The sequence below is a fragment of the Falco biarmicus genome, chromosome 6, assembly GCF_023638135.1.
Source record: "Falco biarmicus isolate bFalBia1 chromosome 6, bFalBia1.pri, whole genome shotgun sequence".
NCBI classification, from domain to species: Eukaryota; Metazoa; Chordata; class Aves; order Falconiformes; family Falconidae; genus Falco; species Falco biarmicus.
Window position 1 is genome coordinate 53,946,100 of NC_079293.1, and position 143,121 is coordinate 54,089,220.

Below are 143,121 nucleotides of genomic sequence, written 5' to 3' on the forward strand. Positions count from 1 at the left end.
TCCTCTTGATGTATTTGTACCTGTTGGGCCTGATATTTTGCTGCTTAGCTCTACAGATTTGCTGCTTCTTAGAGGTTTGATATCGTTTTGCACCTATCGCGGTATTCACTCTGGCAGATAAGAGTGGTTACCCAAGAAGCAAACCAACAGATAATCAGTCTGTTGGGTTTCCAGGCTTAATGCACTTGATAATATTGGCAATTTAATGCTCTCAACCAGACTTTGAAGTTAAAAGCCCTTTGAACGGACTGGAGAGAGAGGTGCAGGAGGCTGAGGTGTAGTTTCCATTTTTTACAGTTTATCTACAAGGCATATGCATGGGTAGATCTCCTTTTGCAGTGGGAATTAATGGACTGCCTCCTTCTGCAATGAGAATATATGGTGCTTCAAGGGAACAGCAGGCAGAGAGATAGAAATGTCACAGTTGGGGCTTCTGTGGGAAATTTTCACTAGGTGCTGCACCTCATCTTGCACCTCCATTTTATTCATTTCCGCAGACTGAGCTGCCAACCATGATATGCAGTGAAATGGAAAAAAGCCTACACAGTCAAAAAGCAGACTGTAGAAAACAACACAAAACAAAACAAAAAACTACCCAGCAAAAAAACACCTGTACATATAAAGTGTTTTGTGCCTGTACAAAAACCTGAAGGGACAGTAAAAGCCATTCTTTCTCCTTTCTCCTCCTTGAGAAGTAAAAAAAAGTCTCCATAAGACCTGTTGCTTACTTGACTAGCACAACTCTATTTCACAGCTCAGTGTACATTTGAGCTCAAGAACGGTCCTCTGAAGTCATGTATGGATATTCTTGTTTGATAGTGGCAGCAAGCTTTACTTTGCACTTGGGGAGTTTGCACTGAAGAAAAATAGACAGCTGCCCCCCACTTGGGAGCACATAGCCCCAGATTCTGTGCTCTTTGCTGTCTGTGAGGACTGGAAGCAGAAACATAATTCCTGAAGGTACCTGTGTCTGGCACACAGAAGCCTAACTTTTCCCCCCGTACAAAGCTCCATGAGCTGACCTCACCAGAGTGCAAGAGAGAGGATCGCCCCACTGAGCCAGCCCTTCTCCCCAGCCCTGCTCTCTCCCCTCTCATCAGGTCTGGAGCAACAAAGTCAGTCCATGCCTCCCTGCAAGGAAACCATCAGTCTGATTCAGCTGGCTACGAAAAGTAAGAGTTAATTTTTCAGACTGATTATCAGGATGGTCATTTTTTCTCACTTTCCCACATCAGCTGACCATCATACTTGGCTAATTTTGTCCTTTCAATGGAATATTTTAAAAAACTGATCTCCAAATCAGACTTAGGTTTGGGGGTTTTGCCGATGTGTGTCTCTTCAAGAAAAAGGCTTTACTCCCCAAAACCTAACAATTTGGTAATTTGATTTCCTAATACACAAGTTTTGAAGGTTACAGTTTCAAGCCCATGGCATTTCTGTTTAATGAAACATCACCTTTTGTTCTACTTTTCCCTCATCTTTTCCAATAAAGCTCTTTTTCCTGACACAAAACCTAGCTCAATTAAAAATGTGATGAAACTGCTCGAAAGGGACAGCTTGAAATTCAGCTTTGCAACTTACAGAAGGTAATTATTTCTCATTTTATTTCTCTTTTAATGTATTCATTTATACACTACAACATGGTAGCAGATCAAAGGTCTAATAGAGCTTAATTGCAGTTAATATAAATGTGTCTCTATGTGTCATACTGAACTTGCACTAAAAAAGAAATGTAACAGTCTGGGCTGAAGGCATGTGAAGTCATTCCAGATTTACCTGCAGGACAGCCTCACGCTGATCTGCAACCACCCGTGTCAGGCAGCAAGCAGCGCTCCATGGCAGCTCAGATGCTGAAATTTAGAAAACCTGTGGTGACTGCCCATTCTAAATTTTTGGTGAAAAATTGTGTTCCTAGTACTTGTGGCTCTGAAGGATTTTTCTTTAATACAAATCAAACCCATAATCTCACCTGACTTCAGACCTCTGCCAAGTGGGTGGTGGGGTCACGGGTTGTCGCTCTGGTTTTGTGGCAAGGAACAGAGAGGAACAGCCACCATTTTTCTGGCCTACAAGAGAAATCCCGTCTGAGGAGAAGGAGAAGAATCAGTTCCTGTCTGTGTCCTTTTCTTTCCCCTGACTATGAAGGAAGACTAGATGATCTGGGTTTAACTTCTTAAAAACCTTCAGTGGTGGGGGTTCCTCAATACCCCTGTACTCCTTTCTGTCCTCTTTCCAAGCATTATTTTACTGACTTAGAGTCCCGTTTTCTTGGAGAGCCTGTGCAGATATAACACAGAGCTAATCCTTTTTTTTTTTTTTTCTTTAGGTTTGCTTCTTGTTCTGTTGAGTTATAAATCTGGCACTTGACATACCACAGAATACGGTGAAGGAAGCCAGCACAAAATTAGCCAAGCAGGGCCCTGGTGGGCTTTCTTCCAGAGTGTGGCAGCAGATGAGATTTCTAGAGGAACTGCTAAATGGGTGCAGTGGTAGAGGACGAAGGGAGGGCAAGAGGATAGAAAAGAGGCCACCAGAGAAAACAGCAGTGACGAGGAGGCACCACAGCCATTGCTCTCCCAGGTGCCAGAAAAACATCCAGATCTGACCTTTGACTTGCCTTAACATTTCCTTGACCACCATGTATTTTCCACCCAGTTTCCAAACTGCAGCTCTGTTCTGTTTGAGGTCCTATTTCCCCAGCAGGGATCCCCATCTTGGCTGGCAAGACCTAATGGAAAGCCCTTTTACCTGGAGTCTCGCCAGTGAAAAGAACTCCAGGCCTTATAGGAGAGTATTATATTTTTGAAGAGCACTACAAGGGGCATTGCCCACAACCCTTTTGTGCAGTTATGCAACTAAGCAATAAATCACACAGAAGCATGGGTTATTGCAAGATTAATAGAGAAAATCTCTAGGAAAATGCAGCACAAAAGAAAAGCTTAGTATCAGGAGTCTCCTATTCATTCATTTGAATCACTTGGATCCTGGCCAAGGAGAACTATTTTTATGTATTTTATAGGCATTGAAATAAACTTAAAGAAGTGGCTATAAAAACCCCCCACACCTAATTAAAGGGGTCATATTGAATAATGCCCCCACAGAAAAAGGAAAACACTCAGTTGCTATATTTTCTGTATTTTTTGCTGTTGTTTCTAAAAGTGACCTTAATTTGGGAATGTGCTCATGTTGCTTCCTTACAAAGAAAAAAGGCAAAAAAGACAATATTTCTTCCTTTTTAATGGGTGCAAGGTCTCTCTGTACTATATTTTCCTGCAATTTATTTTGCAAGAGAAATCTATGTGATCACAATTCTCAAAGGGTGAGGTTTGTCCAGGAAGGGGGAACCCTAACAAAGATAGGGTACCGTGTCTGGAGTCATCAGCCCTTACCATCACACAGCAGAAATGGATCCCATAACAGAACTGCCTGTCCAAGGAGGCATTTAATTCTTTTCACACTGATGCAAATGCTCTGAGGTAAATACGCTTCAGAAGAGAGAAGGGCTAACTAAGGCTTGCTATTCGTTATCCCCTAATTACCTTTCAAGGCCCTAGGCAGTGAGGTGGCTGCCCCCAGACTGATTGCCTTAGGAAAGAGGTGAAAGCTCCCTGGAAGAAACCTACTGCTTTTCTAGCTCCTACACAAGAGATGGAAGGCTTCGGTTCATGTGGGGGAGAAACTATAGTTTAAACTTTTCCATGTAAACTGTAACAATGACCAAAGTCTATGACTGTGATAAAGCCTCAAAAACCTTCCCACTTCTCAGGAACCAGGGGAGTAAGTGATCCCAGCTGCCGGTATGAAAAAGGATTAATTTTAAATGATGTAAACAATCCCATCATTCTTTTATACCTTCCATAGTCTCAAGAAGATGCTTATATCCACTTTGTCACTGTACATCTCAGAAGGCAATTTGTGAATATCAGCTCAGTGGTTAGGGAAATTAATTCAAAACCTTTTATTATAATCAGGCTTTAATACGTTGGAACAAAATTGCTTGGTTTACCTGAGATATGCTATCATTTTCATTTAGCCCATCACTTCATTCAAACAGCATTGTCTGGAGATAATTACTGAAGAAGACAAGCTCTTGTCTGCCTAAAACACAGCAGCATAAACTCATTTACTGCAAATTAAAACAGATGGGAAATAGCTGTTGCTTTTAATATAGCTGCACAAAATATTAAGTTTGTAAGTATGTTAAAAGTAATTGTAGCAAATGCAAGACTGTGGCTTACAACCTATGTCCTAAACAAAGTATTTCAGCCATCCCAGTAAAAATAAGAAGGCATTGGAAACTGTAAAAGAAACACCTCTCCACAAAAAGAATTGGATGTCTGTTGACGTCAGGGTGGGTGGGGGGGAGGTGGGCAGAAATAAAATTTAACACAGATTTCATTAGAATAACTCAGACAAAAGTCATAAATATTGAAACAAAAAATAAAGAACTTTTATTCTATGAAGACACGTATGCATCATCACATGGATGTGAATCATCCCACTAAAATTAAGGAGGTTACTTGCCTACCTAAAAATAAATACACTGGCTTGTAGAACTGAGAGTACATGTTCTAATACAGGGTAGCCTACCATGCCCTAGGGTCTATACATATCCTTTAAGATGAAAATTGACATTGTCTTGCAGGACTACTTTAGAATCAGACTGTAGCCCAGGAGCGGCCTGACTCAAGGGTGAGATACTTCTCCGTCCACACAAACTTTTTCCTCTTAACGTCTGTTGTTGCCTGACAAATCTATCAGAATTGCAACACAGTTTTAACCACAGAAACTACAGGTTCTGCTCTGCTGGGCATATGTTTGCTGGGCTCTCAGCACTGACCTTTACCTGCACATATTCCAGCACCCTCAAGAGCCTAGAGTTTTGAAAGACTATGAAAATTGAAGGGACACTGTCCGCATGAAATATATTACATTTAAAGCAAGGGTTAGAGGCATTTGCTAGTATTTGACTTACTCCAGAATTACCATAACTGGTCAGCTTGGTTTATTATTATCCTTCCTTAAAAATAAATAAATAAATAAAAATTCCTTCTCTTCCAGTTCAGGAGGGACTGGCTAACTGAGGTACAGCATGGCAAACTCTACACTAAGTGGTTTGAGAGGATAAGTACACGATTTTGCAGTGTTACAATGTTATTTAGAGGGGCACCTTGAGCAACCCATCCCACCCCGCGGCCAGACTATGGCCACCACTGGAGCAGGTCAGTGTGGCTTTCTCTGGTGGAGGCTTGGAAACCTCCAGGGACAGAGTTTCCTCCAGCTATCAAGGAAGGTTGTTCCCAGGCTGCACTAGCCTCCTGGTGGGCATTTTGTTTCCTAATGTCCAAGCTGAATGCTCATCTTGCTGCTATTGACCCTTCTTGCACTTTCTGTTACCACTGAGAAGAATTTGGCTCTGGTGTCATTGCAGCTCCTAGTTATGAAGTCATAGGCTGCTGTACAACTGCCTTTGGCCTTCTCTTCATCAAACCATACAAGCCCAGCTCTTCAGTCTCTCCTCAGTGAACCTGTGAGATAGACCACTGACTGTCCTGGTAGCCCTCCACTCTGGCTCTCTCCACTTTCTTAACATCCTTCTTGAAGTGGGTGGCCAAAACTGTGCACAGTTTTCCGTATTCTATTTGACTCCACCCTATGAAATAAAAACATGAGAAAATGATCTCTTTCACTTGAAATAATTTTGAAGATAACTTTGAACTCATGATATTCCTCTGAAGGTGACTGTAGCTGATGGTGCTGCTTTCAGAGTGCTGGCTTCAACTCAAAGCAGCCAGGAAGAAAGAAAGGCCTGAGGGAGAAAAGATTGAAATGCAGGAGCAGATTAAGGAAAAAAGATCACTCCAAGGAGCAGTGGAAAGGATGGATGGAAGACAGAGTTAAAACAGGGCTGAAAAAGAAGCCCAAGGGAGCAAGGCAGAATATTATGCCCTGTCACTATTGTTACACTGTCATCCAGGACAAACGTAGACTAATTTGATCTACTTAGCAAATGGGGATGGGTCATGTTTGAAATCATTTAAGCTAACAAGTTTCTTCCTCTGGAGAGGGAAAAGCCAATGGCAAAAAGAGTTCTCCAAATAATTGCCTCGCTCTACATCTCACCAAGTATGCTGCCCAGCAGCTTTACCATGACAGCCCTTAAAATACACCTCTCATTTCTTTCAGTCCCTTTATAACTGTCTTGCAGGGGTAGGTCCAAAATACCCTCTGTCAGGGGTTTTGTGTCATCTTTCTCTGCTGCCCACTTGCACCAGCATATCCAAGCTTGCCTCTGCCTTGGGAGGCAGACTAAGGCTGACTAAGGAATGACTGAATAAGGAGAACCAAATCTGGAATTTGAATTGGTCCTCCTGGAAATTCTATTTAAAGTCTTCCAAAATAATGAATAAATAAGTCCATACAAGGACTTCCTCTAAAAATGACTTCATTGCATTGAGGGCAGTACACTACCCTCCCCACAACTCTGCAAAGATCTGACTAACAACAACTTGCTCAAGTGCTAACGCATGCGCAGAGCTTCACTTTAAGCAAGAAAATCACTCATAGTTTTGGACTCAGCTTCTGGAAAAATGATGTTTAAAAATCACGTGACAAAACCAAAGGAGCGAACAGCCCTGACATCACAAGGGTTGGCACTGTGCTCCAGACCAGCCAACGTTTATGGAAAGATGAGGGCTAAACTTGTCTCCTTTCAAATCTGTGCATGCTAAAGAAGTGCCTTGCTAGGCAAGACCAGAAAGGACTTTCATCGTGTTTGCAGCTTGCTGCCTTACATACTTCCCTGGGGGTTTTGTAGCACAGATGGCACTGTATCCCAGAGATTCTGTAGGCAAAAAAGACCCGGTTCCTATCAGAAAAAACAGCCTGGAAAATAGTTTTTTTAGTGAAGTCAAAGCATTTTTTGTAATTCTTGCAGCCCAGAATGGCTCTACAATGCTCGGCAGATTCAGCAGGATGTTGTGTTGCACGAGACCTGCCTTCAGCTGTTGTGCAGTGTTGCTATCCACTCATGCTGACAGCTGTTGCGTTTCACTCCAAATCAGTGCCTGCCTTTCACTCTGAAGTAATACCTACACACAGGGCCTGATTCCAGTTTGCTATGGAAATGTCCCCAAAACAAGCGAAAATACTACCAAAACAGATGCTTTGTACCCATTTCCTGATCAGTCACACGATACTTCCTCTTTGTATATGGAGTTCCCCAAGCACTCCAACAGCAGTTCCCTTTTTTTTTTTTTTTCTTTCCTAGCAGTCTAAACATTTCGTGTTGTGAAAAGAATTCAGCATCTCAGCAGTTCCACATTTCTTGTCAGCCAGCCCCGCAGCAGCGTCAGGATGCTGAGCCATGCTCGTGGATGATGGCGTACAGCCTGGAAGCCTGCTCTTCTTCCTGCGGAGCCAATTGGAAGCAAAATGTGATTTTGAAATCTTTTTAAAGATCTTCCTGGAAAATGATAGTGAGTGATGAAAGAGGACCTCTTACATGTCAATAGCTGTAATATATTGATAAAATAGTTTTTAATCAGTTTAGCATTCTTAAATTGCTTGAAGAGTCTTTGAATTGCCACTGTAGTCCAACCAAAGATCTGCTTGGCCCAGGATCTCATCTCCAATAATGGTCAGTGTCAGATTCCACACAGAGGTGTTTCTCAGCCTGTGGTAGTACTGGTAGTCCTTTAAACATCAGATGATGGCCTGAAAATAGTCACAATTTCTTTTCTAAGTAATCAGTCAAGCAAAAGAAACACAGAAATAAAAGCAATAATATTCTCCAAACATTCTTGAAAAAGGCAAGTGAGTGAACACTCAAAGCTTACCTTCATTGTAGTTGATTGTGAATTTAAACCTTATAGCTGTGTTGTACAAGGTGGTCCATGGATAGTTTTCCAAAAACCTAAGTAATCCCTGAATTAACAGGATTTGAGGACACTGTTAAAGGGAATAGCACAAGATACTCAGAAGCACTCAGAGAATTTTATTTCCCATCCTGGCAGTCACAAATACGCTTATACACCAAAGTGGGACCTGATGTCCCAGGCTCATAATATTCTTCAATATTTAAAGACACCACATCTGAGAATAAAAATGTGTATAAAGAAAAAACATTTATTATATTAATGAATTAGTGTTGGTTCTCACAGTTTCTAACATCATAACACCCTTCACCCCCTAAGAACAAAACACATTTTCCTATTAAGCTGTCTTTAACAAACGTGTTCACTAGTTCATTAGTCATTACTGTACATATAAGTATGTTCCAGTGAGCAGAAATGCACAAACAGAAGGCCTTTTATATTATTCCATGACTCAGCTCACACAGACGAAGTGACTTGGAAGTTTACTAGTTGTGGTTGCAGCACCTAAAGACAAATATACCTGAAATAACCAGGGTGAATGCTCTGGGGCTTGAGCGATTATAGATCGTTCATCAGTGTGACCTGAGACTAGACGAAAGAGTTATAAGTCCTGTGTATGCTGTTCAAATCAGAAAAGTTAAACAAGATAGAATGAATATATATTAAATTAAAAACATGATCACAACAACAAATATATATGTATACATAACACTAAATATAACAAAAATGTGGTATGTAAAAAATACTTTGGAGTGCTATCTCAGACAAAGCTGAGAGTACTTCACTACCATGTGCTATCCATTTTGAAGCAGGTATAATGAAATCAAAAAAAGGATTATGCAGGTACAGTGTTACTACCCAGCTGAATCTGGCATATGCAGCTTATTGTTTATTTTATGCTTTCATATCTCAAACACTGGCACAAACAGCTTTTTCTGCCTTTCTGAGAAATTCCCTTCCTTTCTCTGCTCCTTGTCTGCCTATACATCATTTCTGTAAATAGCTCTAAGAAACTTAAAATTGTGTAACAGGTCAAAACTAGAGTGTTATTTTCAAACCTCATGGAACCTGGGAGAAGACAGCATTTGACTTTGATTCAGAGTCCAACAGCCTGTGATGTAAAACATCAGTCTGGGTCAGTCACTACATAAGCAAAGCTGTTGTCGTTTTGCTTTCTAGGGGGTGGGCTATATGTCCAAGAATTTGAGCATGGGGTTGAAAGTCACAAGCCCTAGAAAATGTTTCTTCTATTTCAGGCTCATCATATGACAATGACCCAAGTCATCCAACTTCCCCATCTCTACATTCTTTAAAATGTCACTGCTACTTGCCTGTGTGAGGGTTTAAAGAGCTCCAGATAAAAACAAGCCTAAGTGAAAATCAGCACAAGTAACACGGTTCCCTATAACTGTAGAGAAGCCCTCCATGCTATGCTTTGCAAGCGGCTACAGCTGCCGTTGGCAGCTACATTGTGCATAGCTTTTCTGTATTTAAACTATATCTTTGCCCTCGGTGGTTCATCTGTCTACACAAGTGGTACAACATCAAAGGCCAAAAGTCTTTTTTTCAATCCTCTCCTCTCACTGGACAGTACTTTGCTTAACTTCTTTGCGCTTTGGCTTCTTCACCTGGAACTTCATCTGTATTTCTAAAGAACTCCACTGCCAACAAAATATGAACCGCTTAGCTTATATAGCAGTGGGACTGAGGCATGTTTGCAACATGCCAGAGTTCCAGGAGTTAATTTTTCTGATGCCCTATTAAAAATACATGGAGATGTTTGATGCTTTTTCTCCTTCTTTTTTTTTTTTTTTTGACCCTGAAAAAAATATTCTACTGTATTATTAAGCCTGTCTCATATGAAAGATCAATGCATGATATTCAGCGAGGCAGAGAGGTGTTGCGTTCATCTCACTGCAGGTACAGAGATTAGTGTCATGCTGAGACTTACGTACCAGTCACACTGCATTCACTGGTAACCCAATATACTAGACCTGTTCTTCACCATTCTTGTATTCAACTATTTTCTGAAAACAGAGCAGTGTGTTATAAGGTTCTGATGGGAAGTGTTACAGAAATATCATCAACTACTTGGAGTGTGGCACACTTCCAAATCTGTATCTTTTTTTTACAAGGTTAAAATGACAGTGCAGCCAATGCATGTAATATCAGTGGTACTACACTTGCTGTTTGCCTTGCGCACTGACTGAGTGGGCTGGGATACATGTCTGCCTCCAGCTGAAGAAGCTCTGCCCAGGTGCTCACCACCTGGCTGACTAATGCAAGTTAGTGGAAGCTCCCACATGGAGATCTGCTGGCTGATCCAAGGGCTGGTAACACCCACCCTATGGGTGCTGATGGGCAGCTGCAGACACACTGGGGAGAGGAAGCCCTTGCTGAAGGCTGGAAAGGTCATATACTCACAGCCTGTGGTCTATTGCATGATTATGCATGGGTGGGTGTCTGTGCTTGTCAAAACCTCCTGACTCTTATCCTTGAATTGGATGAAAATTTTGAGATAGTCAAGCTTCAGTTAAGAGGAAGGGACAAGAAATCTCAAAAGTAAAGTTGTTTGACCTGATATACATAGCAGCAAATGTAAGTCTGTGTTACACGGACAGCCAGGCCGGATGTTCCAGCAGCTCCTTTTGGTCTTGAAGTCTGGTAAACCTGTAGCTGAAACATTTGAGCTTGGCTGCCTGAAGTTAAGCTCTTTTTTTGTGGAATCACGTAATGTATTTACAAAAAAGTAAAGGCAGTTTCTATCAAAGTAAGTGAAGCCTATATCAAAGGTTGCCAACTCACTTTAGGGCTTAAGGTGTTAAAAAAATTTGGGCTGTTTGGAATACTAACAAAGAGATTCACAGTGCAGTGAATGACTGAACAGGTTTGAATATAGCATCTGGAAGTGAAAAAAAGAAATTAATGCTGCAGATGTTTGTGGCTTTTTCTTTCTGTGTCTGCTTGTGAAACAGCTGTGAGACTCTTCGGTCTCACGGTAATACTCTGTAGCAATCGTGAGCTGTGGGAAAAACACTTTCCTGGCATTTCCAACATGTTGGATGGTGGCTTGTGACACTACCAGTTGCCAGTTCAATGTAGACACAGTTATACTTCCTTCCTTTCCCCAGAAATCTGGATTCAGCACCTTTCCTGAATCACAACCTTTTAGGTGTCAGTGTTTCCGAGCCCCACATTTTTCACTGTGATTGGTAGCTCTTGCTGGGAAGGGAACCAGGGCTATAGTAATACCAAATATCTAGGTAGGATTCCACCAAGTTACAGCAGATGCCTGCAGTGCCTGCTCTGGCTCTTGCCATCCTAAGTTGTCTGTTTACAACACATGTAATTATGTGAATGAGGCTGGCAGATATGGAATATATATTGCTGTACAGTAATCTTAATCTAGTTATTAGATTGGAAGAAAGTTAACTTCACACTGAATTTCTGGTTCTGTCACAGACTTCCCTCAGATGAGACACATTGTCTGCTCTGTCGTTTAATTCCCACTTTTATAAAATAGAACTAGTACTTCCACATCTCTCTGAGATGGTATCAGGCACAGTGCAAGGCAAGATAATGTCAACTAATTTTAAGAAAGCTGGTATGTCTTGTATATCCAGCACAATACAGAAACCATGCAAGGCTACTAGCTGGAAGCCAAGATGTATAATTCATCCTTGAGGAGCACTATGGAGCATTATACCAATGTTACAAGTCTTCCTCCAGGTCCTGAGCCAGGTCAGGAATCTCTGCCTATCATCTATGGTATTTAAACTTACCCTAAGATTTTATCTTTTTATCTAAATACATATAAATCAGGAAAAAAATGACCAGCTTTCTCAGGCTATGTTGATAATATGGTCTTCTAAAGTAGTTCCACACCTTTTACATATGAAGCCTCAGAAATAACAAAAAAATATCACCAGTAATTCAAAAAGGCTTCTATCTATCTGTGGGTTTCAGACCCAAATTCCTTCAATTAAACATTAGACACTGCCTGATTCAGGCCACAGATGCACTGAGTTTCCTCCAGGGTGCTTACTGGTCTCTTCTGACAAGGAGGGTGCCTTTGGTGACTCTATGCCTAACTCAAATGCCAAAACTTAAGAAGGATGAATATATTATGAATTAATATATAAATACTTTTATTTCATTTTGGACCAATTACCCAGGGAAAAATCAATATTTCTTCCCTTGCCCTCTAGCTTAGAGTAATTGGTCTACCCTCAGAAATACTGTAATAACCTATTGAAAGCAATGGACCCAGATAACTGTGGCAAATATGTTCTAAAATTACAGCTGACTAGAGAGAAATCCCTATAAGTAAAGCCCTGTTTAGTGTGCATGTTTTTGCATCCTGCTCCGGAAGCCTCTTAACATTCCTGAAAGAAAATGTCTTAGAAATAATAAGGAATATTAAAGCATTCAACATAATGGCAAGAGACATGGTGGTATCACCAAGAGGAAAAGCATTAAAACCTGACAGTGTGAGCCTCCCTTTAGCAGGCCTTTGTTTTCATATCAAATTCATCTCCAAGAATCCAAGTTGCTGGTTTGAGTTACCAGCCAGCTGAACCTCTCTCTAGCAAAAATTCCTTTATTTGACTAATTTGCTCACTATTTACAGCGTTTGGTGCCTTAAATCCAAGGTTGCTGGAGGGCTTACAGGCTTAAAGTGATCTCTCTTTTAAGATAATGAATTACAATGGTGACGATGGGGGCTTTGTATACACATAAAAGGCACTGATATATCATGGTAGCAAACACCTCACAGGAACACTAGGTGAAGAGATAAGGGAAAGAGAGATGACCCGATAACTAGATTAGGTCAGCTATCATCTGTATTTTAGCACATATGTTCAAGCAAGAGATACATGAAAACTTGTTTAGATTGTGTCCTTCATAGAAAATGCCTAAATCCAACTCTCATATTATCCTTCAAAAGCCAAAGTTCTGGGAAAAAAAATAATCTGAGTGCCAGAGTTAGCAGACGGTGCCTGCTTAACCCTATTCATCCTGAAGCATGTACCAGCTCTTCACATCAGGCTGCCTTGTGACCAAAGGAGACCAGCAGACTGAATTCACAGCATCACTAAGAATCTTCATTTTTCTCACAAGCCCTTTTTTATCACTTTTCTATCTTATGTTAGAACGTAACTATCTTATGTTAGTATGTACCTTACTAGCCCTACACAGTTCTGATAAGACTGAACTGTGCAGCCACAGCACAGTATTTTAAGTTCGTAACAACAATAACGAATTCAAGCCTCTGTCATCCAGCCTGGTTTTATGAGGACTCTAAGCAAGAGACTACACAATATTGCAAGGATTTATACTAATCGTGGAGGGGTGGGGGGCGACACACTCAAAGAAAGGCACACAAATGTGCTGCTCCTGCAGTCACCCCTTTCTGACTGCTGTGAGCTGAAATACCTGCAACATTTGCTCATGATGTTGCAGTGACAACTCTGTTAGACTCAAATCAGTGTGCTGGAATTAAAATGGAAGTTAGGGCATCGTTTATCAGCTATTTTAACTAGAGGTCAGTGCATCTAAAGGATGCTGTAATTTTCCACTGCTTCCTACAAGGACGGGAATTACTTTTTCCTCAGCACAGCCCTGCATCACTCTGTGATCCTGTGAGCGTAATCCCTTGGCACTAAAGCCTCTTATTGACAATGCAGTAAACCTGCTCCGTAAGCAACAGAAAAGGGAAATAAAAGATGTTCCAAATTTGTGTTTGGCATAATATGACACTGAAATCAATTAGATGTTTCCAGATCAATATGGGCTTCAGTCAATAAAACTCCTGTCAGAACAACAACTAGCAGACCTGTTGATAGCATTCGAAAGCTCCTGATTTAAAATCTCTGTTGGGGTTGTTATTAAAGCTGTTACTCAGTTCCTTATCTATTTGCTACTACTGGTAGACAGCATTTGTGAGGGCAGCTTGAAGGTCTTGACTGAAAGTTTTGGCTGTTGCACACAGAACTTAATTACAAGGTCAGAGGCAAGAACTGGTAGACAGCATTTGTGAGGGCAGCTTGAAGGTCTTGACTGAAAGTTTTGGCTGTTGCACACAGAACTTAATTACAAGGTCAGAGGCAAGAACTTGTTTGTTGGGGATTTACAGGAGGAAAGTAAAACCTTTTGAGATTTTTCTTTAGAAGACAGATGCTGTTAGGAATGCCATTGCCTCTTGTATTTGGGGGCTATGTCATTCCTGCAGTCCAAGGCTTGAATTCCATCTTTGTCTAATTAACCCAAAGCCAAATAATGCTGAAAATACTTGCAAAATCTGGGGAAGCTTCCTTCCAGAGTCAGCCAAGTAATTCTAGGAAGAGTTCAACCTGTTGCATCCTGAGGTCTTGACTCAGCAAGATAAGTAAGGAGGGCTGCTAAGGGAGAGGGCAACATTTGCATCCCTAACAGCCCTGGCTCCCAGGAATGTGTGATCCAGGAATCTTCCAGGTCAGACACATCACCTTTGTAGTCTTTTTTTTTTCTTTTCTTCCCTGTTGATTTGTCAGGCCATTCCCGTGCACGCATCCTGGTGCAAGGAGTTCTCTAACTTTTAATATTCCTGGTGTGGAGTCTCCCTTCCTTTTTATTTTCAGTGTCCACCTTCTACTTTATTTTTACTCATTTCGCTTTGAAAAATTATTAGATTTTCTAAATAAGAATAAAAAGAATTGTAAGTTCAGGACAATTTACCAAGATCTTTGCCTGATAAAAGTAAACCGAGTGTGAAACATCACTGTAATTTTTTTGATTCTTCTCTTGTATTTACTTTTTAGCTGTACACTCCTAACTCACTGACCATACAAATCCTTGGAGCAAACCCTTGCAATTTATTGAGATTTTCACAACGTCTGATGCTTTTCCATAAGACCTGGCTTTTGAATAAGGGAATCTTTGGGTGCCCACTTGCCTGCGCTCTCGGCCGTTTCAGCCGCTGAGGTGCTTGCTCCTGCGGTAGCAGCAATTTTAACAACGTGGCCTTAGCACTCAGGCTGTGCACCCGAACCCCGGGCTCCCGAGGGCCCGGTTCGTGCCTCTCAAGCGCCGCGCGAATTACAAGTAACTATAACTCGTCCGCTGGGAGCGATGCCTGCCTTCCACGTTAAAAGCGTCCACGCCGCGAAGCGCCCGCCCGGCGGCACCGCCAGCACGGGGAGGGGGCCGCGGGGGCCGGCAGGTGGGTGCCGGAGGGGGCACGGAGGGACTGGGGGGGACACCGGCTTCCCGCGGCGGGGCGCGGCCGGGGTGCGCGGCGCCGGGCCGGGCCGTGGCGGGCGGCGGGGGAGCGGAGCCGCGCGGGCGGGGGGCGCCGCCGGGGCGCTGCCGGCGGAAGGCGCTGGGTGCCAGCTCGGAGCGGGGCGCCGGTCCCGCCCCGGCGCTATCCGGCCGGCGGGGAAGCTCGGCCGGCAGCCGCAGCCCTCCGCCCCCCGCGGGCTGCGGCAGCCCCCCGCCCCGCCTCTGCCCGAACCGGCGCGGAGGCTTTTCGGGAAGCGGGGCGCGGGACCCCCCGCCCGTGGGTGGCGGGGGGGAGCGTGGGCAGCCCCTCCTTGCGTGGGGCAGGGTTGGCCGCTGCCGGCGGGTCAGTTGGGACCGGCGCGCACCCTCCCCCCCCCGGCGCTGCCCGTGCGCCCGGGTTGCGTCTGTGCGTGTGCGCGCTGATTACAGTAATTTTTGAGGGCGATGTTGCAACGGGGCAGAGTGTGCGGGGCGGCCCGTGCTGAACTTTATAACGCTCCTGCATGTCAGCCGCCCGCGATACTGCGTCCATAACCGGGTCAGCGAGAACGGTGGCCGGCCTCGCCGCCCTCGCCGCCTCCCTCCTGCCTCCGGGCCGCCCGGCCAGGAAGGGGAGTTATTTGGGATTACGGCGGCGGCCGGGAGCCCAGTCACAGCCTCAGCGCTGCCGCGCCGCGCCCGGGCTCTCGGCGGGGAGCGAGATGAGGGGCAAAGAGGAGAAGTCGTCGCTGAAAGGTGGGTTCACCGCTCTGCGGGACAGCCTGCCCTGCCTGGCGGGGAAACTGCGCTCCACGGGGGAAGTAACCTCTCCAGCGGCCTGGCACCGGAGGATGCAGGGGGGTGCGTGCGGGGTACAGCCGCGGCAGCCTTTGGCACGGAAAGGGGCCAGGTGACTTGACAAGAGCAACGCTGCCCTTCGCGAAAAGACCGATGCAAAGCGGGGGCGAGCGGCCCGGTGAAACCGGCTGGAGCCGGGGCAGCGGCGGGCAGCGCTCGGGCTGCGCCGTGGGCACTTGGCGGGCAGCGTGGGGGCCCGCGGTGGAGCGGGGAGGAGAGGGGTGGGTTCCAGCTCCCGGCAGGTTGTGCAGAAGAGCAGGGGAGGCAGTGCCGGAGCCGGCCCGGCGACTGGCAGACGGTCCCCGCTGCGCACAGCTGGCGGGAGTGTGCCGGGCAGGCAGCGCCGGCGCCCGGCTGCGGGGCGCCACGTCGTAGAGCCCGCAGGGAGATGCCAGGGGGGAGAAGCGAGCCGGAGACGAGAACTGCGGTGACCCTCAAAACTGCGGTGACCCTCAAAACTGCGGGTCTCGAGTAGTTTTTAACAGCAGCACTCTGAAAGCAGTCCAGAAGGGGCAGAAGAAACTGGCTGCTGCTATTCCAAACTGTCAAGTTTTTGTGGGGGGTTTTTTCTTCCTTTCCCCCCCCCCCCCCCCAGGGTTTTGTTGCGGGTACTTCTGTTAGGATTTTTTGTTGGTTTTTTTTCGGGGGGATGTCTCCGCTTCCATTAATGGGAGCGGCAGTTTCTGCAACAGAGTGAGGAAAGCAACAAGTGGGAGAAGCTAGGGCCCAGCCAGCCGCAGCCAGCTTTTCCTTTCTTCTCCCGTCGCCCCTTCCTTCCCTGGCGCCGGCTGCCTTCCACTGCCCCGCACTGTGGCGGCGGGGCCGGGCAGGGCCCCCCTCCGCTCCGGCACGGCCGCCGGCGGCTCGGTGTAAAGACGAGCGGAGCCGGCAGGCATCCCTCTTGGTTCTTTTGCTGCAAAGCCTTTGCAGTGCGTTTTAAGACTTGCGCCCACCTCGCGGGGGTTATCTCTCTACTCCAGGTCATCCGCCTTGCTACTCAGGGTGCGCTGCAGCCTGTGACGGCTGCTGTGCTGAGGGACTTGCCATCACCTCCCCCCCAGGAGCAGACGGTGCGGGCAGCTGCCAGGGGATGCCGCCCAGCGGCCGGCTGTGGTTGCGGAGGGAGGCAGCAACAGCCGGTGCAGGGATAAAAATAAAGGGGGGGGGGGGGGGGGGGAAGGGGTCCGGGCAGGAGGAGGACGGGGGCATGTTGCAGCTGGAGCAGCCCATCGCCCTTCGCTCAGACAGCGAGGCGAAATACGCGCATGAATAACGCCCCGTCGGGTGGAAAGTTCCACCCGCCCGTAGCGCAGGAGCCCGGCACCGCGGGGGCTGCGCCTCAGGGGCAGTGTCGGGGGGAGGCCGCGGTGCCCTTCGCCGTGCCCGCCTGCGCCCCACGGGCGGGGGGCCCACGGCAGCATCGTTTCACTTTGTGCTTCGTGCATGCACCAGCGCTCCTGGCGTGACCCGGTGCGCCCGCACGGAAGCGCCTGAGCGGCGAAGTCCCGGGTACACGGTGTTCCCAAATGACCGCGTACAGCGGGAGCAAAACAGCGGAGCGGGACTGGGGTTTTTTTTTTGATTGCTTGGTTTCCCCTCCCTTACTGCACTTGTGCAGTTCTTGGTCATCTCCCCACCTTTTCTAGAAGCAGATCTTAGCGGTCTCCTCCAGGTTCAGGGACCTGGGATTTTTTCCCCTTGTTTCCCTTTTTGGCATTAAAAAGGACTTTTTTTTCCCCCTCCCCTTTCAGTAATGTCCGAGCCGGAATCAGGGCAGTGCACAGAAGGGACATTTGTTTGTTTTATTGAAAACTGGGCAGGAAATCTTATTCTCCTGAGTCACTGCAGCTCCTTCAAGGAAATGTCAGCCGCCCTTATCGCCGCTCGCCCGGGAGCAGGAGCGGGCTGCGGGGCGGTGGGTGCCCAGGCTGTAGGCAGGCAGAGGTGCTCTGCCAGGACAGAGCCAGATTTCAGCTTCATAGAACCGCAAAAAAGAAGGGCCGGGAAAAGAAGGTGGGGTGGGGGCAGAGAGAGACGAGGCTGCTGGAGTTTGCTGTTCAAAAAAAAAAAAAAGGGGGGTCCAGCGTTTGCTCGTGGATGCTCTGCACGATAGGGATGCTGTGGGGGGCTCTCCCGGGGGCTGCGGCCCATGTAGGGCGGTGGCAAGGACGGCGACGGCGGCCGCCTGCGAGGACGTCCGGGGGGTGGGCGGGCGGACACACAGACGAGCGTCGCCGCCCCGCCCCGGTCCCGCCCATCACCGTCGCCACTTAAGGGCCGTCGGGTGCCTAGCCAAGGCAGTGCGGTGCTGGGAGCCGGTGTTAGTGTGCTGTCGGTGTTTATCCCGCCATCTCTTGCTCCAAAATGACCGTGAAAGCGGCTGAGGCATCTGGTCCTACCTTGACTTACTCGAAGATGAGGGGAATGGTGGCCATCCTCATCGGTGAGCGGCCGGGGGCTTCTATGAGGATGCTCGCGGGGCTGTGATTTTTCTGGCAGGATAGCTTAACAATTTTATTTTTTCCTTTCCCTGTCCTTTTACTTTATAGCTTTCATGAAGCAGAGAAGAATGGGACTGAACGACTTCATTCAGAAGATAGCCACCAACTCGTATGCATGCAAGCAGTAAGTATCGGCAATTCTGGCCGGATTTCGGTCACAAATATGACTGTCAGTTGTGAGATCTAGTTAAAAAAATGTTTGCTGTAATGCCTCTGGCATGACTGTTATGGAAGAGTTAATTGATCTTGAGGTATTACTCATTTGGCAACAATCTTGAGCTGGGTTTGGGAGAAATACGTCAGATGGGATTTCTAGTGACCCGTCCCTATTTTGAACTGTACTTAGAGTATAAATACATTTATTTGTATGGTGGAATTTACTTTTTCTAGATTAATTTTATTCCTTTCATCAAAGAGGTTGTTTCAGTTGCCTTCTGTAATAGCCCAAACCAAAACTCCTCTTTCGCGATACATGCTTGCCCTCTGGTGGAAAGATTTGCCTGACGCTTCTGGTAACTCATCTAATCATGCACGCTCTTATCCTTGCAGCCCTGAAGTTCAGTCTATCTTGAAAATCTCCCAGCCTCAGGAGCCTGAACTTATGAATGCTAATCCTTCCCCTCCGGTAAGTAGCTTTTACTCAGTGAAGCATTTTTAGAACAGCAAATCGGCCGGTAATAGAAGTGTAGCAAAATTAGCATAACGAGTGGTACTTTGTTTAGTTCAGCTCATAGCACACTGATGTAACTGGCAAAAAGAGTAATAAACTGAAACTTTTTCCCGACATAGAGAAAAGCTTTATTAGTTGTTACTGAAGTATGGAATGTGGCTAGGACCTCAACAAGAACTTTTAAGTAAGCCAGGGCTATAATAGCCATCTTAGAGGCAGTTCCTAGTAGTTTAAGATATTTGGTAGAGGTCAATATTAAATTCTTAGTGGTAAAAGAGTCATCTTCATTTTCAAAGTCATTATTTACATTTTTAAAAGAGATACTGTTGAGACTCTTTACTAACAAAACTGTTTTAATAAATGTGGCTTCTGTCTGTTTTTCTAGCCGAGTCCTTCACAGCAGATCAATCTTGGTCCATCATCCAACCCACATGCCAAACCATCAGACTTTCATTTCTTAAAAGTGATTGGGAAAGGCAGTTTTGGGAAGGTAAATTTAATTTCTTTTCTGGTTGTAATTTATATACTCTTCAGCTCTTGTATGTAATGCCCAAGGGTCAGGTTTGTACTGGCTTTGGTAAATGGTGGTCACTTAAACCGCGTGTCCTGCTGCCCAGTGCCTGGCTACCTGCATAGCTGTGGGAGAGGGAGCAGGGTGCTGCGTTCGAGTTGTAAAAGAGCCAGGGAGTGTGGGGCACTGCTGCCGAGAAGAATGCGTGCTTTGTTTTTGGAAGGGAACTAGAGTAAAAACTTTGAGCTAGATTAAATCTGCCAGGGTGGTAATAGCATTAGGCATTTCCAGCAAAGGGATTGTACATTGAACCAGAGGGATGTAGCAGTGCTCTACAGTTAACATAAAGGCTCGTTTCCAGTTGTGTTTATGGGTTGTTCTCTGTTTCAGTATTGCTCAGTTCTGGGATTTTATCCTTTCAGGTTCTGCTTGCACGGCATAAGGCAGAAGAGCAGTTCTATGCTGTTAAAGTCCTGCAGAAAAAAGCCATCCTGAAGAAGAAGGAGGTAATAAGCTGCTTCTTCATGATGCCATTGCGATGTCAATCAAATATATTTTCACTGCTATTACTAAACGAGTGTACTAAACATTGATGATTTCTTATGTTCTCAGGAGAAGCACATTATGTCAGAGCGCAATGTCCTGCTGAAAAATGTGAAACACCCGTTCCTGGTCGGGCTTCACTTTTCCTTCCAAACTGCAGACAAATTGTATTTTGTCCTGGACTACATCAATGGTGGAGAGGTAGGCTCTAAGAAAATCAAGTAGTATTTCCTATCGTGCACGGTGGTAGGGTAGACTTTTTCACCCTTCCTTTTAAATAAAAAAAAAAAAGTTGCAAGGGGAGAAGTCATAAGGGAAAATTTACTGGATTGAGTGTTTCCAGCCTGCCAAGTTTTGAACTACCAAAGGATCGTTAGGCCATTTCCTGCTATTGTTCTCCCTCCCTATATATGTTGAATCTAATTAAGTGCATTGTTAACAGGCTTTGGCACCATTTATGCAACTTTGTTCTTTCTGTCTCCTGTAGTTGTTCTACCATCTCCAGAGGGAGCGTTGCTTCCTGGAGCCGAGAGCCCGTTTTTACGCTGCTGAAATTGCCAGTGCACTGGGCTACCTGCACTCCCTGAACATTGTTTATCGGTAAGTGACCTTGTTTGGTTTGTCAGACTGAAAAAAATGTGCTTTGTTGAATCAGCATGAAAAGTGGATCTCAGTTTGAGCTCAAAATTGCTTTTAATGTTATTTTGTGACTTAGTGAAGTTCTGTAAACAGTTGCACCTAAGATTCTCACTGTAGGTCCCCTAATGAACACTCGTCTTTGATCTCTTCCTACAGTGACTTGAAGCCAGAGAATATCCTGCTGGATTCGCAGGGGCACATTGTCTTGACTGACTTTGGACTCTGCAAAGAAAACATAGAGCACAACGGCACAACCTCCACCTTCTGCGGCACGCCAGAGGTATGGCCTGTTCTCAGCCCGCCACTCGCAGAGCGGCAGCAAATGCTGTCTTCATCAGTGAAAACTGACATCTCCCGTGTTTATTTATGGCTGGTTAGACGACCAGGGGGTATTACGGGTCTAGGAATACCAGGCTCCCAGTGAGGATATGCAGGACACAGAGAGCTTGTGGATCAGGAGAGAACAGCTCTTGAGACATCTCCCTGTTTATAAAGAGCTTGTAGCTTTCTGGTAGCTCAGATATTGCTGGGATTCAGTTAGGTTCTTTCATTCGAGAATGGGGAGACTTTCCTAACTATAAAGATGCCTTTGGCTAACGTGGCTCTCTTCCTTCTCTTACACAGTATCTCGCTCCTGAAGTTCTTCATAAGCAGCCCTATGACCGAACTGTGGACTGGTGGTGCCTGGGAGCAGTCCTGTATGAGATGCTTTATGGCTTGGTAAGCAGTGAATCCTTCATGAATGATAAAACTAGATTCCTTGTCCTTTCCCTGCAAGAAACCCCTTGCCTTGCCTGTCAGTGTCATTAACCTGGGTCTCTCCCGTTCCCGCAGCCACCCTTCTACAGCAGGAACACGGCAGAAATGTACGACAACATCTTGAACAAACCCTTGCAGCTGAAGCCAAATATTACCAACTCAGCTAGACATCTCCTGGAAGGCCTCTTGCAGAAAGACAGGACAAAGAGGCTTGGCGCCAAGGAGGACTTTGTAAGTGCAAACCAGCCAGTGCCTGTAGGCAGCATGGGAGGATGACTAGGCCATACTGCTTACACTAGCTTGGGTCTGAATTAATCTGTTTTTCTCTGTTAACAGATGGAGATAAAGAATCACATCTTCTTCTCCCCAATTAACTGGGATGATCTCATTAATAAGAAGATTACACCCCCTTTTAACCCAAATGTGGTACGTATCACTTCTAATTATAGAACGTATGGAGAGTGTCTTTTTTCCCCCTTGTCCCTGTGGGGTGCCCAGGAGGTGGGCAGAACTGGCCGGATGGCTGTATTTGGGGAACATGGCTTTTCCTTCCCCTGTGGCTCTCCAGGCAAGGTTAGAAATAAGCAGTAGCTGACTCTTCGCTGATGGAAAATCTAAATTTAGCTTTTTTTTTTTTTTTTTTTCTTTCCGGCCTCTTACATGCTTCATTTGCATGGCTATTTTAAAGTAATCCCCAGCATCCCTGTTGTACTTAACGGGAAGTAAGGTGTGAAATGCAAGTAGCTTCCTCAGGGCAGAGTTACATTTGGTGTGTCAGATACTAACATCTAAAGAGAGGGAGATCTGGTTGTGCAGGTTGTTCTTTCACTTTTCTGAACTTTTTATAAACTGAGTTTAATAACTACGCCAGAAATCAAAGTCCTCCCCTGCAAACTGCCACATGGAAGAGTGGCATGTTTGCGTTTGGCTTATGTTGCATGAGCTTAGTTGGAGGATAGTGTATTAAATTGAATCTTTGGTTTAGTGAGACAATATCCAGCAAGATGGAGAAAAAAAAAAGGTCAAACTACAACTGGCAATAGCTGTTAAACAGTGGGCCTGAGGTCATAATGCTGTGAGTCTCTACATAGGAGTACTTGTCCCCACTTTGAATTGAACTGTGCACCCACAAAACATTTGGGTCTAAATCTTGTGTCTTTCCTTTTCTGCCCTTTCCACAGAGTGGCCCCAGTGACCTGCGACACTTTGATCCGGAGTTTACAGATGAGCCAGTCCCCAACTCCATTGGCCAGTCCCCAGACAGCATCCTCATCACTGCCAGCGTCAAAGAAGCCGCTGAGGCTTTTTTGGGCTTCTCGTATGCCCCACCCATGGACTCTTTCTTGTGAACATTTTTTCTTTATTTTTTTAAATAATAATAACAACTATTATTTTTATTTTTGTTTGGCCTTCTGGTGGAACTGCCAGTTGACCTGTCATCTTGAAAGAGAATTTGCACATTTCCACCATGGCAGCTTTGCAGCCTTAATTTCAACTATACTGTTTGCTGGAAGCTTTTTTTGAAGAGCACATCACTCTCTAAATGAGCTTTACAGGCTTTTCATTTCCATTCGTTCTTCCCCCAAAGTGGTGCTGTCTCCTTGGGAAAGAAAAACAAGAGTGACTGCTGCCATAGACTGCTACGGCAGATCGTAGGAGTAAGAACAAGCTGTTTTGAAGTCATGCGCCGAAAAGCCTTGCCTGAAGATCTGTCTGAATGTGAAAAGGATTTTATGAAATGTGCCTTTTTCTGATGAGATCTTGTGAGCTCCAAAGCTTTCCCTGTTGCAGAGTGTGTTTCTCAGTTCATTTATGTGGGTTTACTATGTGAACAAATGGTATGTGTGTGGTCTGCGTACTACAGATGGACTTAGTTTAAAGCATCAGTGTGACACTTGCAGGATACCACAATGTGGGGCATTGTTTGTTTCTTCCATATTTGGAAGATAAATTAAATGTAATTTTGAAATTTCTTTTGTAAATCTATACAGTCAACTAAAATTATTGAAATGGGCTCTCAATTACTTGTATCCAAATGCTTGAAGAAAGCATTGCTGCTATGAAAAAAGATTTCTATTTTTAGAAAGGGGTTTTATGGACCAAAATGCCCCAGCTGCAGTCAGTCAAAGCTGTTGTTTTCTTTTTCTTTTTTTTTTTTTTTTTCCGGTCTTTTTTAGTTTTAAAGGTGTCATCTGTAAAATGGGCATTATTTATGGTTTTGGGGTTTGGGTTTTTTTCATTCCTGATTGTATGTATTGTAAAAAAAGATCTGTACATCAGTTGTAACTCTAGATGTATATTTAAACTTACAGACTTACTTGTAATGTATACCATCATTGTAATGTAATATAATTAACATGGTTATATGTATCATATTTTTTGTGACCAAACCCATTGGTTTGCAGTAAAATCCTGAAAAATACTTCCATAAACTTTGTCATTTTTTATTTTAAAACAAAGGTTTTCTCTGAAAAAATTTAGCGAGCTTTTTATATAAAAATTAAGAATAAGGCTGAGCTGTCATCAGCTAAGATACCCGTGTAATTTTGCTTGGGGGTGTGATTTTTATTCCATCAGACTGCGCCCATACAAGTCCTGTCATGGATACACCTTGGCAAAATACTTGGTCTTCCAACTGTGGGTGTTCAAGTGGGTGTGTATCAATGTGGGTGCTCTTAGGAGATACAAATGTTCACACTTCCTCAAAATTACTTTTCTCTAGGAAAGTGAAGATGCTGCTCTCTGGTGTGGACAAAGCATAACTACACAATAAAGAATTAAGTCCTTAGGTGAGTTGTGTAACAAAGACTTAGCACTATGCTGCGGGCGTATGCTAACAGCAGGTTTTTGTAAGGCTGATGGAAACTCCCTACCTGGGAGTCCATCCTGGAGCATCGAACATTGCTGCTAGGATGTGGGGAGTGTAATGCACCCAGAGTTTACCAGTGTGTTTAAATCTGTATGGGGAGGGTAGACTTCAACAACTGATAATATGCTCACCCGGGTGATGTACAACTGGCTATTCATCTAAAACTGAGGGTCAAATACAGGTTTTTATTACTGAGTACTGCTGGGTGGCCTACAAGAGGGACTTTCAACAAAGAATTAAGTGTTAAGATAACCACTTCTCGGGTGATCCCATTCAATTTCTTTTGCATAGGGATGGGTGGCTTCCTTCTATGAGGGACTGGGTGTCTGCACCTTATTTACAGCTCCCATTACCCACTGGTTATTGCAGTCGGTGGTGGTAGCAATTCAGAGAATCAGAATGAGCAGCTGCTGAGAAAAACCTGGACAGAGTCAACTGTTGCTCAGGCTACTGTGATAACAGCAGTGTAAGCAAAGCTCTCATAGGGATGATATTTCTGTTCATTATATTTCCAAAATAAAAGCACGCAGTAACTTTCCATCTTTTATTATCCGTTAGATGTAGGAACAAAAAAACCTGTATGGCTTCAGCTATAAACTTATGTCTGGGAGACCACACTCAGAGCTGAAAATGCTAATTTATAGCAACCAATAAAACACTTCTTTCAGATCATGTTAGTATGTGGAAGAGGTGCAGCCACCTCCCCTTCAAACTCCCAACAATCCCAAATTCATGCATTCAGTAACTCTTTGAATAGTGTCCTGACAGGCCTTCCAAAGTCTTCCAGTCCTGTAAAGTGCCCACAACACCTTTTGATGACGCGTAGGCTAGAGATGTTTAAATATATAGTGCTAATTTGCTCCTATAGAAAATGAAACTGCACTTGCTAAGCAACAAAGTTCTGCTTTATGCATTATCTTTGTCTCACATTTCCCAGGCATTAGCAAGGTGCTATGTGCAGATACGCAAGCAGAGAACTGCAGCCCTAGGGTAATACATCGTTAAATAGTATCTCTTGTTTTCAAGTAAAAAAACACTGGAGTCATTAATATGAAGAAGTATGGAACTTCGGTGACTCAGAGGTGTACCTTGGGTGTCTTTCATCTTTTCCAAGATGCAGAGCATTTTTTAATGGGTTACTTTTAAAAAACAATGTCTGGTTGTAATTTTGACTGTTCTGCCCTGCGTAGGCCCATTATATGGCTGCTGCTTTGTGCAGAAGTCTGCAACTGTGAGCAATGAATATTCAGCACATGCCACCTCAATTTTTTAGTGTAGAAAAGGTGAAATTTTTTTCCATGTTTTTAATGTCCCTAAATCTGATGTATTACAGTCATGCCTGAAGGGAGGGAGTCTATGGCAGTCAGCTGGTTTTTGAGTTTATTTGTTGTTTTGTTTGTTATACAGAAAGGTCTATATTCCCTTTAGAGAAAAGTCTCTGGAGTGAGAAGCAAAGGGCTAGGACTCCTGAAATCCCAGCTGACATAGATGCTGTGTGTTATTTTGACTACGAGCTGAATCTGTGGTTTAATTTCACCTACTTGTAAAATGGAAGCAATCACCCAAATTTTCTGCGACACTTCCACCAGCTTGGGTTCCTTTACTTAGCAGAATGGTCAACCATATGAACCTTAAAACACTAATTATATTGTATTTTGTATGGTGAGTGTGCCTGGGCTTTTCATACACCTCTTGGAAGGAGTGTATTGGTGATACAGAAATATTTAAACACATAAATTCAGACATTTCATGTGGTTGTTTTTGTTGTATTACTTATCTCTGTGTACCACAAGCCATGTACTGTCTCATGAGCCTTACAAAGATAAGTGAACCTTCTCAGTGACAGTATGTTACTCGTGCTCCCTCTATACTCAGCAGGCGGTTACTTCTCGCAGGCAGTCTGGTCAAGTTAAGCAGGAGATGCCTGTTTCTCCCCCAAAAGCTTTTAAAAAAGCAGTGTATTCCCATCTTCTGCACACTTCTCATAAAGAGCCTGGAGGCATTAATGAAGAAAACCAAGGTTCTAGCACAGCCTTGCACCTGCAGTGAAAAATTGCTATGGATAGCTGAAAAAAATGAAGGACACTGCTCAGAAAAGAGCTTTGGGGGGCTGGTCCTAGTTGGGCATCTTATCTGGGGTACCTAAAGGTAGGCAAGATGAATTCTGGCCCATCTGTACTCTTCTAAGAAGTGAAATGAAATATTCCACAACATTACTTCCCTATTTAACTCCAGTACCAGCTCTACAGATGTTCATGCAACACCATGTGGCTATGGTTATGCCAGTAGAGCTAGTAAGATTGATTATAGCAAAGATGGTTTCTGACACTCCCCACATTTATAGTTTCTGCTATCAAGACCGAGAAACAAAGATCGGGACAAAATTTTCCATGCTGGCTGGAACTGTCTATGGAAAGTTTCTGCAAAAACACTTCCAAAACTACTTGCCAAAACCTGAGGGTTTAAAAACCCAAAGTTTGCTATTTGAAAAAGAAAACTTTTAAACAGTTAATACAGGTATGTACTACATTTACATTTGGAATCAGAGGCAAAAGGCCAGCAGATTGCTTTAGTGTCAGGTAAGACTAAATGACAGTTCTCTTCTTTGGGAGACTGAAATTCTGCAGTTTGTGGCTGTTCCGTACAGTGATGGGCACTACAGCAAGGCTGTGTAACCACTGCACCTTTCTGCTTGGTCACCTGCAGCTGTGCTAAGTGTTTCCCAGCTTGGGATGTTTGCAAGCCCTGGAGAGAGCAGGGCTCTCCCGTTCACTCAGGAGTTGCCTCCTGCACCATCTGTTGGAGTAGAAGAAAAGAGGGGTGCGGGGAGCTGGCGGAGCGGAGCGCCCCGTGCGTGGCACAGGGCGGTGGAGCACGGAGCGCCGAGCCGGGCGGCCTGGGCCGCGCTGCCGCAGGGCCTCCGCCCCGGGCCGGGGGTGGCGGGGGAGCCGGCCTCTCCGCTCGCTGTGCCGGTGCCACCGACCCGGCGCGGCGCTCGGGGCACGGCCGGCAGTGCGGGCCCGCCGGCCCCGGCCCCGGCCGCCCTGGAGCCGCCCCACCAGCAGCGCCCGCGTTCGGCTGTGGGACACCACGGAACGTGGCGTCGTTTCGGTTGGGAAAGACCTTCAAGATCACCAAGGCCACCAATTAACCCAGGACCGCCCAGTCCACCACTACACCCTGTCCCTAAGCGCCGCATCTACGCGCTTTTCAAACACTTGCAGGGACGGTGATTCCACCAGATCCCTGGATCCCCAAGGGCCGCCGCCCGCAGCCTCCAGCCGCTCCCGCCGGGCCGCCCTCCCCTCCACGCCGGCCGCGCCGCCGGCCCGGGAGACCGCTCTGCGTCTGGAGCGAGGGCGACACCCCGTGGCCGGTGCCGCGCCCCGCCGCGGCCTGCGCGGGGGAGCCCCGGGCGGCCCGACAGCTCGGAAACGGCGGGCGCGGGAGCCCGCGCCGCTGGGCAGGGCTGTCCTCCCGCGCCTGCGTTAGCAAGCGGTTTAAGCTGCTGCTAAGTGAGGGGCAGGAGCGATCTCACAGCTCCCGTGGCTCTTCCACAGAGGCGTCGCCGCTGGGTGACAAGGGGGGCAGCTTTCCTGAAGTTGAGCTTGCCTTCGCCTCCCTCAGCCCTGACAAACCCTTCCTTCTGCCGGATGCGGTCTCCTCTGTCACGTCCCCCTCCGGGTCCACCTGCCTCTGTGATGCACCCAGCTAACACCAGAGTTTCCTCCAGATAACGTTTTTGGTGTGTGGATCTTCGGCTGCTACAACGTGGGCTGCCTCCGCCGCCGCCCCGCAGCAGGCCCGGGCAGGCCGCACCAGGCCACAGCAGTTGCACCACGTCCCGGGGCTCCCTCAGCAGCTGCTTATTTACTCGGGAGGATGTAACTGTCCAGGAAAGCGGCAGCCTGGGCCCATCTGTGCAGTAAGGGTCTGTTCATGAGCCACCGCTCCCTGACACGCGGCCGGGGGTGAGGGACTTGGCACTCTGCAAATGGTCTCTGGCACGTTGATGAAGAGAAGGCAAGCCACAGTTCAGGCCATCTTTTATGAATGTAATATATATTTTAAAATATATATTTATATATAAATATATTTTATATGTATAAATACATATATTGAGAATATAAATTATGAAAGCACATAAACAAGTGTTTTATAGGATCAGACCTAAGCCTGCTTAGACTTTATCCTTCTTTATCAGTACTCCTAAACATCCTTCCCTCTGCGCTACGACTGTTCTCTAGTGGTTTGTTATTGAGAAATTCTGAACTAGTATGGAAAATCTGTATCTTCACTTTTGAAATCTATAGAAGTCTATCTTTACTTTTGTAAAGAAGTGATCTCCATTATAGCATATCGGAGAGTGGAGTAGATGTCTCGTACAGAGTCCTATATGGCTTCAAAAATGTATTGTCACTCAGTCAGCTACCATTTTTGCTTTTCCTAGGGAAATCAACTTGCTAGTTCAGGTAAATGCACACCCTACTCTGAAGACAGCTGTGCAGCTACTGTCTCCCCAGGTACAATGTGTAACTTTCCTGCTGAGAACCGTGCTGTATCAATTCAGTTATATATGCTGAAAACAGCGTTTGTATGGATTTGAACGGAAGTTAGTATATACCATATAACTGCAGTTAATGACTGACTGTGCTGTGGGCTACACTGAAATAAGAAATAGAGATGATATGTGGGTATACAGGAACCTAGCTTTTCTGAAGGGACAAAATAACCCCCACACTTCTTTTAAGTGATGACCATACAACAAGCTTTGGAACACACTTTATTGACTAATGGTAAAGAGGGTCTCGAATATGACTTATGCTTCCAGGTTTGGGTCTGAAGTTTCTCTGCGCTCCAGGATCACTTGTTTTCAGAGCTGGGATCACACTCATAGCCTGGACTAGATGCCATCCTTAAACTCAAGAAACAGGTCAATGGTGTGGGTAAATGCCATTTCAGCCATCAGGTTGGTTATAAGGTTATAATTTACTGTTGTGTTTTGAATGATGAATTTTCAGACTTGGACTAAACCTTGTAAGAACTGTTCCTGCTTAATAAAAGATTATCCGAGTACTATTTTATTCAACCTTGAATATAGAATATCATCTCACTGAGATATGTTGAGACACACTTCAGTTAACAGTCTATGACTAAGTTAATTAAACCATATCGCTTTATCAGCATGGGTCAGATCTGAGCCAGCCACCTAGTCTTCCTTTACGGTGACTACAGTTTACAGAGAGAAACAGGTATCCAGGAAGAGCCATTGATCTCACTTGTCTTAAACAGAGATGGTGGGCCCTCTGGACAGGATGGTTTCTTTCCATTGCCTGTAAAGGGAGTTTTCAATGACTGATAAATGCAGTCGGTTAAAAACAGTTTCACACCCCCCACCCTGGAGGTGATCATTCAACATGTGCATATTTTGCTCAACACATGTGTATTTAGCAGATCACATCATAGGCACATGGGATTGGTATCAAAAGATGTGGAACTAACTGGAAATCATGCGGTTTGCTAGGGAGTTGAAGTATTTTACCATTGCAGATGTTGATAACCCCTGCAAGCAATTAAAAACATTTAGCAAAGAAAATCTGTATTTGTTTAAAACATCACTGCAAGCCAGTAGAAGGCTTAACAGATTTGATGATTAACATACCTCCAAAGCATGTATTTCTAAATTACAGTTTACAGATGACTAGTGATATACTATGCCTTATTTTGGGGTCACTAAAAAGAACTGTTTCAGCAACCCAGATCAAGGAGAGAAGAACAAGCAGCCTATAAAATTAAAAGTTCTGGAGAACAAGAAATATGAAAAGCAAAAAAAAAAAAAAAAGTTTAATTGTTTCTAAAGCACCTATCACTTTGGCTATCTGCCCTGAAACATACATGACATAGTAACAATTATTAACGTGACATTGCATCTCCTGGCATGTTGCCATCACGCAAAAAATGGCAAAGATCTGCAATAGATAAGATACTGGGACACTCCATTAGAAAATCATTTCCAGAAGAGTACTTCTTGTGTCAAACGGTGCCAAAATCTACAGAGTTATACTGTCATATCAACCTGTAAACCATTTTTCAAACATGAGAGCATTGTTAGTGGAGTCATTCAGCTAGCATGAATCAAACCAAACATTTGATGAGGGCCTGTTACCATCTGGGTCAAAAATAGTTCTCCAGATGCTCATGCTAAAATGCTATGGTTAGTCAACTCTGAACCAGATTATAGAACCTTCCAACACACAACATGCACAACGTATTCACTCCAGGTCTCCCTTTGGCTTCAGTGGGACTGTTTACATGAATAGAAGTTAATACCAGTGAGTACCTGCTCTACCACTGCGTGTTGTCCTTCATTCCACTCCAACCATGCAACTTCTGTCGCAATAAGCAAGCCAAACATACAATATTCCATGTCACCTTGATTGGAGCAGCCTGGTAAGAAAGACTGGTTACAGAGCTTGTGAGTTCCCTTGCCTTCATGAGCCGTTGCCCATCAGCTGTGGTGCCTTCTGTCCCTGCTGGAGGCTGCAAAGTAAAACCTACAGGATTAAGCTCCATAAGACCTGTTTTACTCCACAGCTGGGTTAGGCCAACAGCGCTGATGTATTTTCACAGACCAGTGAGCCAAAATAGCAGTTGATTTAACCAAGACAGGAGGGTCCCATAATTCCCTCCTTTCTGTCCTGCCCAGGGGCTGGCAGAGTGTAAGGGCCCAGCACAGAGGTGGAGATGGGAAGCTGTGAGGGGGAGCAGAACCCCACCTGGCTGGTAAAAGTGAGACTTTAACTTGGCTCAGAACTCTTAGACATGTGTCACAGCCTCTGACAGTCATTCAGCCGGGCTATGGAAAATTGATCCCTTTGAGTCATGTGATTGCAACCAGAAGGTATAGGTGGTGACTTGAGGCTGCAGGTGGGTTGTTAGCTGTGGGCAACCGGACCCTCCTTCTTGTTTTGCCTGTCTAATAACCCCATGTGTCAGGGCCCAGGGCTATGGACCACAACAACAATGTTCCGGCATGGACTTGCAATGTTCATGAACTGTGTAACCTTTTTAAAAGGGTCTTATGTTTCAACTATAGTGTTCACATGAAGGCTCTGAGAGGAGCACTGCCATCTTCCAGACAAGCATAAACTGAATCCAGATAGTCTTCAGTATGTTCACACAGCTGTGTTTTTCTTCTTCCCATTATGCAGTCGGGTCTCCAGTCACCCCAGAAATACAGGAATGCTCATATTGTCTGAATGCAGTTCACCCATTTGAAATTGATAAATTCGATAAATATGATTTTCTAAAACTGTTTTTGAAAGATCACTGATTGTGAAGTAAGGAAAAATAGTGAGCTTGATTCTCACCTCTCGGTTTAATTCTGGCACAGCAAGTTTGACTCTACTGAAATTAGTCTGAACTTCTGCTGTGCAATTAAAAAAAAATTAGTCCCAGAACCACTTTAAAATTACCAGCAGGTTTTTATAGTTAAAATAATTTTTTACAATGTACCTTTAACTTTTTGCTTTTGGAGATAGTTTTATATGATGGTTCTAAATGATACACTTTGCGAATATCTACAAAGTATAAGGAATTGCAAACAGGTTAATTGCATCTCTCCTCTGGCATTTTATGGGCGCACATGAACCAAACAGTGGATATTTTTCCCATGTGTAGCCAAGTACCTGGTCTCTATTCAGTGCTTCCATTTCAGCTAAGGTCTTCCATCTGTTGCAGCAAACGCACCTTTATGTTATTATGTCATCCTGTAAGTCCTCTTCAAGTAAAAAAAAATTAAAACACTGCATGGGTCCCAGAATTGCCTTTTTGAAGAAACCATTTAAAAAACAGAGATCAATACCCTTCCCTGGACAAGAATTAAAGAACTCAGTCTTCAGTGCTCTTGCACTCCTGGCACAGTGCTCCTCGCTGATGGATGACGCTTAGCATACTGCATTAGTCATACAGGCACACTCAGGACCCAAACCAAAAACATGTGGAGATAAAATACACGTTGCTTACAGTTTAAAATCCAGCAGCTATCTAAGTAACCACGTATTAAAAATAGGATGCATTATATCTCTCTATTTATCCATCACTGAGTAGCAAATTGTAATTGCAATTTGGTTTCACACAGATGACAGCTGAAAACCCATTGCCCCAGTTGCCCACAACCCTCTCTATTTGTCTGCCTTTTGTCACATCCCTGTCTCTGTGTCCCTGTCAGATTCAGACACGGGTATTTTCTCTGTGACCAGGAAATCTCACATCTTCTCTTTTGCCACCATAGGTGGTACCTTAGTTTCCTATATAAGGCATTGAAGTGCACTTTTGACAGCTTTCTTTGCAAGTCTTTTGCTTCAGTTTCTGCCCTGATCATGGGCTAGCAATCCCCCACAGACTGATCCCAAATTTTTGAAATTGTAGACATCTCTAACAATGCACCATCATATCTAAAAAGTAAGGGCTTGTACATCTCAGCTTTTCCTGCATCTATCGTCCACTTTTTCTTTTCAGGACAGCTTTTATCCTACCTGAGATTTTTAATTTGTAGACTCACAAGATACTCATCGCAGAGTATGTAGGTTCCACATTAGTCCTGGAGGCTTTAAATCCAAGGAGGAATTAATTCCTATTTGAAAGAGAGCAAACTTTGTTTCATTCCTTTTTAAACAGGCCAGTTTTCAAAAAGGGTAAAATTTAAAATAATAATTTTTAAAAAATGGGGAAAAAATGTGCTGTTATTTATGCCAGCATAAGTAAGGCCAAAGAGTCATATGGGTTTTCATAGTTACAGCAAAATTTGGTCATCATGGTTATTACTGCTAAATAGGCAAGTCCTGCTAAAGAGCCAAATAGCCTGACAGTAATCTGTTCCCACGATGCTATCCCTTTTCTTTTTTAGCTCTAAGCACAATGCTTTCCATTACTCTTACTAAATTTAGACCGTCTGTCTTTACAGGTTTAGATTCTCCTCTTAACACTCGCCATAAAGCAGGAGTCTTTTGCAACAGCCCTAAATAAGGTGAGGTGCTAATGCCAAATTACTTGCTGGCTAAGGATGAAAATACATGGATTACACCATCAGGATATAAAAAGGATGTTAAGAAGCTTGTGAGTTCAAATGTGGTATTTCCAGGAAGCTTAGTTCTCTATAAATGTTCCCTTTTTATTTATTTATTTATAAATAAATCTGCACTCTGAAAAGGCAGCTGGAAAAGTGCCGTTACTAAAATGAAGAGTCAATTAAGAAGCTAGCTGATTACATCAAATGCAAAACCTACTCCCCTTCCCTCTTTTGAATATAGTGTCATCTTGCCAACATACTCCAGAGCTAGGATTATAGATCTTTCATGCTATAAATTCCTCATCAGAAAAGCATTTTAATTCCATTTGTTTTAAATATTCTGTACTGATTTTCCCAAAATGGGAAATCATGGATTTGATGGATGGACCACTTGGTGGATAAGGAATTGGCTGGATGGTCACACTCAAATAGTTGCGGTCAACAGCTCAATGTTCAAGTAGAGACCAGTGACAAGTGGTGTTCCTTGGGGATCAGTATTGGGACTGGTGCTGTTTAATAGCTTTGTTGGCAACATGGAGAGTGGGATTGAATGCACCCTTAGCAAGTTTGCCAACAACACCAAGCTGTGTGGTGCGGTCAGCACACTGGAGGGAAGGGAAGCCATTCACAGCTCAGCGTGACTTGGTAATGTACATTTGCAGCCCAGAAAGCCAATTGTATCCAGGGCTGCATTAAAAGAAATGTGACCAGCAGATCAAGGGAGGTGATTCTCCCCTTCTACTCCACTCTGGTGAGACCCTATGTGGCATACTGCGTTCAGCTCTGGGGCCCCCAGCATAAGAATGACATGAACTTGCTGGAATGAGTCCAGAGGAAGGCCACAAAGATGATCAGAGGGCTGGAGCACCTCCCCTATGAAGACAGGCTGAGACAGTTGGGGTTGTTCAGCCTGGAGAAGAGAAGGCTCTGGGGGGACCTCATAGCAGCCTTCCAGTGCCTAAAGGGGGGCTACAGGAAAGCTGGGGAGGGACCTTTTACAAGGGCATGTAGTGATAGGACAAGGGGGAATGGCTTTAAGCTGAAAAAGGGTAGATTTAGATTAGCTATAAGGAAGAAATTATTCACTGTGAGGGTGGTGAGGCACTGGAAGGGGTTGCCCAGAGAAGCTGTGGATGCCCCATCCCTAATCTGCTCTAGTGGAAGGTGTCCCTGCCCATGGCAGGGGATTGGAACTAGATGATCTTTAAGGTTCTTTCCAACCCAAAACATTCTATGATTCTATGATTCTATGATTCTATGATTCTATGAAAATAAACTAATGACTATGAAAAGTTAATGATGTCTTCTTAATGACTTGAATGACAAATTAGTTTACACTCCAAATCTAACAAAAGAGAGTTTGTAGACACACAAAACCAAACACTGAGAGCAGGTGCATCTTGAAATTAGAAGATTATCTAATTATCTTCAGCCTTTTTACCTCAACAGGATCGAGAGTGCAATAGGATAGGTTTTCTACCCTCCAGGTAAGTGATACAAGAAATTCTTCCCATTTGGATTAATCCAAAACAACATGACAAAAGTACCAGTTTGCCATGCTTACCAGTTTAGGAGGTGGCATGCATGGTATTGCATCTTAGAAAACCTGTTTCCTAAACCATAGCCAAACCTTGAATCTGCCCCTGGGATCACGTACAACCTGGAACTGGAGTGTACCCGCACAAATGCACAGGCATCCTTGAACTAGAGTTAAGGTACTTCTAGGCTGCTCTATTGAAAGAGCTGATGTGAACATCCCCAACCCTATGCGGGGTGCTACTAGCAGGGAGCTTGACTGATCAAATATGTATTGTGCTTCTTAGCTGGGTTTGACAATCTGCACTCAGTTCTGCTGCAGAAACATTGTTAGCTTGATCGATGCTTATCCTAGTTAACTGACAGCAACAGCAAGCAAGATGTGACAGCCAGGCTTTCAGTCTAGGCTCAGCAGACCCACAGGGGACATACGGTGATCACTTCAGCAGTGAGCCTGTGCAGAAACCATGTGTAATGTTCTTTACTATCACTTGTATTCAGGCTCACCAGATTAAGTTTCAACCAAATGCATTTCCCTGTCCTGTCATCACACCTTCTGATTGCAACAGACTTCCCACCCTTCCTGATAAGCAAGAGAAAAGTGTGAGGTGATGTCTGGCCTGTCAGTTCCTGCTGTGGGAGGACAGCAGTGGTGCTTGACTATGGCCATGGACTATCTCTTCTCCCAGATCTCTCTTCTCCTTGAGGACCTAGAATTATTGTATTAACAGGGTGGTGAATGATCAGTCTTTGTTTGCCTTCTCCATGTCACTTGTGATTTGATTTGTAAGACAGTGACCTAGAAAAGAGCAAAAGCAATTACCATGGGGGTGAACATCCATGATTTAGTGAAAGGGCAATTTTATTCCATTCCAGAGTCTTACTCAAGTTATGCACATTGTTTTTTGAGCCTGAACAAGAAAGGGCAAAAGTGATGTTGGCAAGAACCGAGAGGAGAACTGGAGAAGCATCGTGCTCTTCCTAAACTACAGATTTCATTACGAGGCACTATCTGCCATGGATTAAAGGCTTGTCAAGGGCTGAGAGGAATAAAACTGTTCACACATACAGTGGCTTAGCTATTTATTCCAAAATTGTGGTGCATAGTGGAGCACTGTTAAGAGTCTGCTTCAGCTCCTGCTCCAGCCATCCCAAATGTGAGTGGCCCAACTAAGCAGGTGGGGCTTTTGCTGTCTGTGACACCTCTAAACCACTACTTGCTGCCAGAAGCTTTTGGAAGTTTTGCAGCCACCTTCTCTATCTCTCTGCCATACTCCTCTCACAGCTGGGCATTGCAAGGAGTGACATTTGTTGCATTTTAGCAAACATTCAGGTTGCCCAGTGACAACACAGCCAACACATGTGGTGTGCTGTCATGAATTGCTCACTGCCTGACACCTCCTGCTCTCTCACAGGTGGAAGATGAACTTCTCCATGGCTGACAGAGGCTGCAGTGGATCTAAGTTTCATGTAAGTGGATGGCCCCTTGTCTCCTGACCTCCTTTGGTGGAGCACAGCTAGGGTAATGCCCATAGAGGGGGTGAAGGTTAGGAAGGTGGGTAGACCCAAAAGTGGACAGGAGAACAAGGAGATAACTGGGGTAAGGCTTTGCAAAGAGTTCGGGGCAGACCATGAAGAGGAAATTATCTGCAAAGGTGCATATGAACTCAGTAAATGGTTTGTGTAAGCCATCAGTCATGGAGCTGCACAATGTTTGGCAGCTGCATTTGCCATTGATATCAGGTGATTCATGAGCAACGCATGATTTTCTGGGAAGAGGCTCTTTCAGTTTCCTGTTGCCTGGCCCCTGACCAGGTCTGTCAGCAAAGGTGAAGTTCCCGGCAGTGTGCTAGGGGCTGTGCACCATGGCTCTGGGCTATTGTGTGCCCTTATCTCCTGGAGCAGCAGGATGTGTGATGGCCCTACTCCCCTCTGGAAAAGCACACTGAGGGCTGCAATTGCATTTTTCATGGAAAAATACAACCTTCCAGCAGTTGAACCAATATACGTAGCCTGTGGCTCTGCTGTATGACCTGATCCTTTTATAGGATGAGGTGTCAAGGCAAGTCCATGCTAAGACCTTGGGATAACGGGCTAAGTAAGGCTTCAACCTGACATTGCTGCAACAGCATGGAGAGATATAACCGCATGGTGCAGCTCTGTGGGAAGAAAAGTGGGCTGCAACTTTGTCGTGGGGAAACAAGGGGGGAGCTGTGAGAAGCCACAAACTGCTGCAGTGGAAAGGCAGTTTCAGTGCTCCCTTTGGGATACTCCTGTCACTAGATATGTGAGAGACATGGGGTCGATTTATCAACTGCTGCTTCCACCTCTGGCTCTGATTATCTCTATGTTGCATAGCGTATCACAACAAATTTGATATTAGCCGGCTGTAATACCACTCACAATCGAGATGTGACAACCACTTGCTGAGCACAGCCTCCAAGCCCCACGGAAGAGGCAGGGTAACCAAGGACACAGCACTGCAGCAAAAGGGGTGCCTGACTGAGTGTGTCCCTAATGAGTTAAGCTGTCGCTGTGAGCACAGACTAGAGCATTGTAAGGCTGCAGCAAGGAGGCAACAGAAATTCAGCAAGCAGGAGTATCTGCTAGAGTACTGCCAAGCGGTACAGAGTAACCATGGGGCTAGTCCCAAGTCTGGGTTAGTGCATCATGCCACCAGGTATCCTCTCTGGTCCTCATTTACTGAGCTGGCCACAGGAAAGTAGGGACACAGAATCTAATTTCAAATCCTTATTTTAATTTGCTCCTTTATTAGTGAATATTCCATTTTTAAATTATGGCCTAACCACTTAAAAAATAACTGCTCAGTGTACTTATTTTGGTATGACCAAACTTTTCTAAGCTATCCTTTATAGTGGGAACACTCTCGTACAAAACTGGTTTGTTTTTTTTTTCCAGAAAAAATGCTTAACTCCAAAAGCAGAAATCTGTGTGAGAAATTTTTCCAAAGTAGTTTGGTATAAACCATTAGTCCAGATTAGCTGGTTAAATTAATCACATAGTTAAATTCCAGGTGATCTTCTTGAACTGAAATTATCCTGCTCTTTCCTGCAGTCTTCTTTGTAAATATATCGTGCTGGTGACCTCTAGTGGAATGAAAATAGACATCTTTTATTCTTTTAAGGCAGCTCCAAAAAATTAAAAGTAGCGGATTTTTTTCCCCAAAAAACTGTATTAATCTGAACCCCATAAAACAGGAACTTATTTAGCTTGTCTGTGCTCAAGAAACCTAAATCAACAATACAAAACCTACTTCTGTGAGCTCATAGCTCCAATGGATTTATGTTACGGTGAAGATTGTGATATCATTGTTAACGCTAAGGAGGTATGTGACATCAGTGTAGCACATTTAACCCTGGGGTCTGAGCGAAGGGGAAGAGCCCTCCACCCTCTTCTCAATCCCAGCCCGGGTCTGCTGTTGTTTTTCCATGTCACCAGAGGGTGGAGAACATGAGGACAGTTGGTCTCTCAAAGACAGACCCTCAATGGGCACCCAGTAAGTGGCACTAGGTATTTATGAAGTTGCCCACTGCTTTGGGCTAGGTACATGGTTTCGGGGTGGTTTTCATCTTACTAACTTCAACAGCTTTCATTGAAATTAAGGGGTAAAAAAAGTAAAAGAAGAGCTGTCCTGAGGTGAACATCAATAGCTGTCGTGAGCACCCATGCTGCATGTAGCTGGTGACAGGCAGGGCTCCTTGACAACTAAATACGTACCAACCCAGTTAATATACTTAACAGAAGAGTTAAGGATTGCCATCTTCCCTCCATTTGTAAATGTATGAGTTAATCTCATAGTTGCCCATGGCTATAAAAAATGCTTCTTGATTGTAAGAGTTAATCTCATAGCTGCCCATGGCTATAAAAAATGCTTCTTGATTGTAACTGTACGACTGTCCCTTGATTTTTGAGGCACTTTGAGCACTGACTAATTCCTGCCATCTTTCCTTCTAGCTGAGCATCCTGTCCTGGGCTCTCTGGTTGTCTGCACAGGTCCCTTCCCTGTTTCCTGGACAGAAAGGCAGCCTGGTACAACACCCAGCTTGGCCAGTCACTGACACCCCTTTGCCCTGGCATTGAAAACCTCACTGCAGCCACAGCTTTTGTGATCAGCAGGTCCACTGCATTTAAAATCTGCTTACAGCAAAGCTCAGTGCAAACAGTGTTCTTTCCACAAACAATGCTAGGAGAAAAATGTTCTTTTGCTAGTGCTCAAAAATATATTTACTTTCAAAAACATTACTGTTGTAATTAGTCCCCCATTCTGCCTCATACCAATCACTTGAAACTTAGCAAAGGTAACCTTTGTGCCAAGAATATATGCTTTCCTCTTCCTGCAAAAACCTCTCTAGGTTTGGCTGAATCAGGAGTTAGAACATGTATAGGTATGTTAGATCTTAAAAGCTGAAGTCTTTAAAAGTGCTACCATCAGTGAGCACGTCCTTCCTTCCCAGCTCCTGGTACCCAAAAGGCTACACCTTGCCTTTTTCTCTCCTTAGGAGGAGAGAGCTGCCCCCATCCAGACACCCCAGGCAGCTCTGAACTGAACAGGGGCAAAAAACGTGCCCCATCATGGAGGCAGATTAAAGTCAAGCTCCAACCCAGCCTGTGACACAGAGTTGGTACCTGCTGCAGGGGAAGTCACTTACACCAGACTTTCCTCAGTAGTTCATTCATTTGTAGATGCCTTGTTTCTTAAATGCATGGAAAATAATTATAGTAGGAGTTCTACTTTTATTAATTAAGAATTATTAACAAATAATTGTCAAGTTGGAAGAAAATCTGCTGTTGCTTCCACAGTGGTCCATCCTGGGTCTGCTTCTTTTTTGTGCTTTCTGCTCCATCACTCATGTCATTAGCAGATGTGTATATTAAATTTGTGTGGGAGACCACAAACAACACCAGCTGGGAGGGGAGCTGCAGGCACATTGGAGGGCAGAAGGCTAACGAATTTGTGTAGCGAGCTGAAAAAATGTGGGAAATGATTCATTCAGTAAGTCTACATTTAAGTAAGAGTAATTTATTACAAAATTATGAAATGAAACCTAGCAAGCTGACTAACAGTTCTGCAGAAAAGGAACTGGGGTTATAGTGTGCCCCAAGTTATTTATGTGCAATAACATTGACACTGTTGTGAAGAAATTTGACGATCACGTCTTGGACATATAAGCAGAAAAAGTAGCACATAAGAGGTATGAAGAAATTTTTCTGCTTTACTCAGCACCCCTGAGGCCTCTGCTGGTGTTTCATGCCCCATTTTGGGTAGTGTTCCCCAAAGAGAGGTGTGAGCCAGTGAGGACTCCAGGGGCCAGAAGCAGATATCCAACATCTTCAAAGAAGAGAAGAATATAAAGTTCTTCATGTCCCCTGTGGACAAAACAGTGAAAGATGGACTAGTGGTTATACAGATGGCTTAGTCTAAACACCAGCCTAACAATGAACATAATTTAGGCAGATGGAACACAGCTGTTTCAGAAGACAGTGAAATCTCTGGTTTTAGGGATTTTTAAGAACAGGTTTTACAGGAACAATTTAGCAATAGGGACACCCAGGGAAGACTGAGATAGCTGACCTTTTCTTAGGACAGGAAGATGGGCTAGATGGCCTACAGAGGATGCTGTCAGACTTATTTTTTCCTCTTTGCATGATCTGACATCCTGAAGCTTTATTTTCATCTGTGTTCAAGACTCTCAAGTGTGAACGTCGATGGTAACTGCCTTTATATGTATTAACACTTGTTTAATACTAAATGACAAGGACAGATCCTAGGTTTCTCAGATTGGGCATCCAAATTCAAGAGAAGCTTTTGGACTTAAAATGATACATCTCAGTTCCTCAACCCTAATGCAGAGATAATGCTATCCACTCATCTTATTGGCATGTTGTGAGGGTAGATTAATTCAGGCTTATGAAAATCTTATATATTACAGTACCATCTAGCATTTTATAGAGAAACTGTTCACCATGTCTCCATGACAATTATCTCAATTTCCAAGGTTAGTACCTTAGACTGGAGAAAACCAAACAAAATCAAAATACTGACTAGCACTGTAGGTTAAAAGGGTGGCAGCAATGTCTGTGGTTTTGCAGTCGAGCTCTGATGTAACACAGACCTCCTAACGATTATTAACTAAACATTATCTGCTCTGTGTACTGAACAAGGTGAGCGCATGCAAAAGCAACTATACAATAAAGATATTAAACAATGTATTGTGCATGTACACAAAAGAGCTGGGTTACAGAGGTATGAATACTGTCTGTTTCTGGGATTTCCCAACTTCCACCTAACTGTCCTTTGTAATAGTGTTTCTAGGTGCCCTTGTGCATGAAATAAACCCATACAGTACTCAAACATGAAGGACACATGTATGAGAGACATCAGGATGCTCAGCTTAAACAGGGGAAGCTGTTTGTTTCCTTTCCCTGCTCAGTTAAGGGGACCAGAGTGGGGAGAGGCACAACACAAGCTGTTCCTGAGACAGCTGTGAGTTGGTCCTCACCTTCTTATTTCCCAGGGTGGTGCAGCCCAGGCAGGAGCCACGGTTACAGGGAACCAGGTGGCTCCTGGCCTGGTGGGCTGCCCAGAGGTCTCTGCTTTCTGAACTCACAGCAACCTACAGCAATGAAACCTCAGTTTGATCCACCAGTCACTTGGAAACTAAGCTGGAGGGATGGAATGATGCAGGAAGTCTCTGAAAGCAGCCATGCCAAATCTGAGGGTAAATCACTGCTGTACTGTTGCAATGGCAGCCTGTGCAGCTCCAGCAGGCTGAAGAGCCCATACCCTGGGTGTAAGCCTGGCCCCCTGCAATTACCGTGCAGAACAACGCAGTGCAGTGTAGCTGCTTTGCTTTTACTCCAAGAAGCTCCCTCCAAATTCCATTTGTTCCATGCCACCTATTACCTGGGAGGATGCAGAATCTAACAAAGAAGAGGCTGAAACTTTGATGAAGGTGACTCTGCTCTTGCCCTAAGGCCTCAACACCTCCAAACAGACACAGGCAGGATATCAGCTCAGTGGAACACCATTGCAGCTGTCCCCCCCAGCCCTCACTGCTCTAGCTTGCTACTGGCATGGGTGTCACTTGGAGGGAGGATTTCAGGTGAATGAAGTGGTTTCAGGCTGTGCTTAGGCCCTCCCTTCTCACTGGCAAATTGAAACCCCAACTTTCAGGGGGGTGTTGCAAAGGTGCTGCACATGCGAGCACGGTCCCTAGGGTATGTGCCCACTGCTGCCCCATCCATGTCAATGGTGCAAGGGCTGGACTGTTCCAGCCATCCTGCAGTCACAATCCTGAAGGATTAAATTTCCTCTATCCATAAAATTGCTCCTCCTCTGCAATTTTAACGTCATGTACATTCAAGCTGACGATGAAATGTTAAAACACTTCATATGCCTTTCAGAAAATCAAAATCAAAAGACTGGCTTAGAAAACATGTTTTTTAAAAAATAAAAGATGCTGAGTTATTTATATCCATATTGTCATTCTTGAATTTCTATGAATGAAGCTCAACTAACCCAGGCTTTTAAGTTTTTACAACTGAGAGGGTGGGATGTGTAGACATGATAACCATAAGACTCCAGGAATTAGGCACTTTAACCTGTTGCCTCTGATTTCAGTGGCATGTGTCCAAGAGTTTGAGAGCTGGCTCAAGTGTATTTGCTTTTAGAATTGGCAAGGGAGCCAAACCCTACAATGATAAATATGGATATATATGTTTAAACATGTTGTTAGTCACAAAACCCTCAAAACTACAGGGAGAGCAGTTTCAAAGTCAGATGTCTTGCAGCAAACTGCAACTTTCTTCAGAAGGGAGCAGAAGGTCTGTGTTTCCCTCCTCACTGCTGAAGCTGCTCTGCCCCCTTGGGTGGGCTCAGGGAGAGGAGAAGTCATGGTCAGAGAACTGGGAGTAAGAAAGTATGAGTGGGTATGCGATGGGGCTTTTGAAGATGTTCACTGAGTACAACTGAAATTTCAGAGCTGTCCTTCAGGGGAGGGCGGACCCATTGCAAAAAGTCAAGGTGCAATTCAAGAGAACCACAGATGGGGAAGAAGTGGCTTTTCTTTAGGTGGTGGAGTGTGTATTGATCACTGCCTAGGAGAGGGTAAGATGTGGAGAAGGTGGAGCATGAGGGAAATGTTCCCTGTCTGGAGCGGTAGAAGTTGAAGGCAGTGCCAGAACTCCTCACCAGCTTCCTCGAAAGTTGGTGAGATTGGTGTGACCTTTCTGTGATGATCCTGGAGAAGGAAAATGGGTCTTTTACTTTCACAAAGGAGCCAGGAAGAAACTAGCAAGTTCCCTTGCTCTCATAAAAGTAGCTGCAACTAAGCAGCTGCCCTAGTGCTACTCTGGAGTTCCTGATTACTTTTTGTGGTATGAAAATAACCTTCAGCTGAGTCAGTAACTCCTACCTATGACTCTACACACACAAAAAACTTTCTTGTGCACTATGTCCACAGTAGAAAAGTCCTTACCAAGAGCTAAACTTTACAACAGCTAACTACAAAACTGTGCTTTGTCCACGCTGCTTTGACAAGACTTGCTGAAGTTAGAAGCTGTATTGGAAGGCTAAAGCATTGTGTGCACCTTGCTTGCTGTGAACCCAATCTCAGACACCCCCCTTCCTCGGGGGCATTTCTGCTCAGAGGCAGTGCGGTTGCTTTTCAGGGCACGGTGTGTCTCCCACATAGCATGTGCTGTACCGCTGACAGCCCCTTGGCCTCTGCCAATGCCTCTTTCATCAGTGTGAACTTAAACAACTAATCCTTCAGTGATTAGTCTGAAATGGAGAGGTCTAAGCCAAACTGAGCAGCATGGAGTCTGAATCTGAATGAGAATGGGGAGAGGAGAGTGTCTGCTGAATGGGGTTGCTCATAGGCTGGCAGTCTACACCATGGAGAAGCCAAATGTGTGCACCAGGACTTCTGTAATCTTTGGAGAAGTCCAAGTCCTGATGCTAAGGTCTCTTGTTTCACAGAAGTCAGCCAAGCAGCTGTGCTGGGATGACAGGGATCTTGGTGATGGGGGGGCAGCTGCCTTCTCGCAAGGCTGTGTCTGCCTGTGCCAGCAGAGGGGAGGGAGGCGGTGCTAGCCCCCAGGCTGTAGTCCTCAGCAGCTCGGGGAAGTCCTTTGTAAAAATCATGCTGGTACACTAAACAGAAAATTACAGGGGAGGGTTTGCTTCTACCCTGGAGATCACTAAATCAGCTCTGCCAGAGGTGATATGTACCTTGGGCTTTTAAAAAAGCAAATAAAACCGCAAACAACTGAAGAGCAAATGCCAGCCCCTGAACTGCGGTGGGCTGCAACCAGCACCAAGTGTTTTTGGAGGGTGTGTGTCAGGGATTGCCTCTGAGGCCGTGACCCCACTGAGGGTTTCCTCCACAAGGAGGTCCTGAATGTTCCACAGGTGCACACCCAACCAGTCTGTGTTTGATAGCAAAGCGACTACTGCCCACACAGGCACAGCCTGTGGATCTCCTTCAGGAGATGTATCGGATGGTGCAAGGGGCTGGAGAGCTGGTGGCCAAATGGCCTTCACTCCCTCCTCATAGCGACTGGGAGAAAATGTCTTTTGGTTTTTTAAGTGGAAAGCAAATGAACAGTTTCCTCTCCGGCCTCTCTCTGCCAGCAAAGTGCCCACCTGCCCTGCAGGGCTGGTGTGGTGGGGAAAGGAAACCTTGCTGCCACCTCCTTGTCAATGCACTGCCAGTGTAGTATTTCCCCTGCTTGTATTTCAAAAGATGGGATTTTGGTAAGTACAGAGGCAGGGAAGGATTCTGGGGCAGAAATCTTTTGTTTCTTCCAAAGAGCCTCTCCTGTGTTGTCCTGAGTGATACCAGACCTGTCACTCCACCTGCTGAGCTTTCAGTGTCTCCTGCTGTGAAGGGGAATGATGGTGTCAAACTAAATTTCCCCTGGACACCTCTGGACATACGTCGTCCATTGAAGACTGTCTTTGCTGACTGTTAGTGAACCCAGGTAACAATTCTGAGAATGGATGTCTTGAAGTTTTCATTTGCATTGCAGAATTGTACACTGCTTATCTTTTCACACCTACTGGGTGAACACAAAATGACCTGTACATTGGAGGCTGGTTTCATTTGCTGCTTGCCTGCAGCGATCTGAAAATTTTGATGGACTTTGGAAAGCTTTACCCAGACATTTGGTATTAATGAATGCATGTAAAACTGCTTTCAGGCTGCCAGCTGTGGTCAAAAAACAGCAAGAATTTGAAGCACAGCATTAATGACATTTAGTTGTTTATTTTTGCAACAACACAATTTTCAGGAGAAAACAAAACACTTTCTCAGTGGAAATAATTAAAACCATGAGAATGACTGCATTTCCTGTGTGACTGACATATTCCTTGCGGGAGAAAATGTTTCCCAGCAACAACAAAAAAACCCCAAAAAACCACTTCAGCAGCTCACATTTTTATTAGCAATGTACATCCATTTTCTTAATTGGAACAGGCAAAAGGAATTTCAGCCTACACAATTTTAACAATTCATCACATGACGAAAGAGCAAAACCTTTTCCACTGCGCAGTGCTCTAAAGGGCTTCCATTTTTGGCACCTTGTTTGGAAATTCCTAAAAACTGTCTGATCTCAGGCAGCGGGTGACATTACTAACTGGCTGCTCCAGGCCCAGCCCTTGCCCTGGCACTGTGCACTGGCAAGCGCTGCACCATATAGGTGACAGCGCACTTATGGTGGAAGCAAAGTGAGAAATCAGGGCCATGCGCTAACAGTTCCCTCCCTCCATCTTCCTGAGATGCTTTCTCGAGTTCAGCCTGCGCCAGTGAAGTAGCTGGTTGAAATTACTCCAATCACACAGAGCAGTGTACTGGGTGTTAATAAAGACATTTGAAATGTAGTTTTGATACCCTCTTACCGGTTCATACTGGGTTTTCTCCACTGATTCCAGAAAGTTATATCAAAGGCAGGTAAGAAAGAAATCAATCCCATAAAAACCTTCAGTTTTTGAAACTAGTTTGCTATTTCCCACAAGATAATGAACTGAGTAAAATTTGTACAGGCATTTTTACTAAACATTGTGGCTCTCATTTATCACTGCCTCCCGATTTTATTTCAGATGGACAATTTTAAAATGTATGGGGCTGCTGTTTCTATGGTTTATTTTAAAAAGGTACACATGAAATATCTGAAACAAACAGGAAAGAACGGTGTGTGATGGCAAACCCAGAGAGATTATTGAGTAACTATTACAAGTGGCCCTTCAGGTTACCCAGAGAGTAGAAGACCTTTCCTTTTCTTTGATGGAAAGGCTACACTGACATGAAAGTAGATACCCGAAGTGAAATTGAGTTTTTATTTTGTTTTCACAGCTCAATTATTTTTGTATTGTACTTTCCAGCCTCCAATTCTTACCTTCAGTTTGATTTTAAGTTTTTGCCAAAACATTAATGTTGCTGACCCTAGAGTATTTTAAAGAAGATGCTAACAGAAGAGCAGCAGGAATAAATGGTTGTGCAGTGAGTCAGCAGGTGTTTTTCAGACCCTGGAGGGAGCTGTGAAGTGCAATGAGCTCTGGACTGTATCTATTATTTGTTCTGTCAGAAGGGGTCAAGAACTTTTCTAAAAGAGTTTTTTAAAGTCAGATGAAATACATTGCTATAAATCAGTGCCTCTCAAAAACTAAGAACAAAACAGAAAGAGAATGACTTAGTAAGAAACCACAGGACTCAAAATGAGGAAACTTGTGTTCTCAGTTCTGTCATAACATTGCTATAGGACATCAGACCATATTATTTATTCACTTAGTATTATCCATTTATTGATGTATTTAGAGTTTATTCATTTGCAAAATTACACAAATGGCATAGCCTAAATATTGCACTTACGAAATTTATCTTGCATTTATAAAAAGCATCTTTGCAAAGCTGACTGTTAAATTACAATTCATTTGCTGCACAACAATAATAACAATTATCTTCTCTATATTCATAGTTCCTCAAGGATGGATCATTTCACTTTCTTGAGATAGTTCTCTGTCTTTTTCATCTAGTTTTCATTGCTCTGTGACTGGAATTTTGGCACATTTCCCCCCTTGAGTGTGGGTGTCAATGCATCAACAGTAATGGGAAAGGCTACTTGTGCTTTTTTAGATTGGTACTTTTTTCTGGAATAAATGGTGCATTTTTCTTGGGGTTTTTGCTCTGCAGAGGGTTTGCATGTCAAGGTTTTGGTAGCGGGGAGGGCTACAGGGGTGGCTTCCATAAGAAGCTGCTAGAAGCTTCTCCTATGTCCGATGAAGCCGATGCCAGCCAGCTCTAAGATAGGCCCACCGCTGGCCAAGCCCAAGCCCGTCAGTGATGGTGGTAGCAGCTCTGGGATAATGTATTTAAGAAGGAAAAAAAAAAAAATACCTGGGCACAAATTGCAGCGGAAGAGAGGAGTGAAACTGTGTGAGAAGGGACCCACACTGGAGCAGTGTGTGAAGAACTGCAGCCTGTGGGAAGGACTCACCTTGGAGAAGTTCATGGAGCACTGTCTCCTGTGAGAGGGACTCCATGCTGGACCAGGTGAAGAAGGTGAGGAGTGAGTCCTCCCCCTGAGGAGGAAGGAGCAGCACAGACAACGTATGATGAACTGACCACAATCCCCGTTCCCCGTCCCCCTGCACATCTTGGGCGGAGGAGGGAGAGAAATAAAGAGTAAAGTTAAGCCCAGGAAGAAAGGAGGAGTGAGAGGAAAGGTGTTTTTTAGTATTTGGGTTTTATTTCTCATCATCCCACCCTGACTTGAATAGTAATAAATTAAATTAATTTCCCCAAGTCAAGCGTGTTTTGTCCATGACGGTAACTGCTGAGTGATCTCCCTGCCCTTATCTTGGCCCACAAGCTTTTCATTGTATTTTCTCTCCCTTGTCCAGCTGAGGAGGGGAATGACAGAGTGGCCGTAGTGGGCACCTGGTGTCCAGCCAAGGTTAAACCACCACCTGCTCCATTTTTTTCTTTTCTCTCCATGTCTCTTTCCTTCTCTTGTCCTCCCAGCCTCCCTCATGTTGTCCCAGGCTGGCTATTTTATGAGCCTCTTCTGCAAATGGTGAACTACTAGTTCTGAGAGCAAACCTTGGGGATCATAGATGCCAGAAACATAACTTCAGCTGACACGTCAAGAAAATCCTCTCCATAGTTTTGCTGAAAATCTTTATTTCCATATTTTAAAAAATTAATTGCAAGATTTCCACTATCTTCTTTTGAGAGTCATAAAATCTACAGGGAGATAAGACCTTCTTTACTCCAACTCTGATAAAAATGGCCTAAGAAAACTTACTGAGAAAGCCCTTCAGCTCTTAATTAATTCCTATTGGCTTAATGCCAACTTTCCTGTCTCTCCACAGGCTCAAATGTGAGTTATTAGATCACTGGAAACAAAGACAAACACAAATCATGACCAGACCAGAGATTTTAGAAGAAATGCCCACCTCAGCCTCACACATTTTCCAGGCAGATTATTCAGCAATTTCATTGAATATCTTACCTTCTTTTTCTAGCCTAATCATGCCTTTAATTGTAAACTCTTTGGTCAATTTTGAGAGCAAGGAATTGAGAAAATATCAGAAAATATTATTTCTTGCCAACTGCATGTGGACAAAACTGACAGGAGAATCCCACGACGGTGTTACACTCATAGCCCTGCCTTGTCTCCCGACCCTCTCCTGCTTTTGGCTTTTTTATCTTTTCCACTCTTCTTTCTCCTGAAGTGCATGACCTGCCCAGCCTCACATGGCACAGTTGTGGAGCTTGGGCTTATACTCTTTGGAACGTCACGAAGCTATTTACCTATCGCGGCATTTGGGACTTTTTGCCTTCTGGACCATTTCCCACCCCCACCACCCACCCACCCCCCACCTCCCCCTGCCGCCCGGGGTTCAGCACGACTGACTCCCTTCCCAGGCAGCAGTGAGAGGGGCAGAGCGGGTGCAAGCCTTTCCCACCTTGCAAACTCCAGCAGCCCCCGTGCCCCTGCTCTCGTTGACACTTCTCGCTCTCAGGCCCAGCATGAGCCAGGAGGCTTTCAACAGCATACATCGGCAGGGCAGCAAGAGGAAAAGAACAGAGAACTGAAAAGCAGTGAAGTACACTCCCTTTTCTTTCTCCTTATTCTGCTCATGTCTGTTGTACTGGAGTTTTGCTTGTTTGCTTGCCTGTTTATTTCTGCTGGAAAACAGAGAGGGTACAGGGCTGTGGGACCAGGACCCTGTGGCCACCAGCCACAGGTAAAGGTTTTCACAGTTGCTGCGTTTCACAAGATCCCTTTACGATTGCCTTGGCAGCAGAAACAGCACAGGCTGTTTGCTTTCCCTCTCTCTGTTTGCTTTCACTGGCTGGAACCAGCTTTTTTCCAGTTCCTTCCTGTTCTGGGATGCCAGTTAATGCCAGTTAATACCAATAACACCAATGCCTCAGTTTTTCAGCCACAATTGTGGAAACAGATTCTCGCACCTGCTGAGCTGTGGCTTTTCACTATCACCTGGCCACTGATGACGCTGCAAAACACCCCTCAAACCAATGCCAGGCCAAGCAGCAGATCTCAGGATAAAATATGGCACATTTCCACTTACTGGGAATGTTTTTCCCTAAGACCTTATTGCGCTGATATGGTGTGTTTGGCATAGGATGTAACTCAGGGAGCAGGTCAAAGCCCAGGAAGCCCCCTGGTACCTCTGCAGCACCTGCAGCACAGCACGACAAGGGTGCACTGCCCTCTGGGCAGCCCAAACACAAGTTCCCGAATGACGATGTCTTCCTTCATTTTTTGTCTGGCCATTATGGTTTATGCTGTGTACTGGTTGCTTTACCATCCATGAAAGCCAGGTACCTCCTGAGGTTACCACAGGGGGCAAAGTTAAACCACTGTTCTGTTTCAGCTGGCGGAGATACTGTGAAATAAAGGCAGAACTAGGGAGAAAAATGAGTTATTTGGCCTTTATTTTTATAAGGTTAGTCTGCTGGATTTCTAAGTAAACAAGTAGGTGAACATTTAAAAATCTGGCTTCTGAAGGGAACGTAGGTAGCACTGAATGCCAGGTTTAAACACAGTTAAAAGAAATCCTACTCTTTGTCTGAAATATCTTTTTTTCCTATTAAAAGAAAAGGAATTAAATACACTGTTGCATTCACTTAAAATTCATCACTTAAAATCACAGGATTTGGGAACTTGACGAAAAGCAGCCTTTTCTTTTTATTACTCACTCCTGGGCATAGCATACTGCTTGTTCAAGGGAAGGTGCCATTCCTGACAAGCTTTTAAGTTCTCCCAAAGCATATAGATGCCAGCAGCTATACATAATCATATATTTATTGTATACATATATACATATAGTATACATAATCAGTATATTTAGTTGGAGGACTACATTTAGTTTAGGGGGTTTTTGAACAGAAAGGGCTGCAGTTGCATTGCATCACTTACTTCCATCAAAATTATACCCTGTAGCTGATGAGTCCGAATCAGGTCACAGCTGAAGAAGGACACTCTGCAAGTATGACAAGAGAGGAGGCGCCTACCCAGGCTGTCTTTGAAAAGATTTACAAAATCAGTTTTGGGTGGAACTGGGGGAATGAGGGGACAAATAAAAGCTGTAAACGTTTTTCACAAATGCAAGGAGGAGTGACGGATACTTCCAGTCCCACCAATGCTGCACTTCAAGCTTGTCTCAATAATTTTACACAGTGGTCCCTATTTCAGCAAAGCGGCCTCCTGTCAGCTGGGTGGCAAAAGCTAATAGTAAAATCAAGTTTTCAATTCTTGCATATCTGATTACCTAAGGATGAGACAGATTTTCCACATGGAACCTTATGCAACTCTACATGTACAAACCTAACAGTTGAGAATAACTGAATAACCTCAGTGCAAAGAGAGCATGGGATGGGGGAAGTCCATCGTCAGTGCAGGCTGTTCAGGATGCCTCACTTCCTACCAGGCATTCCCCCTTACAAACATACCCTCCTTCTGCCAGACCTCGCCGAGTGCCTGGAGGACCTCTCATCCACTCTCTGTGAAGATGAACCTGACATTCAGCTAAAGCCTGAACTGAACTCTCTTTTTCTCTCAGCTCCTTAGCAGGCAGTGGGTCACTGCCTCGGGGTCAGCATCTCCCAGGCAGCAGCTCTTGGCAGGAGGAGTGAACCCCGGAGCATCCCCCAGGGCCACGTGTCTGGGAGCACGGCTTTGGCTTTGCTCCCCAGCAAGCTGCTGTGGGCGTCTCAGTAGTTCACTGACTTCTGCAGGACCATTACATAGAAGGGCATTTGGGAAGTGGGAACAAATGTGTAGCTATGGAGTTAGCTGCATTTCCAGAGAGCAGGCACTTGGGCAGAGCTGTGGGTTATCTGAGGTGTGGGCTGTTAGAGGTGATCAGTTACACGTATCAGAGGAATCTTGTAGCAGCTGAGTTTAATCTTTGAAAAAATTTCTTTTCCTTCCCCAGCCTAAGCAGCCACTCATTTTTTCACAAAACATCTGAATAATTTCTTTATAAGTTGACATAATTTTTTGCACATACCCGATGAGGAAACAACACCTGTCTGGATGCCACAAGAATTTGTTAACAGCCTTTAGAGCATCCTGTACCGCCTGACAGGTGGACATTTCACATAGAAAGTATGTTACACATGCGAGTAGAGCTAGCCTGACTCATTTAACTCCACGCCAAAGGCACTGCCAAAACCAAACTCCCCACTGGAACTTGTGCCCCCACGGCATCCCTGGTGCTCCAGCATCTGAAGCTGACAGTGAAGGCAGCCGTCAGCCAGGGCAGTTACAGTGTCGTTTGTCAAATGTTTCTTGTTAAGCAAACACCAATAAAGGGTGTATCATGCCCAGTCTACTTAAGGAAAAATGTTTAGGAATTCTTCCTGGGAATACTGCAGAAGCTACCAACTTTCCACCTCTGCCTTTGCTCCCATACTATCTGCAGGCATTAGTGTATTAAAACAAAAACAACCAAGATAAAACAGCAAGTAATGAAAAAGAGCACAAACAAGAAGCCTGCAACATTGCCAGATTATACAACAGCAATTCCCACTGGGGATAGCTTGGACAACTTGCCTCACTGAGGCCCGTGGGTCTGCTGAGAGTGCTCAGAGGCTCCTGCACCAGGACCAGGACCAGGACCAGGATGTGGCAGGCAGCCCCAGTAGGCAGGTTGCCTTCACCCATGGTAGCTTTCCCCACCACTGCAGTCCAGCCTATAGCCACTGCTTCCACGAAAGCTAGTAGGGATGCAGTGACTCCTAGCAGCTCTCAAAGTTAAGCTTTTGACTCAATATAGCTCAGACAGTCTCAGTTTTCCCACAAATAATTGTCATGGGAGAGAGGGTGGCTTGCCTTTAATTTGCTGGTAAAATATGTTCATCTATGCCGTGAAAATTCCTGACACTAGTGTCACAGACTGTGATGGGCTGCCATGGCTTTTTTTCCTCTCTGCTGTTTCTCACCACAACTTGCTCACAATTTACAAGAATGAAGCAATGCCGTGTGTGTGTCAGTGCCCTAACTTCAGCTGACACAGCAAACACTTCAAATCCTCCCCTTCTATGTGCCTTCTCCGTTAAAAACCTGTGCTTGTGAACACCAGAGAGAGGAGTTAAAGAGGAAAGTTAAAGGGGGAAAGAGAGAGAGACCCTTTAAGCTAATGGGTAAGGAATGTGCATGGAGCTGTGCGTGGACGTCTGATGTCTCCAACTATTTGTTAAAAAGCAAAAGCAATACTTCCGACAGACGGCCCTCCCCTCGCCTGCAATAGGCTCCCAAGAATAGCAACAGCCTGTGTCACTGCAAAGGGCAAAGCCTTCTGAAATAGCAACAAAGTTGTTCACAAACCACTTTGTGGTCTGCATTTGGTTTCAGCCAGCTTCAGCAACTTGTTGCCATGAGGAAAATAACCTGTGCTTTCCTCGCTGGCCAGGGAAGGACCGCTGCCCTGTGAAGTGCTCCTGCCCCAAGGTGCAAAGGGGGTGGCAATGGTACCTGGCCAGAGCACAGAGGACCTCGGCCAGCAGAGCCGGACGATGAGAGCAGGGGAGGATGAGAAGAGCAGCCAGGACAGCCGCCGCAGCAGCCGCCACCACCTCCGCCAGCTCCCAGCTGCAGCAGGTAACGCGGCAGGAGCTGAATGCCAGCTGCAGCCAGCAGCAGTGGCCGCGTAGCTAATGCTCAGGGCTGGGGGAAAACAGCCCTGCGAAGCCAAGGGGCTCTCAGGGCACACCGTCTTGATTCCTAAAAGTGTGAGAGGGGAAAATGCGAGTAAGGAAGGGAAATGCCAGCTTGAATTTTGAATGAAGGTTTATGTGATACTTTTCCCAAAAGGCCTCAGTCCTACTGTTCATGCATGTGCTGTCTGTTGTGTATATCCTTGTCCTTTAGGAAGATCGGTCACCTGAAAAATCGGAAAATCCACTGCCATCTAAGATAACAACAGTGCTCCGGTCCTTGCATGCTTGGGAGCAATTCAGCCTTTTTCACTGAAGTGGAGGGAGGCCAGGCAAGCATTGCACCTACTCACGCAGGGCCAAAGTACAGGGTAGGGGAACAGGGAATCTCCTTTGCCGTTTTTCCCCTAGCATTGCAGGAGGAAACCAGGTTTTTGTGCTGATTCCCTGAAAAATCAACTGCATAATTTCTTTTGCAAAAGATTTTTGAGTACTGAAGCTGAACTTTGTAGCTCTTCGCCTTTGCTGTCCTACCCAGCCAGTTTTTCTAGGTTATAGCACGATTTTGCATCTTGAGCCTCTTTCACTGATGATAACATCAAGGGGAAAACGACCCACAATCATGACATTTCTCACCCACAAGACAGCTGTACCCAAACAGGAAAGCATGGCTGTAAGCCAGAAATTACTATGTCCCAAGCAGGTTTTGTTCATTTAAAAATCAGTGAACTGACTAACCCACGAATGTTCAGTTACCACAGGTGCAAATGCTTTGTAGGGGTGTAATAGTGATTACTGCAGCAACATTTACTGATACCTGGAAGCAGAGGTTAATCGAGAACAAAAAGCCAGTTGTTGTACAGACATATTTAACATTACCTTAGGGTATGGGGGGAGCAGTGCAGATGGTTACAGGATAGCATTAACAAAGGGAAGCACAGCAGCTACAGTAAACAGACAATAAAAGTTACTGCAGCACAAGGGCTACGGTTAGAAGAGTACTTGCATATTACACACTTGGCCTCACCCTCAGAAATTAAAGCAGTAACCTGAGGAATTTATAACTACCTATCTAGGAATTAAAAGAACTTGTTGATTCTTACTGGCAAATAACAAAACAAAACCCAAATGCCATTTAGTGTATTGAAAGGGCAGGCTGCCTCCTGACATAATGAAAACACATGGCAGAGCGCTAAGAGAGATGGAGAGATGTTCAGGGTGGGTCTGTCCAGGATCTACACTCCCCATCTTTCCATCAGCACCAAGGGGCTTTTTTTCACGAAATCTGAATATTACTCACAGAACACATTTGTCAGGCTTATGCTGTACAAAGTATACAATGCTTCCCACCATTGCAGGCATTCAGATGTGTGAAAATGCACAATATATTAGCTTCCTTCTGCCTTCTGTTTTAGTTCAATTTAAAAAATACTTGTTTTGGTTTTGCTTTTCACACTTGGGTGGGAGGAGTCACATTTGTCAAATGGTCATGATCCCACATGGCCCTGACACTATTTTTGGGTAAATTTAATATTTTCCAGCTCTGCTTGCAACATAACTTTGCCCAAAGACACCATTTGTTTCATCCCGTAGGGTCTTGTTGAGTAACTGTTTTGGATCCCATGCCAGACCTCTAGATGGACAGTTAGATCAGATGTATCCTAGCTAATAGGAGAAATGCACCTATTGGGCAGCTACTGGATCTAAAGAAACATTAGGCGTTAGAATAGATCAACAGGGTAACACATACCTCTTTATACCAGACAACTGGATGAGACAAAGAAAGTAACTGTGACAGTGCAGCAGAGATCATGATGGCATGAAAATGAAATAATCACCTTTTATGAGAAGCAAACCCTTGACTTAATTATGCAGCAATTCCCAAAATATGCCATTAAATATCTATTGTACAAACCCATGTGATCCACATGCTATACAGTTTAGCAAAATGCTCCTCTAAAGACAATTTGGGGAACTGTAAATGCTGTTTCCCTGTAAAGGCCAACTTCTTGTATGTCAGACAGCACTTAGAGAAGAAATATGTTGTTAAAGATATCTTAAAATTTTCAGATACAGATGCTGGAGTTTTAAAATTTATCATGGATAGATACCTTGTTCAATTGAAAAAAAGGAGATTCCATGCTGTGGGTTCATGCCTATGCAATGCACTCAATTCATTGTGATTTTCTAAGCTGTGCTTATTAACCAATCGGAACCAGAGCTTGATTCCACTTGCCAAATGTCTAAATAGAACAAAGAATCCCCAAGGATTTAAAGAACATATCTATTTGACCTTCCAGGAAAATACTTTTCTTCCCTCCCAAAATGAGACATTTCTCAGCCCAGATTAAACCAAAGTCAATGCTGGAAGAGACTGTCGAGTCCCCTCCTATCAAGACATGTATTTGCACAGGTCACATAAAGTAATCACCCATCCCACTAGTTTCCTGTATGCACACGGCATGTTCTCATAGGAGAAAGGAAAGAAAAACTACATCACAGAAATCTCAGTGTCTGAACTAATGAGGAGTGTGGTGCTGCCAAGATGAGCTGGAAAGGGCTCCCAGGCGCCTTCCCTGTAGCTCTCCTGCACATGAAGTGGGGGAAACATGGTGTTTTTCTCAGCTCAGCCTGCTTGCAGATCTTTCCTGGCACAGATCATTTCTCTGTAATGCCCATAAAATACATGCACAGACCAAATATTTTGCCTTTGGAAGAACCATTTTTCCCAAATATGTGCTTGAAAATAGTAAAGGGCCACTCCCTTACTACTTGGCCCCATCCAGTCTCAGCAGCAGTACACTGTGCTATACTACCACTGTGCCTGGTCTCCTTTTCAGTAACGAAGCATAAACATTTCCAGAAAATGTTCTTAAAGATAAGTTTGTTTGCCAAGTAGTGCTGCTTTTGACCTGAGTAACAGTTGTGAGAAAGCATTTTGTTTACATGGGGAAACTAGAGAATAGACTTTCCAATCACTTGTCACATAACAGCCACACACTCCTTAGCCGTGGAGTTTGCTGCAGGCAGAAGGAGAAATTTCTCTGGAAGTCATCATTAAAATATTTTATTCCCCTGGGCTGCACACTGCCATGTATTTTGCAGGCATCTCATAAAAATAAAAGGAATATATATTTTAAAGAAGCTTTTTTTTTTTTTTTTTTTTTTTTTGAAAAGGAATGCCTAAGAACTGCCAGCAACAACATTAAAAGTGACACTTAAAAGGATCGTGAGTACAACTACTGCAACAGGCTTTATCTGGAAATGTTAAAGCAAAACATATGCTGAAGTCAGAAGGCATTTTGTGTGGAGGAAGACCACAAAGGAGAACCAAGCAGAGATTTCAGGGTTTAACTCAGCAGGCAGTTCTCAGCAGGCAAGTCTTAGTTACAGCAGTTAAACAAAAGCTCATAGTAATGTAAGGATGTTTCTCAGCAGAATAGGGCCTGTGCGGAACTAGAGACACCAAGTTAACTGCTGAGTTTGCTCCTGCTAATGCAGAAAGGCAACGTGTCTCCCTCTGCATCACATCAGAACCTGCCTTGCATTCAGGGGTCTGCTTTAATTACAGCCCTCTGCTATTTCTACATGACTGTGGGTGTTTGTCACTGGACACATGAACAAGGACACCAGTTGACCCAGTAAAAAAAAAAAAAAAAAAGAAACATTAAGACATCGGTCAAGCTGCTGTACTAGGAGAAGAAAGACATATATAGGCTCGAGTACTTCCCTCGCAACTTCCCAGGTGTCCAAGCTCCACCACACCCAGCTTGTACGCCTCTCAGATTAAAAATAAATAATCACCTCGGTGGCTCTGATCTGAGGAGCACAGGCTGAGGAGAGCAGAGTCTGGATTGTAAAGAACAGTGCTGACGGTGGACTCCATCAAGATATTTGAGTTGGCACTGCCATTTTGAACCAGAAACTGGAACCATACAAAACTGACAGTCACACATTTAAAGAGTTAAAAGCCATGCAGGAGCAGGACACAGACCTCAAAGTATCAATAAGAGACACTGCCTACACTGTTGTGTTTCTGCTGGAGAGCCTTAAACTCAGGTTTTGTCCCTTTGTTATTTAACATTTTCTCTCAACTGCCTGGAGGAAGATAATAATGGATTATTTTAAGGTGATAAAGGTGACAGGTGATTAATAAATGAGATATATCACTGGCTGAATTCAATTCAGATGGCTTGGCCTGCTGACTGCAAATTAACGTGCTGTCTGGGGTGCCTCTCTGCTAACTTTAGACATCTGCATCTGAGCAAGCCGCACAGATTCCTTTTATAGGCGATGGAAAGAAATAGGCATCTGACCTATTTCAGTTATCTAGAAGTGTCTATTTTTCACAAGTGGTTACAGAAGAAATCTAGAGATGCTGTAGACCTCTCACAGTTAGGTAAGTTGAACCCATCCTGTGCGTTTTAATACAGACAACGTAAAGTGATTTGCATCCCTAGCTAGGACGCAAGAAGGCAGGCCATATTTAAAGGAAAGGCAATGCCTTGGCAAGAACCCAGTCAGAAAAGAAGCTGGTTGTCCTGGAGGATAACCAGCAGAAGATGAGCTCCTGTACATGGCTGTGGCAATCCTTAGATGAGTAGAGGGGGGAATATCCACCAAGAGCAGGACAATTATGTCAAATTCCTATCTGGCACTGTACAGCCACTGCAGGAACACTGGGTCTGGCTCAGGATTTATTGAAGAAGTTGATAATCTGGATAGAGTTCAGAGAACAGGCTCTGAATACTTAAGGGACTGGTAAACTTGTAAAGCCTCACTCACAGGCTGTGTAGCTTATCAAGGAGAGGTCTGTGGGATGACTCAGTGACAGATACAATTTTGTACTTAGTGAACACAGCTAAGTGCAGGCAAATGGAGAATGGGATCTGGTGGCTGGAAGCTGAAGTTGCAGAAATTAAGTCTGCAAATAATTTATGATAATTTACAGTGAAAGCAATGAACCATTGGGACAGCTTGTGACTTAAAGTCATTGGCTTTCAATCACTAGCAATTTTAAAATAAAAGCTGAATATTTTCAATAGCCTAGTTCAAATAAATTATCATTTAAACATGTCTGAAGGGTTATGTTGTGCTGTTTATGAGTGTCAGACTGGATGACCACAATGGTCTGTTTTGCCTTCATAATATGTAAAGAAAAATCTTAGATTCAATCTGCATGGCTTAATGACATAAAATACAGAGGTATCCAAGAAAGCACAGATATCAGCACTGAGCAGAAGTTTGGGCAGAGCACCGTGATCAAATTATCAGTGTGGTTCCGATACCAAAGATCATTCATTCAGCACAACACCGTGTTGTTACCAGCCCTGATTTCCAGCCAGGATTCGTTGGAGGGGTATATCTCCCAGATCTAGTAATATACACCAAGCAGGCAAGTCAGAAGTATAAAGGGGAGGGAGAAATTAGGTTTTGCAATGATAGAGTGTATACTGCATGCATGTGTTGGAGGATGGAGCATATGTAGCACAAAGCAGCTTAACTGGAGACGGTAGTACTTCCACTGAAGTGCTATTTAGCATGTGAAGGAAGTACAGCAGGACCTTGCCCTAATCCATGCACTAACCTCTGTTTAAAATAAGTGCAATGATCTCGGATCCTGCAGACATAAAGGAAGAAAAAGCTTTAGACATAATACAGACATGGATGACAAGAAAAATATTTAAAAAATATTGTTTCATCACTGGAACATTTTGCAAATTTGCTTCTGACATTTTCTCCAAGCTGTCCCCACCTTCATCACAACAAATCTACCATCCACCCCCACCTTCTGAAAGACTTCTTGCAGTACTCCCATTTCTTCCATGACCTTACAGCTCATCATACCAAAACCATGGGTTTTGCCCATCTCTTGTCTACCTCTGGCTTGCCAGCCACCCAAGCCCAGAGGCAGAGTGGGCTGAGGCGTGCTGGGTGCACTCAGCAACTTGGGGCTGCTGCTGCTTGGCTGCTGCTTGGCTTCTGCTTGGCTCAAAGGGAGCAAACCCAGAGCCAGGTAGGAGAGCTAATAGGCAATACTTATCTTAATAGACTTAATGGGCTTACACATCTCCCCTGACCCTGGAATCAGAGCTTATACTCACACAGTTAAACTCTGCTGCCTTCCAGAATAACCCAGACTCCTGCGGAGTAGGTTGCAGGGTGGGATGGTGGGCTCACGCCTTGAGCCAAACTGCCTCCAGGAATTGTTAGGAGAGCAAGAGGTGGCTTGGGGCACAACCATGCCAGGGACCATACCAGCAATTTATTGGAATACATGGCCATGTGCCAGGGTCCAGGCTTGGGCACTGGCATTGTTTATTTTAGTAGTGCAGACATTCTGCTAGGGCTTCCCTCCTCCTCTCTTTTCACAATTTGCTTCATAAATGTAATATCCTCTGTCAAACCAGATTGATCCTTACCAGTGTGCTCAAAAGTTATTGGCAAGGAACTCCAGGCAGTCAGCGTGATCAAAGAACCTTAATGCCTTAGAAAAATAAGTGAAAAATAAACAAAGTCTATGTATCATTTTCAATCAGACCATATACAACTTTCCAGCCAAGCTGGAAAGTACTTTTTCCAAGAGAATTAACTGAAATACAGACTCTTTTATGCTGCAAAAGCTACCTCTCCTCAGACACATCCTAATCTCTCCAACTAACCGGAAAATCAGAAGTCAATTTACTCTTTTCCTATTTGTGTGGCAGCCAACATCATGATGAGAGGAAAATCATGCCGAGAGAAAGAACAAGACCAACAATAACAAACTGATATATTCCTCAAAGTTTAGGGTGCAAAAGGCTTCACAGTTAGTAGAATATGAACAGTCAAATCTATCTTGCAACAATAAACAATGAATCACAGTTGGATAAAACGAGTTTGTTTTAAAGTGGACGTTCAGAGGCATATAATCTCCATTTGGTTTATGTTTTCACCATCTGTTTTTTATTCCTGACATTGTTGCCATCATAAACTATGCAAAATATTTGATCCTGATACTCTGAAGTATCTGAGATTAGTCATGGGCAAAGCCCAGAAAGTTCATTAATTTTTACCTCAAAGATTGGTGTTCCTAGAATATCCCAGCTATCTGGATCAGCCTCATGCTCAGTGGGTAATTTTCCATCAGGTGAAGCACCGGAATTAGGAAATGGAGAGGGAAAACTTGTTACTTATTCAAGTCAGGGTTGAAGCAGTTTGGCTAGGAAATTACTGCCTTCCTGGCCCATGGTACACTAGCTGGGTGGACATGACTTCCTCAGTTCAATACAGGAATAAAACTGAGAACATCTCAAGGCAAAAACTGCTTTCTTACCAAAAGGTTGTTATTGTCAGTGTTGCCTTTTGCAATGACATTCTGAAGTAGAAGGTTTAATTATTTAAAGCCTGATCAAAACCTTATTGACTTCTGATCAGTAAGACAAGGAACTCAAAGGCATTTATATGAATTAAAAAATGTATTTTTTTGTTCTTTTCAAAAATAGCTTTTTATGTCACCACTGGGTTTGTACACACCTAACTCCTTTGCCTAAAAGTTACAAAAAGATTTTTTTGACTGGCATATCAAATAAAGTTATTATTAGTTATCAGAATGTTGCAGAAGTCACACTTTCTAGTTTTTGTGGTTTTTTCTCTTATTTCAGGTTGTGGAACATTTACTTTTCTATCTTCTGCTGTTGCTGCCGTAAGTGGACTTCTGATGGGTTACGAGTTGGGCCTTATCTCTGGAGCTCTCCTTCAGATGAGCAGCATATTAGCACTCTCTTGCAAAGAGCAGGAAATTGTTGTAAGTTCCCTGCTTTTTGGGGCCTTATTTGCATCCCTTACGGGTGGATTCCTGATAGACCAATTTGGAAGGAGACTTGCTATTATTATTGCATCTTCTTTACTTGTGTTGGGAAGTCTGATTTTACTGCCCTATGAATCATACGGGATACTTATTGTGGGACGGATTGCCATAGGTATTTCCATCTCATTATCATCAATTGCAACATGCGTGTATATTGCTGAGATCGCCCCGCAGCACAGAAGAGGTCTCCTCGTGTCATTGAATGAACTCATGATTGTGATAGGCATTCTCTTTGCCTATATTTCAAATTATGCGTTTGCCAGTGTATCTCATGGCTGGAAGTACATGTTTGGCCTTGTGATTCCATTAGGTGCTTTGCAGGCTATTGCCATGTATTTCCTTCCTCCAAGCCCTCGGTTTCTTGTCATGAAAAATAACGATGAAGCTGCAAGCAAAGTACTGGAGAGGCTACGGGAAACATCAGATGCTACTAAAGAACTTACTGTGATCAAGTCTTCCCTGAAAGATGAACATCAATATAGTTTCTTGGACCTGTTTCGTTCAAAAAACAACATGAGGGCCCGAATGTTGGTAGGACTCACTCTAGTCTTTTTTGTGCAAACAACTGGGCAACCCAACATTTTGTTTTATGCATCGACTGTTTTGAAGTCGGTTGGGTTCCAGAGCAATGAAGCTGCCAGTTTGGCTTCTACTGGAGTTGGAGTGGTTAAAGTGGTCAGCACAGTCCCAGCCACGGTTTTTGTGGATCAAGTTGGAAGTAAAACTTTTCTATGTATTGGCTCTTCTGTTATGGCACTGTCGTTGGTCACTATGGGCTTAGTGAACCATAACATACATGTGAATTTTACTAATGTCTGTAGAAGCCAATCTCCAGAGGATTTCTTTCTCCAGAGACCAGAAAACCTCAGCGGTGTCACCAACGGGAGTCTCAAGGACCTCTTTGCTAGCATGGCTTCACCAGAAAGATTGTCATTTGATGCGCAGAGAAGCCCAGATGTTGCTAGGACAGGAGAACTGAACAGGACTGCCCTGGCAGGAGGCAAAAGCACAACAGGGTCTCACCTGAAAAGTGGGGAGGTTCCTGCTGTCCTGAAATGGCTCTCACTGGCCAGCCTCCTTGTTTATGTTGCTGCATTTTCCATAGGTCTTGGACCAAGTAAGTGTTTCATTTTTCTAACTCTTTGTAATGATTTACTTACAAGTGGATTAAGTGTTGGGATGACATGCCCAGCTTGGCAACAGGCAGTTTCCAAGCTGAGCAAAGCAGTGTTTTCTGCTAATATGCACTGGTATTGTCACAGGCTGTCCCGGTTGTGACCTGGGGTGTACTTTTTAGGAATATGTCTTGCTCATTAAGATCAAGGGCCTGATCTCCTTTCAGTTCAATGAAATTAACTGCTCCTCTTCAGTGAAGTTAAGAACTGCTGTGAGCTTTGTAAAGCAAAATTATGGGAGCCCTGGTTATCTTTTCTCTTCCTAGTCTATTGTGTCCTTACATTGGGAAGGTTACAATGTAGGCATTTGCTGCTGCTAACTCATAAACCCAAGATAATGATGAGCTCTAGACCTCTGTATGGTATGACACCATCAAATCCATGAAATGCCAGAATGCGTGAGTCCTGCTGAGGGCCTGGACCCCTGACTATATAATAGTCTTCAGATACAGGCATCATGGTTTAACCCCACCTGGCAACTAAGCCCCACCCAGACACTTGCTCACTCCCTCCTGGTGGGGTCAGGGAGAGAATCGGAAGGGTAAAAGTGAGACAGCTTGTAGGTTGAGATAAAGACAGTTTAACAGGTAAAGCAAAAGCTGTGCATGCAAGCCAAACAAAACAAGGAATTAATTCACCACTTCCCATCAGCAGGCCTGGGTTCAGCCATCTCCAGGAAAGCAGGGCTCCATCACACAACGCTTACTTGGGAAGACAAACACCATCACTCCAAACATCCCCCCCTTCCTTCTTCCCCCAGTTTATATACTGAGCATGATGTTCTATGGTATGGAATAACCCTTTAGCTATTTTGGGTCAGCTGTCCTGGCTGCGTTAACTCCCAATTACTTGTGCCCCTCCAGCCCTCTTGCTGGCAGGGTCTGAGAAACTGGAAAGTCCTTGACGTAGTACAAACATTACCCAGCAACGACCAAAAACATCAGTGTGTGATCAACCTTATTCTCACACCAAATCCAAAACACAGCACTGCAGCAGCTACTAAGAAGAAAATTAACTCTGTCCCAGCTGAAACCAGGACAATAGGAAAGATATTAAAGGTATAACTCATGAGTAAACTATAGTGTCATTGCCTCTACCTGTTGAACAGCACAAGTGGAAAAACACTAGGGCACATCACTGTACAACCAAGGTACTGCTGCAGCTGCCACCACACTTGCATGGTTCCCACTGTCTCCAGAGGAGAACGTCTGCCATTCCCAGAGACTAGCAATTAAACCTCTCTGTTTTGTTTTGCTTTGCTTCAATAGCACTTGCATATTATTGTATTTTGAAGGGGTTGGTTTTTTAAGCCACACTGCAAAACCCACATGCACAGAGTCCATTATTTATTAACAGACTTGGTGTGCTTTTGTGCCCTGGCTCAAACTTGCCTTGCAAGCACACTGTACTCCTGCTGCACTATTATGATTAAAAGCTTGCCAGAAGAATACAACCCAAGAATTGCACTAACAGCAACTCCCCTGCAGTTTTTATTTATTTTAAACATTACTCACTGGAAGAGCAGCGTAAGATAAGCATTCATCGCCAGGGCAGCGAACTTCACTGTGTTATTGCAGCATTATTCCCTCCCTTGCAGACCATCTTGGGGCTGGATTCTGCTTTTGATGACACAGGTTCAAAACAAGGGGTGCAGCCCTGAAGAGAAAATGTTACTTCAGCATTTACTGGAGTGTTTCAAACACACATCTAATGACCCTCAAGGCAGGGGCATGCGTTCAGGCTTGGCCTCCTGTTGAAAGCTGCTTTCCCGTTGACCTCACTGTAAATGGGTCCTGGTCATTTGAGCTGGCCTAATGTGAAGTTAATGATAACGACGTCTACTTCCTTGAGGGCTACAGAAACTGACTAGTCTGAGAAGTCTTTGAGGCCCATGCTTGTTTTCTGACCTCATTCTTGACTAAGAGCACAAATACCCTCAAACAGCATATGCGACAGAACAGACATGTCTCAGCTCCAGCATGCTGAAATCATGTATGATAAAGCCACAGTCAGGCAATTTAAACTGACAGATGCGTTTGGGTAGCAAGTGATGGTCAGGTCTAGGAGAGATACAGGTATTTAAAATTGCAGATAAGTACTTTCAAGACATTTTTGTGCCTTTAAAAGTACACTATTCAGTTAAAATGGACAATGTATAGAAAATGCAAAGGTCAGAGATTCAAGAGATTGCTGGAATCTGCAAAGGACCTATTGTAATTAAATAATCTGGGTTGGGAGGCACGGTTATGAGTTGTGTCACATGTTCAGCCTTCAGTATCTGCTGCTTGGAGTTCAAATCCTTGAATATATTTTAAAAGTCTACCTTTCTTATCCTCAGTATGCCTTTCTTAGTGTAAAGAAAAAGACAAGCCCCTCTGCTTATATAAAGTAAACAGTTTTAACATGTTTATTATCCCTACTCTTAAAAAAAAGATACTCATCTCTAAATCTGGTCTGTGGTCTGGACCAGACTGTTAGCCATTGATACTCTGCAACAGGAGGGAGGCATCGAGGCTGCACTCGCTGGCTGTTGTGGCCAGGCAATGCCCAGGCACCTAGCAACAAGCACTGTAATCCCCACACCACTATATTTTCAATGTGAACATCTCACACTTGGCGTGTTGTCTTCCTGTCCTGCTGGCTGAGGTGAAGGCTGTGCTGGCGATGTGTCTGTTTGTAACTTACACATCAAATGAGCCTCTTTTGGACAAAGAACAAGGGATCTTGCTCTTTTCCCTCCACTCCACAAAGCCATTTCTGGAGCAAATTCACCCACTTTATTTTGAGTCCCTGCTGCATTATGTTCTGTGGGGATAAAGGAGAGTCTGTGTAGCACCATTAGGAAAATAGCACACTTTTCATTGGGCAGATCATGCAACCTCAGCTCTATCATCTTTTTTTAATTACTTTGTCCTTTTTTTTCCCCCTGCCTTTTTTAGGGTTCTGGTTAAAGTTCTAGCTAAAGTCCACATTTGCATAGCAGACGTTTATAAATATTGTATTTTCCCATGAATTCTCTTTTGTCTCCAAATTACATGAAGTAGATGGATTTTTTAATGAACTAAACATATGCTAAATATATTTATTGCAATTTATCAAAGCACCCAGGCAGCACAGTGATGAGTACTCAAAAATAGACAGCGAGAGATAAAAGCCATTTTTGCATTATAAAAGAATTCACAGACTAGCAAGCATCTGCTTAGTAATTTTTCTGATTCTGAGGTGCTTTATATTTATATCATCAACCCTTATGCAAGATAAAAAGAGTATTTCTGCTGCTCTGTTTTGGATTAATTATGTTTGATGAACTGTGATTCAACTGCTTGTTCACACTCAATTTCACACAATTATGAGGACGTTTTGTAGGTGCAACAAATCAGTGTTGCATTACATTGCAGAACAGCACATGCTGTCTCTCCAGGTGTGTTTGCAGAGGCATTTCAAGGCAGTTATTAGCTAAGGGGACTTACCCAACAGTCACCTTTGTCTTGACTTACCTTTGTCTGTATATCAGAAAGGTCAGATGAGGATCAACCATTGTCACCAGGGAAATGAGCCCTGGTGAGCCCAAGAGCCCAAAAGAGACCTCTCTCTGGCTGCCAGGTGAAGGATGAGGAGTGCAAGAGGGGCTCTTCATTGTTTTCAGTGCATGTTTGTACAGAGAGACAGTCAAACCTGCTGTATGTCGAAGGGGGGACAGGAAAAATAGGAGCCTTGCAGAAATGCTGCTATGCCTTGCACAGGGAGCAGTGAGTGCAGGCTAATGAGATGAGTGCAGTGTGGAGGTAGATCACCAATTTGTCATCCAAGGTAAAAGCTCAATGTGTCCCTGGAAATCGATTTAATATGAAGGACACACAGAGACATTGTAGTCAGGGCCGTGACCACGCATGACCACCTACCTACTAAATGACACAGAGTTAACCAAAATAGTTGCAGAGCATCTCATTTGCCAGATGCTCTGTTCAAACAACCTGAGGGGCAAAAAATAGTGGTCCTTTCTTATGAAGAGGTGTCACCTCCTTCACTCATCACTGTTGTGTATTACGGTATGTTGAGATGCAGGGACCAGGAAAGCCAGACTTGTGGAGTGTCAGACATTTTTCAAAATAAGGCTGTGAATGTGGGGCTCTTGGTGTTGGATGGAGCATGTGCAAGAGAGTTCTCTTGATAGGGCAACTGCAGGGCAGCTCTAGCCCTTCTGAAACGGAGTGGGTGCCCAGAGCCCTGCTGCTTTATTGGCGGACCTGACGAACAAAATTCAGATTCAGGTGTCAGGCGGCACCCGTTACCAAAGATCTGCTTCTCTGCCCTGACCATCTCCTTTTGCACCATTTAGGATCAAAGACTAAATAGGGACAACTTCCCTCCATATTTTCCTATATATCCCGTAAGTGAGGGGGGTCTCTCTCACTGAGTGATCTCACCAATAAGTAGCCGAAGGAGACAGTAGCACCATACACAGTAATACAGGGATGCAGCGTGGTCTGCAGCCAATCCTCTTTTGTCCAACAAAATCAGAGGTGCTCCAACAAGTCCTAGTCTGAGAAACAAGTAATGCAAACTCAGTCTGCACCCAACACAGCATATGTTTTCCCAGTCTGAATTTGTTCTAGGAAACAAAAAGCAAGTGAGCAAAGCAAGGCTTGGGTAGTACCTCCTTATATCGTGGTAGTGCTGTTCAAGGGAATCCATGCACATCACAGGGATATTTTGCTGTGGAGTGGGGAGCACTTTTATTGAGAGAGAGTTGTTGAATGTGTGCATTTGGACTGCATGTATGGTACTGGTGCCTTGTACAAAAGATCTCTTTCTCCTCCTTTAAACACGTTTCTGTATAACTGCAAAAGTGTTTAGGCAGTTGGCCAGTGAGCTTTGGATAATCTGCTGGTGCAAATCATATCAGGTCTGCTGATTTCAGGGATGTATATCAACAAACGCACCTACAAGTGGCACCAAGGGAATGTTTCATGACATGAATCATCCTCAAAACCATTTAGATGCATAAAGTCCAAAGGTATTTATGTCTCTGCCTATCTGGGACTGAAGATGTTCTTCATGTCCTAGAGAAGCTGCCAGCATCGTGTGGCTCTCCAAAACCAAGGACCAAACTCTCAGAGCTCTTCTCTTGAAAGCTATCACATGCTCCTCTTCCAGGGGACTTCTTGGAGCCACAGGGATTCCCCAGCCCCAAGTGCTCAGAGCCCACGTGGTACACCCACAGCTGTGGCCACAACACACCCAAAGCAGATCAGCATCTGCAGCTGGAGAAATGTCTTCTGAGTTTCAGGGCTTGGCACAAAAATACCACACATACCCACCCACACAGACATAAAATCTAAAAAATATTTTTAATATATTTGTGATTGATAAATAAGTGCATAACGGGGTCTTGCAGGAGTTATTTAGAACTCATGGCAAACCCCACTTTTCCACATAGCTGTTACAGTCCCATCGAAGCACAGCTCCCCTGAGTGGGTTCTTGTAAGACTTCCAGTTGATATTGATTAAAACCTGTTAAATAGTGGAATTAAGCCCCCATAGGAAGCCTTCTCAGACTGGGATATTATGCCCTCCATTGCCATCTGCATCTGGGGACCCCTCACGTCTCCCTGCTCTCAGTGTGTGGGTGCAGAGGCACGTACAACTGCCTGACTGATGTTAGCAGGCAGATTCAAAGCTGTTGGGGCAGGCACAAGAGAGGGACGGAGAAATCCCCACCTGTCTCCACACAGGTTAATAACCTTGTGGTCACTACAGTTACTTTCTTCATCGGGAAACCTGGTCTTACAGCCAGGTTATGTCTTCCCATAAATGAAACTACTTCCCTTCTGAGTTACCTGTTGGTAAAGACTTTTTTGTCTCTGCTTTCCATTCAGCTTTAACCTGGATGCTTGAGCCCCAGGTTTAAGCACCCATATGATCCTAGCACAGGGAAGGGCGGCAGGCCACCAAACCCCCTTGGGTTACTTAGTTTCACACTGATTAAATTTGTTCCATATAAGGAACCTGGAATTGCAGATTCGTGCACCCCAGCCTGGGTCCTCCCAAGAAGGAGCAGTGACTAGGCTGTCGAGAAAGCCCTGCTGCAGTGCACCATCTCTCTGCTGCAAGAGCTGTGTGGGCCATCAGCCCTCTGAGGAGCAAAACCCACACAGGAAAGTCAATGAAGGCAAACTTCTAGTGAGGACAAATCTTAGGAGCATATTTTTACTGATGAAAGACTACTTTGGGAGGAAGAGATGTCTGTTTCTAGTTTCTATTCTATTCTATCCCCATGCAAAAACTCCCTCACTTTGTTTACATCTTATTGTGAGTTCTTGAAGTCATTTAAATGCAGGTTTAAACCCATGTTGGGGACACTGGGGAAGATGGAAGAAGGATCAGGCAAGAAGGATCAAGGGGGGTGGAAGAAAGCTCCAGGGTTCACATGGAAATTGAAATCCATGGAGGTAAGGAAGGAAGTAAGTCCCTCTTTCTATCCATCACTGTCCTTAGGTAATCTTATCTGGTCTGTGGTGGTCTTTCTTTATGTATTTTATTGGATTAAGCAAGCCAAAATTAAAAGCTGTAACACTCCCCTAAAGCCCAGAGAATTACAATGGAGACAAATTTAGTCTTCTTGACTTTGCTCCTGTGATTCTTAGATGAACTTGCTACCTGAGTTAAAGCATGATTCATTAGCACAGTTAAATGCAGAACCATTTATGTGTCTTTCACCTCAGTCACTAAATGCATCTGTAACAAACTGCAAAACAGCTGCTTTCACATACGACACTGAACAGCCCAGGGACTCAAATCACAGAGGTCATGTCTCTTGTCACCCTTATGATCCAGATTGCATAGGACTGCTTTTGCTCTGCCCCAAAATGCTCTTGGACTTAAACTTGGCCACCAAATGCTCTACCAGAAATCGGTAAACCTTGTGGGAAAGAAAACTATTAGTTTGGAATTTCTGACCCTCCATGGATTTACCTGTTTGTTCCTGTGTTTTGAAATACTGTCAGCTCTATGGCCTTGTGCTAGCTTGGAAAACACTGGTAAAAGATAGGGCTGTCTAGAGTTCACTTCAATTACTTTGATGTTGGAGCAATATTTCAGGCTTTTACATAACATGGTTATTGTATTAATTTATAGTGCACTTGAATTTGATGTTAGCAGGCATTCATGCTCAGCATTGCCTTGCACAGCATTTGTTTGCAATGTTTTATTTTTTAATTTCTACATTTTGCAGAGCAGCTGTGGCCTGGCCTTAAATTTCACAGAAATGAGCAGCATCAGTTTTACATTGTTTTGTGGTTTACTCTGGAAAAGGAGGTAGTGGTGGGGATTAAATCAAGTGCTCAAAAACTAGCAAGTGCTTAAATGCTTTGTTGGATCTGAACCAGGATAATAAACCTTGGAAATGTGCATGTTTCACTGAGGATCAGTACAGAAAGTCCTGTTTCAGTTAATTAAAAAATGATCTTGGATCCTTTATTTTATGACAAGATTCCTAGCACTGTTCATTTGTACTGAATCATCTTTTAATGCATGCATCCATGTGGTTTGAATATGACACTCCTAGTATCTTAGTTCATTATTCCTGTGCTATTCAAATGGTACCTCATGTGGCCTTTATTTCACACTGTGTCTGTACCACCACGCTGCAGTAGAAAGACAAGGCATGTCAAATTGAAAAATAAAGCAAGGATTGTGAATTGCCTGCTTCTCCCTATTTCCTTGTCCCAGACAAGGTTTATCTGAAGCCCCTTGTTAACATGTCAGCTAACAAAGGTATTGGTTTGCCTTTTCACAGGCTGATTGGTAGTAGTGAAGTGCAAACCAATTTAAGGTATTTTTGGATAGCTGGACACTGAATTACAGTATTTAAAATTGCAGGAGGTGTTCTCTAAAATACCAGCCAAATATGTTAATCTTGTCTAACTTGATAGAACCTACAAGTTTGGGAGGCTTTTATAGGTGTTAAAAAGGTCATAATAAGAAAAAAAATGCTTTTGCAGTAATGACACATGGCAACGTCAGTGGGAGCTTCTCCTTAATTATTTTAGGACTCTGTTTTGCAAAGAGCAGAATAGCCTTGTTCAGCCCCGAGGCTGAACTTAAACTATACTGAGGTGCACAATCTGGGACATCATTTTCACTGACATCTGTGTTCCTGTTCGTAGTTTTAAGTATGCGAATGAGGGGAAGTCTTGGCAGATCAGGCCAAGGGCTTTGCTTTCTAAAAGAGGTACTGTGAAAAGAGGGAGTGACAACACCATGCCCCAGCTGATATTTCTGTGTCTCTGCTATGATGGTGGTTCAATCTGCTGTTGCTGAGCACAAAATTTGGCCCTCCAAGGACTGCCCAGAAAAGGTGTCTGTGTCTTGCCATACTGTGCTCCATTTAAACAGCTATTTGAGTCAATATCCTGCATTATATAAATATATGTATACTGATAGTTTTATGTTAATGGATCTACTGACACAAAGGCACTGCTTAAGAGAAATGATCTCCTGTGTTTAAAATTAGGCATTTTTTTGAAGTTCTACTCAGCTTAGTTAGTAGCCACTGGCCAAAATGGAACATTTTACCTCCAGACCCACTTTATAAAAAAATCTAGAGAACGAGTTTTGCTGTGATTCTAACTAGTAATTGGGCCTAACAATGTTCTATTGTTCCACAGGGACATTATCTTCTGTAAAGTGGTGCATTGTCAAGTGAGTCTAGCATACCATCTCCAGCCAGCTTTCATACAATAATCAAGGCTGCCTATCATTAGCCAAATTTGCCCTTCTTACTTTGTAGGTCGAGTGTTCTATTTAAGCATTCAGTAAATAACAATGGCCTTTGATAATCATATTAAAGACAATGAAAGATTTTACATTCATTTCCTTGACCATGTTCTAGGAGAGAAGATCATTGTGATACTGAAATCTGTGAAAAAGTTTATGGGGCTTATGTCAAGTACTACAAAATCCCGTTTCCTTTGGCAGAGAGGGCTGGGAGGAATTTTTTACAGGCAAACTGATCTTTGCCCAGCTTCGTACAAAAACTAGACTGTCAGTAGAGCTTTAAGTGCAAAGACAGTATTTTATTTCACTCATAAAGATCATCACACTAAAACATGCATTATAAAGTATGAGAAAATAATTATGCCAAAAAGGTAAAAATGTGCAATCACATCACTTATCGCCGCTGCTGAGAAAGGTGTAAACTACAGCCAAACTGCAGAGAGTGTGGCTGGATGGTAAGTCAGTGTATGAAGTCAGGAGACTGTTTCTCCCCATGGCATCTGAGTTTCTATGTCACATTGAGCTCTGGGAGGAAAGCCAGGTAGGTTTTCTCAAAGGAAAGGGGGCACAGGAAGGCAACAAGCTTCTATGGCCTTTGAAAAGCAACCCTAAGCACAGAAAACTCTTATGAAAGGAGAACTAAAAGATGTTTTGTGGCAAACAGACCCAGAGCCTTCACACCTTCCTCCTGGCTGCCTCCCTCCAGCAGCAACCAAAGCAAAACATGAGCAGCAGTGACCAGTGAGGGACTTAACGAAACAGATCACTGCAGGCCTCTCACTAAATAAGTCACTATTGTAAAAGGATGCTTATCCCTTCCACTGGCAGTTTTGTAAAGCATAGGCACAAGTCTCTATTTTGAAAGAACAAAGACTTAAATTGCCCCCAACTGCAGTGTCCTGCACTCCTCTGTTGTGCACCCCCTCAAGGACGAACATTAGCCCTTGGAAATTTACTAGAGTTACTAGAAAAACAGGTTTATTTGCCCCACCCAGCTGGATAATTTCTCCTCTCCATACTTTTTAGAAATGAAATATGTGATAATCTGAACTAATACAGGCACAACTTCTCCATGAATTAGAGCCTCTGGCTTCTGCAGTCATTCCTCTGCAAATGCCTCAGAGGATTATCCCAGATTCAATATTCTGAACAAATAAACACCTTCAAACAGGAATACACATTTCAGGTTTTGATTAAAAGGCCTTTTTTTGGATGGCAGTATGTGGTTTATTATAGTAAGCACCTTCTCCCTTGAAAGCTTGTTTTCCTTTTTCTTTTTCTCTCTTTTTTTCCTTTCTGCATACTCTGCTTGTTGTTCTACCTTGATGGGACAGTTTGAGTGTCTACATAACAAAGGACGAGAGAGACAGTGGCTGTGAAATCCAGTTGCAAACAGAATTGTCATCTCATACATCAGCTCAAATCAGCTTCTATTAAGGGACCTGAAAAGAGGTACAGACTATTACATACCTGCCTACAGTAAAGCTATGACATATCCTACTAATATATTTGCTGCTGAGCAGTGTTATTGGGTAAGATGGGCCACAAATCACATTAACTAAGACAATTCTACCATTCCTAGATCTTTATACATCTATCACTTCTTGCCCAGTAATCCTTCAGAGGGGAATCACTGTCTATAAGAAAGCTCTTCTGGTTTGTGACTATTCTTTCAAGTTGAAAATGGATGGTAATTGAAGATTACTGAAAATAGCTTTAAGAATATATTGAATAGCTTGCATGAAACAGGAAAACGCATACCAGACATTAAATTTTTTTCAAGTTCATGGAGATGAAAATTCCAATAGTTAAAAAAAAAAAAAAAAAAAAAAAAGAGTTAAAATGCAGGCTCACAATGGTGAGAAGGTTAGGGGAGGAAGGATGGCTGGGGAAAATCATAGGTGAAGTACATCTCACTGCCTTCCTTCTCAAGTGGCCCAGAAAACAGGGGAAGGACATAATGCACAGGTCTCACGGTCTTTTCCCCCCAAACCCTTCTGCTGCTCTAATGTAAATTGGAGCAGGCATGAGTGAAGGGTGATTTCCGTGTTCCACTGCAAGGTTCCTTAAAAAAGCACGTGAGTGTTCAGCCTGTCTGTTAGATAGTGATGCAAACAGTACAAACACTGGACAAAAATTTTTATATAGTCTGATACAGTTTAAGAGATAAAAGGATTAAATCCCACTGGTCCCAACATATGTTACTTCAAGGAGTCAGCCTAAGGGATTAACCATTAGAAACAGAAATGTAGAGCACCAGAAGAAAAGAAAAAGAATTTAAGATTTGCTCCTTTTGGATCATCAATGGTATCAGGTATCTTGCAACCAGTAGTCATAAAGCTGCTCAGAGAGAAGCACCTCGGAAGCCATAGAATGAGGTACGTATTGCTTTGCCCCCCAGAGATCAGGATGCAGCCAGAGGCATGAGATTAGCTGAGGCTTCTCATGACTCCCCTCTCAGCAACAGAGCAATTTCACTCCTTTTAATGTGTCCACACAAAGTCAGACTTGACCCTTAGCAGGCTGGCAGCATACACGCTCTCCAGAGCAATATAGCTGCTCATCAGCTCCATATTTGCTAGTTATTAATTTTGAGCAGCCACTTCAGTCTCATGTTATGGGGCAGAGCCAGAGAGACAAATAGCTGTCATTAAGCAGAGTCACCGATTTTTAATGCCAGTCATGATCATCTGCTTTGGCTTCTTGCACAAAACCATGGGCAGAGTTTCAGGCCACATTTCATGCATCATACCTCTTTTACCTGCTTTGGAAAAGGATAAACCCCCTCTCACCCTCTCTCCTTTCCAGTTTAAGCATCCCTCACTTTTTCCAGCCCCTCAAATCTCCTTCATTGGGGCTGCTGCAAAAGCCTTCGCAGGAGTTGCATTGCGTGGGTGCTGGGACAGTGCAGGTTACAGCAGTGGGTCCCCCTACCTCAAATCCCAGCTCTGCCCCAGAGCTGTGTGCCCTCACAGGTACACACCATGCACACCACGAAGGCTTGTGCCCTCCCCTGCAGCGTTACCTTTGAAAACAAGGCAAACCAGCGCTGAAGCTGGCCTTTTGTGAGAAGTAGTTTGCTATCTGGCTATTTGTGTTAATACTCAGCAGAGCCAGAAACCAGGTAAATCAAAAATCTGTGGGGTTTCATAAGTCTGGAAAAAATTCTGATCTTGGCAAAGCCAGGTATTAGCCATGTCCTTTGACTTCCCTCCTCTCATGGCAGCTTCTCAGTGGCTTACTTGAATCCGTCCCCAGTGTTGATCATTTTTTACATGTTCTTAGATGGTCTGCCTGCATTACTGGTGGGATAATCCCTTCCTTATCTTCCCTTGGACCTTGTGTTGCTAATAACCCAGTCCTTCCTTTCAAAGTCTTACATACTTCTGCCTACTTCCCTACTAAGCTGTAAGTCCACTTAATCTCTTTCCAGAGTTCATACCTCAGAAACTTGAATTCTTTCAAGTATTGTAACAGCTGCTTTCTAAATCTCACCATAAAGAACTTGATCTCACACAATACAGGTACAGGAAAGAAAAAAATGCTAAGCAGCAAATGAATACCAAGGGAATCTAATATTTCATTAATAAGAGCTGCTGAGCAGCTTCCAATTTGCTTCTGCTGCCTGGCAGGAATAAGGTCAAAACAAGGACAATTGTCATTCATGTACCTCACTTGAATGTTGAGTACCCTCAGGCTCCCAGTATTTCTCAGATATTGTCAGATTTTTCTGCTTCTCTGATGTAAATCTGTTTGTTTGGGTTTTTTTTAAATTATTTTTTATTTACTGCATAGCTGTAAAGTAAGGAAGTAAGGAAGAAATCACAGGAGGGTCTGAGACATTTCTTTGCATATGGCCCAAATATCAAGCTCATTAAGTTGGCCATGTTGGCTCAAACAAAAGGATCACTCAATCAATCTGTTACCCTGCCTCCAACAACAGCCAGGAGCAGATGCTGGGGGGAAATACATAAGAAAAGGCCCATGCAGCAGGCACAGTGTGTTCTTCTGCCTATCTGTAGTTTAGAAAACTTCACGAAAAATGTCAGGGATTTATTTTTACTATTGTGAACAATAGTTCTTGATGGATCTTTTTCCACACATACAGAGAAATAATGTTTTAACATCCAACCTTTAATCATTTTAACCCACTAATGTTTTTCACATTTGAAGTATCTTGTGAAAGTGAGTTCCATAGTTGAAATGCATTGTCTGAAAAAGCACATCTTCCCACTTTGCCTAACTGTTGTTGCTAATAACTTCACTTGGATTCTCTTAGTTTGTGTCTAAAAATGTACTGAAAACCTCTCCTCTGTTTGTCTCCACTTCAACTGTTTCCCTCTGCTCTATGTTGTCTAAGCTGAAGAATCCCTGTTTGTTTAATTGCTCTTTGCAGCGCCCATTGCACACCTTTCTCCATGACTCATGTAGTTCTGAGTTGACCAAATTTGCATGCAAGTTGGCAAATACAGAGGCACAGCATTCTCACTGGCACATTACAGTGTTCCCTTCCTAATAATTGCCAAGCCTGTTTGCACCCATGACCTCTGCCTCGCAGGAGCTGATGCTGTCCCCAAACTGCCCACGGAGGCTCTAGCACTCCTGCCCTGAGCAGTGCTGGCATGCTGAGGTGGGTACTGGTGGCTTGTTTTCTCCCTACATGTTGCTTTGCATGTGTGGTAAGAAATTTTATGGTTCATTTTTTTCAAAGTACTCAATATTTTGAGATCCTGTTGTGTTTATGATCCTTCTTCATTCTTATTACTCTGAATAATTTGTACCATCAATTAGTTTTGCTCGTGCATTCACCTCCCTTTCCTGAGAGATATGGAAATATATTGAGCAGATCTAGTAATCTCCTTCCACTGTTAAAACTGGCCTTGTCCTTTGTTTCTTTTTATAAACAGTTACTGATCTACATGGATATCTTCTCTTGTATCCCATGACATTTCACCAGAGCTCTTGGAAACTGAAAAGCACAGTGGCTCATTCATTTTGATCCCCATGTTCCTTAACTCTTTCAAATAGACATGGCTTTCCTCAGCAAAAACTTGACAGCTCTTCCTCAAGACACTATAAATACCTTCCTTTCCTTATTCCAACTGAGATTATCCTAGCTCCAGCCAGCAGCGTAGTACAGAAGCCTGCCAAGGTGTCCCCTTCCTGCACCCCCATGGAACGTTTTCTTCAGTGCTGGCATGTGTCACCTCTTCCGTCTCTGGTCTCTCACCCTCTCAGCTAGCAGACTCGCAAAATACTTGGCTGCCTGATGATGGGACTGCAAGTAACTTTTCAGCAATTATATTGTATTTTCTTTGTTTGGACACAGTGTACACCTTTATGGAAGGTACATTTCTCTTTCTAACAGCTTTCTTCATTCAGTTGTTTATCTGTGCTGAGCTATTCATTTTTTATTTTATCCGGTTGTATGTGTATTTTAAGCCTCTAATCAGGTAATGTAAGCATTCTCCATAACACTGCTGAAGCATTTGTTCTAATTTTCCTTTTAATTACTTTATAGAAAGCAGGTTTATTCTAGTATTGTTCTCCTTTTGAAGCAAAATGTGATAGGCTCTCGGCTCTTTCATTTCTACAAGAATACTGAATTTGAAATAACAAATAGAAGTATCTTTGTGACAGTTGTATCTTGAACTACTCATGCTAGCACTGAAGCAAGATTTTCTTTTTTTCCCTCTCATTAAATATCAGGCAAAGTGCTAAAAGAAGCCATCATCTATGGTATCTAAAATTTAGCCCCAGCACTGTACTCCATTATGCAATTTATTCAGCTTTAATGGCAGCAGCTGAACTCTTCCATTATTATTCTGTTTTCTGCCTTTACAGCCTGTGACTTTGTTTAGAGATGAATGTCACCATCCTGGTCAAGGGATTGTTTGTACACCTGAATCCTCCACTCTTCCTACTTGGGCAAGGAATCAAGTTTCTGTGATATTTAATGAAACATTTAAGTTTTTGAACCAATGCAATATTTTCTTCTGCATTTGCAGTGGGTGTTCTTTTCTCTAGATTGAACCGTAACAAAAGACCATTCAACTGTAAAATTTTTCTTAACTGCTGTCAACATACAACACACTGCAGGTCAGCAAAGGTGAGTCATTACCTGCAGCCACTGCATGAACAAATCCTGCAGTTGTTGAATCTAACAGAGAGATTCAGGCTGAGCCCTTAGCCCCATCTCTGACCCACACTTGACATGGAGAGCCCCAGCTCTTTACCCATCTGTTCCACAAACAGCAGCCAAGGGTAGCCAAAGCAGACAGTGAAAGCTATTGAGTGTGTGCAACGTGGTTACTATCACAGCATCCTTTTGAAATAATGCTAAGATTGCACAGCAGATGGAGCTGGGGGGGGTGGGGGGGGGTGGGGGGGGCAGGCAGTGGGGGCCGGTATTTGGTCTCTCTTTTCATGGATAAGCTGATTTGCCCTGTAAAGTGCTACTGCTTAGGCTGGTGAAGGCAGAACACATAGACGTGTGGATGACTTTGCAGTGACTTTGAGGACAGGCGGGTTAAATTTCTGCAGCACTGCATGCACACGACGCACAAGGTAGCAGCAGTCATTATGAGTGGGAGCCCAAACCTACTTCCAGGCTCCCCAAGAGAAAGCCACATCCATGCTGTACCTACAACAGCTGCTGCTTTTTGGCCAAGGTACAAATAGTAAAACCAATCCCAGAGAGGTGCTAAAAGCAAAGAATTGATCGTTATCACTGCCTCAGCTTGGGGTGAGGGATAAACAGATTGTAATAAGTGTCAGATTTCTACAACTGCACTTTCTTCTTGGGGAATAAGCCTATCCACTCCTCTCCAGCTAAGCAGAGGTCAGGGCCATGCCAGAGGAAGCAGCTACCATTAGCAGATATGAAGAGCAGATCTGCTGCATTGGTGGGATCTGTCTGAACTAAATAACTGGTTGAAATAAGAGCAGCTAAACAGTATTGCAGCTGATGCAGATCCTCAAGTATTTTGGTTTCTCAACAGGAAAACAGTATGCTTCAAACCTCCAGACAAATTGTAGCCTGAAAGGGCCAGTCTGTCTTTGGCAGAATGCCCTGTATGGGCATTTCAGCCCAGTGCCTGTAACGCTGCCAAAGCTTATCTAGCTCAGGGCTCCTCCAGCTTGGTAAGGCTTGATGCTCGTTGCTCAGTGCCTCTCTGAGTAGCCACTACAAGTTGCTTGACTACAAGAAGATTCTAGAAGAAGCAAATACAGCTCAAAGTACCCAAAGAAAAAGTTTATTCCTGGAGGTTGGTTTATGCCCGGCTGAAAGCATATTTGAATTCTTTCAAACTTTATTTAAATCCTGCCTAATGTGACTATGAATATCCCCTTTGCCGGTCACAGTGTACAATCATTTTTCCAGCCAAGCTGGGCTGCCGGCACCAGGCCATCCTATGGAGATGAACTCCAAGGGCTGTGCACACATTGATCCAAAGGGCTCCTTGGCCTCTTGCTGCTTTGCATTTCAGCTAGCGCTCCCTGTTGTGACATGTTGTATCAGCTGTGACTAGTGATACTGGTTTCAACAGCCTTGATGCTGAGGAGGAGCAAAATACAATCATAAGATGCCCATGCATTGCCAGGGCCTGGTTTTGCTCAGGCACAGGGCTAGCTGGCCCAGCAGGGAAAAACATCTGCTTGAGAAGCCAGTTTTCTTTGTTCCCCCCTCAAGTGGAGACACCCCACATGACATGCCATTTCTTTAGAGCAACATTTGTCTTGTCAGTGGTGAGTACATTAAACTTTGCTGTGATCCAAGTCAGAAAAAAAAGACAAAAAGCCTCTCTACGGCTGCTGTTAGACGCGGCAGCTGTGTTATGACTGTGTGCCACTTGAGTATGTGTAACAGTGTTAGGCCATTATGCAGTATGGTCTTGATTCTCCAGAATAAAATCACCACTCTGTCAGGTCACTCCCACTGTGGGAGTGAAGCTCTTTATATTATTCCTTAAAAAAAGAAAGAAAAAAAAAAAGAAAAAAGAAAAAAGAAAAAAAGCTGAGCCAGCTCCAGAAAATATGGAATTCAAATCTGTGTTACAAATAAATCTAGAAGTTGGTCAAATATGCTCTGTCGACTCAAGGCTCAGGGATTCTTTTTTCCCTTTCTGTTGGTCCTTTCTAGTCTCCTTCCACAGAACTTTTTTATTTTATTTTATTTTTCTGCTTTACCAATACTGTCACACACGAATCCTACAAGCATCCAAAGCAATAGTGCAGCATGACACACACTCACATGTACAGGAGACCATTTTTAAAATGTAACTTTCAGACTGCCCAGTGCAAGTGTCCTGAGGAAACGCTCATCTATCATTTTGAAGAAACACCATCACAGAGAACCAATTTATAATGGCAGTCTCCGAGGATCTGAAGACACAGTTGATCCGTGTGTACCTCTTTGCTCTTGTGCTGGTTGAATGCCAAACCATAACCTCTCCACACAGCAGCCTCTTGCTAATGCATCTTGCTTATGAACAAAAGGAGGGTGGAGGTTTTCTTTTTTTCTTTTTTTTTTTTTTCTTTTTGGTTTTCTAATAACCAGGAATGGTACAGAAATGTGGTGCCCTTTTTTTTTTTTTCCCCTTTCTTTTTTTTTTTCTCTTGCTATCAAGGCGGTTACACAGCCAGCTCTTCACATCTGAATTGGGTTTTGTGGGCTAGCAGACTAGCATTTAGATCACTGTAGTGCGGTGTGGTATGAAGGAGTCAAAAATCAGGCCCTTTCTCTTCATTTATACCTCAGCAATCTCATTTATAAGGAGTGGAGAGCTGGAATAGCAAACCTGCTTCAGTGCGGCAAGTTGATTTATAAGGTGGCATAAACACACAGTGCCGCTTTGAGGCTGAAGATTGCTTTGGTTTGTTGCTCCACTTCCATTAGCATTATGTCACTTGAGAGCTCTTTAGTCAGAGGTCCCTCTCACACACAGATGCGCAGCCAGAGCTCACTTCCCCAGCTCCATGAGCACTGGTGCTGCCCTGGTGCCCCCCGCCACTCGCTCTGGCACTGAGCAGGGATGATGCCCCAGGGTGATTCTGACTGCTTGCACGCTGCTTGCAGAGCATGGATGGTCCTCTGGGGCTTGGGCCCACACAAAGCTGAAATCCCTGAAAATCACCTTATTCTTCCTGGTGGCCTCACTTGAATTCATGGTTGACCTAAATTTACAGGAAGGAAAGCCACTCTTTCAAAGACATAATCTTTTTCTTTTTTTTTTCTCTTCTATTTCAGTGTCCTGGCTGGTCCTGAGTGAAATTTTCCCTGGTGGGATCAGAGGACGAGCCATGGCTTTGACTTCTAGCATGAACTGGGGTATAAATCTCCTCATCTCCTTGACATTTTTGACTGTAACTGGTAAGATTTCTGTGTCCTTCCAAGTTGATATTGTCATAGTGGGCAAAATGAATCTTTCCTATACAAGCAACATCACCAAAATTACAGCTGCGATGGCCCAGGTGCCAAGTTCTGATCTCCATTTAGGTGCTGTTTGTTAGCGTAACCCCATTGTTCCCACCACATCTTTCTAAATTTCTGCTAGTAATTACAGCCTCACGGTGCTGGCTATCAAAGCACCTTGCACATCAACTCCATAGGCTGGGAACCCCAGCTCTTACAAACACCATTGCCTTAGTAAGTTGAAAATTCATAGTATTTAGGATTTAGTACTGCATCTTCTAAGGTCAGTGGAAGTTCTGCTCTATATCAGACCACAGCTTTTCTGACCAAACATTTTTAAAAACAATACCATTGAAATCATTCCTTTTCACAGGAATGTCTGGCTTTGAAAAATTTCCTTTAGAAAAAGGTGTCTTTGTAGGATGAAAATTTTTCATGTTTTAATGCGAGAAAGCAGACTACCATATAGTAACTTGTAATGTGATGATAAATAAGGGAAAAGGTTAAATGCTGATGTCAAAATTCATTGATTGGCAAATTGATTTTTTTCTAATTTTATTTCATATGAAGTTTTTAAAATTTTAGTTTGCAGTCTTACTCTGGGGAAAACGTGCTGAAAATCAAAATATGTAAGGGAACAGAAATTCCAGGTCTCTTTTTATATTACTCTCCACTGGAGGCAGGCAACCAGTCCACAAAAAGCTGAGGTGGTTTTCATCCTGTTAGATGCATGATGCATTTTGAGACGGATTTGAAAATGAGTGTGATCTGTGACTAAAATGGGTTTCACATGGCGTTTTCTTTTCTTAAAAAAAAAAAAAAAGAAGAAGAAGAAAAAGAGAAAGAGAGAAAAAAACCACCCAAGTACTATTTGATTAAAACTAGGAAAACATATGCCAGGTCAAACTCATTGTGTCCACACTAGCAGTTCAAGTAGATGAAGAAGCCTCTTCAGAAGCAAATCACCCAGTTTCCCCCGTACACCACACTTAGGTTTGCATTACAGAACTGCACTTCTGAACTACGTAAGCTTTTGGACAAAACCAACCCAGAAAACGTACAGTGAATGCACTCCAGCTGCCAACACTTGCTCAGTCCTTGGATCAGATCAGAGCTATTCCTAAGGATATGTCCCCAAAACCAGATAGTGCAGACCTCAGGTCCTCAGCATCAACTGTTCCACCTGAAGGTCCCCTCCTATCATGCAGCATTACTTGTTGGCCATAATGCTTGTCTCAGTTTCAATGAATGTAAAGCTGCAGTAACTCCATTGGTTTAGCTGGATCTGATCTGGATTTATGGAACTGTAACTACAAGCAAATAGGCATTCCTAGCCTGCAGCAGAAGGGTGGGATTGGAAATTCTGTCTTCAGATGAATACATGTGGAGGTCACGGTGGCCAGCAGTACCTGCACGTAGGTATCTGATGCAGAAGATAATGTCTGGATTAGCAGCTTCAGCTGCAATTTTTAGCTTACAACACAACAAACAGATGTCTCAACTGTCGGGTTTTGTTTTAGCAGTGAAAGGGGCTAAGGGGGCTGCAGCAGCCTGTTGGGTTTGTATGTGGTCTGCTTCCCAGGGATCGCAGAGTGCATCCCTCAGGCTGAGGACCTGCTGGCCCCTGGACTGTAAGCTCAGCAAACCACCAGTTATTGACTGGCCCCATTAGGAGTTCAAACTTAGATCCCTTTCTGGTGCAGGACCCATGACTTGCAGTGGAAATGCTAGGAGATAACAGGTGGGGAGGATTAGCTGGAGACAACTGCAACAGTGTGAAAAATGCTTGGGTTTGCTCCATGAAAGAATGTGCAACAAAACCAGACAGGGGCAGAGATTTGAGGTACTCATGACCCCCAGTGCCTTTGCACAAACCAGTAACAATGGCTACTCATGATTTTCATCCAGAGTGACCCAAGCAAAATAAATCAACAGGCTCATGCTAAATGGGTCAATATGGGGTCATCAATTTTCTTTCATAAGTAGTATGAGAAAAAGCTAAACTACTCTTATTTTTCAAATTATGGACAGGCACAAATAAGTGAGCTAAGAATAACAGCCTAGCTTCTTTCTAACTTCTCCTGTGCATTAGAAGCTGTATCCTATTAAAAAAACAGCATCAGAAAAAAAAATTGTAATATTTTAAAATTAAAAAAGACATGTTTTCTTCCTTTGTAGAGCTCATTGGCTTGTCCTGGGTGTGCTTCATTTACACAATAATGAGCCTAGCATCCCTGGCTTTTGTTATTGTATTTATACCAGAGACAAAAGGATGCTCTTTGGAACAGATATCTATGGAACTAGCTAAACAGTAAGTACTGAGTGTGTGCTTGCATCCCCTAGGTACCAGCAGGACAAAGCCTTTCAATGCCACATGCTAAAAAACAGGAAACTTTGTGGGTTTTTTTCTGGAAAAACAGATGCAAGTTTAGAGCTCACACATGTTGATCTCAGTGGCCAAGGAAACATTTTAGTGGTGCTGAAGGACTGGCCCTAAAGGGATGTTGGTTTCTAGCACCTGTGAGGTGCACCTGTGAGGAACACCTGCAGCTGGGCCTGGCTCCCCAGCACTTTTGCTGACTGGTGTTCCCAGAGAGGAGGGCAACTGTGTTCTTAAATTTAGGGCTGCGCGTCTTGGCTTGCATGCAGAAAAAGGGAAGGAGCAAGGCCCTATCTCAGATACTTCAAGGCTCCATGTGGGTTTTGATACCTCTTCTAGATGAGCATTTTTTTGTGCATTTACTGAGTCCTGTAGCTCTGTAAACTCTATGAGCTAATACCCAAAAAAGGTTCTTCCAGCATGAGTTTTGTGACCCCAGCTCACCACATAGAAAGGGTAGAAGAGCAACAACAGGGAGAATGTTGGTGATGTGAATGCTATGTGCCTCCTCAGTATGACTCATACTGATATTTTTTGTGTCTTTTGATTCTGTTTTTTCTTATCCCTCAGAAGTAGAGTGGCCCTTGGAATTACATACATTCAAATGAAAGCAGCTCATCAATTCAGAGAACAGAATTAAAGGGCCTGCTGGTACACATGCTGTTTATTTACAATCTCCAAATGCAGGTGTTGTTGACCATAAATCAACTTGCAATTTTTATTATCAATTTGCCGCTGCTCCCATTCTTTTCAGTTGTTTTTAGCTATAAAAAAAATACAGAAAAAGCTAAGCAGCCCTGGTTTTTAAAATGCAGCACCCTCCTGATCTGTTCAAAGAGCTGCTCTACAGCAGCTACTTGCTCTTTTGGATTAACCTCAGAAGTTACCAGCATAATGATTAAAAGGATAAAGAAATGTCAGAGGAAACAATTTAGCGGACATTTTTGTGAGGCTGAGGGCCTGGGGTGAGAGGCAGGCCTTGTCACAGCTGGTAGCAGGCTGGTACAGGCCAGCGTCCCCACGGCCAGGTGTGACAGGGCTGCTGGCAGCCCGCTGCCCCTCGGCAAGGCCGGTGACACCCAGAGAGGGAGGCTTGAAGGTACAGGTAGAAATATTCAAGCTGAAAATGAGACACGTAACTTTTTGACAGTGGAAGTTATTAACGTGTGAACAGCCCTGTGAAGTGGGTCATGCTGTATTTGGGCTTTTTAGTGTGAACAGCCCTGTGAAGTGGGTCATGCTGTATTTGGGCTTTTTAGATTACCAGGGAGTTGTTTTTTTTTCTAAAGGATATGCTGCAACTCGGCCAGGCTCGGAAGAGGTTGTTTAGGGGCTAATGATGAGCGATTACCCCAGTGCAGAAAGCCCGGAGCTAACTGAGCTGCCGGAGCCCCGGCCTGTCCCTGCTTCACTGGCCGAGAAACGCGCCTCTGGCCCGGCCCGCACTGCCCCCCGCGCCCTCTGCTCCCGCCTCTCCACAGACCGGCACCAGGCCGGGCCGGAGCGGGGGGGCCGGCCCGGGGCTGCCGGAGGTGGCGGCGGGGAGCCAAGCCGAGGCGGAGCGGGGGAGCCGGCCCGGAGCAGCCGGAGGAGCAGGGCGGGCAGCCACAGCCGAGGCGGAGCGGGGGAGCCGGCCCGGAGCAGCCGGAGGAGCAGGGCGGGCAGCCACAGCCGAGGCGGAGCGGGGGAGCCGGCCCGGAGCAGCCGGAGGAGCGGGGCGGGCAGCCCGGGGAGGAGCGGGCGGCGGGCGCGGCTGGAGGAGGGCGCGGCGGGGCCGCCCCCGCCCTCAGGCCGGGCACAGTTGTCCCGCCGGGGCCCCGGGCCCGTAGCGGCAGGCGCACGCACTGTCTGCCATGGCAAACCGCTGCGGGGCTTTTTGCTTCTCCAGGAAATACGCGAAGACCCCCTTGTGCTGGATGAGCCAGCGCAGAGAGAAGCTGGTGCCGGTGGAACTTGCCAAGAGAGAGAAAGAGCAGCTCTACTAGGCCCGGGGCAATCAGAGCAGCCTTCACCAAAAGACTGATAAAAAGGAAAAAAAGTTCAGTGATGCTCACACTCTGATGGGACACATGGTATCTTTATTATACACGAGATATTCTCTTTTTCATTTCTTAGTAGAATGTCTTTCAGTGGCAGTTTACAGCCAACATTAAAGATTGTTGTAGTTTATAACTGACTGGAAGGCTAGGCTCTCTCTGTTTCAAACCACCATCCCTCATCGCCCCAGAGGTTACCCACCTCTTACAGACAGGAGGTGAATGGAAATTGGAATATTGTGCACAATTCTAGTTATCCATATTCCACAAGAGTTCAGTCTGGCAGAGGTCCAAGGAACAACTGAGATGCCAAGGAGAAAGAAGGGTCTCACAGGAGGAGCCCACCAAAGACAGGTCGGTTTAGTCTAGCAAAGAAGGGACTGAAAAGGGTTAACAACTAGGGCAGTACCTTAGGGAAGACAACACTATGGAGAGAAAAAATGGACAACTCTAGAGTGTAAAGGATAATGGTAGTGCAGAACAGCTGGGTATGAACTGTTTACTAATTAATTTAGGTTTCAGCTTAATAATACTTGGAAAAGGATCTTGTTTATCAAAACTTAATTATTTAGAACACAGAGCATGTTCAGCTTGTAAGAGGAGCTTTACACACAGTTTCCCAGGAGGGCCAGGATTCAGTGACATAGGAAAAGGCACTACGCCCCAGAAAACCTAGTCAAATTGTTTGGGGGTAGGGGTGGAATTTCCATAATCAATTATGCTTGATTTAATGTGACCTAACAGAAGAGGAGATAGGATTTCTTTGTCCCAGAAAAGTTGGAAGCTGCAAGTACTAGAGTTGATGCCAAAATAATTTTATTTCTCAACATGGGGCACACTAGACTTTGACTTTTGGATTCAGAAAGCAAAAATTGTGTGGTACAGGGCAGCACAAAGGGAGTTAGGAAACCATAATCACTGCAAATAATAAACTACGTCAAATTCTTGTTTATTGCTTAGCAAGTGTATCCTGATACTCAACAAGCCTCTACAACGAGTTATTTATATGGCTCCCATAAGAGAACACAAGTAATTTTTTCTTAGAAGGTTAATAGATTTTGTTAGAATGATCAGTAGATAAATATTTATTAGCAGACAAATAAATGGCTCTTTGTTTAAAGAAAAAAAAACATGCTTTAAAAACATGCTGGCTGTCTCAGCAGCCACACAACAGCAGCTCTTCCAGCATTTAATTGAGGAAGCAAGACTGACACTGTCAGCTGGACTGCAGATAACTGCTTCGAACTAAGCACATGATCCCACTTTATTTGCTGCCTCATATCACTAAAACCACCTGACAGTGTCCTGCACTGAAGGAACAGTGACTCACCGATCTAGCTAAAGTTTTACTTCTGAGAAGAGCGGACCAGTTCTGATCAGATTCTCACATGGTCACACTTCTAAATAGATACTGACATCGTAAATTTGTAGGAGCACATCTATTCAGACAGTGAGCACGTGTTCAAAACCTGAAAATAAACTATTGAAGCCAAGGGCATGATTTGCCAGAAGTTACTGGAAATTCAGCTACCTCAGGGTGGGAACCTACTGGCCAAATCCACACCACAGCTTTCCTGCATTGTGAGACTTAAGGGAATCAATACCAAAACCCTGATGGACTTTTGTTATAAAGGTCAGGTTAAATAGTTATCATAATGCAGGATTTTTAACCATGACCGTGCAGATCCCATGTCATCTAAACCAAGCGGAACTCAGAATCGCTAGGCCACTGGCTAGCTGCTCAGCTTACGGCTGCCTTATTTGTTCTGTCCTGATCCTAGAGCCAGCAGTCCTCAAAATAACCTCATGGGTGCCAGTGAGACTGGGCTGCTTTCAGGGATGCATAAGATGGTATGCATAAGGCTCAGCAAGATGTGGGTTTTGGTGTACACAATGTACCAAAGATTAAGTAAAATCTTCTCATAAGGGTCCATGCGAGCCCTTTTGACATAATAAGCAACCAAGCACACCCAGGACACACGGACAGTGGGGCTGTGCACCTGAGATGTGGGTGACTCAGACTGAAGGCCCCATCAGAAGCAGTAACCTTGACAGCCTTTTGCTCTTATTCCCTATGGGGAATTGGCAGGTTCCCATCCCAAGCTAAAATTCCACCCTGGATCTCGGGTGCTTCCACAGACATGGAAAACTTTGGGATATCTGCTTAGATTTTGTTTGAGGTCTACAGTTCCAGTATCGACCACAGGAGGCTAGAAGAGGATCCTTTGCCCCTGCATGGGAGACAGCCCATAGCAAAGCCTCCTTGTTTCCCTGACCTGAGCAGTGAGTTTACTCTGCACTGCAGCAGCAAGAACTGGCAAAGGTAAGAGTATTCCTGTAACTTTTGCAAAGTCAGAAAGAAGATGCAAACTGCATTAGAGCTCAGCCATGTAAAAGCTAACATAGCAGTGTGAAATGGGGAGAGCTGGAGCGGGATTTGGAACAGTGGGAGAGAAGCCATGGATGAGGTGGGCACACAAAATGCAAGGAGAGGTGAAGTCAGAGATTGACCCCAGCAGCTGGGGGAAAAGGGGCACATGAAATTTTTCAGCATAGATATTTCATGCATAGAAGGCTGAATTACCTTACATTTTCATGCTTGTGTGAGGAATACAGGATTTTTTTTTTTATATATACTGGGTTTTATTTTTTTTTTATTTGGAATGCTCTGTTCAGCATCCTGATATTTGCACTTTTGGGATTGCCTCATGTAGTGATACACAGCCTGAATTTCTTTTTCTTTTTCTTTTTTTTTTTTTTTTTGCAAAGAATGGTTTTGAAAAATATCAGTGCCTTCTTGTTAGAGAAAACAACACATTCTATTACTCAAATGGCAAGAATAATAAAATATGGGACACATGGTCAGTGCCATGTGTTGCCTAATGGGTATGTGTCAAGCCTGGCAAGCATTTGCTGAAGGAAAGCAAAGGATCCAGAAGAACTTCTCAAGTGCCACCAATGGGCTGCAGGCTGGACCTGCTAGTACTATAAAGCTTTTTTCTTAGTTCACCAGTGATATTTTCTTTTTATAAAACCTACAAATTACACTATCAGTTCTGAATACTTGTAAAATTATCTTGTCAAAAAAACAGAGTCTGAACCCACCATTTTCTGGGTTTCTGCATGTTAGTACCTTCCTCATTGTTTTAGCATTCATGTCTACTGAAATCTCTCCATCTGCATCATGTTTATGCTGGAGGATGGTTATCAGTATCATGTTTTCTAGTAAATCAGCTTCATAACAAGAAATACGAACGTGACTCTGGGCAGCCTTCCAAATATGCTGTTAGTTTATCAACATCATTCTTATACTAAGGAGTGCCTGAGACTAAGTCAAATGTATTTTTAGTAAGACTGTTGCAGGAAATTCATCCATTTCCTGATCTGTGACTTTACCAGGTAGTGGGTTACCCGCATTTCCAATAGCATCCCCATTTGCTCTGGTTGGTACTGTTTCTGATAAGTTGCCTCTGGATAGCAGACCTTTGCACATGCAATCCAAGCCCATACCAGTTTACAATTTCTATTACATCACATTTAGTGAAAGGAGCTTCTGCGAAATTTTTCTCAGCATTGCAGCTTCCCAAACAAACCTCTGCTGTAATAAATTTTATGACTGTTCTTACAAAAATAAATTTAACTCAGAAAATACCATGGAAATTGTCTCCCCGCCTTACAGGTTTTTGGTTCACAGCAAGCTCTTCTAAACTTTCCCATGCAACCTACTTAGTGCAGGAACAAGTAAGTAAAAATACCATCTTTCTGAAGAAGGCATAGTCCCACCTCTGGTGTAACTGCTGAGACCCTAATAGCTTCAGATACCTCCAAAAGGTTGCTGTAGACAAGGGCTTTTTAAATCATTATAGCTATAGTCCTAATTGTAGCCCTACAGACTTAGCCCTACATAGCCCTATATATGTGGCCCAAATTGCACTGGTCTTTTATAACAAAGCCTGCACATCTGATGACACAGAACTGGCAGTCACAACGTCATCCAACTATGAAAATACAAGATATAAAAGTGACATATCCTACAAATCACATCCTTGACTCTCTGAAGCATTCTACCAAAAAAAAAAAAAAGTGTCCCAGATCTGAAATTTTTCAGTATCTTCATTAATGGACTGGATTACAGAACCGAATATGTTGACTAAATGTGCAGGCAATACTAAACTGGGAGGGACTGGGCTGGAATTCAGAGCTTTGCAAATTTGGGGGAAGGGTCTGAAAAAAGCAGGATACGATTCTGAAAGCCCAAGTGCAAATTTCTCTGGTAACGCTAACTGCAAGTGAAAGAATGATAAAATGAAGCTAGAAACTGCAGAAAAAGATGTAGTGGCTATGACAACTCACAAGCTAGCATGAGTCAGAGTTATCATTCTGCTGCAAAAAGGAGCCCTTAGCAGGTTGTATAAATAGAACCAACCCTTCTAAGGAATGTGAAATAAACTTTTTATGGTGCTGCTAGTGCCACAGCTGAGCACCATGTGGAGTTTTGAATGGGATCCACCTGGAGAATCCAGGGACAGATGAACAGTGCTCTATAAAACATGGCCATTAAGGAAGAGCTGATTGACTGACAGGTAAGTTTAATCCAAAGCACCACTGCTTACACTGGAGGCCAGAGCTAGCATGCTGGGCCATGCTGTCTGCCCTAGGGCCCACAGTACGACTGCAGGAGTCAATAGCGAGAGCCTAGGGGGAGGCAGCACGATATGGCAAAGGAAATAAAGACCAACTTGTGAAGAAGGGGAAGGGGTGTGTGTATGTACACATGGAGAAATAAGCAGCAGCAAGACTTACTGCAGACTGAGGTGAGGACCTGCTGATTTAAAGCAGCGATTGGAAATAGCAAGATATCCCCGAGTGTAAGCGCACTGCCCAGTGCCCTTCATCATCACAGGTTTTAAAGCATATTTGTCATAAACAGTTTGAGGCTCCGTTGGAGCTAGAAGCATAGGTAAGCACACATTTCAAGGGATCTTTTACTTGCTATTATTCTCAGTACTACCCCACAAGTTTAGTAGCGTGCTTTTTGGCTCCCTTATGGATTGTTACAAAGGCCTCAAACCACTAGCATGGGTCTAAGCCGCACTTCAAAAGGAACAGTTCCCATTTTAGCACATTGCAGCCTATTATTACCTTCCATTTTTGTTCTAACAGGCAGATTTCATACTGCATGACAGTGTTAACAAAAAAGCAAAACTTTCCTCTTTCTCCATAGATAAATTTAGGAGACACATATGCTTCATAAAAGTACCAGAATTTCACTGGTAGCAGTCAAGTGCTTTGCAATTTGATCAAAAGAAAAAGAGGCAAGCCTAATTTAAGACAGCTACTATAGTTATAATGGCCAAATCCTCATCTGTCAGCTAAGGACTACACTTCGGTCCTGGAAAACCCATTATAATGTTGTTCATTGTTACAATACCTTCTGCTTTTTCTTTTTTAAATTGTAGTAATACACTAGTGTTCCCTAATGGTGGTTTGGTCATTGTTCCCTATAAGTTTTCACAAAATCCTCATTAGTGTCAGGAGTGCTGGAGTCCATATTATCTTCTATGCAAACTGGAAAGCTTGCATATAGCAAGCATCTCCTTCCCTGCTCTTTATCACGAACTCCATGACTGCTGGACTCAGCTTAGTAATTTCACAGTTACAAGTCCTCTCTTTCCTGCCTACACTGAGCTTAAAAGGGCTTTTACAAATATATCACTTAAAGCAAATTATTGCTTCTTTCTTTTTGTTCTGAGGGGTTTGGTTGAGCATTTCCCATGCTATTCCTTCCCTTCCATAATTTCTGCATGAAGTCACTACAGACGGCCCCCATTTCTATACCATCCCCTCAGCCAGATTAAATACATTATGCTAGGTATTTACTTCTTCAGGATGTTCTTCCACCTTTCTTTCACAGCTGTGACTTCTGGTACAATAACAGCTCATGGTTTTCTATTTGTAGCACCAAGACTGTATATTACCTGCAGCACACAACAGCAGTGTTACATTTCTCTTCAGTGAGATAGGGAAAAAAGACATACATACATTTATACATATTTATTGTGTCTTTTTAAAAAGTAGCATTTGCAGTTACTTTTAAGCATTCACCTCTCTTCTGCTTCAAATGTGCACTTATTGAGAGAAACATCTACTGGCTTCCAAGTCCAAGATTAACACCAATAACAATACATGCCAGAATCAAGCTTCATTGCTTGTTGGCAGCTCCTGTCATGAAAATGTTATACAGTAAGAAGAGTGTAGAAAAGGTCTGTGTTAATCATTCAGCAATAGCCTGGGGCTGGATTAGCGTGACCATACCATCTTCTTGAGTTGAAGCACAACACAACTTTCCTGAAAATCGAAGCTCACATAGTAATTTTTCTCCTTTTGCATCCAGTCGCTGGACAAGGCAGTTGGTATTTCTACAGTAGCTTCTTTAGTTGATAAGATTTCCCCATCATCTACAGGAAAACACTTGCTGTAGAACTTTATATTTAGAAATGTCTTTTCTTCATGTAACAGCAAGAAAATACTTGAAGTCTGGCATGTAATTAAGGGAACAAACCAAATTTCATCCTCGGATAAACATACGTAACTACTATAGATTTCAATCTAACCCACGCACAATGTTTTACACATACTACAAATAGAAACAGAAGGTATCAGCAAAAGACTATTCTTACATTGTTTCAAATTAATTTGCAACTATACAATTTTAACTGTAATAGAAAAAGGGAAAGGAATATAACAGAACAGGTATGAAGAGAAATATTTTCCAAACTTTTATTTGTGCACATTCATCAGGTGAAAAAGGTAACTTTTACAGCTTCTTTGGTGCCCAATATTCAGCATACAAAAATGTAAAAGACTATTCACAAATAAAACACAAGCTCAAACTAAAAAAAAAAAAAAAAATTATGTTTTAAAGGTAGTGCACATCGTGACAGCTTTGCTTATGAATACACAGAAATTACTGCAAAAATAAATAGAATGTCTTTTTAAAAGCAGCAATTTCATATCTTGTAAACTTCCGTTTTTACAATACAGCACTGTTAAGAGTAAAATCCAAAAGAACTGGAGTTTATACTGTGGCCACGAGCAAGTAAAAGAGTCTGTATTCCCCTGCTATGGTTGGTCCAGTTTTCCTTTTTGCTTTTAGTCCAATGTGCAGCAGTCTTTAAAGGTGCTTGGTTAGGGAACCTAACCATCAAGTGGTGATTTATAAAATTTATTTCCTGCTTTCAAACACGAATGGGTAAATCTGTTCCACAGCACTGGCAACAGCCTTTACGTTTGGCCCTGAGACATATTTAAAAAAAAACAACAAAGCAGTAGGGAGAGAAAAGTCAGGGAATCAGAAATTAAAACAATCATAATATCTGTAAAATAGCCTTGATATTTTTAATTACCACAACCTTATACTGTAGTCAACAATAATTTCTCCCTCATTTCTCCCAATTTAATGTGGTGTTCCTCTGACCGCTTTCACTTAGAAGAGAGTCTCACATGAAATCTGCAAGATGTTTTACAATGGTCAATGGCTGGACTACAAATAATACTGTCATTTAATTTTGTAATAGCTTTTTTGATTTACTGGCTTAAGCAGCCCAGAGAAGGCAGCAAAGGCAAAAGAAATTATTTTACTTATGCTAGTCTTCTAGGAATTTGTATTACTCCAAGCCTAGCCACTTTTATCTCTTGTTTTAAAAAACTACCAACAAAAACTACCACTACATAATACTGGATTTAACCCACGCATGTTTCAAGCAAGTTTATATTTGAAAATTATGGTCTATTACTTCCTGGATTTTGCAAACAGCCCCACCACTGATCTCAGGTCAAAACCTGCAAGCCAGGAAATGGTTACTGTCTCAGGATGAAGCATATGAAGATTAACTATCATGATCTATGAGCATTTGGGGAAAGAAGAAAAATGAGCTAGTGATGCTTTCCAACAGTACTAGATCATAATGCAATGAACAATTACAACTGCAAATAAGCAAGCAGTAACAGCCAGAAGAAATCCATTCTGGACAGAAGTCTGGTGATGCTGATGAATGAAATCAGCAATTTCTCATGTGCTTTGATGATTGTGAACTCAGGGTTTTTTAACCTCGTTTTAGACTTCAAAAGTTTCTTCCAAGTATTGAGAACTGTTCAAAATGGTTCCCCAAAATCATGAATAACAAGTCAGAACTTACTTATCTAAGTAATTATGGAAATATTGTCTAAATTTACATGCTCAGTCAGAAAGAAAATGGAATGGAATAGGATTCTTTCTGTATTTTCAAACTTCTCAAGTTAAGCACTCACCTAAAACAAGCCTGGTGAATGGTTACCTGCCTTCTGGGCAGATACTGCACCTTCCTTAAATTTGTTTGCTATTATAGAAATGCAATTTATAGAGGAAGCCATCAGAAAGTGGCTGCAGGAGTAGGCAAACAGTTCTTGTAAAAAAAAAAAGCGCTACTCTCTAGGTTTTAAGACATGTAAAAACTGGATCGTCATTGCAGGGAGGGTAAGAGAAGGAAAAAAACCCCACCAAACCAAAATGAAATCCCAAAACAACCCTCTCATCACTCATTTTAGAGGAAAAATTAATACTACTTATTACATATAATTTCTTTTTCTTTTCTTTTTTTAATGTAACTCTTAAATATTTTTATACTTGTTCCATTAAAAAACCCACGTTCCTGTTTTTTTTAATAGCATTTCTAATTATGTATCTCAAGAGTTAGTGGCATGACAAATACTATGACTACAGAAACATGAATGGTCAAAAGGAAGCTCATCTGAATGCACTTGAGAGGGAGTACAGCAAGGCTGAAAAGTAATTTAAAACATTTTTAGAACAAGAAGGGTAAGACCGTGCACATTTTTTCCCCTAGAAGGCAGGCCTAGGCAAAACAGAAGCCTTAAAACCCAACTGAGATATTTCAAACTCACTCTAACAAGTAGATCAGAAGGAAGTAAAACTTTGATGTTTACCATATTTGCCTTAATATTAGAATGAGCAATTCTGTAAATATGAAAGTGATTTTGTCCCCTTTACAGAGTAATAATAATCTTACAGGAAGGCTAAATCTTGTTAGGAGGATGGCAAGACACACTGAAAGCCTTTTATTACTGCAGTGATGCTCAAGCTTCTTACGTATTTTAAATTTAGTTTCCAGTTTTGGCTAGACCAGTTGCTCTGTTCAGAACATTTACTGTTATCTTGAAATCCTTTTTAGCCCTATATTTTCAGATTACCAAACATGGAGTTTGTCTTCTTTAAAAAACACTTCTGATATTTTGTGAAAAATGTTCCCCATAAAACCTAGGTATTTGTTAATTAAGGAAGATCTGGAAGTAAAAATCCCTACCCAACTTCAGAATCAGTAGCTGAGCTCTAACAACTGCAAGACAATTCCCGCTTATGTGATATAAAGTGATGGTTTTAGTTCTGTGTCATTTTAACAAGTATGCTCTCAAAAACCTGGCTTCTCGCATTTGGAAACCTGTGGTGGACACCTCACAAGCAAACATAACAAAAAATGGAAAATAAAAATTAGCAAAAGAGGAAAAAACATAGCATGGCGTCTCCAAGACCCAGGACAATGACATCTCTGATTAGATCGGAAAAATCACTGATGCCTGTGATTCAGGTGGTGGTTCTCTCTCAGTTGAGCTTTAACAGAAGAGAACACAAGTCTCAAGAACTGCAAGTATTGGTCAACTTCAGTTATGACAAAATGCTATCCTATCCTATACATTTCCATAAATCTCCAGTTTGGAAGCAAGTATTTATGAAAGGGATGTTAATGCTACGTGCAGTGTAGTTCACAACACTATGAAGATGAAAAAAAGGAAGAAAATTAAAATATTTAGGCAAATAATACCTGCATTCTCTAGTCCTATCTCAATTCTGGTTTTATAAAAAAAATAGACTACATACATTCAATCAAAGTAATTTTTGAGCCTACCAATAGTAACACTTCCTCTACAACTCTTCTGGCTCTTCCACTAAAAAACAAACTAGATGCTAGCACTGGGAAACAAAATGCCTTCAATGTATCTTCTGACTGTTTTAAATGTCTTCCTTTCCTAAACCTACTAGCCCTGAAGTTAAATATTCCCAACAAGTTAAGTATTTATTTTTGACATCAAAATACCTGTAACTGTGATACTGCCTGTGGAAAAAATCTGTAAGGTAGCTCTGAGAGTTTTTATTCTGTAACACACGGCAGGATGAAGTTCTGGTTCATAACTAGAAAACAAAATAAAAGGTAAAAAAGATAGATCTAAAACTGGAAAAGAAAAGCTTAAGAAGCATACAAAGACAACAATTCTTTAAAAATCCCACCGTACCTCGCATGAGGTCTGTTATTCTTCGTAAATTCTGGCAATCTGATCTCAAAGGGCATGTTACACACTGCTAAAACATTCACAACTTTAAAATCTGTGAAAATAACCTTTTCAAAAGAGAGGAAAAGAGATATTAGAAATTCAGTTTCCAGCAAGGCAGATATATGGGTAGCAAAAATAAATTTAGAAGAATACTAATCAGAATATTTTGATGAGATTTCAAAAAAAACCCCTTCTGACTGATGCATTTCTTATAGGAATCTAAACAATGCTTAATGGACTCAATCTCTTGCTTTATCCTTCTATGGTACGGTAACCATTGAACTAGGTACTTCACTGTTGTATTATATGGTTATAATACAGTTTAAGAATGAGACACAGAAACGACTCACATTGCTGTACTAAACACCTCCAAACTGAAAATCAACTAAATTAAGCAGCTCATTGAACACCAAAATAAACAGAGAAAAAGCTTAAAATTAATTGTTACAAAAATCTTACACAACCTGAAAGCTTCTTTAATGCCTTGTCATTATACACCATTTTTATTAAAGCGAAGCATATGAATAAAAGTGAAAATGGCTTTGTTTCAAATCTCCATTGGCCAGTATGGCAAGCTGTTAGTCTACTCTGTTACTTTCCAAAACCCAGCTCAAACTACTGGCTTTCAGTTATTTTTTACCACAGCCATTCTAGATGACAATAAAATAGTCAACAGACAATTCCTAAACAAACAAATGCACTGCTGAGAAGTCAGTGTTGCCAGCATCACTGAAGAAACTTTTGTTCATTTACCAAGGTTGCCTAAGCTTAAAATGCCCGTTCCTCAATCAATACTTTTTAGAAGGACTTGCCAGTAGAAACAACTTATCCTTATAAAAAGTCAACTATCGATTTAATCTTGAAAATACACTGCACTTAAAATTGCTTATAAAACTTGGTGCATTCCCCCTGGAAGCACTGTTCACCTCACTAATTTAATGTTCCATTCCAACTTTAAGAGGCTGGGTCTAATGTATGCATTTGTAACAGTAAGCGTGTCTAACTTCTGCTTGGGTCTGATGCAGCATTACTGACATCGTCTGTCACCACTGCCTTTATGTACTACAATCAAAGGGAGCCTCTCTCTGCCAAAGGACAGCCACTGTGTCTAATTGTCTGTGGGTAAACAGCGCAACTGACTACCAGGAAGTTTTAGATTATTAAAATGTGTCATTTTAAGCCATTCACTTTGTTGTTTCATTGCTATGAAATGCAAGTGGTGTTTTTGACTGGTAACGTTAACCCAAACCCAGAAAACAGAAGGGTGTCACGTCACAAGTATTTTATTTGGCTTATTTCCTGCTGTGCAACCTGACAGCACAGAAGTGCTTTTTCTCCCCTCTTCCAATTAAAGAACCTCAAATCTGCCCTTAACAAGATGAGCTCATATCTGTTATTCCATCAGAAATGAGGGAAAATTATGTTCAAATGACAGGCTTATATTCTTCAGCACTCCCTCCAAATAAATCTTTCAAGATATTGTAAATTCTATCCAATTCTATCTATTCCATCTGTGAGTGGTTAATCTATTAAACAAATTTTGTTGTTCATTAGCCAGTGAAGAAGCATTACTCTAGGGCACCAAATGGAACTGAAATCCACAAAATAAAACTGCTTGTCTTTAACCAGCATCTGGAAAATGTATGCTGACACAAAAAGGGCATCCCAGTATGTGAGGTTCAGGCTGATGTTTGGAAAAAACAAGAAGTGTACTGAAGAAGGGAAATTGCCATTGAAGCCATAACAGAGCAGCGCGATCGGATGTAAGCTGGGTAGTTTCTCCTTTCTGAGGCTCTTGATCTCTAGTGTGCATATGTGATAACACTGCCTTGCTTGCACCCTCCGCCTCAAAGGGAACAAACCCCAGAGATAAAAACAGTCTACCAGCTCAGGGGGAGCACACATCCAGTGTTGTAGTACCTCATGTTGTGTCTAAGTTGATAAAAAAGGCTTGCTTATCAAAATTATCCATACAAAAAGCCTACATGACTGCAAGGGTATAAAATCTTGACTCAGAGCGCGCTTGATGGAACTCCCCCTCAGCTGGCCTGAGATTCCCTACCATCATCACACTGTGCCTTCCCTGAGCAGGTCATATGTCTTATTTACTTTCTTCCACTTGTAGCTTACTATGATGTTTTAATCAACTCTGTAGTCTATTTTTCCTACCTTTCTGTGTGTTGCTTATTATAATACTATCAAGGGTGATCAACATATGATCACTGCCTCCATTATATTGAGTGGTAGTGGTTTGCTTGTGAGCACTGGTTTATGGTGTTTATTAAAGTAATCATATTAATCACACTGTGAGTCCTAGTGTTTGTTTGTACCACTCAGGCCCATAACTGGTGAACCAGATTCCCCACTCTGAGTAGTGGGCAGGAAGTCTATCATTGGGTCACAACAGGAGTGGGAAGTCTGTCAGGTCACAACAAAGTGAAAACATGTTCACTGCTAAATTGTTACATTCCCTCATTTTTGTTTCTTTCTGAAAAGTGGTCTACCAGCATTGCTTGAGTCATACAAGCTCTTTTTCATTAGAATTACCTGAAAACCTAGTTTCTGTAGACTACGAGCTAATCGTCTGGCACCAAATTTAGCTTCTTCTTCACTATAGAGAAAGAAAAGAATCTAGCATTAAAAGAAATGAAGCATATATCTGAGTGCACACATACCACAATAGCTACCTTAGACTACAAAATGAACAGTTGTATCATGTAGTACATGAACCGTGATCACATGAACAGTCTTCATTTTATCCTACTGTACATGCTACATTTTAACTATCTAGATATTCAAATGGGAGTCCTTTATGCCCCATTTAAAGCATATCTTGGCACTTGGCTCCACCTGAAGTGGGAGATGTATTAGATTATACTAAATACCCTTACAATACAAATACGATCACGGGTAGCCTGGATTTAACATACTGAACAATCATCTCCCATACAGAAAGTATGCAAAATTACTGTTGTACCTTATCCTTACTCCACAATACAAACATATCTTAAAGGAATTTAGCTGTTGAGTTTAGTGAGTCTCAGATGTACCCGAGCTGATAGTCTGCTTTTGCTTCTTTCCACTCCCTCAACATCGCACAACTTGATCAAATTCAGGTGGGTTTTTGTGAAAGAACAAGAGATATCCCTCAAAAAAGGTCATTCCTTCCCAAGTTTCAAGTTCTGGCTAAAAGCACAGAAATCTTGAAGAGCTCTCAAACGAAATCTCTAGGATTTTCTTCATAAAGTAGTCTTCTCTGTTTCTCTCCCATAAGGCTGAGCTAATGTTGCTTAAGATTTCAACTCAGACTGAAATAGCCACTTCACAGAGAAAACTTCCTCCCAGATACACAGCTTGGCAAAGATCTGTGTGTGATACAGTGTGAGTGAATCTTAATAGTGGCAAATACTGCCTCTTGCCATCTTAATTTACAACATTGTATTTTAAAATACACAAGAACTTAGAGCTAGAGAAAGAATCTTCATGAACTCACCTTGTGGCTCCTGTGCAAATAACTTTTCCTGAGGACCAAATTGTGGCCGTAATCCTAGGTTTCCTAAGCTTCATTAATACTTTCTAAAAAGAGAAATAGAAGTGTAATATTGGGAATTAGTGGTAGTTAGTTTCATACTGGGGGAAAAAAAAAATCAACTGCTATAGACAAGCTGACTGTTACACTAATTCTTTCTTTTTGATAGCCTTGAATTGTTCCTTCATCTCTTTCAGTAATTAAAAAAACCTAGCTCCCAAGAAGATCAAAATAAGCATGGAATATCGCAGCTAGTGATTCAGTGTTCACAAAATTGATTAAATGAAGGTATTTTCTTCTGAATAAAAAGCTGCAAGCCATGAGCATTGCGCTAATTTTTTATTACAGTGACTCCCACATTACTGACTCCTTATCAGGATATATTTTCTTGACAAAACCATCAAATTTTGAGAGGCAAAATGGACTCTGAGGTGTAAGAGGTCTCAACACATACCTTATTCCCAATATTCACCTCACTAGCTACAGTCTTCTGAGACAGTATTTACCCACTCCCCTTAATGTGCATTTAGTGTATGACAGACTAAATGCCTGTCAAGACAGAAATACAGAAATAAAACTATGCTTTTCTTTATCCACCCTACAGAGATATTGATGCCTAGCTTAAGAAACATTTGTAAAAACAGGTATTTGAGGTATGTTGGATCTCTTACCCCAACATCACGCTTGTATATCACATTTGCTCCTTCTAATGCGATCTTCCTCAAGTTTAAATGACATCTTGTTCTAAAAACACACACTACATTTGTGATTAAAATGTCCAATGCAACATCACTGTCCGCATCCATTGGGGTGATTTACAACTCAATTTCCCACCAGCTCACCATGAAGATCACATCCTGAGAAACAAAAATAACAAAATTAAACATACCAGCAGAAAATTGCCTATTAATACCACTGTATACATCCGGCCCTTAAATGAGACAAGAAGCAGAAGTGACTACACTCTGACTCATTTAAGTTAACTTTGTGTGGGGAGGGGGAGTGTCTGCATCCTGTATGCTAGAAAATACGTTACTTGTTTGAAGACATGCTGCCAGACTTAACAGAAATAGTGTATATACACACATGCACATATGTATATATGTGTAATATATATGCCAGTTAAATATGTTACAACTCTCTACCGACTATATTAGGACACAGTAAAGATTACTGAAACTTCTTCCATAGCCCCAGTGGATAATCTTTCCTCAGCTCATTTGAGGATGTCATTAGACACCTCAGGAAAAAGCACTTCTCTGACTGCTGAAGTTGATAATTCTGAACAGCTTCACATTTCTGTTGGAATGGACGAGCCTGCTGAATAACTCCGAACTAACACAGGTTACACAAACTGCAGCCTGTAGACAGCCTGCTACTACAGCTTTCCCATCTTCATCCAGCACTCTTGGCCTATCTCTCCCAGTATAATACCATAACAGAAACTATACAGAATGTCCTGGTGGCAGCAACAGCCTGGGCTGAGTCGCAGTGGCCTCTCACCCCCTTCTGCACTGCCCACAGGAACTGCAGAGAACGAACAAATTCTACATTCAGAATAAAATTGAGTGTTGCTGAGGAAAAGCATGAGTAACTGAAGGCACAGGATGCCCACCCCATGCCCGCGCAGCAAACTAAGGCAGCCAGGAAGCATCCAATCTGCCTGTGCACTGTGAAGGTGACATTCCTAACACACACTTCAAGAGGGGGAGGAGGATCATAAGACGGGGGAGTTGGGCTACCGCTCAACCCAGCCTGAAACTCCCTGACATCTCTTCTGGGAGCATACCAAAGCCAAGACAGCAGACATTTCAAGTCTCAGGTGAAGCATTTGGGGAGAGGGGAAAAGAGCAAGAACACTGGTATATAGTGAAAAGGATTTACATCAAAATACTGTAGGTCACTACGGAATTTTTCTTTGTAGAAGAATGTAAAAATCTTACATTTAACTCCAGAAGTAGCTTAAGTAGAATACAGCCTGAGATAGAGGCAATATTATCTCAATCCATTCATCTAAAATTTTAGCAGTATTTCATCCAAAATGAACACAACAGAAAGCAAAGAGCAAAAGCAAAGAGAAATAGTCAAATATATGAAATGCTTTACATGGTCACTGCCATGGAAGAAGCAGAAGACCATGCATCGAGAACTACCATATACATATCTAACACACGGTAACACATTTATATCACTTTATATGTTTTGGCCTTACATTCTGTATCAGAAATCTTCAAAATACAAAATTAACATTACCAGTATTTTCATCTAACTGTGATGAAACATCATGCCATAGCCTCTAATCCAGAGCTCACTCAAGGTGCATATTTGACTACAACTTACTGACAATAGAGAAGTAATAAACTACAAAGCAGATGTGCATGATGTACTGGGTCAACTGCTGTGATGGTTGCTGTTTCTACTGTGCGGATTGTTCATGGCTGAAAGACTTATTCTGTAGTTGTTGGCTTGTCCAATATGAGAAAAGGCAAGATGGGTGATAACACAGAAAAGAGATGAAGAAACAGCAAGAGAAAACCAGAAAAACCAAAGGATGTGTGTGTGGGATGGGAGGAGGGGGAAGGGAAGCAGGGAATGATGAGAACAAACAGTAACTAATCAGCATTCCCGGATCCTTTTTTTTTTTTTTTTTTAAACACCAAAAATTATATGAATCCTCAAAGTTAGAAATGACTTATCCCATCTGGTTTTGACGGACTACTACAGATTGGGTTAGTAATTTATGGCACCATATCCAAAGATAGCACATATGCAGATTTTGAATGGCATGCATACAGGCAGGGCCAGCTCAGAGCAAGGAGGTGGAAGCTGTGGCATCTTCAGACAGGCATTTGTTTTCCACCCTGGCTCCAACTCCTGGCTCTCGCCAAGTTCACTTACTGGAACCCAGGAACTATTGCCATGTAAGAAAACAAGATACCTCCAATCAGCAGCGTCGCCCAATTATCAGCAAGTGTTTACTGGGAACCTCAATCTCTACATTCTGAAAGAATACCACTGTCGTGCATAACGGCCTTGAAAGGTTGCTAACCTCTAAGCAAACCATAACACTGTACAATAACATCCCCATAAAACCCTGATGGCTTGTCTTAAGCAAATCTAAGGAGAAAAGTCATGTGTTCATTCAGAACAAAGGAAAAAGTGGTTGAAAGAAGAAAAATACAATTTAAAAGGAAGAGATCTATCATTAAAGGGGGATCTAGAGGAAAAAAGAACATTAATATGCTGTGGAGCTGTCAGTAAGGATGTTTTCAGCAATTATGGTGTATTCTGGTTAGAGGTACAATCTACTCACGTAGATTTTAATGGGAGAAAAACTATACAATATTACAGTAGTCCCCATTTTCATTAGCCATGTTCTGAAAGTTCAAGAAAGTTCTGAAAGTTTCTGAAAGAAAATTCCCAGATATTTAGGGAGGTGCTTTTTAATCTGAAATTTCGTTTGAACTGTAGCTAATATTCTAGACTATTTTGTGACATTCAGTTAAAAGGGGACATAATTTGTTATAGAAGTAGTATCTGACTTCAGCATAAAAATACTGAAAACTGCCTTTTTTCTGCTTTAATGTTACTTGATCTAACAGAAACATGTTAAACTTTTCACTCAAATATCGAACATTTCAAATATTAATCACCAAGTTTCTCATTCATATTGAGAAAACTCTTTATTTGCTGCTGTTAAATACCACCTGTGTTCTTTGAAAACCTGAATCATAAGTGTCAACAATTCTGAATACATCCATTCCCATTCAGTGTATAAATACAATGTTAACCTCTTACAATGCATGGTTTAGAAATAGCAGCTAAACCAAACTGTTTCTAGACTTGGATGCTTCTGTCCAAGCAGTAAACATAACCTGTTACAACCTCTCTCTGCCTTAAGTGTTCATTTGAATGTCACACACTGTACTGACAACAAAGAAGAAAATCTAGAGAAAAGACGTCCTGCTACCTTTCTTTAGAAAGTCTCGAAGAAACCCAAATAGGAACCATATGAACAAAAGCAAGATAAACATTTTTAAAAAATAGTAATATATCCACTATATAAAAAAAATCTGAAGAACATGTTTATAAAAAAAGTGTAACAATGTTCTCTCTAAAAAATTATATATATATATAAAAGAAGAAAGATAGATGTCGTTATTTATACATCTTTCCAGTTGCATGGTTAGCTGGAACACAGAAGTCCTAAAAACCACTTGGATTCTCCTCTTTCCCAGTTTTGTCTTGTCTTCTGTGCTATTGATACACACCACTGTATCCCTGCTGCATAGCCCTGACCCCATTACATTATTTCACAAAAAACTGAATTTCTCCATTTCTGTCTCCTATCTGCAAAATGGGGAAAATAATGCTCCCATGCTTTTACAAATATGTTTTGAGATCAAGCAACAGCCTTACATATAAGCCCATTACTATTCCATATTTATGCAGTTACACTTGCAGAACAGAGGGACTATGTAGAAACCAAACATCTGGTTCTTCCCAGTTCTGCATTTGCAAATGCCTAAGTTGATTTTATTGACCCCAGCTTAGGTTTTGTTGGTTAATTTTGCCCAAAGGTTCTCTCATCTGAACCTTAGAATTCTGGCAGCTTAAATCTCATTTCTAAAATTATATTTTACCAGTTAATGCTAATTAAATAATAGGCTAAAATTGAAAATAAAATCATTTACTTGTCTATACGTGCAGCATTTCTTTTGAATTATGTACTTCATTCAGCTTTCTCCAGCACCAAGAAACTAGCCAAATTTGATTTCAAATTCTCTTGCACCAGTGTAACACAATCTACCCCGGCACAGAAAGAAACCTTAAATATATCTCTGCAAAAGTTTGTATTTTATTTAAAAAGGAAAACTTAAAAGTTTATTCTTTCTTTTCAACATAGATTTCAGGGATACATCTGGAATATTACCCTAAGAAATAAAAAAAAGAGGTGGGGGAAGTGGATAGGCAAAGCATGATAATGCACATAAAAAAAAAACCAACAACAAAAGCTAACTCAAGGATATTTGACACTGTAAAGTAATATATTCTACACTGAAAACAGATAAATTCCCAGAATAAGAAATACTTGGGAGGAAGGAATGAGCACTTAAGTTCTTAAACAAAGAATTACCCATACATCCCCTGTTAGGCCCACAACCCTATTTTACATACCATATAAACAATTATGAAGACAAACACCCTGCACTGAAATCTTACAATCTTCAAAAAGTTCCAAAACAAACCAACCACGCCATCATCATCAAAGAGAGAAGAAAGGCACTTGGGACAGGGTATATAAACAAAGTATTATTTTAAGCTTTTGGCTACCTTTGATCCAAGAAACTCAAGAGCTATGAAGGTAGATGGGGGTTATCTAACAATGGTTACGTTAATGTCAGAACTGTTTAATAAACACCTTTTCCACCAGCAGCCTAAGTATAAGCAACTTCTACTGGTTATTTTTAACCTTGCTCCAAAACAGTTCACCAACTGACCAACCTCACAAACAGTTCCAACAGCCCAGCTGAAGGGGTATGTCACTACTGTGCCAGTAAACAATTTGTCAAACTAATGCCTGAAATACATTTCTGAAGAAGTTAACAGGAATCTCCATATGAGAACAGAGAACGCACAAAATAAAACCCATCAGGAACAAGTGAGGAGATTCAATTGCATCCTTCCACTGAAGGTGCCTTTTTTTTTTTTTAAGATTTGTGTTCAGCCCCCCAGGAAACAGGTCTATATGAAATGCTGGAAGTGACAGACCTCTGAAATACGCTTGAATTCTCTGATACGATACAGTCACAGTGTCAGGTGACTACCCAGAACTGAGAGCAAACAGCTACTACTTGTCTGTATAGAAAAATCCTCTGGTCTGAACAACTAACTTAGTTAAACACTGAGCTAGCGGGGCATGGTTTTACTTTTTGTTGTCTCTAGTGGCAAGTTAGTTTGTCCCTAAAGAAAAAGCCCATGTTGTAGCTAATATTCTCACCCTTCAAGATTTGCACAGTCATCACTATTTCCTACAGAGCGAAATAAATATATTTTGGAGAAAGAAAATTTCCAAATAAGAATAAAAGCAGTGTCAAGGTAGTGATTTGTCCAATTAGACCAACATATAGAATGATGAGACCAGCTATACCATAAGCATGTAGACTACAAATGCCCAATCCTGCTGTCAAATCTCTTCCATAAACCTACTGCACCCCCATGGAGCTGGGGTCTTCCAACACAAATACAGCTGCAGGAATAAAGCCAAACAGTTTATAGAACAAGACCAGGAAATGTATTTAAATAATTCATAACAGGCCACTTTCCTCAACTCTTTCTCATTGAAAAGCTCCATTCATATTTAAAGCAAGATTCACTTGCATCCAATTTTGTGCCATCTTTTCCTTATACCATCCAGTAACAGCTGAATGCCAAGCATTAAGCACAAACCTTTAAGTCTTTATGATATATGGAAAATTGTTCTAAGTATGACAGAAGTCAGAACTGACCGGTTAGGTGGCCCTTACAACTTCATAAACATTGTAAGAAAAAGAAGTCTGTTTTGCTGTTACAAAGTATTTTAACACAACAGGCAAGGCTCTAGTCCCCCTCCCAGTCAAACATTCACCATCTGCGCATCTCGACTGAGGAAACAGCACCGCTCCTCCTGTTCCCGCTGCTGGGAATCTCACCCAGAGCCCTACACGCACCAGTGTCACACCACTCAGGTTAACAAATAAGTATCTTTTTTCTCCCCCTTTAACCCCAGCCGAAAACTTCTGCGGCCAGCACAGCAGAAACAAAGCGCAAGAAGGCGGCGGCCCAGCCACGCCGCTCCCCGGCCGCTCGGCAGCGCTGGGCTGTGCCTGCGCTTCGGTACCTGGAGCAGCGCCGGCCGCCGCGGCAGGGACGGGGCTGTACAAAGCTCCCGGGGACGAGCACGCCGCTTCGGGACTGGGCCGCGAGGCAGCCCCCCGGGGGAGGCTCGGCAGCTGCCGGGGAACGGGCCACTGCCCCCCGGGGACGCTCGGTCCCCCTTCCCGGCACGGCGGCCCCTGGAGCGCACCGCCCGCCCCAGGGGGGAACGGCACCGCGGCGGGAGGAGCCGGAGGGGCCGCGGCGAGGCGGGGGAGGCCCCACGCCGCCCCCCTCACCTCAGGCTGAAGGGGACGGCGGGCGAGCGGGGGGCGCGCAGGGGCCCAATGGCCCCCCCCACCCCCGGCACTACCCGCGTCCCCCAGGGCAGGGGCTGCGGCCGGGCCGGGCCCGCCGACCCGCGGCCCCTCGAGGCGCTGGCGTGGAGGAGGAGGGGGAGGAGGAGGAGGAGCGCGGCCCGTCGGCGGGCGGCAGCCGTTACCGTGCGGGCGGGCGGGCAGCGGCGGGCGGGGCGGCGAGGGGGTGCCGGTTGCTAGGCGCCCCGCCGCTGGCGCCCGGCGGCGTTCCGGGTCCTGGGCCGACTCCCCGCGACAATAAACATTCCCCAGCGCCGCGGGCATAGACGCGGCGCCGGCTAGAGCGGCCACCGGAAGTCGCGACAACGGGCGGGGAGGAACGGGGCCGCGCTAGCGGCGTACTTCCGCTTTCGTCTGCCGCCCCCCGAGGCGCGGCGGGCTGAGGGCAGCGGCACCGCCCTGGGCGGGGAAGGCGGGCGGGCGGCTCCGGGCCGCCCCGCTGTGGCCTAATCGGGCAGTTACCGCGCCGGTCCTCGCTCCCCGGTGCTGGGGCGCGCCTGCCGCCTGGTGTAGTACCGGCGCTGCCTCAGCGGGCCAGGCTGGCGCAGCGAGGCTTTTACCCGCAGCTGTGCCGCGGCTCCCGTCGTGAAACGCCCCTGAGCAGCCGCGTGGCTTCAGCGGTCCCTAGGGAGCTGCCGAGGCCGCCCAGCGGGCAGGGAATTGTTCTGGAGATACTTTTCTGGCCGTGCAGCGGGAGGCCTCGCTGTGGGCCGCTCTGAGAGCCACTGCCTGCCTGCTGCCAGTGGGCCTGTGGTACACAGCTTTTGGCCAGCTGATAGAGGCTTGATCCCAACCACATCGTCTGAGCACCTTTGCCAACAAACCAGCAGATCTGATCCAGTTTGCAGATCAGATGGTGTGAATGCTCACAGCATGTATTTCTGTGAGGTTACTTGCCCTCAGACCTCTGTAGTTCACTACGCACACATTGATCGCTGGCTTGGCAGCTCCACGTGTGCTCTCTGACCAAACTGTGTGGTCAGTGCTGGTCTTGATGTGATCCAGCAATCATTAGTTGAGACTCAGCAACAGCATGCTGCCACTACTGCTGCTGCTGCTGCATAATGTGCATGTTGCACTGCGGCAGGGTTCTGGTCGCTGCCTGTTTTAAATTTAAAGCATTTATAGCAATGTTGTTTGGTACCAAAGGGATAGTCTACAGCAGCAAACTGTGGTATCTTGGTGTGTGAGCGGATTACTGACCTCAAGTGAAACAAAGACAACTGAGAAGCCTCAAATCAAATATTCCCAAGTCCCCTGAGGACTGTGTGTCCCTCAGCATTTTTTTGACATTTTAATGTTAAAATGACTAAAGTAAGACTGCTGCTCTGTACTTTTCCAATATGCAGCTTATTTAATCTTTGCAAAGTGGGCGCATGGGGCATGCTTTGAGGAGAGATGGAAGGGGTCATGGGGACACAGTGGGGGTGGTTGGGATGGCACTGGTTCTGTCTGTCCAGGCCAGTCCTCCAAATTGGGCACTGTCCCACCTATGGTGTTTGTAGGGAGCAGAGTCTATGCTGAACTGCCTTTCAGCTACACTTAACATTTTCTCTGGGAAGAGCTGTTTGGTGTGCTTGCCTTGGGAAGCCAGAAACAAATGGGTGTGGCTGCAGTGTGGCCAATTAAGGACCCACCACCCAGATGGAAGAATGAAATAAAGTTGTGAGGTTGACTTTAGATTTATGAAGACACATCAGTCTTTATATGAAAAGTATATATCTCTATAAATATGTATGTATGTTTATATGCATGTAGTGCAGAGTATTCACTGTATTGACAGTTTTCTGAAATTTGGGGTTGTAATTATGTGCTTCCCATGTGTGAAGTGATAGAAGAATAGCTTTAGTTCAAGATATAGGGAACAGTATGAAATTTAAAATTTGAAGTCTTCAGAGTTGGGATGTTCTCCTCTGCTAGATTCAATCTAATCCTTGAAATCCATTACTAGGTTCACTTGTCAAGAATATTCATTTCAGATTCTTGCTTCAAATCAGCTGCAAGTACATGAATGACAGTATTGCTTGTTAAGGCCGGCTTTGCTTCCCTGCTGGCAGGCTGGCTTTGCACCAGCCTGCGGCAGCACTGCCAGCCTGTGGTATCTGACAGAAAAGGATTTACCACCCTCAGGTGAAGATAGTCAAGTGAGGTGACCTTTTCGAAACAGGGATTCTGAATTTAGAGCAACTGTTACAACAGTTGGAACTCTGCACAGATCAGCAGCATTTTCCTGGAGTGTCTTAAGGCTGTTTTAATTCTTTGTGGGCTTCAGCTTAAAGGCTCTGAGTCATTACAATTAACAGTGCCAATGTGGGCTAGACTGTTACGATGTCTTCTCCCTGACAGTTCTTTCAAGGTTCTATATAGTTGTATCACAAGAGATGCAGATTATTTTTTTTTTCTGAATAACTGATTGCATAGGCAAATTATGAAAAAAGCTTTATAAACCCTGATTTTGCTTGAATTCTGACTGAGCTTCTGTTTTTTTAGTATACTCATAAAGGTCTACGTAAATCTGACACAAAATGCCTTCTAGCAAATACACATCCATTTTCTGTCTTCACACGCTTGCTCTTTTCAGGATATAAGTTTTTCTAGCAGGTGTTCCGCAGAAATGTGCAGTCATCACTGGACATTAAGAAAATTGTTTTTTACTGATAAAGAGATGAACCTTACCATTTTGAAGTTTCGGCTGCTTTTTGGCGTGAGCTTTTCCTGTTTAGACTACAACATGTTTTGAAGATTTCATCTTTAATTATTTATTTGGAAAATCTGCAAATACATGCAAGTAGTTATGATCACATTAACATGGAATGCAAAGAAGGGGATTGGGCACATACCAAATTTGACATGTAAGTTTATCAGCTGTGCCTGCAATTTTATTCCACACCTATATAGTTACATAACTGATTATCCGGTCTTTATGTTCCCCCTCTCCTGGTCTCCATCCCTCTGTGTAATTCAAGTGGCTTCCTTCACTAGTATGACTGAGATGTTAAGGATTTCCCACCTGCACGAACTGTGTCCTCATCTGCCTCTTGCTATTGCTTGTTCTAACTTAGCAGATGCTGTACTGACATCAAACAGGGAAGGCACAGAGGCCACTTCTGACACTGTTACTTCCTTACCATGTGACTTCGTTTTCCTACGTGTTTGTTTCTCAGTCCCTAGTTTGGGACGTAAAGAGGAGATGGAGTTATAGGGAGGCTGTTCCCTGTGCTTGGACATTCTGCAGCATGAAATCATGGGCTTCTTGGGACCACCAGCACTAGCACAGTAAAAATAAGGATAACTGAACTTTAGGACACTGCCCATATTTTTTTCCCCTGTAATTACAGCAATGAGAGTGAATGAAGATGCCATTTAATTATGTTGTTAATCAGCTGTAACTGCAAGTTTCTGTAAAAAAAATCACACATCAAACTGAAGCAAATGCTTGGTTATCTGGATTTTCTATTTTTACAGGATTAATTTTCAATCGGATAACATCCAGTGCAAGGTAAACTGTAGTGTAGGGGGCAGAGAAGAAAGCTGGATGGCCCTCTGAGGCAGCCCACAGAGAAGGCTAGATGAAGCGTTTTATGCAGCTGTGTCTTAGAGTACTGTGGGCTCTGTGCAGAAGACTATATTGAAGTATTTGAAGGGGAGGTACCAAGGAGCAACCTGTCTTTCGCACATTCCATAGAAATGATATTGTATGGACTGGTCATCAGCTACATGCGCATGATACAACAGGTTAATTATGAGACATCTCCCAAGCTGGCAGGCAGCAGGGAACAACCGTAAACCTATGGCAGGAGATCAGCCAGGGAGAAATCCTTCACTCCAGGGCTTGGTTTATCAGGTGAAACTGTAAAGTCAGCTGTGCCTTCTCACACTTTTCTGATGATGTATAGTATGGTAACCCATGCCATTACTGTTAAACTGTTACCTCCCTTCTGTAAGTGGCACTTAAACCAGCTCCACAATAGTAAAAAATCTGTTTAATTTTATAATATATTATTTTATATATTTGTATTTATATACATAATTAATAAATATAGATACTATATAGTATGTAAATATTTACGCCATATTTATCTGTAGTATATATATATTACCTAGTGTATATGTATATTTTATGTAATAGATATAGCTAGGTATACTATTTAATAAAATATAAGCCTATGAAGAACATGGTAGTGAAGTACCCCAAAATAAAAGTCAAATGATCAGGGTAAAGTTTTTCTTTAGGATACATTTCTTTACAATAATTTAATAGGCACCTGTAGTTTCAGCCTCTACAACTGAATGGTATTTACAGACTATGCATACCAACCTTTGTTGGCAGTAATGGAAAATCACGGTGAAATTGGTAAAATCAGAAGACCAAGTATGAGGGAAACTGGGGAGAAAGTTTACGGGGAGATAGTAACATTGGCTCCTCAGCAGTCTCCCTGCCGTGCTACGGGTAGCTGTAGCCAAACAATCTGGGGAAGCTGACCTCAGCTCGCCCTGCCAGCTCACATCCTGGCCCAGCAGAAAGATGTTAGGCATGCACAGACAGCACCCACTGACTGTCTGAAGCCTTCCTGTGGACTTTAAGTAGGGGAATATCTCAGTTCCAGATCTTTGCGTGAGATTGACATGCTGCGGCTGCTTGGCAATGGCAAGAAAATGATACTGAGGGCATACGTCAAATTTTGGCATCAGGGAACTCACAGCTCAGGTAGAAAAGGTACTGCAGAGCTTAGTAGAGTTGGGCAACAAACAAACAGGGGTTTTCAATGTCACAATTTAGGATATGATGTCACCTTGAACTTGGCCCCTTGCTTCTAGTGACCTCTAGTCCTAACGTATATTACTTATAAGATACAAATAGCAAAGAGTGTCCTCACTAAGAATGTTTGGCCCATAAAAGAAGATAGCAGGCTGATCTAGGAAACAAGTGAGAAGAGCTCGAGGCTGGGATGAGACAAAGGTATCAAGTACCTTTACTGCTCATGCTTCTAAGGCTGCAGTAACACAGATAAATAAAACAGGGCCAAGGCTTATTTCTCGTAGTGCTTGGCTGTTAATAGGGTCCTTGGCGTGCCTTCAGCCTGTCTGACTAACTTCCTCCCAGAAAATATCCAAGCACGGTTTGAGAATAGTGTGTGCCAGGGACTTTGCCCTTTGGTGAGAGTGGAATAAAATGCAGGTATGTGTGGATGTGACCCTGGCCACAGCACTGGCTGTTGGAGCCAGAGAATGGTCCATAGCCTGTTTTGTCTGTACTAGAAAGCGTAGATGCAGACACATAGCCTGAAAGAGAGGATCCTTCCCCTACACTCTTCTTATTCCTATCTTTATAGTGAATTCAAAGAGCAAAGATCCCTGGCGATTTCAGCGTGCCTAGGAGAACAGCTCATAAGTTTGTGCACCAGAAGAGCTGGTGCCCTGAGCCTATATCAAGCTTATGTGTGAACCTTCAGCCGGTCAGCTGTCAGCTTTGTGCCTCTTTGCCTTCCCAATGATAGCGACCTCCTATAGAAAACCATTTGGTCATGAAGTGACAGCAAATGTTCCGAGGTAACTGCCATCTTCTGTTTAATTTCTGCATTGACTCTGAGGTGCCAGCAGTATGAAAGTTCCTACATAAGAACAAAACTGTGTTATCAGTGAGGAAGAACTGCCCCCATTCTGGTCAGTTCAGCCATCAAAAAGCATCACAAGAAACAGGATGCTGAAGCAAGAGGCCGTGCTGACACTTGGATTGCTTGTTGCACACGATGGTCTTTGCCTCATTCCTGATGGGGGAGGGAAGTGCTGCTGCAGCAGCCTGGGAAGCCATCCAGTGGGCCAGTTATCTATGTGAGCACATCCCTGGGAATGCTCACTGCCTGTGCCTGCTCCTCCTCCCCTGCTGCTGCCGTGCAGGATTTTGCAGATGTTCCTCCCAGAGAAGGCAGCTGCAGCTCTCAACCTCTCGGTTTCCATCTCCCCGGTGGTCTGGCTCCACTGGGCTGTGATGGAGCTGCTGATAGTTCGTGCCTTCCCCAGCCCATCCTTTCATCAGGACGGAGCAGTAGTCAGAGGAAGAGGAATTATTCTGTGCCTTTTTCCCCCTTTCCTCCTGTCTCCTGTGTAGTTGTACCCTTCCTTTTTTTCCCCTAGTGTTTCTGATCCCCATTTCTTAATCAGCGTGTATGTAAACAATCGAGAGAAAATTTGAGTGTGTAGATAATCCATATTTACAGTTGGATACAGTCTTATAGTTTACACAGCAGCCTGAGATGTAAGTAAGGGTTGGGGTTTTTCTCCTTGCTTGTGGAAAGCAGCCTTTTAGAATTTAAAGTGAAGGAAGGATTTGCATTGTTTTTATTCTCCTGCCTTTGTTATGATCTTTTTTTCCTTGCAAGGAGGTTTGGATCTTTCCACTCCCCATGCGAGGACGAGGATGGTGTAGCTGTTTGCACGCATGTGCAACGGCTTGAAAACGCATTTCATCTGTTTACAAGTTTCAGTTTAAGGGCAAAACTCTAAGGCAAGAAAATGCGTCATCTCAGGACTGTTGTGACCCTAGGGTATGGCCACGCCACATTTGGGAAGTGTGATGACTCTATGCCTAGGCCTACTTTTAAGTAGTTTTTTATAAAAACCTACTTTAAGTGGTTTTTATACAGCTAGCTCAGATAAACCAGTGCCTGAAGTGAACTGAAGAAAAATCAGTTACTTGCAGAACTTTGCTGGGTTTGGAGTCTGCCGGCAGCCGTCCTTGCAAAGGTAACACATGCTTTTTTGCCGTCCTTCCCACAGCATAACTTTTAGGTCAGACCTATGACATCTCAGAGTTGAAGAAATTCACCAAGCCATGACACACCTGTAGCTTTGCAGTAGAAAGAAAAAAGCCGTTAATACTGGTTGTGCCGCTTCCCACCCATAAAGTATGCTGGGCTGAAAAGCATGAAGCAATGCGCAGCTGAATAACAAGCACAAAGCTGTATTTATCCTGTGGGGCTGCATTTGCAGCACCTTCAGCCTCAATACAGAAATTGTCAGTGCTACACGGGCCAGCAATGAACATGGACCATTTGAATTGCTGGCTGTTGGGAGAAATTATGTATGGAGGTTTTCTAGGTGTATATATACATGGAAGTTACAGAATGCTCTGTTGTTTGCCACCACAAATTTCAATTTCATTGAAACTGAATTTCATTTCAATATCATTGAAATTTCTTTTGAAAACCTGTCCCTTTTGGGAGACTATGAGTGATTATCTACATTCAGATATCCATACAGAAATGAGAAATCCTCTGCACTTTCATCAGATTATACCCTCCACTTGTACACCAGATACATTTGAGTTTTATTCTCTTTTAGACAGCTTATTACCTGCAATTAGCTAATGTCTTTTGCATTTATTTTTTTTACTACAAATAATAATGAATCGCAATGACAATGGGGTTTCAGCAAATACTACCTTTTGAAAAATATATGCAGTTCATTTACAGGGAAGCACGTTTTTCCGGGCAGACACAGCTGTGGAGTTACCAGTACAAATGCTTCAAACAAACCTGTGCTTGTGACCCCGTCATTGTATCAGGGGTTCAAACCAGCTTACCTACAGAAGAAACGACACAGATTTTCTAAGTCTTTTAATTTCCAAGGTGAGCTGGGAGTTTCAGCCTTGGAGGCACTTCAAGGAATAAGGGGTCTAGCATATGTTCTCCTTGGGCACCTTGCAGCCTGGGGGCACGACCATCACCGTGGCCTTGCTATCCTGGTCAGCGCCCAGGACAGCAAGGCACTGTGCAGGTGTCTGCAAAGTGGCATTCTTGCTACGCTGATGTTTTAGGATGGCAAATTTCTATCCCAGAGAGAGGATAAGATAAGCCTAAAATGTATTTTCTGTAAGGGATGGAAAAATGCTTGCTTCTAAAGACCTTAAAAACTGTGAAAACTGCTGCTAAACAGTGCAATGTGAGCAGCGAACTTGGGAGTCTGAGCACTGAGTGCAGCTCTGCAAATAAGGGATTTTTCTAATCTCTAGCTGAACTGAAAAATGGTTGTGAAGTAGTTGGGTGGAACTGGGTTTCCTTCCATTTAGAAAAAAATAAAATTAAAATCAGTTGGGACTAAACTATTTTTAGAGGTTTTTATCTTACAGTTATAGATAGTTATATTTATCTTATTTATAATATATAAATTTATAATAGAATTATATTTATCTTACAACACATAGGCCTATAAGCAGGTTTTCTATTAACTTGTATCCTGTGATTGAAGCAGTGTTTGAGGCTTCATCTACAGCTGGCACCCTGCTCTGTATGCTCTGGTATCTGATAAGGGCTGGGTTCATGTTAAAACCTTTCCTTTAGTTGAAGAATTTAAAGATTTTTTTTTCTTTTCTCTACTCAGCTGCCTGTTTTCAGAAAAAAAAAAAAAAGGCAATTTAGTTATCTTTAAGACCTCTGTCAAATTCACTTGAAATCAGGCAATGAGTTCAGACATTATTAGGAGGAAATGTATACAGACACTCACACAGCTGCATCTACATCCATGTAGATACAGAAAGATAAATCAAGTCAGCTTTTTTTCCACACAGAGAAGAAGTATAAGTATATTTCGGCTAATATTAAAATGCATCACTTTGTACAGAAAAACAAGAAAGCAAACAAAATACTTTCTTTAAAATCATTGAAATCAATATTTAAACCAGTTACCCAGTTTCCCTTAGCACATTGCAAGTTCCTTTCAAAATCATCAATTGCTTCAGTCAGACCAAACATATATTTTCTGTTTGCAGATATTTTTCTGTAAAATGGCACTCAGAAGGAGGGAGGAATGATTTCATTCATTGTTCTCCTGAGATACACAGTTAGACTGTTAATCAATCAAAGAATCTTGGGCCATTGAAGCCAGCTGCCAATACTGTCAGGACTATGCCCTTACACAAGAAGTCAATGGACCAAGGGTTCCCAGCCACATAAATAACTCTGGAAAATATGTTTGTTGTCTTCAAAATGGAGATAAAGCCGCTAATTGTTTTACAGAGTAAAGCTGTTATTTACCTTCCTGTGTACTGCTGATTGCTTTCGTTTATTGCTTATTGCTTTTTGCCTTTTTGTTTGTTGCTGAGCTGTTGTTCAGAGGCAAAGACTGAGAAGGGTGGAGGATGCTTGAGGAATAGTTTAGTCCCTAAGAGCCTTGCAATCTATACCACTAGATAAAGTGAATAGCAGCACAAGAAGTAACAGTGTGTCTTACCATTCCACTTAAATTGCAGCTTTTGGCACACGGTTACAGCTGTGTTCCTCACATTTCACAGAGGACTATTGCATTTCTCCCTTCTTTCTCCATGCTGTGTTTCAGGTTGCGGATGAACACTGAACATGGCTAACTCAAAAAGGAGGGAAGGGTGCTACATGCAGTTAATAAGAATTGCAAAGCAAGGTGGCAAAGAAGCAGGTGTGAGAATATTCAGAATTTAATTCTTAATTTTATGCATATCTCAGATGCCTATCAGTTTATGCTTTCTAGAAGGAAAACAGCACCTTGCTATGAGTCCTGAGCACACATTAGTTAGTATAGATTTAAGTTAATTTAAGATTAAGCGGTTAAACCCAATGGTTAATTTACATTTGGTAGGTAAGTTGTTCAGTGGTATTTGTGCATTTGATATATCAGTCCTTTGCAGTTAGCCTAAGGTCGGAGGGCTCTATTCTGTTTCCCTTAAAGAGAACAGCAATTCCCACTGAATTTCCCAATGCCTGTGGCGAAGAGATCAGCCCTTTCAACTGTGCTTACCAGAACTGCTCATCTGTTCAGCAAGACCTGTGGCTTTTCAAGGTGATCCTTTGGCAGTGAAGTCAGTCGAGCCCCTGTGTGTAATTGCGTGTCTCCTCCGGCACAGCCCCACTCACAACAGCGCAGTTGTGTGTGGGTCAGCCAGGCAAGGAGGTCTGATTTTAATTGTGCGGGACGGAGATAAAGCTGTGAGAAAGTGCAGTTACAACAGCTTTTCCCTTCGACACCGTTAGGATGATGCAGCAGGCCCCGTCCCTTTCCATAATGAGGGCCGAGATGTTTGCTTAGCCCCGGGCGCACAGCGAGCTGCTTTAATTAAACAGAGCCCGCGCATGAACCCGACTGGTGAATTTGGGTCGCCCGGAGGCCGCGTTGCCTCCTCGCCCATTTATCTCGGGGGGCAGCGGGCTATGAGCAGGAACGAACGACACCCAGCCCGCAGGGATGCCCGGGGCAGCTCAGTGCCTGCCCGACGGGGTGCCCGGCGGGAGGCAGCTGCCGGGGGGTCCGTAGCCCCCGCGCTGCCTGTGACCGTCCCCCAGCCCCCACCGCCGCCCCCCGCAACCCGGCCGGGACAGGTGGTGCTTGGTCCGGGGGGCGGCAGCGATGCCCCCCCGGCCCCGGGGCGGCCCCGCAGCCCCCGCTGCCCCACTCCTGCTTTCGGCCAGAAAGTACCCAGGTATCAAACGGAACCGAGGGACGGTATTGAAAGAGCAAGTGAAGCGGAAATTTAAAGCCCCTCTGCTAATAATAACAGTATAAATAACCGAAGACGTCTTGTAAACAGTGCGGTCATAACCCTGAAACATTAAACAGCGCGGTGGGATCTGGCGCATCAGCTGCCGGCGGCCGCGACCGGTGCAGGGGGAGCGCCCCGCACCCCTGTTTATCTCAGCCTCATCTCCCACGGGCGCGCTGATCGATGGAGGCGGTTGTTTAAATTAGAAGTTCCCGGCACGCAGGACCGGGGCCAGAGGGGCATCCTCCGTCCGACTGTGCTTCATCCACAGATAACTGCTCGAGCGGCGGGGCCGGGCCGGGCTCCCGCGGCGAAGCCGGGCTGCGGGCCCGGCCGCCTCCTCCGCCGGGCGTTTGCTCCAGGTCTGCGGCGCCGGGGCAGCGGCGCTCCCGTAGCCGGGCCGGCGGGGCGGGCTCCCCGCGGGGCGCCGGGCGAGCGCGGCCGCTGCGCGCAGCGCCGGGGGCCGGCGGAGGCGCGGTCTTTCCCCGCCGAGCCCGAGAGTCGGAAACGAACACTACACCGCTCTGTGTTCAGTGGAAAGGAAGATTTATTCACAGAAACAGAGCAGAACCTGCTTGAAGAAAATATATCTATATATCTTTCGGGTGAATTACTTCATAGAGATGACTGTCAAAGTCAGTTTTTCTAGGCATCTACATATTTCACAGGTCTCAGACAAAAGATACACGCATGGTAGGTTTTGTTTGATCTCTGTCTTTTCTCTAGTAGCGCTTGAACCAGCAAGGCTGTTGTTGCAGGACACTCGACTGTACACGCATTTAATAAAGTTAAATAGAGTCGGGATCTCTCGGGGTGGAGTCTTTGCTAGGGCACATTTGGTCTCCTCTGCGCCGGGAGAGCGGCTCTCCCCGCCGCCCTGCACGGGGCCCGGGGCAGTGGCGGGGCCGCGGCGTGTCCCTGCCCGCCGCGCCGCCCGCTCCCCGGCCGCGCCGGGACGCTGCTGGCCCGGCCGCCGGGGCTCAGGATGCCGTCGGGCCGCACAAGCGGTTTGTGTTCACCACTTCTTTCAGGTCACTCTCGGGTTTGCCGGCTACCATAAAAGGCCAAGTCTGTAGCCGGGAAAAGACACGGGTGGGAAGGGGGTTACATACGGAAAAATGCACACTGTAACGCCGATTGCGCCAGCGGGTCCAGCTCGGGAGCGCCCCGGGGGATCGAGCCCGGCATCCACCGCCTGAGCCTGCTCCTGGAGCGCTCTGCGCGGCTCGGGCCGGGGCACTCGCCGCTGCCTTCGCCGGAGGCTGGTGCCGCTTCGCCTCCCAGCCGCGGCGGGCATCCCCCGGGCGCCCTCGGGGCGGTGGAGCCCGTCTGGTCCGCAGCGGGCGGGAGGGAGGGAGGAGAGAGGGAGAGAGGGAGGAGGGAGCCGCGCCGGCCCCGACACAGCCGCGTTCCCCGGCACGGCCGCCGCGGGCACCCCGCCGCCGCCGCGCCGCACCCCGCCTTTGGTCGTGACCGGCGTGGGGGCTCTGCCCCTCGGGAGCCGCCTCACGCCCCGCCGCCGCTGCCGGGCTCCCGGGGGCAGGAGCCGCCCGGCTGCCCTCCTTGGCCTCCCGCGGCTCGGGGGGCACGTTTTGGTGTGCCTCCGTGCGGGGGTGGCCGTGCGTGCTGCGTCTGCCTTGGGTGCTGGGTTTGGTTTATTTCATAGTTTCTTATCCCGTGTTGCTGCACTGAGGATTTTGGGTTTAGCCCTAAAAATCTCTCCCAGGCCCTTATCAGCTGAAACAGCAGGTAACGTTCTTTCCCCCAGCGTCCAGCACTCAAAAGGCAGGGCCGGACCCTGGTGAAACGCCCCCCAGATCACCCTTCTGAGAGCCCTTGGTCTGGTGGCGTCTGCACGTGTGGGCAATGTAAAGGCTGGATTTCTGAAAAGAGCCCAGGCAGATCTTGCCCACCCCCACTTTGCATCAGTGGCATGTATTTTTAGAGCTGAAAACTATATCTTTCTGGCAGCCAGGTATGGCGGGGAGACCCCGGGCTGTTCGGGAAAGATTTTTGTGGGTGGTGGGAGCAGCAGCAGCGACATCGCACAGCCCAGAGAGGCTTTGCGGAGCGTGCCTGGGGCAGCCACCCTCCTTGGGGAGTCCGCACTGGTACTTATTTCTCCTTTGCCAGTTTACGCACGTAGAAGTGTCCTGGACCCAGCTAATCCAAGCGGCTGAGCGCAGAGCCCCGCGAGCTCTGTCTTTAAAAACCTAGGGCTCGAGAGGACTGTTACGGCAAGAAGCGTTAGCGTAGAGAGGAGGGTTAAGAATAAATCCTGGCTCATTGGATCCTTCTTAAAACATACCTTTCTCTAACCCAAATTCCTATACCCACCTGCTTGCAGTTAGAAAGCTATCATCAACCTGTGGAGGTTTCTCAGGCGTTTCTGGGGCAGTGAAGCCTGTCCCTGCCTGTCTGTGGCCAGTGTGGCCCCTGTCCGTCTCCTGGAGGGGATTGCTAGGAGCAGCGGATGGGGCCTGGGCGGCTCAGCTCTCAGAGCACAGGGTGGGAGGACAGCTGGGAGCCTGTCCCCTCCTCATGCAGTATCCCTTGCCACCCCACTGGCACCAGACTGTCCGTGAGAAGTACAGTGAAGGTTCCTCCTTGCACATGCCCCAATCCCAGCTCCTCGCCCGCCTCTCCCCACACACACGCACACAGAGTGCCTGGCCCCAGCGGGCTGTGACTTACCAGGTTGACTGGGTGGATGTAGCCATTTTCGTACTTGTCATTGGCTAGGATCTGCCTCAGGTGAGCGATGTAGCTGGAGGCCAACCTCAAGGTGTCCAGTTTGGAAAGCTTGGTGTCTGGGGGCACCCAGGGCAAGGTGGTCTTAAGCCTGGAGAAGGCTTTGCTAAGGACCCTCATCCTCGCCCTCTCCCTGGCGTTGGCAGCATTTCTCTGGACCTGCTTTCCCTCCTGGCTCACTCCATTTAAAGGGCTCTTCTTGGGGGGAGCTTTTTTCCTCTTGCCCGAGGCCCCTCTCCCTTTCTGAGGGGAGCCATTCTCGCCATTGGATCCCTCCTCGTTGCTCTCGGTGGACGCCCCAAACTCTTTGTTAGTATCCATTTTCAGGCCATCGCACTCCAGCATCTCCACCTCCTGCAGATCTTCCACATCACTGAGGGACCCAGTGGACATGGTCTGGAAGATGCCAAGGGACCAGCGGGAAGGGGGGAAGGGGCGGGGGGGGGGGGGGGGGGAAGGGAAGCTCCTCAGATCACTTCAAGGCGTTGGAGGAGAGAAGGGGTGCCAGAATTTTCCTTCCCTTCCCCCCCCTCCCCCCCCCCCGCCAGCACCAAGGCGCAATACCAGTCCAGAGAGGATTCCCACCCTCCCGCCCCCCAACCCCGCTTTGCCCGTGTTTGAGGGAGGGAGTGAGCGTGTGTGAGAGAGGGAGAGAGAGGGAGAGAGAGAGAAAGCCGAGGAATTTAGTGAGGACACTAGTAATTTATCTGGGGGATAAGAGAGGCGGATCCAGCCCAGGGGAGGGGCCCTGCCCACTGAGCACACCACATCCCCAATCACAGACCTTTGCACAGGACAGGGAATGAGGTATCCCAGCAAGCCTTTGCCGAGAGCTCAGAACTGGGATTCAAATCTTCACAACTGGAGCAAAGCAACTCACTGGCTCTCCCCCCGCACTGTCTTTCTATCCTCCCCCTTCCTCCTCCTCCTCCTCCTCCTGTTCTCCTTCCCCACTTCCCTTTCCAGCCCAGGGTTGCTCTCCCCCTCCCTGCCTCCTAGATGACCCAGGCAGCTGGTGTCATGATTCTTGATGAAAGCCAAAATGGGTCATGAGCAGAGAGAGCAGCAGATCCACCAGCCAAGCCTTCCAGGGAGCTTTGTAATGCATGCCGTCGAAACGCTGTCCTGTAACCTAATCTGAGGGAGATTTGTGGATGATTATATTTGCAAACGTATCCTGTCCAGCTACTAGTGTATTCCAGGAAGGGAGTGCTCTGCTGTCTGGCCGGCAGTGTGGACCTTGCTGTCACAGTCCAGGAGCTGGAGGCAGAAGGATCTGACTTCTTCCAGCCTTCCGGGGTGGCGTCTGACAAGTCCCAGTCCCCTCTTGCTCTTTGAGTCCCTCCAACTGTAAGCATCCCATAGACTGCCCAGCCTGCAGGTGTGCCAGGCAACCGAGATCCTGGCGGTCCATGGAGCCTCGCTGAGCCCAGACAAAGCACCGTGCTGCTGGGGAGGGTCCGTGCAGCTGCAGATGGGGCGGTGAGGGTGTGCGCTGACATGAAGGAAAATCTGGGGGGGTTATTGGGGGGTAGAGGTGGCACAGAAAAGAAACGCCTTTTCTTGGCGTGTTGTTGCAGGGCAGACGTCAGTGGTTCGTTCTGCTGTACTCGCGGAGTGTTTCATCTGCTGAGTTGTGCATGCCCAAAAGTCAGGGAGTTCAGCCTGAATGAAGAGGCAAGATAAGGCCCCTGCTGTGGGAGTGGTGGGAGTGGGGGTTTTAGGCCGTGCTCGGCAGCCACTGCAAACACTCCCCATCTTTTTGCAACTAGTGTGACTGTGCAGGTTGCTGTGTAGTTTGAACGAGCAGACCTATGCTGCAGTTACGATCTTTATGCACATGTGTATTCAGTCTCTGCAGAGCAGACTTTTTAAAGCAGTTAACCTTGGCCTAGCTCTTCTTCTCCATATAAAATCTTTTCCTAAACGCACATGTGGAGCCCACAGAGGCCAGTGAAGCATGAACATGCTCCTGTAGCTCCTTCCCTCTTCACATGCTTCCTGAAACCTCACCAGTCCCCTGGCAGCCTGGGTTTTGAACACAGGGGACTGAAGAACTGGGCACGATCTGCACATGTGACCTTTCTGGACACAGTGACTGATCTGATTGCAGGAGCAATTCCACTTGTTCAGCTGCTTACCTGAGGATTCAGATAGCTCTGGACAAAAATGTACAGCCTGAGATGTCACCGTGGCACACAGTGACTTCAGAGTTAATCCAAGGTCACTGGAGCCACAGGAAAGTCTCTTACTGATCTGTGTGAGCATCACATCGGGTTTTCTGCACGCACTAAACAAAAAACAACTAACCAACCTAAAACTGGAGGGCCAAACTGGTACGTCTCCCAAGTGCTACATACTGGCTGCAGATTAAAGTTTCAGTAGGAGGCAAGAGTGTCATTTTTGATAACTAGCAAGGAAGTCTTTCCTATCTCTTGATCCATCTTGGTTCACATAAACCAGAAGAGAAGGGGAAAGCCTAAACTTTAAACCAGCTCTTTACCATTTGGCTGGAAGATAACACCTTCCCACTCACAATAGGATAAGTACGTTAAGATATCATATCTCCAGGTCCTGGGCTCTTGGGAATTCACCAACTTCTAATCTCATGTTATGTTAACTGTGCCCTGTTTGTGTTTTCTCTCTGTATAAACTAAACAGATTGTCAGCATATCAGTCCTAATTAATGAATTAGCTTTTCTTTTTCTTTTCTTTCTTTATAACATCCTTGTTGCAGATCCAAAATATTACTAATCACCATCACGGAGATTTATGAGTCTCCTTAATTTCTAGGCCTGATTGTTGTTTGTGCAGGTGGAGATTTAAATGGCCATATCCATTGCAGAGATTTATAGTCCAAGTGACTGATGTTAGAAATGAGCTACAGGACTCTTACTGGATCAAGGATGATAGAAAACCAAGTTGAAGTTGCATGTGTCTCTAAGCACAAATGACCAGAGAGCACAAAAACGCATGAAAATTTCATCATCAGAAGCTCCCAGAAGAACAAAACAACAGAAAAAATATATGTTCACATCCTTTCTATCACTTATTTTTAACTTCAGTAATTTCAAAAAATTTGTTGTAAAATGCAGAAGGAATGATCTGGCTTCTTAAAATTGCCTTTAGTATGCTGCTATATGTGCATTCTGAAAATCAAGGTATGCATGCATGTGTGTTACGAGCCTTTAGAATCGCCATACGTTTGTAGCTTTTATTAACTGACATACATTTTTGAATCCTCAGAGCCAGCAAATTTGATCTAATACAGACCACACACATTTGTGGAGACACAGGACACATTTTCATATTAACTTTCTGGAGGTTATTGTGTGTGTTTGTTATATACTGACATACATGTAGTGTACAGACTGTTACACACTCTCTTAACAACATAATTGTCCCTTTTTCCCTCTCCAAAGGGGGGACCTAGAAAACATCCTCTCATCTCTGGGTAACTCTTAGTTCCTTATTTGTTTGTCAGAGGAACTGAACCTCTCCTTTTCCAATCTTCTTACTCCTTGTGTCCCTCCTGGCAAGTCCAGGGCTTGTCCCCCTAATCTGGCTCCCAGTTTCAATCCCTCTCCCTTAACCTGAATTGGCTTGCCCAGTCCCCCTGACTTTTGTTCTGAATTGCAGCCCTGGTTTGGGGTAGAGACTGATGGGGTGGAGACCAACCCAGTCCTGTGGGAAGGGTAAAGCTGGGATGGCTGCAGCCACCGCAGCGATGGTGTGGCCACCTCTCCAGTTAAATGACTGGGACAACAGACCAGCCACTGGGTTAATAGCTAGTTGGGAAAGACAGATGGAGCTAAAGTCCTTTTGGCCTTTCCAGCACATTCACTTCTTCATTCATATTTTAAAAATGAAGTTGAAATGCTGTTATGGGGAACATCATCATGAATCTGTGGTTTTGCTCTGTAGATGACTCCTCTGCATTGCTTTGGCTACACAGGAAAGTGTATCTCTTTTTTACTTCTGATTGAGACCCATTAAGCCGTGAGGCCATTTAGGACATGCCAGGGGTGCTAGGGGCAGAGATTTGGGATGCCGGTCTTAAGGGTGTCAGATGGGGGACATGCCACACACAGGCTTGTGCTGGCCTATAGCAAGTTACAGATGTCCTGGAAAAAAAAGCCCCATTTTTTAAGCCTCCAACCTTCCCTCCCCTGGGCTGGAATAACACAGTAATTTGAGAACAGCTTTGGAACTTGAGGCCAAGATTTCTGCAAGTGTCTCATGTTTTTGCGTGCATGTCTTGGTGGGTTTTTTTTTGGTTTTGTTTTTGGTGGGTTTTTTTTGTTTTTCTTTTATGTTCTGTGTCATTTGTCAAGGCACCATATTTTCACCGTGCATTGAACAGCCACCCAAGAAAAATGTCAGATCACCCACAACTGGGGAAAACATAGTCAGTAGCTGGTTTTAAAATTCCTCGCCCAAGTATAACACAGGTGTTTTCCTATTATTTGTAGAATAACCAAGGAAGTCACCCACATGCAGCCACCTGATCATGAATCAAGTTAAGTCAGGTTTGAGAATAGCCAGGAATAAAAGTACAACCAGATTACTGTTTTCAGGTTGCAACTTTTTAAAAAAATATCTGGTTGCACTGAGGTTTCTCTTGCTCATTCTTGGTCCCACCTGGAAACTATGTAAAATGGTGGAGGGACTTCAGAGGCATACTTTTACATACCTTCAGTGAAATAATATGAACAATATACTATTATATATGATTAATACTAACTAATACTAATAATATAATACTAATACTTATAACAATATAATAAACCTGTGATATTTTTGTGATAGGATTCTGTCTTGTCCATTGTAGGGGGCAGGCAGTGCTGAGGAAATGGATCCAAATTGTTTTTAACAGTGGTGTAGCTTTTCAGAAGGGCCAGGGCACTGAAACCCTCCCATGGCTCCTTTCCAGTGCTGTCTATCTGTTTCTGGTCACAGTTTGGGTTTGAAAGGTAAGGCACATTGTGATACATAACATAAAGCAATACACAAAGAGAAAAAAATAATGTAATTGCCAAGACAGTAAAAAGGCTATCCTGGAGAACTGGCCCAAGAGGTACATACTTGTATGTGATACCAGCATCACTACCTCTCCCCAAGAAATCCCAGTGTCTTGCTTCAAAGCCCCAAGAAATTAGAGCTTTTTGAGAAACTGCTTTCTAGAATAGTTTAGTGTGGGGAAAAAATCTAACAGTATTTCCTTCTATTCTCATTTACAAACACCTGAAAGTTTTGCAGATACCTAGAATAAAAAAAAAATCAGTCTTACTGATTATAGATCAGAATATTTAAAAAGAAACAAACTGCAGTTTCAAGAAAATTTATGTAGAAAGTTATGCAGCAGCCATAATTCCACTTCACGTGACTTTTTAAACCTTGAAATGTCACAAACCCCAAACCATTGAAACTCTGAGAATGGGAAATGGAGTTCCAAAAAAATTTTTTTAGTGGATATTGAAAAAAATGTTTTATGAAACTCAAATTATTTTGTTTCAGATTTTATGTTTTAATTCTTTTTTTCACATTGATGATAAAATCTGTGACACATACAAATAGTGCTCTTGTCTGCTGTAGGGAGTACCAGTATATGTAATAACTGGATGATTTCTACCACTGATTTATGCCATCCAGTACCTTTTCCTTTGAGTATCTTCACAAAAATCAGCAGGGCTGCTCACATAGTAAGACACACTATACGAACAAGAATGGTAAAAGCTGCCTCTGTAGAAATGGAGTCATGATTACATATCCTAATGCCTAAGAGCAATACTGACCACAAGTTCAATGTCCTAATCATGAAGGATGCATCAAATCCTTGTGTAACTCACTTCCTTCTTCTATGCCAGGTCTCTGATGAGGGTTTCTGGTACTGCTGCTGTGTTACGCAATGTCTTGCAAAGGATCTGTCAGCTAGAACCTGAGTACACCAGAAACAAGAAGCATGTAAGCTGTAGAAGTTATTGAAGCAGAAACAAGACAGCTAATCCTCGATGTGAGCACTGAGCTCAAACTTTCAATTAATTTTTCACAGACATGCAAGTGAATTTGCTTTTGCTGGATGCTCGTAGGAAGCAAACCTAAGTGGTGGAGTCATGTTTGTTTTATAATGCATGTTTATTCCTATACAAAAGGAGACTCACAGACAGTGAGGAGAGGTATCCTGTTCCATCTCTACTGCTGGGACTATTACTATCCACTGCTTTCAGGATGCATCTCTGAAATATTACTAGTTAGTTGACATTGTAAACTGCAGACTCTTTTATGAAGTAGTCAAAAGAGAAATATGCAAAAAAGCCAATATATCTTATGCAAAATTATTGCTGTCTTATGCAAAATTATCGCTGAAGGATTAAAGTGCAGACATACTATTTTATTTTGAATATTTCTTTCCATGATGGTTCTTTGTTGGCTAATCCTTTGCATTTTTGTGGCTTTAAGACATGATGAAATTTGTCGATAAGAAATAAGTTCTCTTTTGCCTTCCAATAATTAGCACATTGGATAAAGTTTTGGAAAGTAGGAGATTTTTGCTTGAGAGAGAAATTTGGAAAAGAAGAACACTTTGTAGGGGAGTGGCAGGAAGAATGTCAACTATTCTGGTGAGCTTTTATTACTTGTACAGTTTATGGCATGATACACATGCATGTAGACACAGATTTTCTGAAATTCCTATTCACTTAAAGTGCTCACAGCTTCTGACAGTTGGGTTCCCACAGCATCCATCATTAAATGCAGTAAGTCAGCCTATGTCCTCTGTTCCCATCCAAATGAAACATCGCATGCTGGGACCCAGACTCTTTGTGGCTGCTTCGTGCTATTACAGATCGAGTTGGCCACTGTTTGTGATATTGGACTCTCTGCACTCCATTTGTTATGGGGGCTTTGCATTTTACCAGCTATACTAGGTGCCCCCATTTAAACATTTAAGTGCACGTACCTGACTGCAGTGACATCAAAAGGAGTGGCTGTACATAGCTGGAAAAATATTTGGGCCAAAAATACCGATATAATAAAACATCAAACTGGTAATATTCAGCTATCCATATGTGTGGTTCCACATAGGGATTCACCCAACACAGTAGTTAGCTGAGGATGGTATGTGTTGTGTATAAGTCTTAAATGGGAACATTAGCTGGCAAGGCAAAGGAGAAAGCGGATTACACATCCCACTCAAGTGACATGGAAAGACCACAGTCACTGTGCATTTCTTTTGACTCTGACAGGTCTTATACATGTCTCACAAACTGTGACTCTGAGAGCTCCTGGAACATCCCCAAAGTGGGGTCATGGCACTTTGCCACAGTGCAGTCCTCTGGTTTTATGGTGCGTATCATAGTTCATGATACATACAGAAAATGGTGTTGTTTTAGAAAGTGGTATTGCAAAAGCACATAATAAAAGTCTGTTTAAGTGATTTGGAGGAAATAAATAGCTTCAAGAATGAACAAGAAGAGCATAAACCTGGGTTGCAGTGGAGTCCCACGAGACCGAGAAAGGACCAAAGAACTGAAACTACAAAAGTGAGGGGAGAAAAAGACTGAAGGCAGTCTTGCTCTCTTTCCCCTCCCTGATCCTCTCTTTTTCTTTGTGTGTGTAGATCCAGGGTGATGCTCAGACTGTGTAATATTTTGTTCTTAACTGGGGATGTGACTAACTCAGAAGGAAAGCTGGTTAAAGGAGGAAAGCAGACGAGCCATCAGACCTTCTGCTAGCCAGCACTAGCAGGCCCTGCGTGCTAGTGCAGTTTGGTGAGGGGAAATGGAAAACACCTAACAGCTGCTTTGAGTCCATCCAAAGCAGAAAGGCCAAATTTTTAAAAACTGCTGGCAAGATAAGGCCTCTATTCCAAGGGACCAACCACTAAAGCAGCCTGTTTTTCAGAAGGAATAATATGAGACTCAGATATGTATCTGCTTATGTTTTAAGATCAGGTGGGATGATGGCTGAGGGTGGTGTGAAGAGAGATATGTTATTCAGAACCTCCTGAACTAAAACAGTAAGGATTTTGTGGCTAGCTGAAGGATTTTCATTTTGATGCATTATTTCAACCTCTGTATCATTTCAGCTTGTTCTACCCTGCACAATAAATCTCTATTAGCCAAATTTTACACCAAAGTAAGGCAGGTCTGTCTTTGTCACACAGGCCATTTGGATTACATAGCAAATTTGCCAGACATCATATACCACGCCATTTACCATATAGCAAAATTTGGTGTGATGTGTGCTCTGTAAGGACTGAACAAAGATGTACGTGTGATCACTGTAGACTGAAATTTCCACGGAGTGGAAAAGGTGCCATATATGTGTGACATAGCATCAACAAGTTTTCTCTCAACACTGCCAATGAATTCCTCAGAAAGGGTTTCTGCATATACAAAACCCTCACTGAGGAGCTGCTCAGCCAAGCTGTTCGAGCACAGGGGCCTGGTGCAAGGGGAGTCACAATGCAAAATTCCATAGGGTGCCAATGCACACAGGACTTCTGGGGCCAGCTTGGGCTTCCCAGGATGGGAGCCGTGTTCTGTCCTGAAGAACAAGCAATTCCAGGGAAAGTCTCTGTGAACTGCCTGGTGCAGCACCCACAGCAATACACCACATCATCTTCCTTTTTCTCCTCCCCATGCCCTGGCTCACTGTAGTCTTCTACCTCTCCTTGGCAGCATGTAGCCACAGCACTTTTTGGGCTGTAAGCCCTGGATTGTTCCTATGTTTCTAAGTGTTGGTGGAACTAGTCTTATAGCTAATGGCTCAGTGATATGTGCAACACAGCCTTGCTTGTACAATTTATGATACAAATTAATGAAGTGCAAACTGGGCTAATTTAAAAGAGACAGACTTTTCTTTAAGGGGGTAGCCAGAAACCTGGGGTATGTGAGCTGATTTTCTGCTATGTTAAAGGCTTTCTAGGTGGCCACAAAAGGGGGATCCTTTCTGCTCCAGTTCCTCAGTGGTAAAAAAGGGGATGAGAACACTTCCCTGCCCCATTATGAGAGGTGTAGGCACTATGGTAATGGATACCAAGGGTAGCTAAGATAAATAACCTGATAGTTAGTTGCAAGAAAATGATTGATGTTGGGATACTACAAATACGTTGAAAGCCTAAAATATCTTTGTGATGTCTCCCCATTTCTTGAAATGCCAATTAACATTTTTCACTCAGATACCTGATGTTTACATTGGCACATTTTTATGCTCACGTGTTCTACAAAATGGATACTTGCCTGACTTTGATTTTAGATGAAAGCACTCATCCCTCAACCTCATAGTAATTCTGAAAGATAGAAAAGTTGCTTTTATAGGAAGAAAAACAATGAGTTTTGATCCTGTTAGTGATGAGTGACAAGCCAAAAGTTTAATAAACAGATGACGAGTACCATCATTGGTAACACTATAGCACAAGTAGCAAATCACCATTGACTAAATTACTCCGAAGTCCCCAAGCTCTCCGTGAAGAAAAATAAAGCGTTACTTTTGTTTCCTGTAATCCTTCCTCAGTAAAAACACAGGATTCCCTTAGGAGAGTTAAAATCCATTACTAGACTGCTTTATGCCTTTTTGTAACTAATTGTCTCTTCCATGAAGGGTCTTAATTCCTTGGATCATGAGCTAATGCAGACTCTCAGCGTGCCATGGGGCTGCAGAGAAGTCGTCTTTTAGACCCATCTTCTTTTCAGTGTTCTCTTTTTTATTTCCTCCGCTCCACCTCACTGGTTTGTAAGACTCCCTCAGTACTTACCCGTTTGCAGGACAACGTGCTCTGAAGCATCTCTTTGCAAGGGTGTGGGAAGCAGCCAGTCAGGCTCAGCACCCAAAGCAGAGTACTTTGTACTGCAAGCAGCATGAAGCTGGATTTGTTAGGAGTACAGCTTCATTTCCTTCCCTGAGAGATTAGCATCATACACTCAGCTCTTCCAAGCAAGCCTAGCTGTTTCTTCTCACCCAAGGTACTGCTTTTTCCTACAGCCATATATCTTGACTACTTTTGTTTCCCACCTTTGGATGCCACCCTTCCACTTTCCAGTCTGCTTGTCTTGCAGCAGATTTATAATTTTTGCAGTTTGTTCTGTCCAGGGTTGTTTCTCAGTGGTTTAAGTAGCTGGTTTAACTCAAACTGCTAAAGGGACTTCTCAAATAATATTCTCTGCTTTCCACAGCTGAATGGTAAAAACACACATTTGTAGGTCCATAAACTACATCTGAGCTGAATTTGAGCTCCTTAGTACACAAAAATGAATGCAAATTTTTATGAAGATGTAAATGTGTTTGTGAGCACAATTGTAGGGGCAGGGATAAGAAAGGCGGTCCTTTGATACTAAACTTACTTTAACATAAGGGCATGTGATGATACAAGTTCAGAATATATTAACTGTAACAATAGCCAAGTAGTTTCATTATTGATATGTCCCAGTTCTGAACTATTTTTGTTACAGGAAAGTTGTAAAATACATATCTGGGTAATTTAATTTTTTTGTTTTCTTTTTAAGAAATGGATGAGGAAAGCTAAACAGCTCCAGGATATACAACCCTATACAAGGTGTTGGAGAGGGGGGAGGGTGTCTCAGTGATGAATGACCGGTCGTTCAATTGTTTTCTTTCTTGCAGAAATCAGAGACAGAGTACAGTTTATCTTACCCTGACTTTTAGCAAGACAGATTGCCAGGCAAAACCCCTGGGTTGAAGTCATCCAACCACCAAGTAAAGAGACCAGTGCTGTTACCTTTCCAGGACTCGCCCCCACCCCAAGTGCCTCTTAAAGGTCTATGGTGTTTCTTCCTGAGGTTATAAGATGAACTTCAGCTACTTTCACACCGTTTTTATGCTGAATGCAACCTGGAATTATTCATTTGGGGCCTGAATTCTCCACTGTTAGACAGGCTGAGACGAGGTCATCAGCGTGCATCCTTTGCAAATGACAGTCACTGCCACAGAATTCCCCCTCGTACTGTGTTTAACCCTCCCCAAACTTACTTTCAGCTGCCACTGAACTTGGTTTCCTCTAGTTTGAACATTTCAGTCCTGCACTACTACAGTGGCATCAGCCAAATCTGTCTTTCACCTCACGGGTGTGAATGGGGAGAACTGTTTGCTGAGAGGAGAAAATCTCTAAGTAACGGCAAGCTAACTCCGAGGCAGGCTGTCATTCTCTCAGGCTTTTCTTGCACTTCCCTTTAGTTGTATTTTTCCCATTATCTCCATTCCAGTCATTTGGAACAATGCTTCTGGACATGGCATCCTGCATCCATCTACATCTGAGAGGCAACCATCTTCAGTGGCCTTGATCATGCCCTGAAGGTGTGACAATTGTTTCACCGTGACACAGTGTGATGGAATTTCACTGTAACAACTATAAACGTATCAGTAGCTTGTCAGTCCAAAGACACTGGACTGAAGTGCACATCACGGAACTGTTTGATAAAATTCAGAGGAGCACAAAAGACAGGACAGACAGAAAGAGTTAAAAGGGAAAGATGGATGCAGTTGCAGTATCTGTTGCTGCCAAGTGACTGTAATGTGTTTATACAGCTCTCAGCCAGGCTAGCAAATAATTAAAGGAAAGAACTGACACTAGACACTACACCACCTTATACACTATGGTATAGGGAAAGTCACAAAAGCTGGGATCGTAAGAAAACAGCAGCAGATTCCCTCCTCCTCTTTTTGCCATACTCAATCTCTTTTGTAGTTAGAAGGTTGCCTGATGAGTCTGCATTGCTGGGAGGGTGTTAAAATACATTTTGCCAGGCTCCTTACGTTCAGCAGGACGTACCCTCATCAGCATAAATCCATCCCATGAGCTCTTCATTACCTGCCTATTCCTATCGCTATGAACTATCCTTTCATCTCAGACTTGCCTTTCAGTGAGATAAAGCATAGATTTGGGTCCTCGTCTAAGCCATGGATAACCAGCTTCTGTGTGGTTAGGGAAGGCTTGGACGTGATTTCTGTGCGTGTTTGTGATCGGGGGAGTGATTACCTGTTCTTTGGCCATGTGAGGGGTCAGAGAAGACCATCCTCCCTCTGTACTGCCCAGACCATCGGCCAATTTGTCAAGAATCCCATAGGATAAATAGCTGTCTCCAGAGACCTTTATAGTGACAAATCCAAATAAATCAGAGTCACTTTTACTGAGCACTTCAGCAGACAGCTCAGATTTAATGAATCAGCCTTCAGACCCCCAAGGAAGATTTTCTTTCCCAAGCCCAAGGGGAACAAATAAGTGCCAAAATTTGCTTCCAGGGTAAAACTCTATCAATCCACTGATGATATTTTGTGATTGCAGTTACCAGTACCACTAACTGTTTTACAAACCACTGGGAATGCAGCAAAGAGCTCTTAGGATCAGCTGCGTGATCAGTGTGTCCAGTGCAGAGAAAAGGAAGGCTCTATGGATCAGACAATTTTCCTCATCAGTGATCGGGGATGAACTTTGCATTCCTTTACTAGTGCCCTTCTGCACTTTTGGCTGGAACTCCCTACCAACACAAAAAAGGAAAAAAAAAAAAGAAAATAAAAGAAAAAAAAAAAAAAGAAATCAACCCTACCCCCCCCCTGCCCCACTCCCCCAAAGTCATCACACAGATAAACCTTGCAGGTTAGTCACTGTGGGTCATTCAAACAATTCTAAGGCTTAACATCTTGATCCCCTCTAAAAACTTCCATCTCCATTTCCTTCCCCCCTTTGGGATCCATCCAGATGCCTACTCAAATACCTGCTGGCGCCAGAGGAAATTCTCCTGTAACGGATACCCTGCGATGTAAAACCAATATTTTGTTTCCAGGGTCATCCCTTTCACACCCCCCCCAGATCCTCTTGCTTCACCAACCTGCCTTTTGGTCAAGCCAAAACATGAGAAATTGTGAATACGAAGGGTGGGATTTCGGAGCAGTTTAATAGGCTTGGTGATTGCTAACCCACACATTTCCTCAGCTTCCTCCTCCCGTCGTGGTAGCCTCATCCGATAATTTATGTTAGGTTAACAGGCTGCTGGGCAGATACCTCTTCTCACAGTTCAGCAAAGAGAGAGAAAGAATAATTTAACCCGACCCAATGCGTTCATGCTGATCAGATGGGTGACACATCTTCAGATAGGCTAATACCTAATACAAAGGCCTAATAAAATTAAGAAGCATCTTTCAGTGATAGGGTGTAAGTGAGTGCATCAGGATCCAGTTCTGGGTAAAACGGTTAATTAAAAAGCAGGTTTTGGTATCATTTCTGTGCAAACAAAAAGACAGAAGCATTTAATTTGTGATGGTTCCTCATCACTTGTTTAGGGAATCATGTTGGCAATAAGAAGTGGATTGGTGGTTGGAATTTGGTTGGGAACTTCTTGGTTTGACATTTCATCCCATTCTGCTTTTGGTTTTATTTGTGTTCTCTGACTGTTCATACACTTTATGTGATATTAAGCAAATTATATTAATGTATTGCAATGTAATAGGCTTTCTTAATCATCATATGTGATACATGAGAAGCAGCTCTTCAGAAAGGACTGAAAATAAACACTCTTTTAAAGTGACATTTTAGGTGCTCATTTCCTCATTTAGACTTTTAATACATAACATGGACAATATGTCCAGGATGACAATTGAAGAAAACAGCTGAGATTATTTACTTATATAAAATAGGTAATCCTACCTTTTGTGTAAGTTTAATGAAGATAAGTGCAAGGCTAAAAAAAGAAGGTCTCATTTCGGGTCCCTATAATTGTATTGCAATTAAAATTTTATTTAAGAAAATTTATATTTTAAAATTTTCCTCATGAATTTAACAAATGGAACAGCTGATTTTTTTACTCCTTTCAATCTTTTTTTTTAAAAAATATACTGAGAATGCCAGGATACAAATATTCTTTTGTCTCTGACTGAAAAAAAACAACCATAAAATAAATTTTTACAAAATGACTGCATGTAAGACTTTACTATAGAGTGGGCAATTTATTGCACTGGAAATTTGTCATCCAAAATCCTGCAGAATATGCCAGAGTGCTTGTTCACTTCTTAAAAAACTCTCTTCCATTCCAACATAATATATTGCATAAAGTGCAGGAGAACAAGAGTAAAAATGTGTTTTTTTAATGATTAAGGACTGATCTTGTTCCAATTGAGTCAATGGCAAAACTCCATGGAATTGAGCTGAATATATGAGTATAGATAAAATGTTGTTTACTGTGCTCTCGCTTTTTCTGAGAGCAAAATGTAAATGAAATATATTCCTTGCACAAATTAGATTATCCCAAGTCATCTGCTGACTCCTACTTAAAACAGAGCACAGGGATGTCTCCATGTTCTCCAGGAGCTGCAAGCCTTTATATCCATGCAGCCTTAAGGACACTCTTGCCACTGTGTGAACTGGCTGTTACAGCAAAGGAGGAATTAACAGAGTCAGGGAACAAGAGTTCATGAGATTTTGCTTGTATATATAAATGAGTGTAACATTACCAAGTTTTCCCAGCCCTTCTTTCAGATGCAGTTAAATTTTTTTTAAAAGCAACACACATCTTTGTGCAGAGTCTTGCCTGGTTTTATCACAGGCATGAGCAGAGGAAGAGCGAGAGTTTCCTCCATGTGCCACATTTGAAGTGGGAAATGAGCAGAGGGAGCACAAGCTGCGTCATTTGTGCTGCAGCTGACCCTTCAACAACTGGGTGGGCACTGGCCAAAAAAAAAAGAGAAAGAGAGAAAGGAGAAGTAAACAGCCTTGAGTTAGGTTCTGACAACATCAGCCAGGTAATGCATGTGGTACACATGGACAGAGATTGTGCCAGTGGTGGAAGTTATTCCTTCCAAGGAAGAAAATAGGGGCAGAGAAAGCATCATGTCTCCGCAAGCCCTCGATTTTCCTGAAATACCTCTTTAGGAAGTAAAACTCCCACTTTGCATGTCTTACAGTTGAGACTCAACCAGTCCTTTGTAAGATGAAAGAGAAGAATTTTCCAAAAGGGCTCTCATTTTTGTAAAAAAAAACCTTTGGAAGACAAACAAACAATCTCACAAACTCCACCTAATTGCTTCAGTGGCACAAAATGTTAGCCAGCTTGTATAATGCCTTACCAGCAGAGATGGAATTGCATGAAAAAAATAATTACCTCTGAAACAGGAGGTAGGGAACAGTCCTGCAACTGCTGTAGAGCGATGTTATTAGGAAGTGTGAAGGAGTAGAAGGGAGTTGTTTACGATAAATTGACCAAATGATTTCTAAGTTGTTGGCTGTACAATTCATCAGCCTGTCAAGTAAAAAGTGCAAGGCAAAGTGAATCAGTATGGTTGCCCCCTTCCTTCTGGTCCATCCTGGTGGGTGACAGAGCATAACAGTGTGGGTTTTGCCATTATTATGTTATCCTGAAAATAAATCACTTTTGAAAAGGTGAATAATTGGACAGAGCTTAGTGCTGACAAGCAAAAGGTTGAAGGCGGGGGGTGGTGAAGGGGAGAGGGAAGGGGGGCTGTGGTGTTGGAGATGCAAACCCATTCCAGGAGGCCACCAGGATGTGAGGAGCTTTAAGTCTCATTCTGGTTTGTACTTTGGGAAATGAATGCAGGTTTTAGTCTGATAAGTATCAAACTGCATTTATGGTTTCTGAAACTATTTTTGATCCAGCAGAGAAATGAGACATACCTTTTCATGTAATCTAAACTGTGAGAGGTATATACCCCTGCCCAATAAAATTAAAAGGTAGTAAATTTTGTCCCTATAAAAGGAAATCCCCACTTTCCCCAACATTTAACTAATCTGTGGAGTTCACTGCCATAAGTGGTCATCAAGATAATATACTGTGGCTGGCCTCTTAAAAGAGCTAGATAATTTTATTACCATTAGCAACATCTGTAACTATGCAAACGAAGATCATGATAATGGTAATCCAGCCTTGTATTTTACAGCATAGAATAAACCCCCTTTGGAACACAGGAAAGACTGGATAATTGGCTAGCTATTTGATAAGTGGTTTTAATCCTTCTTCTGACACCTAAGAGACAGGACACCATTAGACACAGGGTACTAGACTATTTGCTTGTGTCTACTCCCACCAAAGACCATGGCAATATTTCAAATGTTTGATGGGAACTCAAACTTCATGTAGACATGTCTGAAGGTTTAGTGCCAATAGTGGGTTGTAATTTGTCATTTTTGCAACGAAAATGTAATGAGGTCAATCTACCATCCCTCAAAAGTTTTCTGAATGTGAGTGCTGTGGTTCTGGCACTATGTTGTCACTTAAGGAACAATAGGTTCATGCCCTAATGCCCGGACATTTGCAATGCGATCACAAACAAATCATGCGTAGCTGCATTATACATTAGCTTCCCCCCTCAAAATGAGTGTAAGAATAGGTTTTCATTCATCCAGTGTCTTTCTGTCCCATCCATTCCATCTTAGCTTGTCGAGATGAGGACTCTTACAGTAATTTTATACAATATCTGACACAAAGACACAGCTTGCAACCTGAATTTTTTTTGGGTTTACTTATGCAAAACTCTCCAATGCAATCAATGGATTTAATTTTGACTTTTACAAGACTTTCAGAGGTACTCCTGGCCTGTTTGTGGCACCAACCTACTGAATGTCATCACTGTTCAAAGAATACACTATGTTTGGGGATTGAAATAGTGAAAAGGATTCTGAAAATGCAGTTCCAAATAGTGTAAAATTCAGTCTCCTTCTTTCTTCTTCTTATCTTCTAGCAGGTACTTAAGGGACATTCTGAAATCTGTCTTCCAAGAGCTCCCCTTCCAAACACCCCCACAAATGTCACGGTTCCTTGCTGTGCATGCTGGTGGTGTGGAGATGGGAGCGCAAGAGGCAGAACAACAGGGAATGTCAGGGAGCCGGGTGAAACATCCACATCTTCTCCTGGCCTTTTTAACATATGTGAGCAAGTCCTTCTCATTCAGAAAATGCATGACAGGAAATTTATGACAGGAAAACAACAACAAATGAAATGGGCCATAAGCCATCAGCTTTTAAGGCTCCAAAAAATTTGAAAATGAGCCCTCCGCCGAGGAAGCCCTTATAAAATGGTGCATTTTGCAATCCTGGACATGGTTCTTCCATATGCTGAACCCTGTGGTGGTGGACCCACTCAAAGAGATCCTCACCACCCTCTTCACCTTGGCTGCTCCTTCCCATCCTCCTCCCTGCTGCGCTGGAGTTCATGGTCTGCTCCGCTGTGATGAGTCAACTGTTTGGGTGGCTGTGCTCCCAACCAGATTTGTCATAGTGCCTGCTTTCAAAACAACGAAGAAAGATGTCTCTTTTCTTGCATCTTTTAAAAATCAGACCATTCCCCAGGTCTGGTTTGGAGTTCAGCCATTGATTTGGCACAACCAATAGGGGAAGTAACCCCTATCAAGCAAGGAAGGAATCCCACAACACTTCTCTGTTTTTAAAGTATTCGTGCCCTGGAAAAACACCCTTCTGTCAGATAAGGGGCAACGCAGAAAAGCCACCACCCCTGAAAAGGGGAGGAATATTTCAGGCCACACTGCTCTTCTAATAAAGCTATTCAAATTCACTGCATGATACAATCAGTCCTATATAGTTATCAGGATTTGGGGCTGTTTTCTTTTTCTGCCACTGACAAATAGGCCAAAGTAAACCAGATCACTGATAAGACAGACCCCTGGGAAGATGTTCTGCCACACTTGATGCATGGATAGGGCTTTTTGTTCATCACGCGGATGATTTTGTCTTGCAGCATCTGTTTATTTTCCTTCTTATTTCGTTGCTTAAGTTTGAAAGCAGCCAGAAATAGAATAGGATTTATGCTACGATCTGCAAACCCTGAACTTTTTATTTAGGAGACTTAAAGACTATAAGGCCGAGAGAGGCCTTTGGTATCCTCTCGTCTGACCTCTGCTACAACCCAGGCCATTAGCTTTCTCTGACTTAATTCTTGTTTGGTCTATCTACTGGAAAAACATCCAGTCCTGCTTTAAGAATTGTGAGTGGTGGAGAGAATTCATCACAACTCTCCTTGGCTGTTCTTATGGTCAGTTACCCCATGTATTAGAAAATTTCCATCGTACTTCACTTTAGGTTTGCTGAGCTTCAGTTCACAGCTGTTGGTTCTTGTCCTTGCTGTGCCTTTGTAACCCTAGATTTCCATCAAGAGTCAGCTCAGAGAATGGGGCAGTAATTAGGCACATATATATCACTTAGAGATATTTTCAGTCAGCTTGCCCCCTGAGCAGAAATAGAGTCTGAACAGAGTCACGTAAAGGTTTTCTGAGAAATAGATTAAAATTTGTTATCATTCCAAATACAACTGTTTACATTTGCTGCCATTTGAATTACAGGCATATGATTTTCCAATACCTGTGGAAACGTAACTCCCACTAGATGCTTTTAAGGGTCACTGGGCGAATTTTTAAATGAGAAGTGGCTTGCTATGCAGAATTGCTGAGGACCCACACATGCCATTGTTGTCAACTGATTTAAAACAAAATATTTTATTTGCAAAGAGAGGCATAAGAGGCCAAAGTGAATTCAGTTATCATACTTTTGATGCTACGAACTTGTGAATTACAGCTGATAAAAGGACTTAAGATCTGTTTCTGAAAGGTGTTTTCATGGTATTACAAGATGTTTCTGTGATGTGATGACCACTTTCCTGAGGATGCTCTGTCAAACACTGTCCAGACCCAGGGGAACATGAAAAGATGGCAGAGCTAGACTGAAATGATAAAGTACAGCCAAGTAGCCACAATCTGCCTTTTTAATTGTTTTCTCTGACAGTATTCTGTAACTTTACCTTTTCCAGGGGAACATCCACCATAATTGAACCACATTTACTTCAGGTGATGCTTTCTGGTCTGATTACTTATAATATTTTCATTTTCTGGTTGCAGACAATATTTTTATTGCCTAGTTATTGTTATGCTCCCTGGCCTCTGCTCCTCAGCTGTGGATTTGGCTACTGCCAGCATCTTTTTCACCAAGAACTTCTCTCCTGAGCCTTGTCCCCTTTGATCACAAATACTCAGGTGTTTTTTTTTTTTTTTCCCTGTAATCTGGGAAATCTGGGATTTATCTAGCCCTGCACTGCCTGATGACTGAGCTGGCTAATCACCTCTGTGGGAAGTCTCCTTTCTTTCTGTCTTCAGATGAGTTGAAAGGAAGACTAGAAAGTTTTGAGCCTGCAGTGTGTCATTTTTGTAACAGAAACTGAACTGGCTCTGAGAAGAGTATCCTGAGTTTTTCTTCAGACTTCGTACTTTAAGAGTCTTTGAATGGGAAGATCTTGACAAATCTGAAAAAAAGAGGGAATCAAAGGTCAAAGACCAGGAGAAAGGACAAAGCATGTGCGCTTGACCCCTGAACTCGTTTCTGCTATAGGCACTGGTGCATCTTCCACCGGGAGAGGTGAGTCTGGAAACTGAAGACACATGTTCAGAGGACAGTAGTGAGAATATTTAAGTGGTGAAACATAACTCCGTAACTCTTTATGGCACTACCCCTTCTCCTAGTCTATTTTCCTAATCAAAAAAACCAGAGTCTTGGAGGGTCAGAGTGGGGACAAAAATGCTGTCAGGCATCAGTTGCCTTGCCCTGGTTGCTAGAACTCTGGAGACCTAGCATGCAGGGTAGGTAGGATGTTTCATACCAGATACAGGAGTAGGCATTCAGAGCTCTTTACTCCCATGTATAGTTGTCCCCATGCAGGAAGAGCTGCGTTTTGCATTACTCTCCTGTGTTCCTGCTAGCTCATGAGGCCAGGACAGACTGTGAGTTGGATCAGAGAAGTTTTCCCTGGTGGATTGTGCCACAAGCCAGTGAAGAACTGGCAAGGCATGAGAAAATGCCCTGTGCCATGTGTCCTCTCCCACGCAGAGCAAGGAGAGTAGTTGGCCTAGGAGGGAGCTGTGCTGGGCTGATGCCAGCTGGGAGTTTTCCTTTGCGGATGATGAATACTTGGTAGCTATTTAAGATCAGCCCACATGGGGGGTGGGAAGGGGAGAACCTGGCCCATAGGCGGATCATGCTGAAAATCCCATGAAGACAAACTGGCTATATCGGAGCTAATCCACCTGCATAACTGAGCAGACAGACCGGTGAAAAGGACTAAATCCACATCCAAGTGAAGACAACAGTGAAAAGTCTATTGTCACCTTTGGGACTCAGATATAGTCTTACCAATCTAACCACTAGCACAGTCTGTTTTCTTTCAGTGCCACTTGACAACAGCATGGTGCTGGGGAAGGAGAACATTGAAATAACAAGCAAATTTTTATCTAGCTAATTTGCAGTGCAGCCTTTTAGATGTTCCAACTAATTATGCTAGATCATTCATTTGGAAATGCTGTGTTGCCATCCATGTGATGGGGATGCAAGGACAACTTACTTTTTGAAGTCACAATGGGATGGTTTGGGGCTTTTTTTGTCAGTCAAGTTTACGCAGTAGGAATTAATATAACATGTGAATGAACAATAATAACTATTATGCTTTGCAGTTAGAAGTTCCAGTGTTTTTTGTTTATTTAATAATTTTCTGGAATAGTTCACAGACATTGGCTCCCATTGTCCAAATATTTCATTTATGTTCAATTTTATAGCTGTCCTGAAATGTAACTGGTCATCTGGCCGAAACCAGAAAGCAGCCAATTAAATTCACAGGAAAACATTAATCTGAGCTAAAGAATTCACAGCACATGTGTGCAATCATTTCTCCTTTTTACGTATACTTTCTGTTCTTCCCCTGCTCCTGCTCCCCCAGCTCCCACCCCCCACTTCTTATTTCACCGGTCGAAGAATGTGCCAACTCTAACAGCGCTGTCCGAGGGAAAGGAAAATTAACACCAGCTTTGCTTTTGTGCATTCAGGACCTGGTCCAAGAAGGCCACTAGAGTGAATGTGAGTTTTTCTCCTGCTTTTACCAGGCCTGGAATCTGGCCCAAGCATTGTATTGCTATATTTTTAATATATTTTTATTTATTTATTTTTAATAATGATCTCATCATCATCAAAAAATATATATAAATCTATACAATTGCACATATTAGTGCAGGGTATGAGGATGGAGGTAGGAGCCAGGGCATGGGTGGCAATAAATGAGCTGTGGGCTGGAAGGGAAGAACAAAATGGAGAGGGAGGGCTTGCAGGAACTGAGAAGGAGGACAGGGAAGCTGGGCATACTGGGAGCAGGATCAGAGGTCTGGGACCATGAAGACATACTCTTGGGCTGGGAGCTGAGGCTGATCTCCTTGCTCATCTGCTGTCAGTAAACACCTGTGAAGAACCACTGGAGATGTGTGTTTCTTGTCTCCTTCTCCCTTCTGTTTTCATTCTGCAAAATGTGTCCCAGCTCTACAGCAAACTTCAGCCTGGGAGAAGTGTGCTGTGGCTGCAAGGGGGTCACGCTTTTCCAGCCAGCCAAGCTGGGGTCACCCTGCTTCCACCTCCTGGCATCTCGGGACAAGAAGGGAGGTGATGTTTTTCCAAGGAAGGGATTGCATTGAAAAACAAACAGACTTATGTCAAAAGGGCATCCAGGTGACAAAGTTAAGCATTTGCCATCAGGGAAATAATGGAAAAGGATGGTACATGCACTGTCAGATTGAATGGTAGTTGTGCAGCACAGGAGGGGATTAGTCTACAGGACGACTGCCTTAAGTGTAGCAGAAGCTAATATAAATGGGTGGCAAATAAAGTGGAAGAAGATCAGGGTTAAAAAGCATAGTTAATGTTCATGGCAAAAACCATTCCACCCCATTGCCTGTGCCACAATGCTCCTAAGTAATGTGGGTCCTAGGTTTCCAAAATCCAGAATCTAGTAGTTAAATAGATAACTGGGTATCCCCCCATTTGCTGGGGTCCCACACATGATTCCTAGGCTGGACTGTCACAAGTGCACAGGTCTCAGCAAGAGTCTTGGCATGATTTGAGCTTAAGAGGCGTTATAAAAATGCTGCACATAATGGAGATTCAGGTCCTGGCGGCTGGGAGGCCTGCCACTCTCTGGGCATTTCATTGCTCATCTGTAACTAAATAGTTACATGGCTGACTTACGGGTGGCAAGTTTCACATTATGACATTTCGGTGTCTCTCAGGGTTAGAAGTGATCTCTACATGCACGGAAAGCTGTTTGAGTGTAATAAAGTGTACATATTTACATATACATATAAATGTGTGTATACATGACATATAAATATGTATGCATATGTCATGTATAGTATTCATGAACACTGAATGAGACATAATAGAAAAGCTATACTATCCCATCCACAAGGGCCTATGCAAAATAAGGACTCTGCCACCATAATGCCATGATTACATTTGGCACTTTTTAACACCCTTATTGATAGACACAAATAAATATGGTTGAATGGGGAAATACATTATCTTCTCAACACCAGAGGGAGTCCATCTGGGATATCATCCACATATTGGCAAAGGGATGTGCTTTATTCTGAACATATTCTCAAAATATTTCTTTTTCTCTCTTTCTCTGTCCTACATTTGTGTGTGCGTGTGCACACACATGCGCATCGAGGTTGTATCTGTCACCACAGATCCACACCACTTACACGTGTGTGTGTGTGTGTAACCAAAGTCGTGTGATGTAGCATGCTTTATGCTTTTTGTTTTGATTTGATTATTTAATTCATATTTCAATTGAGATCTGAGATACAAATGCTAAGTAGTTTTTTGGCTTGATGTCATACAAAGTTTTAACACAATGCTTTTGCTTATGGCCTCCAGCCAATGTGTGTGCCTTGCACGTCATTTGTGGATGCTCTTAGGAAAGAATGTGCAGAATTGCATTTATTTTTTGGCATTATGAGTTGTATGAAAGCTACTTTAATGCTTATTCTAGGACAGCTATTAAAAAAAAGAAGTAATACTACTTGAATTTTATAAACAAGAGTTTAAACAAGGCTGGTTTATGTTATTGTTACTTATATTTTACAATGAAGAGGCAACACACTGACCATCAGAAGTCAACCACATCTTTTGCTTTCTAACAAATGTGTCAGTTACAGGTATGTTGAAAGCTTTTCTTACTGTTGAGTACAATGGTTTCTGACAGTGAGCACACAACAAGTTATGAACAGTATACAACCCTCATTTTGTTGGAAGTTTTGGTGTTGGTTTCAAAGGAAGCAAGAGGAAATACAAATGTGAAAGACTGTTCATATGGCAAAATCTAGCTAGACTGTAAGTAAGTATTTTGCAGGCATAGGCTTCATTTTCACTCTGTAGATGTGAAACGCCTGTCAGTAAAAGCTTTCTGGCTGGTGCTCTCTGCAGTGTTTAATGAAAAATATGATTTTAGCAACAGCTCTTTCTACATACAGAATTGATTGTTGCAGCAGTTCAAAAGGGAAATGGCTGGAGGGATAAATGCCTTGGCTGCCTGGAGTGTAAAACAAAGTTGATCCACATTCAACATCTGAAAACTAGTGTTTAGGAGATGAGATGTGGACTTCAGCCTGGACATATCTTCTCCATTTCAAAAGCTTTCCCCAAACTGCATGGCAGCTGCTGACCCGTTCCTGCAGTCCTAGTTCCAGTCACAACTGGTGGCAGCGTGAGTGTGATCATTTCTGAGAAAGGTCACAGCAGATGCTAGAAACGGAGGGCATTTCAGAGTGAAAGGTGTAAATATTTATCACTTGGCTCTCACAGCTTTGTCCTGGCATTCTTTTATCGAGAAAGAAGGGAGAAAAAAAAAAATTGCTTAGGATCTTTGTGTTAAAGCTCTGTGGTGCCCCTCTATTCACAACCCAAAGTGAGCAGCAACTTCACATCTTCGGGTTTTGGCTTGCTCAAAGGAACATTGC

General features: G+C 43.6%; 4 protein-coding genes across 8 annotated transcripts; 2 read left to right on the forward strand and 2 right to left on the reverse strand.

Moving 5' to 3' along the window:
* Positions 1 to 15,278: 15,278 nt before the first annotated feature.
* Positions 15,279 to 24,019, forward strand: LOC130151510 (serine/threonine-protein kinase Sgk1). Of its 2 annotated transcripts, none has more exons than XM_056343863.1 (12): positions 15,279 to 15,872; positions 18,524 to 18,599; positions 19,025 to 19,100; positions 19,531 to 19,635; positions 20,079 to 20,162; positions 20,269 to 20,400; positions 20,687 to 20,799; positions 20,995 to 21,118; positions 21,463 to 21,558; positions 21,673 to 21,828; positions 21,934 to 22,023; positions 22,779 to 24,019. In XM_056343863.1, the coding sequence occupies exons 1-12, from the start codon at positions 15,641 to 15,643 to the stop codon at positions 22,944 to 22,946; spliced, it is 1,452 nt and encodes a 483-aa protein (XP_056199838.1). In that variant the 5' UTR covers positions 15,279 to 15,640; the 3' UTR covers positions 22,947 to 24,019. The 2 variants fall into 2 exon arrangements, with proteins under 2 accessions (XP_056199838.1, XP_056199839.1); XM_056343864.1 differs by lacking the exon at positions 15,279 to 15,872 and adding an exon at positions 18,078 to 18,417.
* Positions 24,020 to 52,894: 28,875 nt separating this feature from the next.
* SLC2A12 (solute carrier family 2 member 12) lies at positions 52,895 to 86,407 on the forward strand. Of its 2 annotated transcripts, XM_056342413.1 has the most exons (5): positions 52,897 to 53,225; positions 60,925 to 62,247; positions 80,334 to 80,456; positions 82,677 to 82,809; positions 84,767 to 86,407. In XM_056342413.1, the coding sequence occupies exons 1-5, from the start codon at positions 53,093 to 53,095 to the stop codon at positions 84,861 to 84,863; spliced, it is 1,809 nt and encodes a 602-aa protein (XP_056198388.1). In that variant the 5' UTR covers positions 52,897 to 53,092; the 3' UTR covers positions 84,864 to 86,407. The 2 variants fall into 2 exon arrangements, with proteins under 2 accessions (XP_056198389.1, XP_056198388.1); XM_056342414.1 differs by lacking the exon at positions 82,677 to 82,809 and having other exon boundaries at positions 52,895 to 53,225.
* Positions 86,408 to 90,953: 4,546 nt separating this feature from the next.
* On the reverse strand, positions 90,954 to 106,378 carry TBPL1 (TATA-box binding protein like 1). Of its 3 annotated transcripts, none has more exons than XM_056342418.1 (7): positions 106,187 to 106,378; positions 99,501 to 99,686; positions 98,794 to 98,876; positions 97,848 to 97,911; positions 95,262 to 95,365; positions 95,066 to 95,160; positions 90,954 to 94,581 (listed from the first exon to the last, which is right to left on the reverse strand). In XM_056342418.1, exons 2-7 carry the CDS (start codon positions 99,633 to 99,635, stop codon positions 94,538 to 94,540), a joined length of 525 nt encoding a protein of 174 aa, XP_056198393.1. In that variant the 5' UTR covers positions 99,636 to 99,686; positions 106,187 to 106,378; the 3' UTR covers positions 90,954 to 94,537. The 3 variants fall into 3 exon arrangements, with proteins under 3 accessions (XP_056198393.1, XP_056198391.1, XP_056198392.1); XM_056342416.1 differs by having other exon boundaries at positions 90,954 to 92,210; positions 106,187 to 106,375; XM_056342417.1 differs by lacking the exon at positions 106,187 to 106,378 and adding an exon at positions 105,984 to 106,117 and having other exon boundaries at positions 90,954 to 92,210.
* Positions 106,379 to 117,097: 10,719 nt separating this feature from the next.
* Positions 117,098 to 120,185, reverse strand: TCF21 (transcription factor 21). The gene is made up of 3 exons (XM_056344330.1): positions 120,104 to 120,185; positions 119,263 to 119,715; positions 117,098 to 117,638 (listed from the first exon to the last, which is right to left on the reverse strand). Exons 2-3 carry the CDS (start codon positions 119,710 to 119,712, stop codon positions 117,549 to 117,551), a joined length of 540 nt encoding a protein of 179 aa, XP_056200305.1. The 5' UTR covers positions 119,713 to 119,715; positions 120,104 to 120,185; the 3' UTR covers positions 117,098 to 117,548.
* Positions 120,186 to 143,121: the final 22,936 nt, after the last annotated feature.

What these genes read in the sequence shown, in the direction of transcription:
- TBPL1 (XM_056342416.1), bottom strand. Translation starts at nt 99,635, where the DNA reads ATGGATGCGGACAGTGATGTTGCATTGGACATTTTAATCACAAATGTA. An exon ending in ATTTGCACAGGAGCCACAAG is followed by an intron (nt 97,912 to 98,793) that starts GTGAGTTCATGA and finishes CTTTCTCTATAG; the next exon opens with TGAAGAAGAAGCTAAATTTG. An exon ending in AATAACAGACCTCATGCGAG is followed by an intron (nt 95,161 to 95,261) that starts GTACGGTGGGAT and finishes TTTGTTTTCTAG; the next exon opens with TTATGAACCAGAACTTCATC.
- SLC2A12 (XM_056342413.1), top strand. Translation starts at nt 53,093, where the DNA reads ATGGTACCTGGCCAGAGCACAGAGGACCTCGGCCAGCAGAGCCGGACG. An exon ending in CCAGCTCCCAGCTGCAGCAG is followed by an intron (nt 53,226 to 60,924) that starts GTAACGCGGCAG and finishes CTCTTATTTCAG; the next exon opens with GTTGTGGAACATTTACTTTT. An exon ending in GACATTTTTGACTGTAACTG is followed by an intron (nt 80,457 to 82,676) that starts GTAAGATTTCTG and finishes CTTCCTTTGTAG; the next exon opens with AGCTCATTGGCTTGTCCTGG.
- TCF21 (XM_056344330.1), bottom strand. Translation starts at nt 119,712, where the DNA reads ATGTCCACTGGGTCCCTCAGTGATGTGGAAGATCTGCAGGAGGTGGAG. An exon ending in ACATCCACCCAGTCAACCTG is followed by an intron (nt 117,639 to 119,262) that starts GTAAGTCACAGC and finishes TCCCGGCTACAG; the next exon opens with ACTTGGCCTTTTATGGTAGC.
- LOC130151510 (XM_056343863.1), top strand. Translation starts at nt 15,641, where the DNA reads ATGTCAGCCGCCCGCGATACTGCGTCCATAACCGGGTCAGCGAGAACG. An exon ending in CCTTCTGCGGCACGCCAGAG is followed by an intron (nt 21,119 to 21,462) that starts GTATGGCCTGTT and finishes TCTCTTACACAG; the next exon opens with TATCTCGCTCCTGAAGTTCT. An exon ending in ATGAGATGCTTTATGGCTTG is followed by an intron (nt 21,559 to 21,672) that starts GTAAGCAGTGAA and finishes CCGTTCCCGCAG; the next exon opens with CCACCCTTCTACAGCAGGAA.